Here is a 144,179-nt window from a genome sequence, read left to right on the forward strand (position 1 = left end):
CTAGTTGCAGCTCTGAAGCAGAATCAGTGTTTACAAACCTATGAATTTATTTATTTATTCTTTATTTTTATTGCTCTGTGTGTGTGTGTGTGTGTGTGTGTGTGTTTGCACATGTGTGTAGATCTGTGTGCAGGCCCAGGCCAGAGGACAAGCTTGGGTGTCATCATCAGGGACTCCATTTACCTCCTTTTAAACAAGATCTCTCGTTGGCCAAATGCTCACTGTGGTGCTTGTGGAACAAGATGTAAGCTCTCAGCTGCAGCTCTGTGCCATGGCTGCCTACCTGCTGCCATACTTCCTACCCTAATGACCACGGACTCTAACCATCTGAAACATAAGTGCCAAATAGACTTTCTCTTTTAAGTTACCTTGGTTGTAGTGTCTTATCCTGGCAATAAAAATATAACTAAGACACTTACCAGCTGGGCTAGACTGTTGGGTCAGTGAGCCAAAGTGACACTCCTCAGCTCTGGGATACAAAGAGACCAATGCTTTCAGGATTTTGTATGGGTTCTGGCGGCTAAATACAAGTCTTCACGCTCATAAGTTAAGCACAGGTGTTTTACTGACTGAGACATTCCCCTAGCCACACCAGTGAGTTTAGTAAGCAAAATGATGAGCTTATTCACCACAGGACCAAGATGAAGAGAGCCATAACTCAAGAGGTTCAGGAAATATGTGTTCACAAACTGTTAAATGTCTAGAAAAGCATTCCAGGGAGCAGATTTCAACGGGGGCTGTTAGAAGTAACTGTCACAGAGTATTTCAAAGCAATTGAGTCTAATTGAGTCCAGAGAAAACATACTTGTGTACAAGACAGATCTATTACTTACAAGTTGTCAATGAACTCACACACGCAAAGACACATGAATATCCTATACACACACAAACAAAACCCACCAACCTGGAGACATAGCTCAGTTGAAAGTGTTTTCCTGGCATGCACAAAGCCCTAGGTTCAGTCTCTAGCATCGCATAAACTGGACATGGTGGCACATACCTTTAATGCCAGAACTTAAAAAATGGAGGCAGGAGGATCAGGAGTTGGAGGCACTCCTCTCCTACGCCACTTCAAAGCGAGTCTGGGCTACAAGAGAATCTCTGCCTGGAAACTGACAGGAACCAGAGAGAGCTCAATGTATAAGAACACTTGCTGTGTGTGTATGCATGAGTATTGGAATTCAGATCTCAGCACCCATGCAAAAGGCTGGACATGGCTGTGTGTGCGTGGAACCCTAGTGCTGTGGGGGGTGGAGACGGGAGGACTTGCTGGCTTCAGGTTTGTGAGGGGGCCTGTCTCAAGGGGATGAGGCAGAAAGTGATAGAGCAGATCTTATAAGGTCCTCTTCTGGCTTCCACACATGTGCACAGGTGCATTTACCCTCACAAAGGTATGTGCACATAATACACCACACACACACACACACACACACACACACACACACACACACACCAATATAAAAATCAAATATCAAATCTCGACACTGTTCTTGCTATATCCTTAAAGGCCATCTCTTTCTGTGACTGGGAAACAGGCATCCTGAAGGCATTGCAATCAATTTTCACTATTCAAACTAGAAGGAATTTTTCTTACAAATATCATTCTTCAGGATAGAAGTAGAATTTTTAAAATAATTATTTTTTGAGATGGAGTTTCTCTGTGTAGCTCTGGCTGTCCTGTTGATAAGCACTGGCTCTATAGACCGAACTGGCCTCCAACTCAGAGATCTGCCTTTCTCTGCCTCCTGAGTGCTGGGAGTAAGTGTGTGCCACCATGTATGCCTGGCTGGACAGATGTAGAATTTTTTAAAACTTAGTTTTTGAGACTGAGTCTCACTCTGCAGGCCAAACTAGCCTTTAACTCACCATGTGGTCCAAGCTGGCCTCAGACTGTCAGCAATCCTCCTGCCTCAGTCTCCCAAGTGCTGGGATTATAGGTGAGAGACACCATGCTTGGCTACAAATGTAATCTTGGCCCTGAAGTGTTACACATGGACAGAATTGGCTGTTCCTGGATGCTGCCTGGCTGTGATCCCTGTGACCTCCCAGGGAGAATCTTGCAGCCACGTAGTGATGCCTAACGGCACCCAGAACCTGCCTAGTGTAATGGGTAGCCATTCCAGCTTTGATCTGGAAGTTCCAAGCTCTGGTAACTGTCATGCTTACAAGGTGGGGCCAAGAGAGGACCCTGAAGACCCAAGATCCGGATGGGCCGGCTCTCTTGGTTCTCCTGGACACTGGAGTTAGACCTAGCAGAGTTCTCCAGAGAACACTGCCAGACTGTGCTACACCTTTCCCAGACCCTGTAACCTATCCCTTCACTTGTAAGTTACCCCATAAAATAAACCTCCCTTTTAACTACATAGAGTGGCCTTAATAATTTTACCAACATCTGGCGCCCAATGTGGGGTGCCATTTGTAGCTATGGTTTTTCTCTCCAGGTCCTGCCAAGTCCTGGCAGTCCCATAGCCCACTTATAAAATAAACATACAGATGCTTATATTATTTAAACTTCTTGGCTATTATTAGCTCAGGCCTACCATTGTCTAGCTCTTACTCTTATACTCAGCCCATTTATGTTAATCTATATGTCACCACATGTTCCGTGGCTTTACCTGCTGCCTTTACATGATGCTCCCTGGGTGGCAGGCTGGCTTCTCCTCCTCTCTGCCTTCCTGTTCTCTCAATTCTCCTCTCTGCTAGTCCCGCCTATACTTCTTATCTGGCTACTGGCCAATCAGTGTTTTATTTATCAATCAATCATCCACATGCTATAGCCTAGGAAGAGTTGAAATCCCTAGCCTGACCCCACCATGCTCTTCTAGCCCTTTAAATATGGTACAGAGAGCATGCAAGGGGTGTGATGATGCTCTCCATGGCCCACACCTGAGCCCAGAATTTACCCTCTCAGCTGACACCTAATGTAGTACCAACAGCTCAAGTTGATGGCAGTTGTCAACTCAGGGAACTGAGACGTATCCAACAACCCCTGGAACCACAAGAGTCCACCTGTCATTCATGGTGGCTGAGAAAGAGGGTATCAGGATGTGCTGGGCCAGGAGAGGACAGAGTGGCTGACAGAGGGGACCTCGGAGGCCAGAGGGACTCTGAGCAACCCTTGACAAGGCAGGTGGTAGGCTGAAGACGTCTACACTGACTGTCCTTCCAGGGGCAGTACTTCACAGTGGGGGACAAAGGTGGGGTGCAGGGCAGGTAAGGAGGGGACATATGCCATAGCAATGCTGGGGACAGTGGCTCTGGGTGCAGTAAGGACCATCCAATGGCCTGGAGGTGCAGTTGTCTCTGTCACAAAGACCTGCTCTGAGGAGCCGTTCCCAGCAGTTCCCCATAAGATGGTGTTTAAATAAGAAGGAGGGCGTTGGCTGGTAAGAAGCAAGGCTAAGTGTGGCTTTGCCTACCCAGATTCCATAGATGTACGGTTTAGGCACATAAGCTGAGCGGACTCCACGTTTGTGTTCCACGGTGTGTCTCCCTTGTGCCGCCCACTTCCTCTGTGGCATGGGCAGTGTCCTGCTGACGGTTCTGCTCGGATCCTTTGAAGACGTTCATGGCTTATTGTTCTGACAGATCTTCTGAAGACTGAATCCTTGGTGTAAATTCTCTTTTGCGTGTGTGCGTGTGTGGACATGATGTGGACATGCGTGTGGAGGTCAGACGTCAACCTGTGAGAAGTCGTCCTCTCCGTCCCCGGACGTCTTTACCAACTGAGCCATCGCACTGGCCCATAAGTCTCCTTTCATCTTCTTATTTACGATGTATTCACAGATTCATTTTTCTCTCCAAATAAAACCTTGCACTCATGAATTCTGACAGGAGAAGGGTTTTAATTTTTATTTTATTAATGTTTGTCTGTCTGAGGCAGGATCTCATTTAGCCCCGATGTGCTCAGATTTCCTCAGCTGACCTCTGTCTTGCTTTGTCATCAATGGTGGCTGTTGTTGTTTTGCTCTTTTGGGGGTCCCGCCACCCAGTTCCCAAATAAATCTCTCATGGAGGCTTATTCTTAATTATGAATGCCCAGCCCTAGCTTGGCTTATTTCTTGTCAGCTTTCGTTAACTTTAAATTATCCCATCTACCTTTTGCCTCTGGGCTTTTCTTGTTCTCTTACTTCTGTAAATCTTACTCCACGGCTTGCTGTGTAGCTGGGTGGCTGGGCCCTCGGGGTTAGGGTTAGGGTTAGGGTTAGGGTTAGTTTTAGGGTTAGGGTTAGGGTTAGGTTACGGTTAGGGTCAGGGTCAGGGTCAGGGTCGGGGTCGGGGTCAGGGTCAGGGTTAGGGTTAGGGTACAGGTATGTGAGGCCACACCCAGCTGTAGAGCTCTGTGTTAATTCTCCTTTACAGTTTTTAAATTTTATTTTGAATATCATGTGTGCATATATGTGCCTCTGTGTATGTGGATATTTGTGAGTGTGGGTGCCTTCAGAGGCCAGAAAAGGGTGTTGGATCCTCTGGAGCTGGAGTTACAGACAACTGTGAGCCACCTAGTGTGGGTGCTGGGAACCAGACTGGCGTCCTCTGCAATCTACACGTCTAACCTCTAAGCTGTCTCTCCCGCGCTTACGTCTGTCTTTTAGATGGCATTGTTTGAGTGCTGGGGTCTGTGGCCCATGGGGAGTCCTTGCCCAGCACGTGTGCGGGTCTACCCCAGTGCTGTCAAAAAAGAAACACTGTTGATTGGCTCTACGTTTTTACTGTTCTTTTGTTTATGATGCACCACACTGAGAGCAATGTCCAGCATCCGAGGGAGTGACCTCTCACCTCTTCCTTCTCGGGTACTTGGTGCCTGCTCATTTCTGGTCTGTCACTAGCTGGGCCTCCCACGGTTTGCTGGGGGCAAGTCTCCTGGCTTTGCTTACCTCCGCATGGCCAGACCTCATGATTAACAACCCTGCCTTTCTTATTCTCGCACACACAGCTGTTTGAATTTGCCTCCGTCTTTTCTTTCTGTGTGTCTTTGTATTTGGATGGCAGTTCCTTCTGTGATTTCTTTCTCCAAGGAGAACGTGGTCCATCGTGTAACATTCGTGTGTGCTGTGGCTCACTATCTTTTACCCGATTGAGATGTTCTTTGTGTAACTAGGATGTCACATGACCCTTTGTCCCTTTCGTGCTGTTTCAGACTGTTTGTCTGTGCACAGTCCTGCTGCAGAACTCACCTGCCCCCCACCACACGCATGCACACGCGCCTGCATGCACACTATTCACAGATCCCTTCCTCCCTGACACCCCACAAGACTGATAATAATCCATCTGTCCCCCCAGAGGATTGCGAAGGACACAGGATGGAGGCAGTGCCACCCTTCCACATCCCAACATACCACCATCTTGTTTATTTTCCAATCCAAGACAGCTCCACCGTCTTAGAAGCCTGTGTCCATCATTTCTGATCTCATCTCCCACCCTAAGCACCTTTCTCCAGAAGCAATTCTGGAGTTTATTCCCCTCCATCTCAATATACTTGTATGATTAAATTTCAGGTTTTCTAAAAGAGGCATTTTTTTTTTTTTTCAGATGAGATCAAGAAAAAAGAATTGTTCTGGGAGACTAAAGTCTTGCTTCTCAAAATACAGAGCCTGGGTGCTACCTGGAGGCTGGCTTCAGACTCTGTGCTTGAACAATTGCCAGTGCAGAGAGTTTAAGGCCAGGTGGTTCAAGGACCTCTTCTCGGGGATAACGGGTGTGCACCATGGTGCCCGCTTTATGAGGCCCTGGGTGGAACCCGGGGATTTATGCACACTAGGTGTGCACCACACCTGCTGAATTTTTAAGATCAGTTTGAAGCTCCTCTGGAGGGACAATCGAGTCACTGTATTCCACCACATTTTGATAACTCTTTCATAGGGTTCCTTTTCAATCCTTTCCCCTTTCCTCTTGAATTTCATTGTATATCGCAGTATCCAATAAGACAAAGGGTAATAATTTGTATAAACATTCCCCATTAGTTATCCTGACAAATTTATCTTTCCTTAGAGTCTATGTTTGAAATACTAATTAAATTGTCCATTTTTAATGATTCCTTGAAAGGAATAGTTTTTAATGGTAACCCTTCCTGTTCTTATGGATTTCTTTCTTTTTTTTTTTTTTTTTTTTTGAGACAGGGTTTCTCTGTGTAGCCTTGTGCCTTTCCTGGATCTCACTTTGCAGACCAGGCTGGCCTGGAACTCACAGAGATCCGCCTGCCTCTGCCTCCCGAGTACTGGGATTAAAGGCGTGAGAGATGGCTCAGTCATTAAAGGCTAGGCTCACAACTAAATGTTGTTTCTTGTTTTGTTTTGTTTTTTAACTTTTGAAGCCAAGTGGCCTCACAGGGTAGCTGGCCTAAGCTGGTAACATGTGGCCCAAACTACTCTGCAAGTATGTTCCCTGGTGTTCGAATGCGGAAGGGAGACTTGCTGTTCTCCACATCCTAACCGGCAGCTCCTGTATTCTGCAGCCTACAGCGACCTTCAAAAGCTATCACAGCCTTCTGTAATGTAACAGGAGGGACGATCGCTTATAGGAGCAGTAAATAAGAGGAGCCGGGATGGAGAAACGGCGGCGAGTGAGATGCTGCTGTACGTACTCAGGTGCTGTTCGTCACCTTCATCTTTTTATTTATTTATTTAAACATGGTCTCATATGTCATAGGCCAGACTCAAACTTGCTGTGTATCCTGGGATCCTCCTCAGGTGCTGGAATGCTAGGCAAGCGCCATACACCCGGTTTTATGCATTGCTAAGGATGGAACCTAGGGCTTCCAGCATGACTCTACCATCGGAGCCACACCCCCAGACCTAACTTTGATCTCTGAACCTCCACGCTGTGCTCAGCTACGAGACTCCCTGAGCCCCATGGAAATGCTCCCCCCAACTTTTTATTGATGTTAGTCATTTGTCCCCCCCCCTTCTTCCCATCTTTGTTCAGACAAACCAATCACACTTTAGTGCAGGGGCCAGGGCAGTCGGAATTGTCCTTCCTGCCTACCCAGTCTCCTGCCACTCCTGGGTCACTTTGTGGAGGACCGTGTGCCGCCCTGCTGGAGCTGGGGTGGCCTGCTGTGAATCCATGTGATGTGCATGCGAGCATGCGTCCGTCCACCTCTGCGGTCCACTGTCAGCAGTGGTGTTCAGCTGTCATGTGCTGTCTAGGGTGGGGACCATATTTTTCAGAACAGGACGAACAGCGGATGGGAGGGTAGACGGGAGAGGTTTTAGACAGGCATGGTGGTAAATAATCTCAGCACTAGGGCAGAGGCTAAGGCAGGGTGTCTGCTGTGAGTTTGAGTTCCAGGACAGACTGGGTGACATGTCTAAAAAATAATAAGCAAAAAAAGAAAAATGTAGTTAGAGTTTTCCTGGTCCTGCCTGGCCCAAATCTCTCTCACCCGCCAGTCCTGCAGCCGCTCAGACCCAACCGAGTAAACACAGAGACTTACATTTCTTACAAACTGTATGGCCATGGCAGGCTTCTTGTTAACTGTTCTTATAGCTTAAATTAACCCATTTTTATTTATCTGTAAGTTGCCATGCAGCTTGTGGCTTACCAGTATCTTTACATGTTGCTTGTCATGGCGACGGCTGGCAGTGGCTGGCAGCGTCTCTCTGCCTCAGCCTTCTGCTTCCCAGAATTCTCTTCTCTGCTTGCCCTGCCTATACTTCCTGCCTGGCTACTGGCCAATCAGCATTTTATTTACACAGAGCAATATCCACAGCAGAAAAAGAAAACCAAAACTTTAATTATTTCTGAAATACGTATGAATAGACTTAAACAAGATATTCTTTGGATAACTCAACATTTTGTTTTTTTAAGTTTAAAAAAAGACTGATTTTCATTTTATATGTGATGAGTGTTGCTTACATGTCTGTGCATGTGCACTGCACGTGTGCAGTACCCACCGAAGTCAGAAGGGGGCACTGGATCCTGAAACTGAAGTTAGATGAGTGTGAGCTGCCATGTGGGTGCTGGGAACTGAACCCAGGTCTTCTGCAATAGCAAGCGCTCTTAACTCTGAGTCACGGCTCCAGCCCAGTGTATGCACTTACTGGGCAAGATCCCATGTATCCCAGGCTGGCCTCAAACTCTTTATGTAGCCAAATATGACCTTGAACTCCTGATGCCCCTGCCCTCACCTTCCAAATTCTGGAATTACAGACACGAGCTGTAATGTCTTGCTGACGGAACATTGTAAGGACTCCCTGTGCACTGTGCATATCTTTACCAGCCCCCAGCTGTCCATGGAACCAGGCCCTCCACACTGCCTGCTATGGTGGTATTTTATTTGTACTGAAATGTGATTTTATTTGTATGTTAATAAATAAAGTTGCTTGGGGGTCAGAGCTAATAGCAAGCCATAGCAGAGCTGGGCATTCATGGCACACGCCTTTAATCCCAGCACTTGGTAGAAGAGCTAGGTAGATCTCTGTGTGGTCAAGGATACAGCCAGCATTGGAGACACACATCTTTAATCTCAATACCAACCATAGAAGACCTGGAGGTCTGTACAGACAGGCAGTGATGAGACAGTCACATGGTTGGGTTTACAACCAATGAGAAGGCAGAACAGAAAGTCTATATAAAGACAAACACACAGGAAGTAGTTCTGTTTTTTTCAGAGAGGTCTCTTGGCTAGCTGCAGCAGGCAGGTAAGGCTCTTAGCTCTGATCTCTTGGCTTTCTTCTTTGCATTGGTTCTGTGTTTCTTATTTAATAAGACGGTTGGTTACATCTACAGCCTGCTCTACAGGAGGCAGTCACTTGCCTGTCCTCCATCTCTAAGGCCTGACAGCACATGGCTGTCACTGGAACTGGCTAAATGAAGCAGTGTTCTGCCTGCATAGTCGCTGTCGAACGTGGAGCCGACCCGCACATGTGGCAAGGCTCCAGTCCACAGCATTTTGTTGTTGTTGTTGCCAGCTTTCCGCCAGTTACCGGTAAGTATCTTCAAAAAGCAAACCAAACAACTCAAGCATCACTATTTAACCCCATGATGCACCGAATTATTTCTCCTATAACTCCAAAAGTGGTGCCTCAGACTTTTAACACTGAACTTGATCCAGCTGGGATCACCCACTCTCTTTCCCTCGACCCTCACCCTTCATTGCTTCCACTCATGTCCAGGCTGTTCATGCAGATCTCATCCATTTCTCCATCATTGGGTGATCTTCGTATCTTTCTTGGGGTCCTGCTTTCCAGGTAGCCTCACTGGTGATGTGAGTAGCAGTCCAGTCATCCTTGTTCCACATCTAGTATCCTCCTATGAGTGAGTACATACCATATTTGTCTTTCTGAGTCTGGGTTACCTCACTCAGGATGATTTTTTCTAGATCCATCCATTTGCCTGCAAACCTCATGATGTCATTGTTTTTTCTCTGCTGAGTAGTATTCCATTTGGATCAAGAAAAGAGAGAGGGAGAACAAGGAATAGGAGACCATGGTAAATGAAGACCACATGAGAAAAGGAAGAAACAAAGAGCTAAGGAGGCCCACAGAAATACACAAAGATACCCCCACAAAAGACTGCTGGCAATGGTCGAGAGACAGCCGGGACTGACCTACTCTGGTGATGGGATGGCCAAACACCCTAATAGTTGTGCCAGAAACCCCATCCAAGGACTGAGGAATCTGGATGCAGACATCCACAGCTAGGCCCTGGGTGGAGCGCTGGGAGTCTAATTAGTGAGAAAGAGGAGGGTTTATATGAGCGAGAATTGCTAAAACCAAGGTTGGATAAAGCACTGGGACAAATAGCCAAATGGATGGAAACACATGAACTATGAACCAAAGGCTGAGGGGCCCCCAACTGGATCAGGCCCTCTGAATAGGTGAGACAGTTGATTGGCTTGATCTGTTTGGGAGGCATCTAAGCAGTGGTACCAGGTCCTGGGCTCGCTGCATGTGATAGCTGTTTGAAACCTGGGACTTATGCAGGGACGCTTGGCTCAATCTGGGAGGAAAGGACTGGACCTGCCTGGACTGAGTCTACCAGGTCGATCCCAGTCCTCGGGGGAGACCTTGATCTGGACGAGGTGGGAATGGGGGGTGGGCTGGGGGGAAGGGGAGGGGGGCAGGAAGGGAGAGAACAAGGGAATCTGTGGCTGTTATGTAGAACTGAATAGTATTGTAAAATAAAATAAAAAAAAAAAAACCCACTGAACTTAAAATCGGTATTGCAAGTTCAAGGCCATCTTCCTCTTTATAGTTAGTTTAAGGTCAGCCTGGGCTGCATGAGACTGTCTCAAAAACCAACCAAACAACCAACAAAGCAAGAAACAAAAAACAAAAATATAAAAATGATCAAACAAGTCTATGATTTGCTTTGGAATGCCCGAGAAAAAATGATTAGGGATAAATAAAACAAGATGGCAATATGAATGTAAAGAACAACCCTGCTTTAAGGACATACAAAAACAGCTTATTCTGAAGTAAGCATGAGTAGTCATGCCCTGGGAACTTGGTTACCATGAAGTACCATGTCCTAACTTGGGGGCTTCCATGAACACACACACACATAGACACTGGCTGAAGAAAGCCAGAGGCTGATGCCGAGATTGCTTCCTCAATCATCTTCCCACCTTATTTACTTTTTCCTGTTTTTTTAATTGATAACTTTTTTCACACAATGTATTTTGATGATGATTTCCCCCTCCTCCAATTCCTTAGATCCCCCTGCCTCCCTACCCACTCAACTTTATGTGCTTTATTTCTCTCTTTAAAAAGACAAAAAAGAAAAACAAAATACTTAAGATGAACACACACACACACACACACACACACACACACACACAACTATAAGCGGAGGCAGAGCTTTCTGTCTCATATACCTGATAATACCCAGCAGCCACTTCCCAAATTACCACTCAAGAGGTTTATATTAATTATAAATGCTTGGCCAATGGCTCAGGCTTATTACTAGCTAGCTCTTACATTTAAATTAACCCATATTTCTGATCTATGCTTTGCCACATGGTTCATGGCTTATTTCCTCATTTTTTACATGTCTTTTTTCCTTGGAGGCTGGCTGACATCTGCCCTGACTCTGCCCTTCTTCATCTCTGTCCTCAGTTTGATTGTAATACCTAACCTTATCTTGCGTTGCCATTGGCCAAACAGCTTTATTATCAACCAATGAGAGCAACATACATTCACAGCATACAGAAGGACCTCCGAAAGCATACAACACTCCCAAAAAACCAGAAATCAAAATAAACAAGCAAAGCACCAATAAGACAAACAATGCCCAAAGCAAGATAAGACAAAAAGTCTACAAAAATATCATTGAGGTTTTTTGTGTGTGTTTGTGTGTGTGTGTGTTGGCCAACTGCTCCTGGACATGGGGCCAGCCCTGAAATGTGGTTAATATGCCCAGTGAGATTTCACTGGAGAAAACTGATTTCTCCTTTGCCAGTAGGTCCTTTGCCGATAGCTTAGACGTGAGTGGGAGCTACTTATCTCCCTCAGTACTGGAACCTGGTTGGGCCTGGGCCTGTGCATGTCTCGTGTGTGTGGCCACAGTCTCTGTGAATTCATATTCCACTTTATTTTTGAGACAAAGTTTCTCACTGAACCTGGAGCTTGTTACTCTGGGTAGACTGACTGGACAACTAGTCCCAGAGATTCACCTGTCTCTGTCCCTCAGTGTTGGGGTTACTATGGTGACCTGCCGTGCCTGGCTTTCCTGTGAGTCCTGGGATCCAAACTTGGATCCTAATGCTTGTGCAGCTATGGGCTTTGCCCACTGAGCGCCCTCCCTGGTCCTTACAGGTCATCCTGATCCTGCATGGCGTTAGGCTTTGCCCACTGAGCGCCCTCCCTGGTCCTTACAGGTCATCCTGATCCTGCATGGCGTTAGGCTTTGCCCACTGAGCGCCCTCCCTGGTCCTTACAGGTCATCCTGATCCTGCATGGCGTTAGGCTTGGTAGAAGCTGCAGGTCCTTCAGGCTTAGCACATGACGCAGAGTTTTATCCGGTAAGCTTCGATGGTGGGTAGCTGTCAAAAGGTAACTAAGGTGCCTGAGATAACGTTGGTTCTTGATCTGTAACATTCCATCTCTCTGGAGCAGCCAAGGCCGAGCAGTCCACAGGTGTCGTTTGGCAGACAGGGTTTCTTCGAAGGACCCCAGTTCAGATGGAAAGCTAAGGGCTGTTGAATCTGGGTGGTGTTATAATTTTCAGAGCCAATCGAGATGTATATAACTACTGAATTAAATTTATCGTGCCCAATAGAATGAAAGATTAATTAACTGTTGTAGCTACTTTTGCTGCCAGGGTCTCCACTGTGCTAGCTGTAGTAAGCAATTATGAAATGGTAATCCCTGAAACAGTAGCAGCGGTGTCCGCCACTGCTATAACAGCAACAACAGCAGCAGCAATGTCAAATTCTCTTCTCGAGTGTGTGGACATCCACTCTGCCTTCACTATTGATTTCAGTATGAGATAATAACTTACTTCATCTGCTAAAAACAACAGAACCTCCATTCTCCCTCTATTATTCAGCTCCCAGGCTGTTTCCAGCATCTTGATGTTTGGCCTTGTGTTTCTAAGATGGAATAAGATTCATGTTCCTATTGTGTAGACTGTTTTTCAACCAATAGACCACAAAGACCTTCTGAAAAACCAGGTCGACTTGAATAAACTGGCCAATCACAATGATGTCAAACACTTTGACAACGTGCTTGTGCTCAATGCTAACAGCAAAGAGTTCTGCTTTTGTTTAAGCTTCGATTGCTTGCAGAGGTCATGGAAGACCTACATAAGATTCTGCGGCAGCTGAGGGCTGCTCACACTCTCCTGCTCCCCAGGAGGGGACTGTAAGTTAGGTCCAGCCATGAATAAATTTTACCCTGCGATATCTTCATGTTAGCTCCTGGTATTCAGCACCAGAACAGTTCCCAGCATGAATAAGGTGCTTTACAATCTTCTGTAACTCCTGTTCCAGGAGATCGGATACTCCCTTGTGGCCTCTGCAGGCACTGCATGTATGTGGCACACATACACACATGCATGCAAACACCCATACATATAAAAGTAAATAAATTTTTAAACATTTAAGGCCCAGTGAAATAGCTCACACAACTCAGACATGTTTAAATATTGGCTTATGTGTCTGTCCTTACACATTCATACATGTATACACACATACACAGGACTAATGATAAAGAAATAAAAATCCCAGAGAGACAGCTCAGCAGTTAAGAGTACTTGCTGCTCTCATAGGGGACCAGATATCAGTTCCCAGCACCGCCATTGGGCAATTTAAAACTCAATGTAACTCCAGCTCCAGGAAGGCATCCACACATACATGAACTTGCATGTGTAGGTGTATGCACACATATATAAGTAAAATTACTTTTAAAAATAAATAAAAATTAAAAAATAAGAATGAAAACAAACTACCACCAAAAATTTAATTCCTTGTGAATGTTTCAAAGATAAATAAAGATGTTAATATATGTTCAGCCTTCTATCGTGTTGTTTGTATATATTGGTCCTCTATAGAGCACTACAAGCTCATGTAGATGTCACATATGTAGCCTGGAACTATGTAACTAGGTTGGCCTTTACAATCTGCCTGCTTCACAGTATCTTCCTTTTCTTTTTTCTTTTTTTTTTTTTTTTTTTTTTTTTGTTAACAACCCCCTTGGATTTCAACCCCCACAAAATCTGGACCTTCCCCTGCTAAAAACAAATATAGCTTGTTTCCTACCTTTGATAAACAGAGCTTTCCACGTACTGAAGAAGCTAGTGGACCAGGGGAGGCACTGTGAGTCCTGTGAGTCCAGGGCTCAGCTCTGGCACTGGGTTTCAGGGATGTCATCACCCTGGGTTACAGAGGCTGGGCCAAGGCTCAGAGCTCTTTGTCAAAGCCATTCTACTCTTAGGAGCAGCCACAGTGGCATTGGCATCTTGGCCTATAAACTGAAGGTGAGCCTGCTTGCCGGTGGCCTCAGGAAGCAGCTCCAGCTGGAAGTAATTTGAATGAACAAAAAAGCAAAATGGCTTCCTCATTTCCTTACTGTGTAAGTGCCCTGTGAGCCCAGCAATTAATGTCTTATGTTGGAGGAAACTGAGGAAACCCTGATTTCATTGAAATGTAGAAAGAGAATCTGTTTTATTTGCTTCCAGAGACTGTCTTGGTTACCAAGGCCCGTGGGAGAAGAGAGCCTGGCCGCACAGCTAATTACTTTCAGCCCCTGGTTGTCTCCTTGGCTGGAGAGCTGTAGTAATGAGGCTGAGGCCCTGGGCTCATTCTCATGTGGATAAGTAACCTTGGTTCCTAATGTTGCTATAAAGACACTTGGACGTCATCATCCTAAGGATGCACTCACATTCGTGGCCTGAGGAGGACATGATGGGATAATATGGGGTATTGTCAATCACAACTGAAAAAAAATTAAATGTACATACCTTACTGATTTTGAGTCGTCAAGGCCCTTTTTTAAATGAGGGACACAATCAGAGAATATCTTCCCCACCCACCCAGTTTTGAGGCAAGATAGAAAGACAGGGAAAATTCAAAGGACATAGAAGAAAGAGGATCCTGACACACACACACACACACACACACACACACACACACACACCCCTCCACACACACACACACAGAGTCTAATTGAAGTCTCTCCAGCAGAGTCAAGAGTTCTGCCCAAGGGCTGGGAGGTAAGTGCTTGCTGGAAGAAGGCAGACCGGAGTTTGCATCTCCAGTACCTTTGTAAAAAGCAGGGTGTGCCAAATGTACCTGTAATTCCAGCATGGGGAGGCAGAGACAGGAGCATCCAAGGGACTAGCTGGCCACTCAGTCTAGCTGAAAGGGAGAGCCCAGGCAGTAAGAGATCTGCCTCAAAAATAAGGTGGAGAGTTAGCAAGGAAGCCACTCCGCCCTGATCTCTGGCCTCCACAGGCACATGCATAGGCTTGCACACTCCCACATGTGCACACACACACACACACACACACACACACACACACACGCACATACACACACAAGAATTCTAGTACAATAAGCGACATTTGCTAGGAAGGTTGTCTCCACCAAAACCATGTTCCTTTCATATAGAAATGTTTAGCAAGAATGCTAAAATAGTAATGAACCATGTTTAAGGTCTAAGCATAAATGGCTGTATTCCTTTCCCAGATGCAAACCTTTGATTTTTCTGGGAGTCTCATGAACAGGACTATAAACGTTCATTTACAGTCAAAATGTAACTTCCTCTGCAGCACTGTGACCTAGAGCTTTACCTGGTCAACTGCAATCCCATCCAGTGCACATCAGGGATCACCTAGGATCTCTTTTGAATTCCTTGCCCATCCTTTGACATGCAACTTCGGAAGCCACCCAAATAGTATAGGTGATACTGTAAAGGCAGTGAAGGAGCCTCTCTCTGGAACAGCACAAGCCGTGCACAGGATACTACTCCCTGGGTGCCTCCTTCCATATTCTAGTAACTATTTCCTGGTGCCGTGATGAAACACTCTGACAAAAGCGACTGCAGGGGTTATTTCAGCTCATAGTCCATCAAGGTGGGGAAGTCAAGGCAGAAGAAGATTGAAGCCACTGGCCGTATGGCATCCACAGTCAGAAGAAGAAAGCAATGGATGCATGCTTCTGCTCAGTTCTCGTTCTCCATTTGCACAGTTCAGGGTCCTCTGTCCAGGGAATGGTCTCAATCACAGTTAAGATCCATCTTCCCACACCATGATAATTCCTCACAGACATGCCCAGAGGCCCATCTTCTAGGTGATTCTAGACTCTGTCAAGTTACAATGAATACTAAACATTGCAGCTTCACACTCACTAATTTTCAAGTTCTTTTTTTGAGGTAGAGCCAAAAACCCCAGACTCACCTGAGTAGAGGTATTTCAAAGAACTCTTCGTGTGCTACCAGCAGCAGTGTGGCAGTCTCTGGCTCATGTCACTGATTTACTAGGGATTGAACCCATGGCCTCATACATGCTAGGGAAGCACTCTATATCATTGAGCCATACCCCATTCCTCTGTTTATTTTTACTTTACTTTTTTTTTTTTTTTTGAGACAGGGTCATACACCATAGCCCAGGCTAGCCTAGAACTCACTATGTAGTCCAGGCTGAACTCAAACTCATAGCAATCTTCTAGCCTTAGTTTCCTAAGTGCTATAATTATAGGCATGAACTCCCATGCCTAGCTCCATTATCATCACCATCATCATCATCACCACCACTATCACCATCATTACCATCACCACCATCATCACCATCATCATCACCATTACCAGACCATCATCATCATCATCACCATCATCATCACCATCACTATCACCATCATTACCATCACCACCATCATCACCATTATCATCATCATCATCATCATCATCATCATCATCATCGTTTTAGAGTCAGAGTCTCTTCAAATTTCTTGACTCTCAGTCAGCAGGATAGGCAAACTATGTCCCATGGCAAGAGGTTTCATTCCTTTCTCACACACCCCCCCCCATTTTCTTTCCCCTTCTATACTGCCTTAAGCAGAGCCATACTCAAGGGTCCTCTGACAGAATGTCTTCCTGGTCATGGGGTTGGTTGTGTGTGAAACTCTGCTGCCTCACTGACTATCCTGCTCTAATTGTAGCGTGGAGGCTAGGCCATCTTGTAGGTCAGCAGTCCAGCTTCAGCAGGCTGGCAAACTGCATGGACCTAAGATTGCCCCGGCCAGCAGGGCTTCAACGGGAACTCAACCACCCTAAGGACGGAACGATAGGGACAGGAGACACAAAGGAAATACACCAAGACAAGATTCTGATCAAGGTGCAACTTTATTTTTCTCCAGGAGGGTTTATATAGTTCCTGCAGGGTAGCGGGAAGCAAGAAGCTGTTATCTGCATAGGGTGGGGCAAGCTAACAGGATGTTTGTAGGATGTTTACAGGGTGAAAGATCAAGGGCTCTGATTCAATGTCCTGTTGCTAGGCAACCTGACTGTAAGATGATCTAGTTCCCTGTCTTATGGGGTGGGGGTCTGTATTTTTCCACTAACTAGAGATTCTGTCCTTGTCCCTGACATAAGATGGCTGCCAGAGACAGACAACTTTTAACTCCCCATCTGTATGCTGACTGACACACAACCTCCCCCTAACCAAAGAGTTGGCAGCTGCAGTAAAAATGGCTGGAAAGAACCATAAAGGAGAGGAAAGAGGTGGCACCCACATTCCTGGAGCACATATGAATGTCACTCACCTTCGTTTTTTTTAACATTCAGTTTATAACCTCTGGCTCCCTAGGAGAGGTAGAGTTGATTTTTGAGTTCATCTCCCACTTCTCATATTTTGTGTATATACACGTGTGTGTGAAGGCTAGAAGTCCATATTGGGTGTCCCCCACACCCTATCTCCACTTTACTACTGAGCAGGCTCTCTCTCTCTCTCTCTCTCTCTCTCTCTCTCTCTCTCTCTCTCTCTCTCTCTCTCTCTCTCTCTCCCCAGAAGCTCCTGGCTGGGCACTGGCAGCTTTCTGGAGAACCCCATTTCTGCTTCCTGAGCACTGGAGTTACATGAGCACCCCTGCTCAGCTTCTCAGGCAAGTTCCAGGGGTTCAAATTCCGGCTCTCATGAAGCAGAGTGCTTCATTTGCTAGGCTGTGGGGGACCGGCCCCCACTTTTACGACCAGGGTATTCCTGGGCAGGGAGAAGAGGGAAATATTTAGACAGAAAGAGATGCCTAGACGATGAGAGGAAAGAGAAACACAGGATAGCCTCGGGAGGGCCTGGGTCAAAACCCACAGCCCTTCTGTCTCTTCTAAAGGGCTTTAAAAGAATTCCAAGGGGTGGAGCAAAAGACCTCCCTCAGCACAGCCAAGTGCAGACCCTTCCAAACACCTGGTAACCATGCACATGGTCAAGCCATCCCCGAGTACAGCCCTGCTGTATAAAACAAGCTCAGATCTCACTAGGAAACCTTTGTGGGCTCCCACACTGGGCCAGCTCCCTAGCTCTCCACTTCTTGTATTCTTGGCTAAGAATAAAGGCTTCTTCAATGGTTCAATCCGTGCTTGGTCGTGCTATTGGTTTTACAATTCCTGGAGGGAAAAGAAACCAATTTCAGCCGGGCGGTGGTGGAGCACGCCTTTAATCCCAGCACTCGGGAGACAGAGCCAGGCCAGCCTGGTCTACAGAGAAAGATCCAGGACAGGCACCAAAACTTCACTGAGAAAACCTGTCTTGAAAAACAAAACAAACAAACCAACCAACCAACTACAAAGACCTATATCCTCCGGTCAGAAACCTGTTGGTACAGACCCCATCCCTAATCTGGGATCCACCTCTTTCCTAGGTGGTGGGAACAGAAATGCTCATGCTGTGGGAGGGAAATTTCCATGTTCACTCATAGGATTATCCTTTGGGCCACCATACATTTTAGCACACACAGTTTGACTATCTAGGAAGCAGTAGGTTGAGAGTTCTTATTATGTGCTTTGTGTAGGAGAAGTAAATGCATTCAAATTGTACACATGACAAGATAGACTCTAAGCTAAGTCCAGCATTATGTAAAAAATCACATATTTTTATCATAAAGGCTATGATTTTTTAAACAGGCATATGTTAGACCTCTAACAATGTGAAACCCTAACACCAGATGGCACATGACTCCTTTTCTGAAATGTGCCCATGCTGGGTGGGCTGCCTCACACCTATACTTGGGAGGCTCATGAAGCAGACTGGCTGGAGTTTGAGGCTAGCCTTGGCTAGAGTGAGACCCTGTCTCAAAACAAAACAAGAGATGTGTTCAACAGATAGAGCTAGCCTAACTTACATTTTAGAGGGGTGACTTTTTTACATTTTCTAATATTTCTCTTTGATGGTTTCTTTGAACCTTCTAGTATTTTGTTACTGTTCTGCTGTAGCGGTAACACCCGCATTACCAATACCCGTTCACCATGTCCGAGCGAAGGGCTGCGGATTAAAAAATAGAGACAAGAGACAGCGGGTCATCCGTACGATTGGATGTCGAATGCCCTTTATTGAAAGAGGGAAGAAACCTTAAATACATACAGGCTTACAGCACAAATGGAGGAACCCCCGGAGGGCAAAAGTTCGCTGTCAATGGTCTACATTCCAGACCCAATGTTCTACATTCTTGCATCTAAGTAGTTAACGCCCAAAATGCAGGATACACAACAAGGAACTTCCCCTAAGCATTCAGAAGGGTGGATACTGGCAGGGAATCTGAATAGGGAGGACATCTGATCGAGGTCAGCAAGCAAGGCCGCAGCCACTCCCAGTCGGGGGCCAGGGCCCATGGCGCCCACATTCTGCTTCTAGAACCCTCATGATTTTTCCTAATTCCTCTTACTTCTTTGCTTAACCATACCACTCCAGACCAAAATTCTGCTGATAATTCCACCTTGCTTTAAAGGCAACAATAGAGGGTGGGGGTGGGGGTGGGGAGGGGGCAGCTCAGTGGTTAAGAGTGTTGCCGCTTGTGCAGAGGACCTGGGTTGTTCCCGGCACCCACGAGAGGTGGTTCACAGCTGCCTGCAACTCCAGGGGATCTGGTGCCCTCTTCTGGGTGCTGTGGGCACCAGGCACACACATGGTGCACAGACACAGATGCAGGTAAAGCACACACACACACACACACACACACACACACACACACACACACACACAGTAACGTTAGGTCATCACAGCACCACTGTGTCAGAGTCAAGTCAGCTGCCATTTACCAGGCACTGAACTAGGGGAAGGTCATTTTTACAATTCTCCTGACGACTATATGAATTCCTCAGGAGCATTCCTCCACGGGGAGGGCTTGGGAGGCCTCAGCATCTCTAGAAACACTTGCATCTAGTCCCCAGCCTCAGCAGCTTTAGCTTGCTGCCCCCTCGGATCACTTGCCAGACATGGAGGACCATTGGGTAATAATACAAACAGCAACTCCTGTGAGCAGCGACCCCAGAAGCAGGTGTGCACATCTGTGAGCAGCGGCCCCAGAAGCAGGTGTGCACATCTGTGAGCAGCTGTGCCAGAAGCAGGTGTGCACATCTGTGAGCAGCTGCCCGAGAAGCAGGTGTGCACATCTGTGAGCAGCGGCCCCAGAAGCAGGTGTGCACATCTGTGAGCAGCTGCCCCAGAAGCAGGTGTGCACATCTGTGAGCAGCTGCCCCAGAAGCAGGTGTGCACATCTGTGAGCAGCGGCCCCAGAAGCAGGTGTGCACATCTGTGTCCTGATGTAGTTAATGGCAACAAACTCACAAGCCACACCAGTTTCCTTGATGAAATTTGCAGGCACTCCAGGCTCTCCTGGCACCCCTCACGGCTGGAAAACACAGGCTCTTTTATTCCAATCTTTTAAAAAACTTGTCTTATCCTTGGACACTTTCATATATCTATGAAATGTATTTGATTATATTGACTCCCCACACCCCCCCCCCTATCTCTTAACCGTTCAGCTCCCCAGTGTGTCCTCTTCTTATTCCCATGGCTTTTTTAATTTAAGTAATCTACTAAACTGAACTGCATGAGCATGGGTGTGAGGTGACTCACTGGAACCTCTGCAGCTTGCCAGTGACCACACCACTTCCCTCCCGTGGTAGTCCTTGACTGCAAGTTTATCTAGACATGCTGAGCCCCCCCCAGCCCTCCCGTGGAGGGATGATCCTGAGGAACTCCATGAGGAAAGTTCCTGGGCCCTGTATTAGTGACTTCCTGCTCCTGGGATGGTCAAGGCAGCTTATAGAAGAGTTGATTTGGGCTTATGGTTCCAGAGGAACGAGCGCCTCTCACACAGAGGGGCGTGGCAGGAAGCTGCAGGCATGGCCACAGGAACAGGAAGCTGAGAGCTCACATCTGGAAGGTGGCATAAGTCGGTGAAGTTCCCAAACCCACTTCCAGCGACATGCTTCCTTCCGCGAGGCTGCACTCCTGGACCTGGACCTCCCTAAGCAGTGCCAGCAACCTGAGACCAAGTGTTCAAATGGCCAAGACTACAGGGGCATTTGTTATCCATCTGAAGCATTATAGCCCCCATACCGTGCAGGTAACCACAGCTACCACGAGTTCATGAGTGCCCCCCTACCAGCTTTTCTTCCAGTTTAAATTACCAATATTAATTTTCATATCACATATCACACGTCACATAGTAATACAGATCTATTTGTAAATTACAGAATAGCTACAAAAGGTTAAACAGGCCACAGAATTTTAAAAAAGAAACAAAAAGCCTTCCTAGAGGCAGACTGAGAGCTTGAGGGGACAAGAAATTGACAACCTATTGGAGAATTTGCTGGAGTTGCTCAGGGCCACAGGGTCAAAATAAGGCAGAGCTGAGCAAACTGCAGAGACAACTGGCCAAGCCAGGAATTCAGACGAACACACACTGCTGGGCAGATGAATGGCATTTAGTGGGCTGCATCCAGCAGTGGGTGCTGCTCGAACTGCAAAAATGGTCCTGTAATAATTAACCCAGAGCCTGGTGTTGGGGTGAAAGCTGAAAGATCAACAAAGCAGAGCAAGCCACAGCCACCACCTCTTCCCTCACCAACTCCTCAGCCTGAATGAGCTCCAGCCAAAAGGGCTTCAGCCCAAAAAGCCTCTAGCTGAAAAGGATGCTTCTGCTGAAAAGCCTCTAGTTCGTGTCTCCTCACGCCTTATATGCCTCTCCACCCAGCCATCACTTCCTGTCTCAACCTCTCTAGTGTTGGGATTAAAGGCGTGTGTGCTTCCCAAGCAAAGGCATGAGATCTCAAGTGCTGGGATTAAAGGTGTGTGCCATCATTGCCTAGCTCTGTTTCTCCCCTAGGCTGAGTCAATCTCATGAAGTCCAGGGTGGCTTTGAACTCACAGAGATCCAGATGGATCTCTGCCTCCCGAGTGCTAGGATTAAAGGTGTGTGCCACCACTGCCTGGCCTCTATATTTAATCTAGTGGCTTGTTCTGTTCTTGGATCTTCAGGCAAAGTTTATTAGGGTACATATCACCACAAGTGGGGACTATGGTGAACTGAATCCTAGGAACAATTGTGTGTTCTCTGTTCTTCCCTTGAAACACAAACCAAGTAGCTAGGTAGCAGGTTACTATTGTGGTGTTAGATGTCTTTTGCTTTATGGGGTCCAGGGTGTTGTGTTCTTCATAGGCCAGCGACGTGTTCCTGGTATACTAGAGCAGTTTACAGGTGACACTTTTTTTACTTAATTATCCACCTGCTCCCATGGGGGACGCTGGTGTCATCTGGCTCTGCATCTGCACCCAGAACAGAGCCAAATGCCGCTTGTGAAATAGTCACTCTGGGCAAGGCATGGCCTGAATGCATCTCCCCAGCCCAAAGAGCCCCAGGTGACAGTCCCTAACAGTCCCCTTTGCCTTTGGGGTTCTAGTTTCTCGTGATAACCACATGACCTATCTTGCTCTGTAGCCAGGCTAGTCTCAAACTCACAGCATTCCTCCTGCCTCAGCGCCCCCAGTGCTAGGATCAGGCAAAGCCCAAAGCAGCAGTTCGGAGAATGCCCTTGTGGAGGCCAGGGATGCCAGACAGAGTTCTGGCTCCGTGTTCTCTCTCACCCTTGCCTGGGAACTCTAAGTGAGGATGTGACAGAAACTGAGAGGAGGCAGGGGACCCCTTGTGGTTGGCCAGCCTGGCATACCAGGACATGGTCCTCCCATGCCTCACCCCTTTAAAAGCCCCAAGATGAACAGTTCAGGGGTGCCCTATTTTCTGGGACACATGCCTGCCATATAGGAGCCCTGCCCTCTGCCCCTCCAATTCCTACCTATTCCATCTATAACAAACTTTTCCTAACACCCGTTGGGGCCTGGGAATGTAATCTTTGAGTGTGAGACTGATTCAGAGCAGCCTTGGCGGCTATGGAGTTTCCACAGTCCTAACCCACCAAGCCAGGCAGGCTCGCCAAGCCGAGAAAGCCCCTGCTGCTCTCAGGCACACCCCAAGTCCTCCCACCTTGTCACCTCAAAACAGTTAAAAAGATTTATTTTTAATGATGTGTATGTGTGTGGGTATGCGGACATGCATGCGGTGCCCTTAGAAGCCAGAAGACTGCCTGGCATGGGCGCTGGGAACTTTGGCTTCCCCAGAGCAGTGCCAGCTCTTACCCACTGAGCCGTCTCTACGGCCCCTCTCCTGGACTTGCTCTAGCACACTTGATGACTGAGGAGCAGGCCTCAGCTTTGAAGGATTTCAGTATAATCAGTAAGATTTTTTCAGAAACAGCCTTAGCATGAGTTAGTGGTGGTGGTGTTTTGTTTTGTTTTTTTTTTTCAAAATGGGAAAATTCTAAGTGTCATTGTTCCCACACTTCTTAAAGCAGTGATGCTCCTCTACTGCCCTCTCAAGGTTTTCAAAGCTTTTCTCCATTACCAAAAATTTTAAAAGACCAAACAGCATCTTAAAACCATACCTAAGGGCTCATAATGTAAACAATTGTGATTCTTCACCACTTAAAAAACTTCAGCAACATTTGTCTGTTTCTGTGAAAAGACACCATGACCATGGCAACTCTTATAAAAGGAAAACATTTCATTGGGGCTGGCTTACAGTTTCAGGGCTTTAGAATCATGGTGGGAAGCAAGGCAGCATGCAGGCAGACATGGTGCTGGAGAAGCTGAGAGTTCTTACATCTTGACTCACAGGCAACAGGAAGTGGTCTGAAATACTGGGCATAGCTTGAGCATATATGGGACTTCAAAGCCCGCCTCCACAGTGACACACTTCCCCCAACAAGGCCACACCTCCTAATAGTGCCATTTCCTTTGGTGTGGTCATTTTCTTTTAAACCACCACAACCTTCTTCATGCTTGCTGTGTGGGCGGCTATTTATGTCCCAGTAAGATTATTTGGGGGTGGGGGTGGGAAATGGCTCTGTGGTCAAGTGCTTGCTCCTCTTACAGAGAAACTGAGTTGAGTTCCCAGCATCCACACACCCACACAAGGTGATTCACAATCACCTATAACCCCAGCTCTGTATCTGATGCCCCCTTCTGGCCTCTGTAAGCACTGCACTCACATGCACAAAACCCAGACACATACACATAACTGAAAAACAAAAGACAAAAACAAAATTATTTGAGGACTTTTGAATCCTTAAATACACAACTGAAAATACTTTGCATACAAATTAATAGGAAGGAGCAAAAATCTTTCCTTAAACATAATTCTCAGGTTTTAAATCCCAACACTGCTGATTTCAGCTGCACATACACAAATTTGGACCAAGAGAAATCAGCATGGCCCCTGTATAAGAAAAATATGCAAATTCCTGTTTGAGATTTAAGGTATTTATTTTACAAATTGTGTACCTGTAAGGTTTATCAACAATAAGATGAAGAGTTCAGTGAGTTTATACTATAATTTTATAGGGAAAAAAAATCTACTCAGTTATATATTTTATTGATGAAAAACGTATAATATCAGCAGATTTATTTATTTATTTTTGGTTTTTTGAGACAGAGTTTCTCTGTGTAGCCCTGGCTGTCCTAGAACTAGTTCTGTAGACCAGACCAGTCTTGAACTCACAGAAATGTCTGCCTTTGCTTCCCGAGTGCTGGGATTAAAAGTATGTGCCACCACCACATGGCATATTGGCAGCTTTAAGGAATAAAACAGAAATAGGAACTGTAAAAGTCTTCTGTTGGATGTGGCTGGTCATCATCTTTGATTTGAGAATACTTCATAAAGAGAAATCAAATTATACATTAAGAGCATTTACTATTTTTGTAGAGAACCTGAGTTCATTCCCAGCATTCACATTGTACAGCTCACAACAGTCTCCAACTCCAGCTCCAAGAGATGTGATGCCCTCTTCTGGCTTCTGTGGGCTCTTGTATTCATGCACACATCCCACATATACACTCATCCACACACGCATTAAAAAAACACAATCAAGAAGGGTAACCACAATATAAATGACAAGTTCTATTATTTTATTGTATTTACTACCAACCTCTCTGCTGAATTTGCTGAGTTACAACTGACTAGATACTGTAAAATTTTCAGTTAGAACGAGACTCCTGCCTGCTTGCTCCCTAGAAAATGGGGGAACATTTCATCTGCAAGGCCCTGTGAGAACTCAAGTGAGGTGAGGAGCGCAGGTCTGGGAAGCAGCCATGCCTGTCATCCCAGCACTCGGGACGTGGAGGCAGAAGGATCAGGAGTTCAAAGCCAGCCTCAGCTACATAGTCATTCTGGAATTTGAGACCTGCCTAAGCTCCATGCGACTGTTTCAAGACAAAACAAACAAAAAACGCAAATCTAAAGGGCAGCCTGGGAGGGGAGCTAACTGGCTTCCTGATTTCTGTGCCACTCAGGCAGAGTGAATGACCCCACCTCTCTCCACTCACTGAGGTGTCCGGGCAGGCTTAAAGCCAGCTTTCCCTATGTAGTGTCTGCTTCACCTCCAGAACTATAGCTGTTTACACTGTAACTTTTAAAAAACCAACCCACCGACACTTATTCTGCTATTTTTACCTCTAAGCCACCTTGTAATTGTGTTCCTTTCTGGGGTGCAGAGCAGGGCTTTGGTACGGGTGCATATTGCAGGGACATTTTCATCACACCGTGACAGCCTTTTTACTACTAGTATTGTGGAGAGGGGCTGTGGTGAATAAATGAACCAGCCCCCATAGGCTCACATATTTGAATGCTTAGTCACCAGGAACTGGAACTGTTGAGAAGGATGAAAAAGATTAGAAGGTGTGGCCTCATTTGAGCAAGTGTAGCCTTGCTGGAGGAAGGTGGCTGTTGAGGTTTCAGAAGCCACACCAGGCCCAGTCTCTCTTTCTACTGCCTGATGAGGATGTAGAACTCTCAGCTACTTCTCCAGCACCATGACTGACTTCATGCCCCCAATGTTTCCCGCCATGATGATAATGGACTGAGCCTCCAAAACTGTACGCAAGTCCCCAATTAAACAATTTCCTTGGTAAGAGTGTGCCATGGTCATGGTGTCTTTTTATGGCAACAGAACTCTAAGACAGAAGTTGGCACCAGAGAGTGACACATTGCTGTGCTGGGGCCTGACTACGCTATTTGTTGGAGGACTATGAAAGACTTCGGAACTTGTGGACCAGAAAAGCAGTTGAATGATTTAAGCAGAACTTAGTGGTCCACCCTAGTAACTGGAACACAGGTAGTGGTGCTGAGGGCCATGTGAGCTGTGGGTGGCCCAGCTCAAGAAACTTAAGAGGGGAAGAATATTAGCAGCTGGCCTAGAGACCATCCTGTTATATTTTGGCAAAGAATGGCTGCTTTTTACTATTGCCCTAAAAACCTGCCTGAGGCGAAGTTGGGAAGTTTTAGATTAATGGTGTTGGCAGAGATTCTGAGACAGCCTAGCACGGATTGTGTTGTGTGGTTACTAGTGATGACTTTTCTGAAGATATATGAGAAGGGTCAAGTGGGGCGGGAAGAAACACAAAACGGACAGTTTGAGGAGAAAAGGAGAAGTGTAATGGTGCCAAGTCCTGTGCTTAAGGAGATAATGTTTAAAGTCTCATGCTAAATGGAACAAGGGGAGTGGTCTCAGGGAAAGACTGCCCAGCTGAGCCTCCAAATCGTGAAAAGCAATGAAAGGAAATCTTTGTAGTGAAGGAAATCAGCAAAAACATAAGGCTTATGAAATGCAATGCAAGGAGAGGCCCAGGTTACAGCCCAGCAAGGAGATGAACTTGGCAGCTTTGGCCACATGGCTCTCTACCCTAAGAGTCAAGGATAGAGGAAAGCGTTTGTGCAGTCTTCCTCTGTTGTTAATGAAAGTCACCAAGGACAGGCAGTCCTTGCATGAAGGTCCAGAGAGGCCATTGTACAAAGCTGTGAAGGTGAAGCCTGGATTGCATTGGAAACCCTGAGATGTTGGAGATGCCAGAGTCGTAGGATACCTGCCGGGCTGCTAACAGGGGGAAACCAGCCTAAGAGAAGTGTGTTGCAGGCAATACCAGTTGGAAATCTGAAGAACACTTTGACATCGAACATGGAGATGCAGAGTTTGGAGTTTGCCCTGCTGAGTTTTAATTCTTGCTTTGGTCCAGTATTTTCCTCCCTTCCTCCCTATTAGAATAGTAATGTATATCCTGTGCCATTATATGCTGGAAGTATTTTTGATTTGCTTTTTGATTGTTATTTTACAGGGGATTACAGTTAAGAGATTGCCATGAGTCTAAGAAGAGATTTTGAACTTTTAAATAGTGTTGAGACTGCTATAGACTATGGGGACTTGAAGTTGGACTGCATGCATTTTTGCTTTATGATATGGCCAAAGAGGGCCAGGGAGCAGAATGTGACAGTTTGAATGAGCATGACCCCCATAGACTCATATATTTTGAATGTCTGGTTACCAGGGAGCAGAACTGTTTGGGAGGGATTAAAAGTATTAGGTGGTGTGGCCTTGCTGGAAGTGTCACTAGGGGTGGGCTTTGACATTCCAAAATCCCACATCAGGCCTAGTCTCTCTCTAGCTGAGGATCACGAGGTAAAGCTCTCAGCTATCGTTCCAGCACCATGCTTGTCTGCACACTGCCATGATGGTGATGATGGATTAAGACTGAAACTGTAAGCAAGTGTCCAGACAAACGCTTTCCTTTTTAAGAATCAACTTGGTCATGCCTTAAACTTATGAGTAAGGAAATTAACGATTCGGGGTTGTAGCTGGAGAGTTTTCTCTCTGGGTCCCACCAAGCCCCGGCAATCCAACAGTCCACTTGTTTCCCTCCGCCTTCCTGTTCTCTCAAATCTCCTGTTAGTCCCGCCTATACTTCCTGCCTGGCTACTGGCCAATCAGTGTTTATTGACCAATCAGAGCTAACACATTTGACATACAGACCATCCCATGCTGTGGATATTACTCTATGTAAATAAAACACTGATGGCCAGTGACCAGGCAGGAAGTATAGGCGGGACAAAGAGAGAGGAGAATTGGGGAAACAGTCAGAAGGAGGGAGAGACACTGCAGCCACCGCCAGGAGAAGAGCATGTAGTGACGCCGGTAAGCCACCAGCCACGTGGCAAGCTATAGATTTATAAAAATGGGTTAATTTAAGATAAAAGAACAGTTAGCAAGAAGCCTGCCACGGCCATACAGTTTATAAGTGATATAAGCGTCTGAGTGATTATTTTATAAGTGGATTGTGGGACTGCGGGGCTTGGGGAACCTGGAGAGAAGCCCTCCAGCAACAATCCCACAGCACGGGGTGATGCCTGAGTCCCCATTGCTGATGTGAGAAGAATTTTTGAGTGGGTAAGGTTGCTCCCTAAGGCGACCCACCTACTTTGCAGGATGCCTGGGTGTGGTAGTCTACCCGACCCCCTATGTTAAAGAAAATCAGAAAGTTGACAAGCTGTCTGCATAGCTGTCCTAGACTGCATCCTCTGTGTGGTGTGGGATGTCCTGTATGCTGTAAATATATGTTGCTATGATTGATTGATAAGTAAAACACTGATTGGCCAGTAGGCAGACAGGAAGGATAGTGTAGGCAGGACAAGGAGAATGCTGGGAGGTGAAAGGCTGAGGCAGGGAAATGCTGCCAGCCGCCACGAGGAGAAGCATGATGAAAGATACTGGTAAGCCACGAGCCATGTGGCAAGGTATAGATTTATAAATATGGGTTAATTTAAGATGTAAGAACAGATAGCAAGCAGCCTGCCACAGCCATACAGTTTATAATATAAGCGTCTGTGTTTATTTTATAAGTGGGCTGCAAGTCTGTGGGGACTTGGTGGGACCCAGAGAGAAATTCTCCAGCTACATGTGTGGTCAGGGGCTGTCTTCCAAATAAACCCTGTTTATCCGCGTGCCCCCCCCCCCCAAAATCAACTTGGTCATGGTATCTCTTCATGGAAGTAGAACATGGGTTCAGGGCATGTGTTTGCTGTCAAGCCTGACACTGAATTTGATTCCTCTGTCCCACTTGTCTTCTCTTCTCTATACCCACATCATGGCATACATGCTCAGATCTGTGCATTCAACCCATGTAATAAAAAACTCAGGCAAGCACTTACCTGGCATGTGTAAGGCACTGGGTTTAACCCATGGCACACAGGTTAATCTTTCCTTATGGGAATTTGTTTCCAGTTATGTTGGATTGCTACTACCAACTTCCTGCAAGGATGCCACAATACAGTAGACACTTTAGAGGGGCAAAGGGGGAAAGATGTTCACTCTTGACTTAAATGGCTAGCCAATCTAGGCTGGGTTAAGTAGAGGATGTTCACTGCTCAGTGTTTCCCTGCCTGAGTCCTCCCCATCAGAAAGACATGGATACTTACAGGAATGCCTATTTCCTTCTAGAGAGGGTTGCAAATGAAGTCAAGCAAATGTGCTTGTCTGGATCAAGTATGAAAGGTTTTTCATTCAGAAGAACAGGAGCAACAGACTTTTCACTGATTGTTTTCTAAGGCTGTGAATTGTGAACAAGTTCCCAGTGGCCCATTCAGTAAAAGTAAGCAAAACAGCCACACTAGTTTAAAGCTATGGAGACTGTCTGATCCATCTAAGCACCCATCCTAGCACTCAAGAGGCAGAGCCAGGCAGCTCTGAGGCCAGTCTGATCTACAGAGTCCCAGGACAGCCAGGGCTATGCAGAGAAACCCTGTCCACTATAATCTAAGCACCCATGTACTTTTGTCATGTAGGACTGAAGAAGCATTTTCCACCCTCTACATTACTGGATCTGAAGAAATTAAGCTGGATCTTTTTTAGAAATGACAGCAAACTTTTCAGTAGGTGTTCCTAAGTTCTCCATGGTGTTAATCAAACCTAGGGCTTCCCATATGCTAAGAAAGCAGTCTACCACCACACTACATCCCAGGTCCTTGCTGGTTGGTATCTAGAAATGATTCACTGGGCCATGGCCCCAGGACAGGGGTGTTAACTGTCATCAAGATAATTACAGCTAATACCCAATTCAGTACTTGAGCTAAATCATCCCAATTATCACCAACACTCTGGAACACACAAATCAGGAAACCTTTGGAGGCCCTGGTAGAAGAGATCTATGTACTGCCACTGTTCTGGACCTCACAGAAGTTAGTGTGGCTTTGGTGGGGTGTTGCTAAAGCCACAGGTCTAGGCAGTTTGGGGAGGGGCAGAGAGCCCCTGGGAGTGGAACTCTTCCATCTGCAGTCAGTTATGGGGACTTTGAGGCAGCCAGGACCCCACTTGTATCCGCTCTTGCTTTGTACTCCTCTGCTGGACTTCATGGGGTTTACCCTTCAGTGGAGCTCGGCAGGCCACCAGCGACGGCTGAACGCCAGCTGGGCACTTCCTTCAGCTCTGACTCCCAGCCTCTGGAGTCCTGGATCCCTTGTGAGGCAGAAGGAAGCGGTGGCACCTAGCAGACACCTTCTACCCCCCACTGTCCAGGCCAGTCTCTCCTTAAGGAGCACCTCCTCTCAGTGTGACTCGTCCACTTCTTGCTAGCTCTCCATTGTTTTCTTCAGACACTTGCAATGTAGGCGCCTGGCTTTTCCTACATGGACCTGGGCAATCTTTTCCTACGAGAACAGTTCATGGACACCAGACGGAAGGCCTGTGTTTTTGAAGAAAGAACCTTTTTCATTTTTCTGATGCGCTGGAAATGCACCCAAGGGCCTCGCATGTTCTTGCCCGGCACCTTACCACTGAGATGTCCAGCAGGAATCAACTGTGAAACTGTGACTTGTGCCACAGCCTGCTCAGAAGTTTCGGCTCTTCCTTTTCCTGAAGATTGAACCCAGGGCCTCACGCTTGCTAGACAAGTCACAAACTGCAGCACCAGTCTTCCTTCAGAGGATGGGTCTCATGTTGCTGGATGTTTTCTGAGACAAGGATCTCAGGTTGCTCAGGCTAGCTTCCAATTTGCTATTGTAGCCAGAGATGACCTTAAACTCCTGGTCCTGTCTGAAACACACCTGGTTTACACAGGCCTGAAGCCAGGATTCATGCATACCAGACAAGCACTGAACCAGCTGAGCCGCTTCCCCTGAACCCACAGTCTCAGGGGCTGGCAAGATGGCTCAGTGGGTAAAGGTGCTTGCTGCCAAGGCTGACAGTCTGAGCGAGCCCTAGAACTTACACAGTGGAAGGAGAGCCAACTCTGGTAACTTGTCCTTTGACCCTCATGCAACACCACAGAACATGCAATATTAATAAATGTACTAAAATAATTAAAACAAAACTCTAGCAACTTGTCCTGACCTCCATATGACACCATAGAACATGCATGTTTATAAATGTACCAAAACAGTAATTAAAACCAGTAAAACTCTATTAGGAGCTTGAGAGATAGCTCAGTGGTTAAGAGCATGTACTGGCTCTTACAGAGCACAGGAATTTAGTTCCCAGCACTCACAACTCCCAGGATCTGATGCCCTCTTCCGACCTCCTCAGGACTGCAGGCAGAGTACCCAGACTCACATACACAGCAGGCTAGCACTCATGCACACAACAAAGCAAACAAGTCCCATAAAGACAAAGAGAGGAAATGGATGCAACAATAATCTAGGCAGATGGGGCAGGGCTGAGGGAAACATTTAGTTGGCTACTTAGCCTTTTGAATTGTCTACTTGCTGATAATCCTTCAAGATAATAAATGCTTAGTTGTTATAAACAAATGCTTACCAATTGTGCATCCCCCATTTGTTAGGAGACCAGTTGCATCAAGAGTATTTATTTACTTATTGACATTTGCTAAGCCAAGCTACAACCTGAGCTGTGATAAAGGTGCCTCGCATTACAGAGTATCCAGTTACCACTGAGAGAGTTTTACTTCTAATTTACAGCATTAAAAATACTCAAAAATTGGGTTATGTTGAGTGTGCACTGTTACAAAATTTTCAGAAATGGTGGAGCCATACAGTTACTCCCTCCAAAAGTTTGAATTCATAAAATGTCCCACTCACTGGCATGCAAGGCCACTTAGAGTGTTACAGACAGGGAAAACCACGAATTCCCCCATCCAAGTGTGTATAACCAGGTAACATAAAGAACCTAGTCACCGGGCATCTTAGTTGAGTTGGTTGTTTCATGCACACAGAGGTCCATCCCTAGTACCTGTCCTCCCTACCTCAATTCAATGCCAGTCTTGCGCTTGCCAGTTGGCATGTGTACCACCAATGCACTTCTCAGGACTCGTGGGCCTTGCTAGTGCTTAATGATCCCACTAGTGCTTGATGCGAAGGTACCTGCTCTCACAAGTACTTAGCCCAGTGCAAACACTAGCTCTCTCCAAACATCTCCTGACCACACTACCACCCCCACTTGGCAGGTGGGCCATGTTTCTCATGAGCTTCTTTTCTGAGAGTGCAGGAGCACTCTAGTAAACAAAAGCCCAACCCACACTGCACGGGCACCAGCGCCCAGCCCTGCTTCAGGCTGGAGCAGAGCGCTGCTGCTCTACGGTACCTGCTTTCCTCCCCAGGGAACACAGTACCAAGCTCCCTTCTCCAAGAGGCCCAGAGCACCCGCTGGAAGCACTGACTACTGCCCAAGTCACTGACATATATATTTCTGCCAGATCCCGCAGTATCCCGACTAACCATGCGGTAGTTAGAAGCTGAACATATAGTCTAAGGACACGCGCTAACCAGTGAGCTGTCTAAATAGAATCCATTTTATCTTCCATTTCATTCCAAATTTTGTTTTAATGAAGTAATGCAAATCATTTAAAGAAAGAAATGTTTAATTTTAAATTCTGATTTATGCATAAAACTCATTTTTTATCACAGTTAAATTTAGTACAAACTATGAAAATGTTAACACTGAGGTTTCAACAGAAATCTATTAAGATCCCTTAGAAAATTATTTAAAGAAACAACAGCTAGTCAGTTACTGTTCTGAGATTAACACATAAAGAAAAAAAATTTCATTTTACTGAGCTTTTCAGTAAATAATTTTAGCCATAATACCTGTAAAATTAAAAAATTCAATGCTGTGTGTGGCTCTAAAGCAATTACAATCTGCAATGAAAATACTAAGCCAAAATCTTGTTGATCTAGTAAGAACAATCCTAGTTTTTAAAAGCTGGCTGAATTTGCAAACCTTAAGAATACCAGTTGTGAACAGAATAGTCATATAAGTGAGCTTGAATTACCGTGAAGACTGCAAAGACAGGACACATTTTCAAGGCTGTACTGCAGAGAAAATGTGGAGGAAAAACACTCAGAGCCAGAACTATCCCTTAAAAAAATATCAGGTCACTCTCTATGAAAACAGGAAAGGAATCACAGGCAGACAGTACTAAGTTTTACACAAGCCTCTTTGTATTTCAATGCTGTTTATTGAGGAGTGAACGAGACCACTGCAGACATGCCAACGACACTTCACATTCAAGGGCCGACGTGGGACAGCCTCCACACCGAGTCACTGCGTAAGCCCTCTGGGGGAAAGAACCAACAGTGACATCCAGTGACAGCCTCAGGCTTGCTTGTCATCAGCTGTTTTCGGCTGGTTGGCTGGGTAAAGGCTTCTTTCTACCCCACACAGATCTCACTCCACTTTATAGAATGAACACTAGGTTGTCTCCCAGTCTGTTTAACACACGTCTATGTGGATTAACTGATCTGGATTTCCGTAAGTTTCTTTAGGTCTAGTGAGGAAAGGAACTGTTTCCTCTTTGCCTTTGCACGGTGGGACACAGCAATAGAAAAATACTCCGCAGTGCTCCCATGGGCTCACGGGGATCTCCTCTGTGGTCAGAGGAGATCCACGGCAGTCCACTCCGCACACAAGGCTGCTTTTCCTGTGTGCGCGGCTCCGGAAGAATGGCCTACACACAACACTACTGCTCTCTTGCTCAAAAACAAAACAAAGAAACCTAAACAAAAGGGTAAACGTTTATTTGGAGTTAGTTTTCTGGCAGGTGGTATTAAGGCCCGTCAGGCAGAGTTCAGGAGCTCCTGTATGGCTGCCTGCTGCTCCGGACTGAGTTGTGCTATGCATTCAGTCCACAATCCTCCAGAAGTCTAGGGAGAAATTGCATACATTTTAGACAGTGATCACGACAGTGTTTCAGTAACAGCAGGCACAGACTACAACAGTGCCCAGACACTCTAGAGCTTAACCTGATGATTATTGTAAACCTAAGAAATCTGTTCTTCAAAGTTCATTTTATTTACAGAAATTTTTCTTTGCTTCTAAATCAATAAAATTATCCCATTAGCTGGCACCTTGGATCAACCTATATACTACATGAAGTCAAAGTAAGTCACTTATATTTTTTTTTTTGGTTCTGACAACTCATTAATAAACTGCATCTTTCTTTCTTTCAGATATTCTGAAAATGACCATCTGCTACATACTAGGACTTAATATGCTCAAGCTGAAGACGAAGACTTTGCCTCTGACAGTGAGAACAAAAGGGTAGAACATATTAATAACCCATTTCAAAGCTTCCTGATTTAAAAATACAATTTCCGCAGCTCATTAAATGTTAGTTCCTAATGTAGATTAAAAGCCAGCAGAGCCCCTGACACTGTGATTTACTTACCCCCTGTCCAGTTCAACCCATCCAGCTTACCTGTACTTGGCGAACTACATTGGCCAGGCGTTTGGCACAGGGGTCTTCATGTTTAATGGCCTCATGCATTTCTCCTTCCGCAATTATACTGAATATTTTGGGTAGGTTGGTATTGTTTGGGCCAAGAACAATTGGGTGATTACTGACAAAAGAAAATCAAACACCTTTATAAATAAAATTTGTGAGAGGAATTCCTCACGATCAATCACACTTCCCTCTGCTGCTCTGTACACAACAGTTACATGGTCACTAAGGCTGCATGTCCTTATGGTTCAGTAGGAAGAGAGCCAGCTGGTCTGACTGACTCAGTGGACCTGCAGCTCTCCCAGTGTAACTCGGGGAAAAGCACTCGGCTCATCTCTCAGGTTCTGTTCAGGCAGGCAAGAGAACCACACGCTCCGTGTTAGAACCGTCTGCACTGCGTCATAACACAAGGAACCAAGAGCACAAACAAGCCCCAGGACAGTCTGTTTTTTGTTTGGTTTTGGTTTTTCAAGACAGAGTCTCTGTGTAGTTTTTTTGGAGCCTGTCCTAGATCTCACTCTGTAGACCAAGCTGGCCTTGAACTCACAGAGATCGGCCTGGCTCTGCCTCCTGAATGCTGGAATTAAAGGTGTGAGCCACCACCGCCTGGCAACCAAGACAGTCTTGTCTCAAGTGTGTAAACCCAGCAGAGGCTGAGGAGGACTGTCAAGGTCAGCTTAGGCAACTTAGTGAGACCCTGTTTCAAAGATTAAAAAGAGGGTTCAAACATGGAGCATTTTGCCCAGCACAAGTGAGACTCCTAGGTCTGGTCACTAGTATCACAAAACAAAAGAACAAACCTCATGACATTACCAAGAATAACATTTGTTGCAAACAGTTTCAAAAGGGTCATTTGGGTGTTTTAAGAGTAGTAAACGAGGGGATAAACTTCAGGCAGGCGTAATGGAAAGAAACGTTAATAGTGAATGTGAGCGGAAGTCACTGACAGTTGTCACTTCCAAGGAGACCAAACAGCCTGAGGACCGATATTTCAGACACAAGACAGTGTAGTCTGTGGGTAACTATCACACTCCTCAGGAGAACCTACCTCCGTAGGGACACACAGTATTTATCAAGCTGAATCAAGCAGGCATGAAGGAACATCCTAAAAAATTCCAGGAATTCTACTGGATAGATGAGTGAACCAAACTCTATCGGAAATTAACAGTGAAAGTCAAGATCAAAGTCATGGTTAGAGGCTGCAGAATAAAAGGGACGCCAAGGAATTGCTTTGACGTTTCTAAAGCCACTGCTGCTGCAGCTTAAACACTCAGGGTACAAAACTGAGTAAGTGACATCATAGCCCAGCATCAGATCACAATGCCTGCCTGGTGAACCCTTACAGCACATCTGTTAGCCTCCACTTCCTTTTTGAGACTTTTGCTATGTAGGCAAGGATGGCCTTGAACTTGCAGCCATCTTGGCCCCCTCAGCCTCCTCAGTGCTTTGATTCTAGTATGTGCTATCATAACTGGCTACCACCAACTCTTGATCCATACAGCAAGTGTAGTGGGCAACAAAACAGTTGATGGTAACTTTCTTCCAACAGTATTTGCTAACATGATCCTCCAAAGAACTCTAAGTCAGATCTTTATACAAGGGCTAAAGTGTGACAGGCTTCACATGCCTTACAAGCAAGTACTATTTCAAATATACACAACGCACCGCTGGCCACAAGTGAGGTTCAACCTCATAGCTTTCTGGGCCAAGGAAAGAAAGAACGCCGGCCTTATTTCTGTGCTTGCATACCTTTCAATCAGGTCGCACAGATAACTGAAGGTCTGGACAGCTTCCTCTTTATCTTCATGTAGAGGAAGCCAAGACAACCAGTGTGGTAAGACTTCTTCAACGTTTACACAGTCAGGCTTGAACTTCATGATTTTCCCCACTGCGGAGATGCAGTTCTCTGTAGCATTGACATTTTCTTTGGTCTTAGAATCTGCAGACTGAATAACTCTTACAAGCAGTGGTAGTGCTTCTAAAACAAACATGTAAAAACAGGTCAGCTAAACTTCATGTTGATGCAGATGAACATAAATGTCCCCGACTTTGGTCCAGTTGCTAACTGCTCGAGTGTGAGGAAGCCTATGTTCTTGGCTTTCCTCTCCCGGGACTGTATGTGAGAGAAGGGACACTAAGCATGGACAGGCACGTCAGGGCTGCGGCTGAGAGCCTGTCCACCCCTGCAGCCTCTGCTTCTACTGCCTCCACCCAGGCCTTACACTCCCCTGCAGAAGTTCCTGCAGGAAGGGTGACACGTGCTTTCATTCACGGTACAGTCTGTGCTATAGATGGGAGAGGGGGATAAAATTAAAACCAGAGACGGGTGGGTGGCTAGAGGAGAATAAAGCAGAAATCGGAACAGAATGCTTCCAGGTGTGGTGAGAACAAGGTTGGGCTGAAGGGTTGCCTGGAATGAAATGGACAAAGCAGAACATAAGTACCTGTACAGAAAGGGCGGTAGTTATCTCCACCATATTGTGCCATGACGCCAAGGCCGTATGCCGCAGCTTGCCTGACTTCTGGGCTGTTGTCACACACATACTGGAGCATTGGCCTTAAGAAATATTCTGCATACTTAAATGAGGCTGGACTACAGTGTTCTATGACATCATCGAAGATGCACAATCCCCATTGTCTGTCTGGCCATGGTCTATGTGGACACTATAAAAGAGATTCCCCTTTAAGTACTAAATACTGGGACAAAAATTGCAAACAATTCATCAGGAACTATCTGCCTACAGAATGAATCCAATACAGGAAATGGAAACATAGTAACCACTTCTTACAACAAAAACATTGGAAGGAATACATACATTTAAAGTAACTTCACAGTACAGAACTTTTATGATTTGTAAGAGTCCCACAATATGACCACATACTGCAGGAGAAATTGACAGGGCAGAGATGTTCATACATTTACTTTGTAAGAAAAAAAAAGGTAGGCGGTAGAGGAGGCATCCAAGTACATAGTACTGTGTAATTCCTGCAACCCAGGAGGCTAGGGTAAGAGGATCACTTGAACTCAGGAGTTAACGACCTCCAACTGGGCCTGGCCGCAAAGGCCTATAGTCCCAGCTTCTTAGGATGAAACAAGAGGACTCCAAGTTCCACACCAGTCTGGGCTACTTAGCAAGACTGTCTCTCAAAAGTAGAGTAACAAAATGGTGTGTGTGTGTGTGTGTGTCTGCCTGTGCTTGCCAGGCACGGGCATCCTCCTGGAGGCTACACCCTACTATCTGAGGGTGGCTGTTAATGTGTAAGAAGGAAGCTGTGCACGTGTGGGAGCAGAGGTGCGAAATCTACTTGTGCTTACTTTGCTAATTGTTCCAAATTGTAACCTCTGTAAGGTATTTAAAAATCAAGTAGACAAACTGACTAACCACAGGCCACTATTGCAGACTGTACATAGTAAAGACCCTTCTGTTTCTTGAGAGGATATAGAAAACGTACAGGGCAATGCACTAAGCTGGATAACTAAAAAAGTATGAAGCAAATTCCACCTCTGAGGCCCATTTCTAACAAGTGTAAGACATTATATGCAGCAATGAGAGTTCCAGGTTAACTATTTATTCAAAAAAGCTCATAGGTGGTTAATACTTACAATCAGGTTGACAATTAATGGAAGCAGTTGTTCAAACCACGGCAACACCTTTTCTTTGTAGCTACTGAATATTGAGTGTAAAATATCTGACACTTTAGTCAGAATATAAACATCATTATCGTCCTAAAAAAGAAACACAACACGCAGCCACATGGGTTAGAAACTATTTGCTTGAGAATCAGCAGCAACACCTATAAAATCCAGGAAATGAATGTTTCCCCTGTTAAGACTATTGAGAAGCTGGAGGCTGGAGTGACCTTGGGGGCTGCCACTAAGTCTCCACCACGGGAAAGGAGGCACAGACACCAAGTGCTACGCTCACTGCCTGGGAACTTCTATGTTTGAGTAGGCTGGCGAGGGCATGGGGTAGGCAGCAGTGCAGGCCTAAGCACATGGACACACGGACAATGGAGGCACACGTGCATGAGCACAGCCCACTAGAGGCACCACACACAGAGATGCCGGCTCTGCCCATCTTAACAATTAGGCTGGATGAAATGACTGAGAAACACCGTAAAGAAAGCTGCTGAGGCTGGTGGTGCAGGCAGGCTTGTGATCCAAACACTTCAGAAGCTGAATAAAGAGGATCCCAAGTGCAAGTCCAGTGTGGGCAACAGCTGGAAATAAAAGCCCTTCTTTCCAAGTAAGAGGGCTAGAGACAGCAATCCAGGGGCAGAATGCTTGCCTACAATGCACCGAGCCTTAGTGCCAACTGCCCCGACTGTCGCCAGTCACTCTAGCCAACCCTGGACATGGAACACCACCAACATAGACAAATGGTGGTTGTGAGCAACAAGTATTTAATCTATGGCATCTGATGTGTGAGACACTGAAGAAAAAAGTTCATTTCAAAAGACATTCTAGAAATACTGGCTTCTCTGCCCACGATAACAGAGTCTATCAGACTAGGGTACTGGAAGGTAACTAGAAACTGAAGCATTTAAAAAGAGTTAAGATGCAAATGCTCATTCAATTGAAGTCGGAAGGGAATAATGTACCTCATCTTGTAGTGACTCCTCAACCTGTTCATCATAGTCTTCATCTTGTCTTTTAACTTGCCGCAACTCTTGATTTTTGAAGTGTTCCTCGAGCTTGGCCTTCAGGATCCCCCCCAGCTCCTCGAAGTGCTCACTGTTCAGGCACCCATCCCCCATCACTTCTATGCACTGAGCAGGGAGACAAAGGACCACAAGTCACCACCCAAGACCACACGAGGAAGGGCACACTTAGCTGTACTTGGGGGATAGCATTTCCAACAGAGCTGTCAGAGACAAACTCCTTTCGGACCTATCGTACGTGTCAGGCTGAGGATCCAGAGCCAGAACAGACATCATCCACCTCCTACCATGCCCATCTACTTCTGATACCAACAGATGAAAAGGGAAAGAGGCGTTCACGGGAGGATCTAGACATGAATGGTGCAGTGTCTGCAGTTAGAAGCATCGGACTTTCTTCTGGGATCCTGGGAACGTATACCAACTGCTTGATGCAACGGAAGCTGCAACTTTCCAAGAACCATGAAGGACCCCTGTGTAACTGTCTGTATTTCTCCCACCTCTAACAATCCTTCTAGTGTAACCTCACTATTTCTCAAAAGCTAACTTCCCAACCAACAAAAATTATACCAAAATTTCACAACAAAAAAATTGACATTTTCAGCCAAAAAAAAAAAAAAAAAAAGGTTTATTATATATATGAAAAAAAATCCCCCTAATTTAGTCAGCAGAGAATTACATAAACACGGCTTATAAAACAGGAGGGGTATATTCAGAGACAACATTCACCTTCGCAAAAGAGTGCATTATTTCCGAGAGGACATCTGAATCAGGCTCCGTGCCAATAGCCTTGATGAGAGCATCACACATGAAGTGCCACATCTGTGTGAGATACTCGGGACCCCGAACTCGGGCACACTCCAGCAGAAGAGGCATGGACTCTGCCGCCGCCACTCGGACCCGTTTTATCGTTAAGGAAATGCACCACCAAGGGGCCTTTGGAGTATCCCAGCATTCCACCTACATGCTAAGAACACCATGTTAGCAGGAAAGGGGAAGTGGGTACAAAACAGCCAAGGCTCCCTGACCGTCTGCACAGCACAGCAGTGGGTGTGGTAACAGTGAAGGGCCTCTCACGGTTCTGCTCTGCAGTGCATGCAATGGAATCTACAACTTTCCTAAAAAACCTACTAAGGACTCCTATGTGAAATTCCCTGGTCTTCCCTGAAGCACCAAGTGGCTCTTCCATATCTAATATCATTTATAAAATAAAAAGCCCTGGCAACCTCTTCTTAAAAGTAATTCTAGAAGCTAGGGGCTGGAAAGATGGCTCAGCTGATAAAAGTATGAGTTGCTTTTGCAGGACTGGGGTCCAGTACCCCGAATCCATGCGGTAGTTTCTAAGCATTCCTAACTCCAGTTCCAGGGGAATATAATTTCTTCTGATCTCCATGGGCACCAGCACACATGTACATATTCATTCAGGTAAAACATTAATATACATAAAGTAAAAAGATTTAAATACTAAAAAAAAGTTAAAAATATTCTAGGGGCTGGTTAAGTGGTTAAGATCACTGGCTTCCAAAACACACAGGTTTGATTCTCAGCACCCACATGGTGGCTCATACCATTTGTTGACTCCAGTTCTAGGGGGTCTGACGCCACCTTCTGGCCTCCTTTGGGTAATGCACACACACTGCTTCCTCCTCTGGTGTGGCTCTGGTGTGGCTCACCAGGAATCTGCTGGCAGAGCTCTCTCTCTAAGGACACTGAGGACATCATACTGTCTGAGGAACAGAGGTTGGTCTGGTTTTCTTTTACCTACTTTAGGAAACAATGTGTGTGGGAATTAAGAACAAATACCCACACGTATTATGTCTATCAAGAACTTGAGGATGAAAACATTTACTGCAGATTTACTAAGATGTCCCTCAGAGGTGTTATGCACATTAGTACTATAGGAGCCTCTCTCAGAAAGAGATGTATCAGTAGGTATCCAACAAGTACTGTGGACATTTGTTCATAAAATGTCAGTCTGTACAAATCTTAGTAAGGTCACAGAGGACTGACTATAGCATGGTTAACATTTTGTCTTTCATGCTTTTCAAGAAATGAAGGCACACGAGGAGCCAAGAACACACAGCCAAGTTAGAGCAAATGAACAGCAATTCAGGTAACTCAAGACACTGCAGCTTTACTACATCCAGACATGTTTTGTATTCAACCATTGAAGGATATCATCATGGAAATAAAATTTCAGCAGAGGGACCATCAGTTTGACAACCTGTTCAGTGTATTCCACAAAACCTTCCTTTAATTCCTTAGCATAGCAAACCTGAAAGAAAGGAAATCAAGGTCCACGTTATAGGGTTTCAAAAAGTTAACACTGACCACGTCGCTTGACACAACTGAAACCAGACAAGTTCAGCTTTTCTTCTAATGCCGTAAGCACATTTGTGCTCATTTAATCCAACGATATTCTCAGCCACCTACTACAGACTTGCCCCAAATAGACAAAGTCCATAAAACCCTGCATTCCCAAAGCCTCTGCTGCAAACACTCTAACGTGCACATGTCACCCAGGCTGGTGACGGCTCCGGTAACAGCGCTTGCTGTGCAGGCTGATGGCCGAGATCCACCCTGGATTGTGTGGTGGAAGGAGATCTGATCCCAAAGCCTAGTAACAGGATATTATCATACCAACATCTGGCAAGCAGTTGACTTTTCTTCCAGTCCTGCCGTTTTAATACCAAAACTCTGCTGATCTCCGAGGTTCACAAATTCCCAACCGTCATCGTCACTCATATTCTCCATGTCCTGGGCTGTTAACAGGGAAGAAGACGGACGTGTAAGAAGAGAAAGCAGTGGTGCTGGTGCTGCTGTGCCCAGTAAAGCACTTACTGTCGAGAAGGGCGACTTCAGGCTTGATTGAAGCGGTCTTCATCAGCGGCCCCATAACCACGGGAAGGTACTGCTGGAATTCTTTCCCAAGGATTTTGCACATTCTGGCCCATGCTGAGATCATGTAAGAGATCTGGGGGAAAATTTCAAACAGGCCGTAAGACAACAGGTAACTAAGACAGTTAAAGCTGTTTTCATATCTTGAGAAAACGTAGATTTATCAATGGACATGTTTACATATTTCCCAATGTCACTCAAAATGTTCCAAATCAGCATTCAGGCACCTGTGACCTCTACAATGGGACAGAGCTGGCAGGTGAGGCTTTCCTACTTTTTCCCTATGCAGCAATTATAAGTTCTTCTCTGCTAGCATCCGTATCACTTAGTTGAAAACAAAGGCCAACTTTTAGGCCTTTTTGATCTTTTGGAGGAAGAACATATACTACCTGGCACAGCACCCACAAACACTATTGAACCCAACACCGACCCATGTTTAGTGTCATCACAGCATCGCCATGCTTTCTTCTGGTTGGTCCTTCCCGCCCCCGAGTGTGCCCTTCCCATTCTCCTGAAACTGCTTTCTTTTCCTAACTGAGTAAAATCCTATTTGCACATGTCCCACGTTTTCATTATCCGCTTGTGTGTTGATGCAGGCTAGGCTGATTCTATTTCTCCTGGCTATGTTGACAGGAGACGTGACCAACATGGATATGCCAACTACCCAGGGTAGCACGTGGAGCCCTTTATGTCTAGGACTGTAAGCACATCAGACAGCGATATAGTAGCACTATTTTTAGGTCCGTCCCCCCCCCCCCCCCAGTCAGGGTCTCACTGTGAGGCTCTGGCTGTCCTAGAACTCACTCTGTAGACCAGGCTGGCCTCAGAACTCAGAGATCCGCCTGCCTCTGCCTGAGTGCTGGGTTAGCGCGTCACCACCGCCTGGCTCCACACTGACTCCCACAGTGCCTGCACCATCCAGCACCCCCACCACCAGTGAATACGGGCTCCCCACCCCCCACGTCCTCTAAGTTAGTCTAGTCTAGCATGCTGTCCTTCTTTCTTGACAACAGCCATTCTGCCTGGGGTAAAGCCAAGTGTCAGAGTGGTTTAATGTGTATTGTATCTGTCAAGTCCTTCCACTCCACAAATGCTCTGTGGCTGTTTTCTACGCGCCACTCTCCATTTCTACGGATGGTCCTTCCCGCCCTCCTCACTGCCCCGACCCGTCCACACAAGGATAAATGGTATTTGTTTACACGCTCCCACTCAGCCAAGAAAGGAAAGCACAGGGTGGTTTCCTGCCTTTGCACAATGGGGCTCTCCATCTGAGTGATGAAGTAATTACAGTAAGCTCACGGAAGGTTATCCCATGCCTTGTTGACGTCATCACGATGGGATCAACACTGGTCAGGCCACTCTGGTGTTGTCAACACTCAGAGAAAAACATCAAGAAAGCTTTCCAAAGGAGGAGAGCAAGACTAAACTAAACCAGGTATGTGCAGGCACAGGGTGTCCCTTCTGCTCATGGAAGTGGGAACAGTTTCTGCTCATGGAAGTGGGCGTGGAGAGCAGCCACATGCATGGGCTGAGACTGGGGAGTGACCACACATGTACAGAAGGCTCTGAGACTGTGCAGAGTGCCACATGTGCACGAAGGGCTGAGACTGCTGGTTTTCTGTGTCTCTTCCAACACGGGGAACAAATCCATGGCAAATGGCCAAGAGATGCCCAAAAACAAATGAACCTTTGAGGAAGATCTGGTCCCAACTCCACAGGAGAAATCTACAGTACTGAAGGCGCTGCTCCAGAAGGCAAGAGCAGCCAAGTACAGAGCCCTCCAGAGCAACAAACCTGAGACTCAGAGAAAGCAGGAGCAACCGACTGTGGACTGGGAAAGCCTGGTTCCAGAGGAACAGCCTGGGACCAGTGTCTTTAGGATAAGAGATTAAACTAAGAGCATCAACCTGAAGCTGTCACTCATTTTAAAACTAAGAACATATGGGCTGCATACAGGGCTCAGCAGTTAAGAGCACTTGCTGTTCTTGGACAAGACCTGGGTTCGATTCTCAACACCCACATGGTGGCTCACAACCATCAACAGGCATACACAAGGTGTACACACACACACACACACACACACACAAAGCAAAACAACAAACAAACAAAACAACATTCCCTAAGGCACATCTAGTAAACTGCTTACCTGAGGGTCGTCATCTTCCATATCATTGAAGTCTGTCTGGGTCTTCAACAATAGCTGCATCACATCTGATGCATCTTGCATGAACTAGAGGATATATGGGAGAAAAAAAACCCATCCATATTATTAATGCCTATCCCATCAGAGATGCACTTATTCTTGTTATCCAATTTTGCTTCTTCTATAATAATAAAACGGCAAACAGTAACTATTGCCCTCCCACACCCCCAAAACCCAAAACACCAAAACAAACCTCTATCCAGGGCCAGCAAGATGGCTCTGTAGGTACAGGAGCTTGTAGCCAAGCTGACAACCTGGTTCAATCCTCATGGTCCACATGATGAAAGGAGAGCACTGACTTCCAAGTTACTCAGCTAACCCTCACTGTATGCTGTAGTACTCCCCCACCCTCCCAATAGAGGTTAAAAAAGTGTCTTTTTAAACCTGCTATCTTCCTTTTGGATCAGTCACACAGATAAAATTATTCAGAAAAATTCTTACCTGTATTGTATGCCTAGCATAACGCTCTTTCTAAGAAAACCTACTTTCAACTGAAGGTAAAAAAGAAAATTCTAATGGCATTAAAATTTAGTTTACAGGTGATGTTATTTCAATAATTAAAGTTAGTTCAAATCTGGGGAGGACATTTAGACTGCTTTACGGAAGTCACTGTACTAAGATTTTGTATGACTCCCATTTGGCAGTCCCCACTGTAACCAGTCAGGCAGCATTTCAAAGCTGGTTTAAAGCCAGACATGCAGACTAGGAGAGACAAACATTGGTTGGCTGAGTCCGGAGAAAACAACTCACAAGGTAAGTAATGCCATGGGCTTTGAGATGGTAAGACAAAGATTCAAGCTGCTAGTGACGAGGGTCAGATGAGAAGGACATGAGAAGCTGGTGTGGTGGGACATGCCTCTATCCCAGCACTAAGGCAGGATGACGAGTCTGGTCAGCCCCCACACAGGGACTGGCTGAGGAGAAGCACAGTGGCCAATGAGTCTTCCTATTTTCGGAAACGCCTAACGCACAAAGCCTCACTTTATGATAGCTACTTCTGGATCACCAAGCAACCAGCTTGTTTCTAAGCACACATTTAAGTGAAACAAACCATATGGGTATGAACTACAGATAACTTTCATGATACAGGCTGCATGGTGGAAGGGGAAAAGGGACCGAGAATCCTTAATACTGAGCTGGGCAGTGGTGGCAAACACCTTTCATCCCGGCACTTGGGAGGAGAGGCAGGTGGAGGCTCTGAATTTGAGGCCAGCCTGATCTACAGAGTTCCAGGACAGCCAGGGCTATACAGAGAAACTCTGTCTTGAAAAAACAAACAACAAACAAGAATCCCTAATATAGTAACAATGAAAAACATATTATGTATTTCTATATAAAACAGAATGTGTGAAGGGAAGAATAAGGAAAAAAAATTCAGCATTCAGAGGACCACTTAGCAGCCAGAAAAAACTCCTCCAGTGACCTCTCAAAGCCCCTGTAGCCAAGCTACAGGAAGCCAATCCAACAGCATGCACCACCTACCTTTTCCTTCCCAACCGCCAGACCAATGAGGCTGATACACTCGATAGTCTTCCCCCTCAGAAGCCTCAGCTCCTTCTGGACAGCATTCTCAACAATGTGCTTCAGTGACGGCATAAATAAGTCATAGTAGGGGACAAATTTTTCTTCTGCAGTATCTGCAACTGATGCAATGGATGTCACAACTTGTTCCAAAACTAACTTCGTGCCTTTCTGAATCAGCTGGAAGGAAGACATGACAGAAATCATTTCAGTACCTAATGAATCTCTCAGCCCCTCCTCCCTTCCACAAGTCAGAAGTACACAGCCCTGCTCTATCTCAGACACAAAAGCTTACCTTTTGCTCACTGATTTAAATAAATATTCTATTTTATGCTGTCCTATTGTGTCACTGAGAAAAGTCCCTTTTGTGACTGAATACACCACCCCTACTTGGAGAAAGCAGCTTAGGCTATAACCCAAGTCCCTGTGTAGCCAAGGCTGACTTCACACCCCCAATCCTCCTTCCTAGACCTGTGAGCCAGACCCATTCCTTCATTTTTCTGATCCAACCCTCCTGGGATGATCCCTCTGGGGAACTCGGATTTCCTCTTCCATGTTTCTCAAAGAAAAATAAAGACCCTTTGCTTGCACCAGAGACCTAACGAGTAGAGTTCACCCTGCCTATTGGCAATCTTCTACAGCATTCTTTATTGCTATCAGGTCAGTGCTCTAGAGCGCCTTCATTTCCCTTGTCAATGGCAACAGCCTTTCTCCTAGGCTACCCCAACACCTCTCAACTCTATTCTCTTCCCAGGACGTCTTAACCAACTCCCAGCCGAGTCTTTACACTCCACACATGGGGCCCTCTGGGGACTGACAAGAAGGATCCTCTTCACGCTCAAGTTCTCTATCCAAACTCACTTGCAACGCCATGTTGGATCTATTTATTATGGATTTCAGCAACAGCTTGTTCATCTTCAATATGTCTTCATCTTTCTTCAGAAAATAAAAATACTTCCATCTTCATATCTGCCTGCAGTACTCTGACACTGAGTGCTTAGGCCCTTGTTGAATCTCCTTTTGCTAAGGCTCTGAGGCCCTCATTCTCTTTCTCATCCTTGCTCTCTAACCTGTCGCCTGCGCTACACGCACTGCCGTCTATGATGGGTTTGTCACCTGTGAGCTGTATCAACTTGTGTGGCAGTGTGACAGTGAGTCCAACAGAGAAAACGAGTCCTTTGTTTCCTGTGCTCAGCATTCCTTTCTTTGGGACAGGGTCAAGGCCTTGAACTTGTGATTTTCTCGTTTCAGTCTCCAAAGTGCTGGCGTTATGAGCCTGTGCTCCCAGGCCGGGCTCTTTAGCACACACCTCGTTTTCCCAACAGTAAACATTTTCAGTCTTCCTGCATGCCTCTCACAGCCAACAGTGTGATCAGCACGCTGTTGCAGTCTCTCGGCTGTTTCCATGTTGCACCCTGCAGCAGAAACTGTAGCTATCTCCATAATCGGCCACCGTGGTGGCAAACTCCTATAATCCCAGAAATTGGGAGGTGGGCGCAGGAAGATCAGAAACTCCAAGTTATTGTTGGCCACAGAGACACACTTAAGGCCATCCTGGACTTAATGGCTCACTGACTCAAAAACAAATGAAAATCATAAATAAAGGAAAAAAGGTATTGTTTTCCAAATGTTGGCTGTTTCTGGCACTCTGGTTAGTCGACGTTTTCTCACCCCTACCAACACCATAATCCACACACTGATTCATACTTGTCATGCCTCTAATCAAGCCTGAGTGTCTTCCTCCTAACTCTAGCTTTCTGTCCCAGTCTTGTTGAACGGGCCTTACCCATCTAGCCAATCTCATCTCCTCCGCAGAGGCTCTGACAATCTTGAGACTTACCTCCTGAAGTTTGAGGACCATAATGGAATGCAGGTGCTTCACCAGGTTGTCCAGGTACGGAATGAGCAGCGACTTGGGACAGTCCTCGGTGAAGTTAATGAGGGCAGCTGCTGCGTGGGCCTGCACCCTTTGGTTGCCTTGGTCTTCCATGGTTTGAAGCAACGCTGCAATCACCTAGAGAACGAAAGCAAGTGTTTGGAGATGTGCACCCTCCCTTCACAGGGTAGCAGAGGACGTGTTGCGTACCTTCTCATGGAATTTCTTTTGAAAACCAGGTGCAAAATCTGTAGCCATCTGACCCACAGCGTTGCAGGCTGCATACCGGACTCTTGGGTGCTGGAACATGTTCCCTTGTGTTAGTAATGGCAACAGACTCCATATCAAACTAAGACAATGATTATAAAATATTTATTGGTACTTACAGGATCCTGGAGGAAAAGCAAGACAAAATTTACAATCTCATTTAGAATTCCTTCCATCTGCTGGTGGCATCCTTCACCAATGGCAGATAAGGCCATTAATCCTGCATGCCGGTATTTCCAGTCAGCTGTGAAAAAGAATTAAACACAAAAGAGCAATACTTAGATGCCCATTCTTATACTAATTCTGGTAGACACAAGTGTAAAAATGATTCTTAATTGGAAAAGAATATTAAAGTCTTTCCTATGGCCACACTATCCTGAAAGAGCCCAGTCTTTTTTTTTTTTTTTAAATGATTTGTTCTTATTTTATGTACATTAGTGTTTTGCCTGCATGTATGTCTATGTGAGGGTGTCGGATCTTGGAGTTACATACAGTTGTTAGCTGACATGTGGGTGCTAGGAATTGAACCCCAGGCTTCTGGAAGCGCAGTCGGTGTTCTTAACTGCTGAGCCATCTCTCCAGCCTGGAGCCCAGTCTTGTTTGGCCTCAGAGACTAAGCAGGGATGGGCCTCATTAGAACAAACATCACATACACTTAAAATTAGAAAAATGGACCTTGACCTAACTGGCTGTTTTTCTTTCCTTCTGTCAAACAGACATAGCCTTGCTAGATGTCTAGCCTATGTCAGCCTGGACCCAACTTGCCATCACCCACTTCACTCTGGCTAATGCTGGGACGACAGGTGGGTCATCACACCTGCTTCACTGTCCGACTTTCAGAGTAATATTGCACATAGTTCTCTCTTCCAAAAGAGTAAGACTTTTCCTGGGTTGGGACTATAATTTGCTCAGTGGTAGAGTGCTTACCTACCATACAAAGGCTCTGGGTTCCATCTCAGAGATCAAATAAACAAAAATGCAAAACAATACAAAACAATTTTTTCCATAAGATTCACCACAAGCAACAAATCCTGGGACTTCCATGCCACAGACCACCATGTTCACTGGTCAGAGACTCACTGATGCCCACAATCACAATTCTTTAAGGAGAGGCCAAAGGGAAGATGCTCTTTTCCCATGAGTGTTTATTGGATAAACCTCATTTGTATTCTAGCATTAACAATGGCTAGCTGCTTTTTGGCCAACATTAATTCAGCACTGTTTATTTTAGTGGACCCTATATATTTGTTTATTGGGTTTATTAAATACAAAATGCAGCTGGGCACTGTGGTTCACAACTTCAATCCCAGCATTCCGGAGGCAGTGGCAAGGGTTATCAGGAATTTAACTAGCTAGCCTTAGCTACACAAAGACCTATCTTAAAAATACAAAGAAGGTCCAACAAGATGGCTCACCAGGTAGTGGCCTGCCACCAAGCCCAATGACCTAAGTCTAGTCCCTTGAGCCCACATGGTGGAAGAAGAGACTTCCATCCACCAAGTTGATCTCTGTGCCTACATGTGTGTTGAGGCACATATTCATTCCAACACATAATCACCCTGACAATTAAGTTTTAAGTGTAATTTTTTAAATAAAAAAACAAAAACCTATTTAGAAACTATTTAGAAAAGCGTAACATAATTATCTCTCTGGATCATTAAGGGTTGCACTGCCTCCCCATTTTGGCACTTCTAGTGCTCTCTACCGGAGACAGCCCTGATCCATTACAACTATTCCTGTTTATTATAGTTCAGTAATCCAGGCTATGTAGCTTCAAATTCTTTGCAGAACAAGTAAGCTGCAGATAAACGCCTAAGATTACAGTAAAGTAATGGTAAGGACGGTTCAGTGCCCAGGAACCCCCAAGTCCTTTCTCAAGGGGTTTTACTAGGGAGGTCAAAACTATTTTCATAATACTCCTTTACTCTCCTTTGAAGGACACAATACAACATTCCCGAGATTATGATGTGTGAAGCCTCTGGACCAGACAGACACACTGAAGACCATGAGAACACACCTCATGTACTTAAAACTACCCACATCAGTCTCTTGCAACCCTCCTTGTGCTTTGAGAAGTTATTCTTTACAGTAACAGTATTTCTGCAAGGCCTGATGGTGCAGCCTCTACTTCCAGCACCCGGGAGGCAGAGGCAGGTGATCACCAAGTTCAAGGTCAGCTAACCTGGTCTATTAGCAAGATCCAGGCTTGCTAAGAGAACACAGTAAGACCCTAACTCAAACACATGCAGTTATTTCCGTGAATATATGATGAGTGTGTTACTACATCCAGCTAGCAAAGTTTTTTACACGTCTCTGGGCTTCACTTTTTTCAAAATAAAAATTCAAAAGTTAAGTTTATTCACCCTAGTAACCCTCACAGGTTAAATATACTGTGACAGTGTGGTCAGGTATGGTGGTACACTCTTTTCTAGTAACCCTCACAGGTTAAATATATTGTGACAGTGTGGTCAGGTATGGTGGTACATCTTTTCTAGTAACCCTCACAGGTTAAATATACTGTGACAGTGTGGTCAGGTATGGTGGTACACTCTTTTCTAGTAACCCTCACAGGTTAAATATATTGTGACAGTGTGGTCAGGTATGGTGGTACAATCTTTTCTAGTAACCCTCACAGGTTAAATATATTGTGACAGTGTGGTCAGGTATGGTGGTACAATCTTTTCTAGTAACCCTCACAGGTTAAATATACTGTGACAGTGTGGTCAGGTATGGTGGTACACTCTTTTCTAGTAACCCTCACAGGTTAAATATATTGTGACAGTGTGGTCAGGTATGGTGGTACAATCTTTTCTAGTAACCCTCACAGGTTAAATATACTGTGACAGTGTGGTCAGGTATGGTGGTACAATCTTTTCTAGTAACCCTCACAGGTTAAATATACTGTGGCAGTGGGGTCAGGTATGGTGGCACACTCTCTTCATCCTAGTTTTCAGAAGGCAGAGGGAGACAGATCTCTGAATTCCAGGCCAGCCAGGGCTATATAGCTAGACCTATCTCAAAATAAATTAAAACATTAAAAAAAAAAAGAAATAAAACAGTGTAGGGTGGAACCAGCAAGATGGCTGAGTAGATCAAAGGTGCCAGGCCTGATAACATGAGCTCCAAGCTAGGACCCACATGGTGGAAAGAACTAATTCTTGCAAATTGTCCACAGACCTCCACATACAAGTTGTTAGCGTTAATGTGCAAGTAGGTATGTATTTAAACACACAGCTTAAAAAAAGCATAGGGTTGGGGAGAAGCAAAGGATCACATCATTAAGCAGATGAATAGAGTATGGGGGCATTAAGGTCTTTTTTTTTTTTTTTTTTAAGGATTTATCATTTCTCCCCTTATGTTATAATACTAATTCTAAAGAAGAAAAAGAAAAAACCTTCAGCATTGAGGTAAAACTTTATGCTATACAGTCTAATTTGGCATGAACTTATGACCTTCCTAAACAGGCTCCCAAGTGCTGGGGTTACAGAGGCTCCTGAAGAGATACTCTTTAGCTTTAGACTGAACAGAATTTCATCAGTAGAATATAACTAGGTTAAGCATTCTATGAACAAGCAGATTAGCTTTAAACAGTCACATCCACCACTGTAGGATCTGAAGCACCAGTAGCTTACGGTTTTGAAGCATTTGCATAATGTGTTCCTTGATCATTGGCAGAACAAGCTTTCCACCAAGTCCACAGGCCATCCGGTCCAAGGCACTCTCCCCAGCAACCGCATTGCTAAACACACAAGAAAACAATGTTCATCACAGGAGAGCAAAACAAAAGTACAGAGAGAATATTTCTAAACATGTCCTTTGACCAGAGCTGAGAAGAATTCAGTCTTTGTATGTAAAGTTATGAGCCAAAAAGCCTTTAGGTAAACTCAGGTAAATAAAAACTGTGTGTAGGCCAGCCTGGGCTACCAAGTGAGTCCCAGGAAAGGCGCAAAGCTATACAGAGAAACCCTGTCTCGAAAAACCAAAAAAAAAAAATTAAATAAATAAAAACTGTGTGCTAAATGAGGGATAGATGCTGAGGCGTGTGCACACCAAGCAAGTATCTACGCTGACCTACACGTCTAGCAGTATATTAACTAACAGTCTGCCAGCGTTTTTTGTCCTGTTGTCTGGATCTATTTTTCAAGAATTAAGTGAAAGCAACTACTGAGGAAAGCCATGTTTATCTCTCTTCCTAGAAATACATTCATCTCACCTGTGGCAGATAGCAAATGACTAAACAGAGATTAGAGCAACCAGGACTCCATCACTGTGAGCTCATCTGTGTTTGAGATGAGGTCTCAGGATGTTCCTAGTCTGCACAACACTTAACAGACCAGAGGGATGCTCCTCTCTAAAGCTCACGAGTGCTAAGAATGGGGCATCCCATGTTTTAAGGAGCGTGTACCCACTTATGCACATACATGCACACACATGTTGTGGAATATTATTTTAACTAGGCAAAGATGTGTTACATTTATTTGTGCTGCATCTGTTTAATTATGCAAAGATTTGTTGCATCTGTTTCACCTTGCCTGCCTATGGCACCTGATTGGTCTAATGAAGAGCTGAACAGCCAAAAGCTAGGCAGAAAAGGGATGGGTGAGGCTGACGGGCAGAGAGAATAAATAGAAGAAATCTAGGCTCGAAATCTAGGAGGGAGGAGGAAGAGAGAATGAGGGAGATGCCTGGGGCCAGAAGCCAGATTCAAGAAGCAGTGAAAGTAAGATCTATAGAAGGAAAGAAAAGGTTAAAAAGCCCCAAAGAGAAACAGGTTAATTTAAGTTAAAAGAGCTAGCCAGAAACGTGCCTAAACTGGACCAAGCATTCAAAATTAGTAAGTCTCTGCTCATGATTTGGGAGCGGGCTGTGGACACACACACACACACACTTAAACTTAATTCTTGAAGAAAAGCCCAGACTAATAACACTTCTGTTGCCATGAGTATTTTCTGATTAAAAAATACAGGTTTAAAAAAACACAATAAAGCCGGGCGGTCGTGGTGCATGCCTTTAATCCCAGCACTCGGGAGGCAGAGGCAGGCGGATCTCTGTGAGTTCGAGACCAGCCTGGTCTACCAAGTGAGCTCCAGGAAAGGCGCAAAGCTACACAGAGAAACCCTGTCTCGAAAAACAAAACAACCCACAATAAAATAAATAAATAAAAAATACAAGTTTTTTTTTTTTTTTTGGTACTTCTGTTTACTAGTTTTAGGAATATTCATTAAAAATGTAATTTTTTTTTTTTTTTTTTTTTAAATTCTTCCAGACAGGGTTTCTCTGTGTAGCTTTGCGCCTTTCCTGGAACTCACTTGGTAGCCCAGGCTGGCCTCAAACTCACAGAGATCCGCCTGCCTCTGCCTCCCAAGTGCTGGGATTAAAGGCATGTGCCACCACCGCCGGCTAAAAATGTAAATTTTACTAACACAAATTATACATAAAAAATGAAATATCTATATAATACAGAAATGCATCTAACAGAAAGGTCAATTTTAACTTCAGTTCACGGAGACATTGCTGTGAGGGAGAGCTGGGCTGGCCTCAGGCCCGAATCTCACTCTGACCCTCCTCCTCCAAACAGGCTTCCTTCCTCCAACCAAGGTTTGCATCGTTACCTATCGAAGTCGTCATCTTCTAGCTCATCAGCATTGGCCCAGTCCTCGTCTTCTTCTAGATCCACCATCATCGCCAACATCTGAGGAACTAAAGTCAAGAATGATTAATACCTCAAGACTGAACTTATTTCATCAATACTATTTTGTTTTGTTTAAGCGAGACTGACTTTCTCCTTCAGAGAGCACATTTCCAGCCAGCCCTCTATACCCACAGGTTTGCCATCCTTGCTTCTAAGCAAGCTCAGTCCGGAACACTCGTGGATGGGCTAGCAAGATGGCTCAGTGAGGAATGGCACTTGCCATGTAACCCTGACAAGCTGAGTTACCCTGGAACCCACACACTGTGGAAGGAGGTAGCGTCTTTACGTAACAGGACATCAACAGGTCTACACACAATACCAACCGTTCCGTAGTGGGTTCAAACACCTGTATTCACGAATGGGCTATGTCTTGAGTTCTGTGAACCACTCCCATGCATACCGGGACAACTAACTGCATGCACCCCCGGTCTGTGGTTTATCCTTCCCTTAAAGGAGCTATAAGGATGACCAGCAACCCCCCCCACACTTCCCCAGTCACACTTGGAAGCAGCGAGGCCTGTCCTCCTGGCTCTCCGCCTTTGCGTCATCACTCAGTACCGACATACTTCATAATCATTTTTATTGCAACTTAGCAATGCTAAGCCAGAATCCTGTCTTATGAATTCCATTTTTAGATATCAAAGCTGCTTCTTTTTTTTTTTTTTTTTTTTTTTTTTGTTTAGCTTATGGTTCTATTGATACTGAGACTCAGGTAGCGCAGGTTGGCCTGCAATATATCCTGCTAGTTTGAACCTTGTCTTTTTTGTTTTGTTTATTTTGTTTTTCAAGACAGGGTTTCTTTCTCTGTGTAGCCCTGGCTGTTCTGGATCTCACTTTGTAGACCAGGCTGGCCTCGAACTCACAGAGATCCGCCTGCCTCTGCCTCCCGAGTGCTGAGATTAAAGGTATGCGCCACCACCGCCCAGCTTGAACCTTGTCTTTTAACATACGGTTGATCAAAACATTCTGTTTTAGTATTTGCAAATATAGCAATGTCTATATTTCTGGCTTGAAACTAAATCTTAAAATTTTTCCTCATTAAACCTTTACTTATAAAACCTATCTATATTTGGGTCTTTCATCAACTCTAAATTATTTTTTTAACATATCTGGGGTTGGGATTTTTCTTCTACAAAAATAAACAGTTGTCCTAATACCTCCAATGAATTATGTCCCAGGTCAGATTTGTTTCCATGTGAGCCATATGCTCTGGCTCCTTCCACCTACTCAGTGCCCACATTCTCAGCATTATGTTCATCTAAACCATTCTGGCTGCTCAGGACTGTGTTCCTTCACAGGAATTTTAGATCAAGTCTACTAGGAACAGCTATTAGAATTTTGACCGAAATAGTGCTGTGTTTAGATTGACTTGAGAGCTGTCAGTCTTGAAATGGTATTTGACTGGTTCTCATCTACTTATACATTATTTCTAATCATTTTTACTGTTCTCACAGTTAATGACCTTAGGTCAATTCTAATATCATGTAACAAATCCTCAGTATGTTATTGTCATGCTTTGTCGGAATTGTCAATAGAAATACTGAGAGTGGAGATCCTTTTCTTATTCCTGCCTTTAAAGTTTTTAAAATTCATCACACAATGTAGAAACTACAAAATGTCTGAGGTGCATTCACTCCAGCTCAAATACCTATTGCTTTATGAAGAAAGGGCTAGGTTGGCCCCCTAAGCCAAAGTATCTCCACATCATAACTATAGTCATGCGGGCCTCTCATGTGAGGCGGGGGGGGGGGGGGGGGGGGGGGGGGGGGGGGGGGGCAGGCAGCCCTCCCTGATCAATGTGCTAGGGTCCTGATCACATGACCACAGCCATGCTACTCATTGATGTTCACTTTATGAACTATGGATGATTTAAGAATGCCAATTTTAATTCTAATACCAGGTTTCAGAGATCTTTGAAGTCCTAAAAGCAGATCCACAACACTGGGTTCATGTAAACATGTACAGACATACTCCTCAGACCCATCTAATATTCTGAATAAATCTGAGAAACCACACAAACCCTAGCACATTTACTCAACATTTTTGCCACATTACAAGTATTTGAAGAGTTCTGACTTACTAGTCTGTGCAACAATATTGGTATGCTTTCTTAACATCGCAGCTGCAGTCTCAGACAGGGTCACAATCACTTCGAGGGCAAGTTGGCGCTGCATATTATTGAGGTTAGTGTCTCCACACAACTACAAAGACAAATTTGTGTACATTCAGTAATTTAGACGATTACTCGAGCCAAACAGAACATTTACTGAGGGATTTAACTTGCCTTTAGACTTAGCTGTAGAGTTGCTTCTAAGTGAGGGCGCAAATACTTTGGAACAGTATCCGCAATCTCAACAAGAGATTTTAGGACCGAATCATCATTCTGGTAGCATGAGTCATTGACAGCCTGCAAATGATAAAACAGAAAACAAATGGTGTATGCTCAAGACTCACCTTGTGATGATGAGATGCCTCATTAGCCAAAACATTCCTAAAGAAGTACTAAATATTTGACTAATGCAATTAGGCAAATACAAATGTTCTACCCAGAATCTAAAGGGTATCTTCACACACACACAAAATAGACGTAAGCCCAAGTCATGGGAAAAGCAAACCAAAAACACAATGAAACAACATCCTGACTGTGGAAAACTGGCCTAACAACAACGCACACTGGCTAGGACCTGTGAAGAGCAAGTCAGACAAACTGAAAACCTGTATAGAGTTTTCTCAAAACACAAAACCAAAAACCTAGAATACTAGCGCTATCCTTATAGTCTAGCCACCCTATCACTGTGTGTGTGACACACACACACACACACACACACACACACACACACACACGTAAAGAAATTAAAAATCAGTATGCGATTAAGGCAAGGCCTATAATCCCAGCACACAGGAGATAGAGGCAGGATGATCAAGAGTTCAGGGCCAGCATCAGTGACAAGAGACCTTATCTTCCAAAACCAACAAATGACCCCTTAGGATGTTCCCTGCAATATACCAATACCCACCCCCAACAGAGTCAGCATGTAGAAGGGATAGCTGTACTGCATTTACTGCAGCCTACTCAACAACTAAGATGCGAAGTTACCATACAGCCAAAAACCCGAGACCGTCATTTCAGCAACATGAATGGACCTGAATACAGTAACAGTGAGGGCTGGAGAAGTGACTCCGTGATTAAAGGCACACGCTGTTCAATCCTGAGGACTAGAGCTTGAATCCTGGCACCTACACTGGCAGTCACAAACACTGTGTGTGACTCCACCGCCGCAAAGGAATCTGACATCCTCTCCTCTCCTCTCTGTGAGCACGTGCATGCAAAGAAAGTGAAATAAATCTTAAACCAGGTTTTAGTCACAACAGTCAAGAAGGAGGAGCAGGAGGATTTCTGTGAGTTGCAACACAGCCTGGTCTATGTAGATTGGTGGCTCTCAACCTGGGGTAGCAAACCTCTGGCAAACTGCTATCTCCAAAATATTTACATTAAGATTCATAACAGTAGCAAAATTATGAAATAGCAATGGAAATAATTTTATAGCTGGAGGTCACTACAACATGAGGAGCTGTATTAAAATGTCGCTGCATTAGGAAGGTTGAGAACTACTGATGTGGAGGGTTATAGACCAGCCAGGGCTATGTAATGGGACCCACATGATGGAAGGAGAGAAGCAATTCTCTTAAGCTATCCTTTTATTTACAAAGGCACACACGCATGCACGCAGAGGGACCTTCGTCTAAAAACAGTAAATAGAATCAACAAAATGAAAACAGCCCCTTCTCACTTCTACGAGAAGCGCGGACTAGAGGAGTGGCTGTCGGAGCCTGACAGCTGTGTAGGAGATGGACGGGGCAAGGGCTAATGGGCAGAAGACTTAACTTCCAGTGCTCTACAGGATGGTAGGGAAACTAGTTGACAACAACCAATTGATGGCATCGCTATTTCAAAATAGCTGGCAGGAAGAATTTTCAACATTCCTAATACCAAGAAGTAATAACTGACCAACAGGTTTACCAATTACTCTGTGTTCATGTACTGAAACCTCACACTGCAACCATGAGTATCTACATCAAGCTAAGCTAGAAGTAAAATCAGTGACAACGCAAAACCACAATAGAACTGAAGGCTGCCATCTAATTCTTTTTTAAAACCAGACAGAACTCTCCAGGCTGTCCTTTCCTTACCCCATGTCTTAGTCTTTTTCATATACACAATGAAAGCTAGTTTCTATGATACACTTGAAGTACCCAGGCCGGAGATATGTCTCAGTGGAGAAAGATGTCTGCTCCTCCGTCTGACAATTGGAAGGAGAGAAGCAATTCTCATAAGCTATATTTGACCTCCACACTCATGGTGTGTATACACACAGAGACAGACACCAGTAACTCTAACTTACTTTAAATCCACAGGCTCAAGAGGTAACTTGAAATTTCAGATAATAAATAAATAAATAAATAAATAAATAAATAAATAAATAAATAAAACAGCATGTTACACCCTAAAGTTTTTTTTTCCTTTTTTTGGTTTTTCGAGAGACAGGGTTTCTGTGTAATTTTGGTCCTGTCCTGGATCTCACTCTGTAGACCAGGCTGGCCTTGAACCTTGAACTCACAGAGATCGCCTAGCTCTCTAGTGAGGGATTAAAGGCGTGCACTCCCACTGCCTGGCTACACCTAAAGTTTTGTCACTAACCTAAAGTACGTTCAATGTGACAACGTGGGAGGAAAAGTCACTAAATCCAGTTAGGAACGTTTTGTCACGTGGAAACCTTAAAGTTCAGCTTCTCCAAACCCCAATCCAGTGGTCCTCAACCAGAGTGAATTTCCTCTAGCAGACAGTTCTTGTTTGCCATGTGACTAAGGTCAAAAAAGGTCAAGGACAGAGACACACTGCCTCTGGGCCTCAAAGGTTTATGAGGGAGAGTCCTGGTGATGGTGGCACATGGCTTTAATCCCAGCACTCGGGAGGCAGAGCCAGGCAGATCTCTGAGTTTGAGGTCAGACTGGTCTACACAGAGTGAGATCCAGGACAGGCATCAAAACACAGGAAACCCTGTCTCGAAAAAAACAAAACAAAAGGTTTGTGAGGGAATCACAAGACTTTCTCTTCATAGAGCTCCCATGATCAACTATTTCTAAAAATGGGAAATCAAATAATCTGAGCCTAGAATCTAGCAACTTATTTTTAGCTTTAGTTGTATCCACAGGTTGAACCACTTACAACCACAAATACAGGGAAAACTGTGTATGCAGTGAACATGCACAAACTTTGTCTCACTATTTTAACTCTGGCTGGCCTGAGCTCAGAGCTCCTACTGCCTCTGCTTCCCAAGTACTGAGATGTACAAGTGGGTTACCTCACCCAGCCCAGTCTTCGCACCACTGTTTCCCAAAGAATACAACTTTTTATTATACACACAGCACTTGCCTCCTGCTAGGTATTAGAAGCAATACAGAAGATTTCAAGTCCATCAGAATATACAAGTCATATGCAAATTCAGCAACATTTTAATGTAAAGAACTTTGGTGTCTGCATGGAGGCCAGAGGCCAACACCAGGCATCTTCCCTTATAACTTCTCACCTTAATTTTTAGGACAGCATTTCTCATTGAACCTGAAGCTTGCCTTTGAGCTAGAATGGCTGTTCCGTGAGCCATTGTCTGGTTCCACCTTGTCTCTGCCACTGTGGTGCTAGGATCCAAACTGAGCCATCTGCCCAGGCCTCACGTCAGGAAATCTTACCAACAGTAAAAGCAAAGTGGTGCTTGATTTTTCAATGCTGTCTTTAATCTGTCCAGTTTTTGCTATGTGCACCAATCACAGGCCGTTTTGTATGATAAGTCTTCTAGGGTAGTTGTGCCTAAGCACTTGCTTGTAGAAAAGCACTGCATTTTATTTCTTCTTCATACTTAGTATAGGCACATATACTAGCATTTAAAAAATGTACTTGCACAACTGAGTTGTGCCACATGCAATTTCATTTTAGGGACCTATTGTGGCAAACACCCATCTGCCACAATACAGGTGTTTGGTGTTGAACAAGACTGAGTATCACTACAGTACCCAAACCAATCTTTGATTTGTGACTAAGGCAGGAGGCAGCCTTAGAATATTAACTTGTCATTGGGAGCTAATAACGCAAACTAATCATGAACTTAACAGTTTATGATTTGTGGCCGAGTGAACAACACTCTGTACACTCTGTAGTCCTGTTAATTTTTGTTTTGTTTTGTTTTGGTTTTTCGAGACAGGGTGTCTCTGTGTACCTTTGCACCTTTCCTGGAACTCACTCTGTAGACCAGGCTGGCCTTGAACTCAGAGATCCGCCTGGCTCTGCCTCCCAAGTGCTGGGATTAAAGGCGTGCACCACCACCGCCCGGCTAATTCTCTCACTTCTTAGGACGGTACTCTTGCAAAAGGTTTAATTTCTTTAGTTTCTCCTTGTATAAGGAACTTGAACCTCATAGGCTATTTGGTAATTTAACAAGAAGTGCTTATATTACTTCTACAACAGAGAAATCTTTTAACTATGAAGCCTTTTAGGGTTGGAGATGTAGCTCAACTAGTGTTTGCCTAGTATGCAGGGAGCCCTGTATTCCATTCTCAACAAACTCATAAAACTGATGTAAAATTCTGGACTTAGGTAGAGTCAGGAGAATGATCAGAAGTTCAAAGTCATCCTTGACTACATAGTAAGTTAGAGGCAAATGCAGGCTACCTTGGATCTTCCCTCAAAAAACAAAATCATAAAAACCCTACAGAAAAATCAGTAAAAATTTTCCCCAGTCTTTCTACAGCACTCAGAAGGATTTTGAGTTTGAGGCAAAGCGAGGCTATTAGGCCCTGTCTCCAAAAAAAAAAAATCAAGGGGCCAGAGAAATGGCTCAGCAGGTAAAGGGGACTGCAGCCAAGACTGACAATCTGAGTTCAATCCCTGGGTCTCACAGAATGGAAAGATAAAATGAATTTTCCCATTTGTCTTCTGATGCCCACACATCAGACGCCCTTTCAAGGGCAGTAAATATAGGCTCAATGGGCACACATCTCCATGCCCACTACTGTGTTGCTAATACCAGCACTTAGAGGCAATGAACACTGACTGAATAAATGAAGCAACAAACTATACAACTGATAAAAATTTAATCTCTTGGAAACCAACATGAGGTAGAACTGTCTATTCAGAGGTGTTTTCTTACCTGTAAGAATCCAGGTAGCAAGTCTGCAAAGTGTTTGAAGAGAGCAACATTATGCTCGTTGGCAAGTATGAAGGCGGCTGTAGCTCTGGCAGACAACGTCCGGATCTAAAAGGGAGGTGGTGTGAGGTCACACGTGAGAATGTTTTGGCAGACTCAAGCTGATCCTTCAACAGTGACTCCCTCCGGCATTTATATTTTAAGGTATAAAAGCAAAAATGGGGGAGAGGTGTTGGCAAGATGGTTAAGGAGGTAACAGTGCTTGCAGCACAAGCCTGATCCCCAGCACCCACATAAAGGCTGAAGGAGAAAATCGACTCCTGAAAGCTGCCCCCTTCTTGTTGGGGTGAGCATGCCAACACTCACATACCTACAGGAATAAAACTGAAAAAAAGAAAAAGAAAAGGAAAGCAAAGTAAAAATAGCCTTTTACTTCATTAACTCGGTTCACAGGTTAGACTTGAAGTCGGTGGTAATGTTAGTGGAAGTGAAATTCCTTACCGAAGGATGTTCTTGATCTTGCATACACTGAACTAACATCCGTTTGATGACGTCCAAATAGTGCTGTTGTTGGTTCCCAAAAATTCCAGGAAAGTTCCTAAAAAATGATTCAACAAAGTCCTTTAAAACTATACCATATCTTTACAAAGTGTGGACTAAGCCTGATTAAACCATATTCGTCAGTCCTTGAGAGTACACCCAGCACACGCTCTAGGTGGCCTTCTCTCGGCACCGAGTAAAGGTAAACAACGTGGCAACTGAGGCTGCACAGAGACTACTCAATAGCCACTCCAGGCCCGTGCTTTTATCCTTTCACCCTGCCTCAGCCACAAGATGCTCTGATGTGCAGGATGGGACAAGCAGAGCTAGACCTGCAGTCCCCAGACTCTCTGACCAGCTCTCTCTAATCCTGGTGATGCAGGGCAGTCAAGCTGTTCTACACTGCATTGGAAAACAACTAAATGAAACATATTTTTACTGAATCTGGATAAGGTCAATTTGACAACTACACAGGGATATGGTGTCTAAAAACCGTTATGTATTGCTTACAACTTGCAAGGTTATAAACAGGATATTTTAAACACAGCAGACAACATGGAACAGGAAACAGTCAGAATGCTGAGCTCCAATCACTGCTCCTAAACACACAGAAGCTCATCAAAATATTCTAAAACAGGACCACAAAAGACCCAGAAAACACTTCCCATAGCATCCCCATCTTTAAAATATCACCACCAAAGTGGTTTTCCTCAAGTTACAGTTGGTCCTGTGTTCAAATAAATGAGTGGGAAAATTCCAGAATTGTCAGAAACACACACAAAATTGCCAAGTGTGAAATGTGCAGCCATTTTTTCTTTCAAACCCATTTCTAAAATACAAAACTTAAATGATTTTAACTCTCAAAGCTGTGGGCTAAAACAATCAGCTAAAATGTTTTAGGTGTTAATGACCACAGTCTTCAGAATATTAGAAGAGGTTATATACCAAAATATGTGAAGGGCGGCTTCCCGGAGTCCCATGTTTTGTGAGCTGACCGAGTCAAAGAGGAACTTCAAACCTTCGGGCCACTGGTTGTTGCCGTCCTCATCTACAATACAAAGTCCAGGCATGAAGTGTGCAACCAAACTTCAGAATACTATGTGTGAATCAAAGTACATACAGCGCAAACGCCAGCTGCGCTGCAGACTCCATGAAGTCTCCCAAGCATGGCAGCACTGCAGGCTGAAGAGCACAACTGTGCACCTGCAGCTTCTGCTGCGGAGAGCACTGCCTATGCTCGGGCTGTAGAGGCAGCTCATTTGCATAAGCAGTTGGTCATAGATGCACGCACGCACGCAAGCATGCTGTTAGGCAGAGCCAAACTTGAAATCAATGTTATTATCACTTTCAAACTGGAGAAAACCCCAGGAACCCCAGGACCCACATTCGTTTTCTCAGGCAGAGTCTCACTGTCTAGTCCCAGACTGGCCTTGTCCTCTGTCACTGCAGTAGAGCACGTACTGTGCAGTCTAAGTGCTATCTATCAGGTACCATCCACGTTCACTTAACAAGACTGAAAACATGAATTTTAAGCCAGACCTGGTGATGCAGGCCTAAAATCCTAATTCCTCAGGAGGCTGGGACAGGAAAACCACAAGTTCAAGGCCAGCTTAGGGATAGTGGTAAAGTAGTCTTTGCCTAGCGGCCCTCAGTGGCCTAGCATGCATGAGGCTTTATATTCAACCCTTAGTACTGCAAATGGGGGAACAATTTAGCAAAGAATGGACTCCAGCCAATCTGCAATCCCAGCAGGTAGGAGGCTGAAGGGAAAGGACGGCCCCGTGTTAAAGGCTGGCCTGGACATGTAAGGAACTAGACAAGGTACCGTGCTCCTCAGGAGACCCACTGCTCACACTGGCACAAGGAACTGTCTACAAGTGAGGCCCGCCAGGCACCACGCTGAGTCCTGGTTTTGTCTTCTCTCCCTTTACTATTATTCTCTTTCTATCCCCCCATTACCTTAATTTTAAAAAGTTGGACGTTAAAGACAGAACCAGGCTCCTGCTCCTTACTTCCATTTGGGGTTCAGGCATTAAATCCTAAGCCTTGAGCATGCTAGTCAAGTACTCACCACTGAGTCACACCCCGGCCAACGAAATACCAACCTAAGGGTGACAATACCCCCACCTCACACTTTTCAAGCTTTCGGGGGCTTTAGTTGTAGCTCAGTAGTAGAATGATTGTCTGGCATGTATGAGGTTGTGTTCCCAACTCAGGAAAGAAAGAAAAATCCTTAAAACATCGGCACAGTAACACGTGCCTGTAACCCCAGCACCTGGGATATGGAGGCAGTTAGCAAGTTCAAAGCAAGCTTGTGCCGTATGAGACCCTGAATCACAAAAACACAAAGTCTACATTGGCACTTTGAATGGCAATTGTTAAAAGTATTAGAATTAGATTACATAAACATCTGTAATTTTTGACTTTAAATGTAGACTCTATAATCATAATCATTTTGGAAGAATGAACACTTCTTTGGCATCTATAAATATTCTAAACTATTCCAGTTTGGGGGAAATAAAAAGGACCAGTAAAGCTGGGCATGGAGAGTCTCACCTGCCCCCTCAGCACTCAGGAAGCTGCGGGAGGACTCACGTGAGTGAAGTCTGCTGGCCTCTACAGAGCCTGACTCAAAAGGTGGAAGGAGAAGAAAAGGGCCAGGCATGTTAGTGCACACTTGCTACCCAGCGGGCAGAAGGGACAGGGCATCGTGCCTTCTGGGTCAACCTGAGCTACAGGGAGGTCTAGGACAACTTAAGATTAACCAAGGCTGTCTCAAAATCCGCGCAAACTAGCAAACGCAGCAACAAGCACAGCCTCCCCCACTGTGCACACACCTATTAGATTCCTGGCCAGTTCCGCAGCAATGTCACAAATTTTCTTCCTCATGCTGGATTGCGTTTCCATCTGAATAATCATTAGCAGTTCACTCTTGATGGCAGTCTGGACATCGGATGGAAGAGTTGGGTAGACTTCATCGAATGCAGAGGACAAAAGACGTCTCAGGAGAACGGCGGCCATTTGTCTAGCCTATAAATAGATAACACTGTTATTAACCTCATGACTTACCAGAGGAAACATTTCCAACCCTCTGCCATTGACAGGTCTCACTGCCCTACTTTTACACTCATTTCAAAGCACCCTTTAGTTTTTAGAACAGTCACAATAGCCTCTCTAGAAAGCACAGGTAAGAAACCAACACTGGAGAATCCAGGGAACATCTTGCCCTGACACTCTGAGGACCGTTCAGCACCTGCCCACCTGGCTTTGCTCTACAGCAGAAACCTTTCCTACCTAACCTTCTGCTCAGTTTGGACTGTTCTCATCATGGAGCTGCCCTTCTTCATTCGGTCTCTTCGGTAGAACGTTATATCTATTATCTTTATGATTCTTTAGTGTGAGCAAACCCCACAGGTTCCCAGTATCTACCCAGTGTTGATCAGTCTCAATGGATACATTCTTAGATTCCCATTTCAAATCTGTGGAGAACTTTTTATTTATGATGGCTTCTGTGTGATAGTCCTTGAGTTTAAGAGAAGCTGAGGCAATGCCACAATCAAGATGTGGAGGCCAATCCACAGCCGCTGTCCAATTCACAATGTTAGAGAGCCAGCTTGTTAACCGGCTAGCTAACAGCTAGCTGTTGCCATGACAATCACCCTGTGAGCTTCTTCACCCCATTCCGAATGACACAAAGTGGTTATTTCATACAGTTTTCTAAGTGTGACAATCAAGCATGACCAGAAGCATTTACATGTGGTGTAACTGTTCAAAGAAGCCTCTGTGACCTTCCTATATATGCAAGGTGAGTAGGATCTCTAGACTTTCTAGACCTGGGCATTCAACACTTGCCAAAGTAAGAGATATCCAATACTATCAGGATATTACTTTATGGTAGGAAACAATGAAAATTAGGTACTAAACATTCAAGAGTAGCAAAGAGCCCAGTAAATAGCTCCATTTTACCACAGGGGAAATGCATTGAAATTCCAGTACATCTGAATCTAATTACATTAAATAAGTCACTAAAAATAATAACTCTCTGGCTAGGCAGATTCAGGAGACTGTCACAAGTTTAAGGCTGGTCTGGGCTATAATGTGAGACTTTTTTTTTTTAAGAAGGTGGGCTGAAGAGATGGCTCAGTTAGCAAAGTGCTTGTAACAGGCCAGGTATGTAACATAATGCTTACAACCCCAGCGCTGGGAGACCAGAGCCAGGAGAAACTAACTGGCTTGCTGACCAGTCAGTCTAGCCAAATCAATAAGTTCCAGGTTCAGTGAGAGACCCTATCTCAAACAAGAAAGTGGAATGCAATTACGGAAGAGACCTGAAATCAACCTCTGGCCTCCAAATACACAGGAACACATACATATTTTAAAGACAAAGATCTGGGATGTCTCTTTTGTGCTTAAATCTACATTAAAATGGTCCCCTTTTTTCTTTCTTCCTGAGACAGGGAGGGTTTCTCTGTGTAGCTTTGTGCCCTTCCTGGAACTCACTCTGTAGCCCAGGCTGGTAAAATGGTCCTTCTTAAATAAATAAATAAAGATAGATAGGCAGCTAGGTGTGGTGGCATACGCCTTTAATCCCAGCACTGAAGGCTCCCTACCCAACACCCCACCCCACTCCCGTCCCATCCCCAAGACAGACGGAGCTCTGAGTTCGAGGCCAGCCTAGTCTACAGAGCGAGTTCCAGAGCAGCCAGATCTACAGACCCTAAAAACTGTTCTTATGCTTCTCTTCAGCACATGAACTTCATCTAGAGATGGCCATATGCAAATATTTTATAAATATATTTTCAAAATATGTGATTAACATTAAAATGTGTGCGAGGGGCTGGGGCTGGAGATGGCTCAGCAGTTAAAGGCACTTGCTGTTCTTGAGGAAAACCTGGTTCCATTCCCAGCACCCACATGCTGGTTCACAACAATCCATAGGCACATATGTGGTGCACACATATATACTCATGTATACTAAGTAAATCTAAAAATTTCCCCCCAAATGCTTTGTGAATAGAACTTTCTTTCTTTAGAATGAGACAGTTAAATGAAAGAAACCAATTTTTATAGCTACAGAAATGATTTGCTGTGTGTGATGCCAAGCACCTAGGTAGAGGTGGTGAGACTGTAAATGTCCAGGTCAGCCTAGGGTACACTGATTCCCATCTCAAAACTAAATAAACAAATTTTTTAAAAAGTAATTATACATAAAGCTACTGACTTTTATCTACCTTAAAGATGTCTATGTTGTAAAAAGAAAATTCTAATACTTAGTAACGAATCGTTAAAATTCTTATCAGCACTCTGACCATCATCTAACACTACAGTTTATTTCATGAGAATTATTTTCAAATATTGAAGTATTACCTCCTCAGCAGCTGTTGTATTTCTGATGGCTTGTAAGAGGAATGTGATCTTGGACTGGCCTGGGATATTCTCATAGGTTTCCTGCATGAGAGATAACGAGAGGTTGGAATACAATCTTAGAAAATCCTATGAGGAAATCGGTGAGGAAATCAAGATGGGGACGCAGGGAGTTGGGACTGATGGTGACAGTTCCTTCTGTGATGTGAAGTATACTCTAGACAGGTGAGCACAGAGCTCTCTACTCTCCTCTTCATTTTTGTGTATTTTCAAAACTTCTGTCCTCTGGGTCAACAAAAATCCATGTCCCACAATCATACAAAAATTGACAAATGTGGATCTAGAAAGATGGCTCAGTAGTTAAGAACACATGCTGTTCTTGCAGAGGACCTGGTCGGTGACAGCATGGACATTATGGGTCTCAAAGCCTAATCCAGTTCCAAGAGCTCTGACACCCTCTTCTATTCTCCATGGGCACAAGGCATCCGTATAGATACATTAAAAAACAAAACAAAACAAAAATCCTATAATATAATACCACAAAATAAACACGCACTTTGATATCACCTGATATTCCAGGGAACTACTTTATCTTGTCAACACTTTTGTAGATTATGGAGAGTTGGTTCAAATCACAATTACATACAACATCAAATTAGATAAAGTAGCAGAAAAAAAAAGGGAAAGTATCCAAATTCTTTATGCTGTATTTTCAGGGAAGGATTACTCTAATACATTATATAATTTTAAAAAAATCAAATGATTGTTGTCCAGAGAAATCTGCCCCTCCCCAAACCCAACAAACAGACAGACAGACAGACAGACAGTGTTGAATCTGGATCTGTTCAAAAGGTTCTGTGAGTCAGAGGGCTTTCCTTTCCCTTTCTAGTACCAGAACAAACTTGTTAGCCATAAAAAGGTAGGCGACAGCAATCAGAAGCAAAGAGCGCAATCCGGCTGTTCACTGCCCGTCAGCCCGGAAAGCACACATACAAGTAACAGAGACCGAGCAGGCCAGAGTCAGGAGCGTATATGCACATACACATATGCATGCAGTAACAATTAGCTTTTTTTTTCCCTCCTTTTTTTTACAGCCCCAAATTTGAAGGAGAGCAGGAAAGGGTACATGGGAGGGTTTGGAAGGTACAATGGGAAGGGAGAAAGGTAATTACATTAAAATCTCAAAATAGAAACAAATTGTTAGACTAGATCCCTCAACTTATTGACAAGAATTCATGTGCAGAATGCCTAACTACGGACCTCTTTTACTGGGACACTGAATCATTTAAGTACATTTGGAATACTTTACCTGGAAAAGCCTTTAGTAACCGATCTCTTTCCACCTGCCTAAAGTAGATATTAATTTCTTAGCAGTCTAAGTTTGAAGAGCTTGCCTGATGTCCCTGGATTTTCATAACTGACATAGGAGGACAATTAAGGTTACCCATGTCCCACGTGTCCCTTATGCCCTTCTAAGCCCTTCCTAGTGTCCCTGGGATACTGAGAGACAAGGTGGTCAAGTTTCATCCCTTGAATGACTTAAGATGATGAGAACAAGGACAGAAACCTCATCTTCCATAGCAACCATCCTTCCAATCTCTCTGGTTTCATTCCTGGGGGCTAGCTGACTCAGACTTCTGTTTATACAGGGCCACACTATTTCCAAACTCTTAAACATCGTAGTGGAGGAAGGTGGACAAAGACCCCCAGGTCCACTGTAATAAACCCAGGACCTAACAATGCTGACAACCGTGCCGGAAGGTATGCACAGCTGAGAAGCTGGGCTGAATTTATTTATACAAAAATAAGATAATTTATGTAAAAGATATTCACAAGGCTGATTACAAAAATGGTTATGTATCTTGAAATTTTTCACTTAATTTTTAACCAAAGCAAAAAATCCAGCGAAGGTGTCACTAAAAAAAGGTCTCAGAGCTGGCTGTGGTGGCTCATGCCTGTAATTACAGCACTTGGAGACCAAATCGAGGGTAACACTGCCTGGAGTTCCAGGCCAGCCTGGGTCATAGGGTGAGGCACTCTTGTCTGAAAAACAAAAATACAAATAATAAGCAAACGACAAACTACCCTACCCCAAATAAAAAGCCCCAAACATAGGGAAGTCCTACAGAACAGGAACAATGTAATAAATATTTCTTCATTCCTTGCACCCAGCACTCAGACCCACTGGAGAGGCTACCAACCATGAACAAGTAATGTCTCCCCTGGGCAATCACTCAACTCCTGAGGACTGCCATCTTACCCAGGTGGGACCTCCTGGTGTCACTATGCCCGTTCTTACACAACGTTATCAAATATCAACATGGTTCCAGGATGAATGGTTCATGATGGGAAAATTCAGTACGAATGGCATGGAACTCATAAAGAGGGTCTGTCCATTTGTATGCTGCACTCACTTCAGAAGATCAGCAAAGCAGGGCTTAGCAGAAGGAAAAAGCTGGAGTCCAGCCTATCTCCTTAGCCTGGGCAAAGTTACACAAAGGCAGACATTGAATTTGTTCATTTTTCTATACCAAATATCCAGGACACTGAAATACAAGGACTATTCCTAGCATTACTCTGGCATGTCCAGTGTCCATTACTAGCTTGGGACAAACAAAATTTTGACCCTATTTGATCCCACTATACATAATCACAACATATCAAGATCCCTGGCTCCCCTTTCCCTGCCCACAAAGGAGAAATGTTAAGTACTCATCTCATTCATTCCATAAATATTTATGACAGCTCCTTGCATGAGAAAATGCAAAAGAGTGAACAAGGAACTTCTACTTTGTAAACACCTTAGCTCCTTAATCAAGTATATTTTCCACTGTTACCCTTCCTCAACACAAATATTAATGAGGAGAAATATTAGGAATTAAAATTCATATACAATTAATAAATACACTGGCAAATAAAAATGCCCAGTTATGAATACCATGAATGCCTTTGAATTGCTAGTCAATTTATTTAATTGCTTATTCGTGTTAATTATTGTATTCTGAGACACATGGGCATTCAATATTCTCTTTCTTTTTGCTTTGAAATTGGTCTCTATGTAGGCCTGGTTGGCAGGACTGGAACTCAATAGATCAGGCTGGCCTTGAACTCAAAGAGATCCTCCTGCCTCTGCCTCCCTATACTGGAATTAAAGACATGTGCTACCACACCCAGCTCAAAAATCATTTCCTTAAATATGAGAAACATTTTCTGTAAAGTAGGAAAAGTCCTTGTAGATTTGAAAAAAAAAGTTTATTAAAGGGAGAATACAAATGGAGAAACATCCTAGAAGACTTAAAGTTTTTCAATCACTTCAACAAAGCACAATATGACTTTCATTGTATTTGACTTCATGAGTAAAAGTGACCTCAGTCAAGAATTTGGTATTTAGCCGGGCGGTGGTGGCACACGCCTTTAATCCCAGCACTCGGGAGGCAGAGCCAGGCGGATCTCTGTGAGTTCGAGGCCAGCCTGGGCTACCAAGTGAGCTCCAGGAAAGGCGCAAAGCTACACAGAGAAACCCTGTCTCGAAAAACCAAAAAGAATTTGGTATTTATATGTCAATTAACCATTTTATTTTGGTTGAGTAAATTACAAATATATTCACAGAACCCATGTCAACTTTTCAGCTCCAGCAAAACATTTCCATATTTGTTTTATCAGACTTAGGATTCAACTTTGTTTAGGTTACTTATAAAAAGGCTCATTTCCCCAGACAAAAGAGGGGTGCTGAGAGCTCTTGAGCAGCCATTTCCCCTAAAATATTTGCTTTTCTATGAAACTTACAACTTAGTAGACTATATGGTATCAAGGAGCCCCTCCCCCTAATTTACTCTTTTGTCAAACTAAGAAAAATACTGTATCACAATACATACTTTCTATATAAGCATGTTCTCAAGATGTATTGAGCAAAAATGTAGTATCTGAATGTTTTTGCTAGGAATAGAGACAGTACTAACAATACTTATTTCCGATTGTTCTTTATGAGAAAATGTGCTGAATGCTACTAACTATCCCTAAAGTGATGTAAGAGATAAAAGATTTACAACAGGCACCAAATTGGAATTCAAGCTGAACCAGACACTGGTATTTAGTTCAATAGAAGAGAGATTCCCCACCAGGCTGGACAATAGAGACTTAAGCAACTGGAGGGAAGGGGGAGAATTAAACTAGCTTACTAATTACAATGCAGTTCTGCTCTGCAACACAGGGAAATTTCTATTATAGGGTGGGATTAAGAACTTGCTTTGGTTTAAAAAAATTTCCTCGAGTTTGCAGAAAGTATCAAATGTTGGGCATCATCATATCCCAAGTGCAAATTGTTGCAAGTAATACATGCATACTACTTCTAAATACATATACTACCTTAAAAAAAAAACCTTGCAAAGCATGCATAGACAAGAATACATGTACTTGTATGAGCAGTACTCTCTGAAGACACTAGAAGCATCAGCTACCCATTCATAAGATGAGGATATAAATAATGCACTTTATCTATATAATGTATGGTCTTCTAGGTGACAATGTGAAATGAACTGAGTGGAAAATCCAATTGCAGAATGTGTACTGTACACCCATTCAAAATAACACTGATGTACACATTAGTGAGGCTTGTTACATTTCCAAGGAAGACTATTTAATACTAACATGGAAAACGGGTTAAAAACTGTATTGTTTTAATTTCACCCCATACATTGTATATTTCATGAATAAGGAAACTCGTGTTCGAAATCCCAACACTCAGGAGGCATAAGCAGGGGTATGCCACAAGTTTGAGGGCCTGTGTAAACTACAAACCTGGTCATCTCCCCTCCCCCCAGAATTAATTTTTTTAATAAAGACACAGTTTAAAGCTCCGTTTCATACAGAAGTTTCCAACACATTTACTTACTAAACTAAGTGTGACCGGAATATCCTTTCTACTCAAAGCAGATTGACTCTGTTTTAAAAGACAGCTCTCAACTTTAGACCGATAAATACAAAAGACATGCCAACCTCACTAGCTATATGTAAAATACATCTTTGGTCTGTAAAGGTATCCAAACACTCTTCAGCGAGTCTCCCCAAAACTTCTGACACATGGTCGCAAAGAACACGTATCAACTTTCCTAGAAGTTACCACACAAAAATCCCGGTTTCAGCATTAACAATGTATCATCCGTCTTCCATTCAACCAAACAGTCTTACTGTTAGCTTGCAAAACGGCTTACAATGGCATGTGAAATCAAACTCTCTGGAGCCAAGAACGATTGGGGTCATCCGAAAAGCACCGGCCCCGGCCCCGTTGGACAGCCACAGTGCCCAGTCCATCCCATTTCTAAGCCCTAGTCTCTAGAGATCAGACAAAACTGGAAGAGGGGCAGAGTGAGGTGGGTCAGCAAGAATCCCTTCAAGGCAACTTCCCGAGGGCTGGAAGGGACCGGCTTGTGCAGTTCGTTCTAGAAACCAGAGAGGGGCTCCGGGAGAGCCGCCGCAAGGCAGCGACAGGCAGCAGGACACATGTTTCCCGGGGCTGGGATGGGGGAGGCAGCGGCCGGGGTGGGGGAGCGGGACGGGCCCCGAGCTGCCGGGGTCTGGCCGCCCGGGAGGGCTGGTGGGCCGGCCGGGCGGCCGGGCACGGGGTGCGGGGCTCGCGGGCGGGGCGGTGCGTCAGGCGGGGCGGCACGTGTGCGCGGGTCGGCGGCGGGGAGGCAACCGGCGCCACCGCTGCACGGGCCCGGAAGGGCCGGGGCCGGGCGGGAGCCGCGCACGTGGGCTGCGGGGCCCGCTGTCGGCCGGGCGGCCGGGTGGCCGGGTGGCCGGGCCCGACCTGCGCCGCTCGGCCGACGAGCTCCGAGGGCCGAGGGGAAGGATGGCCGCGCCGGGCGGCCGCGGGGCCGCGGGGCCGCCGATCCGCTTACCTCCGCCTGTTTCCGGACCACATTGTCGGGGCTGAGCAGGTTTCCCAGGAGCAGGTAGAACTGTTGCTGCTCCGCCGCGGCCGCCGCCATTGCGCTAGGCGTGAGAGAGAGAAGGAGGGAGCCGTGAGGCGCGCTGGCGGGCCGGCGGGAGGGTTGGGGGCGGGCCCAGCGCGGCGACCGGCACCAGCGGCGGCGCGGGGCTGGGGGGCCGGGCGGGAAGGGCGGGGCCGAGGGGGCCGGGGGGGGCGGCCGGGGCGGGGCCGCGCGCCCTCTCACCCCGCCGCGGCCGCCGGCGCCGGCGCCTCATTGGCTCGCGGCCCCGGCGGGGGCGTGTCCGAGGCCGCGCCCCGCCCCCCTCCCCCGCGAGGGCCGCGCCGATTGGCCACGCACCCTGCGGTGTCGTCACTCCAGCGCGCGCCGGGGGCGGGGCGGGGCCGGCGGGCGGGCGGCTGCGCGGCGAGGACCGGGGTTGGGTGGGCCGCGCGGGGCGGGCGGGGAGGAGCCGGCCTGGCCCGGCCGCCTCGGGGGGCGTGAGGCCCGGCCTGGGAGGAGGGGCCAAGCGCCGGAGCGCGGGAGATTTCGGCGCCGCCGGCTGCCGCGGGTCCCTTGCCTTGCGGCCCGCCCGGCGCGTGGCCGCGCCCTCGGGGTCCGGAGCTCCGGGACCGCTAACCCGATCGCCCCAGCCGCGCGGCCCTCGGCTTCTGCAGACCCCTCCGTCGGCCTGGCCCTGCCGTCTCCCCCCCTGGGCTGTGACTCAGGCCACCCCTTCCCGCCGCTGCCCTGTGACTCACGTCCCTGGGCTGCCCCAAGAGGGGGTTGCTCGTCCTGGGACTCTCCCGCCCGCGACCGGAGCACACACGCGCCCACCCGGGACCCGCGACCGGTCCCGGTGTTTGGGGCGTCTTTGCTCGCTAAGGTTGGGAGAAGTCGTGAGACACTCCCTAACTCACTGGCCTTAGTCGATGCGGGCCCTCGCGGAGGGGCCCAGAGACAGACCCTGTCTGTCTGTCTTAACCCCCCGCCCCCATCTCTTCTGTCTCTCTCTCCTCTCTCCACTCCAGTGCTTAGACATTAGCACCGGTCTGCCTTTCTAGCTGGGACTGCCCAAGCCGGAGAGAGCAGGGCTCACTCAAATCAAAGAACTTGGAGGAAGAAGCCTGCTCAGAATCATGACCACCATTCACAATCACAAGTGCTCATGTCAAAATAAAATAGAATCGACTCCCAAATTAATGTGTGACATAGTCTGACATTAAAAGAAGGTGGCCCAAGAATGAAAGATTATCCCAAGTTGAAAACTAGTTCTACAAAATAGATGTGCTGCTGGCTTCCTGTGGAGAAAGAACCCAATCAGAGTTGCGGACCTTTCTCTACAAATCAGATTCTGTCGTAAAAACCTTGGCTGGCTCTCACAGCCACATGTTTATCCCAGTGCTTTTGCCCAGACTGTTGAGAACTTACTGTGTCCAAAGTATTGCCTAGGCCCAGGATGACAGTGGGTTAAAAAAATTCATCTTGTGTCCAAAGGACACTACCTCCTCTGAGTAATAGGTTTCAACAGCATGTGTCGTGCAGGTAAGATCTACAGCTCAGCAACTCGTAGGATTTGACTTGAAGTTTTTTATTTCTTGTTGGTGATTCTGCTTTTTGAAAGTCTTAAATATTTTCTCTTAGGTGATTTTAAAGATTGGTCTTAGCCGGGCGGTGGTGGCACACGCCTTTAATCCCAGCACTCGGGAGGCAGAGCCAGGCGGATCTCTGTGAGGTTGAGGCCAGCCTGGGCTACCAAGTGAGTTCCAGGAAAGGCCCAAAGCTACACAGAGAAACCCTGTCTCGAAAAAAAATAAATAAATAAAAAAAAATAAAAAAAAAAAGATTGGTCTTACGTCACCCGGAGCCAGGTCTTGCAGATTCTGGCCAGATACCCTGGAATCCACTTGTAGGTGTGAGAGCCAGCCACGGTTTTCACAGCAGAATTTAGCTGATTTGTGGAGAAATTTCCCTTTCTGGTTTCAGCTGCCACACTGACAGAGTTCTTTCTCTACAGGAGGCCACCACAACTATTTGTACAATTGGTGTTCCACCTGGAAGTCATTCTTTGGCCACATTACTTTTTTCAAGGTCAGACCACTTCACACATTAATTTGGAGTCGATTTATTTTGACATATACATTTATGTGTGTTAATAGTGAACATGATTCTGAGTGTGCTTCTTCCTCATCCAAAGTTCTTAAATTTGAGGGAATCACATACTAACTGATTTTTAATTAACTAGGGTAACAATGAAACAAGACAAATTATCTAGAGGCTTCCTCAGGGTATACCCGATTTCTAGTTTTTGCTCAGTACCTGCTATATTTTATATATATTTGTATATGTATGTGTGTATGTATTTTAAATGGCGGTCTATACAGTGCATATTTTATATATTTAAAATCTATATGCAGGGATTGGAGATATAGGTCAGTTAGTAGAGTGCTTGCCAAGCATGTGTGAGGTCCTGGATCTGACAGCACTGCATTAAAGGAAGCCTGAAGATTTATGCCTATAATCCCAGTACTCAGGATGTGGCTACATAGAGAGATGAAGACAGCCTGGGCTACATAAGGCTTTGACAAAAAAACAAAAACAAAACAAAAGCAAAAAAAAAAAAAAGAAAACCCTGAAAACTAAATAAATATTCAGTGATTATTAAACAATAGACACCCCAATGTAAGTTTGTATGTCAAGAGATCTATGTTAGGAGTGGCAGTTGTGTTATCAGTCTTAGTTTAGTTTTGTTTGTTGAGGCAGGGTCGAATTGTGTAGCCCTGGCTGGGCTAGAATTCACAGAGATCATACAGTATCTCCCAAGTGCTGGGATTAAAGGTGTGTACCTGTTGATGACTCGAAAGGTGTTTAGTTCAAAAGGAGATGTGTCTTCAGTTGCAAAATACACATGAAATTTTAAAGACAATAAGACGTTAATAACATCATGTACAAATAGTATATTGGGTTAAAGTCAATTAATGAAATTTATAAACTATATTATTACATATATCAATCATTTCAGCTATCTCTCTTTGCTTATTAAAGGATGGCTAGTTAGAAACTCAGAAGTAACATGTGGTTTGAGTTTTTGGCTTAGATTCCTATTGGATAGTGCTTTGCTAGAGAATAAAATAAGTAACTAAACAGTTGTTTATATAGTTTGTAGTTTAGATTAACTAAAGGACTTGAATACATCAGTTACCTACAGTGTTTTCTGTTGCTCCCAGTTTTTTTTACTTGATTCTCAGGGATTTGGAGACATGGCACAGCACTTTCTGAGCGGTGTTCCTTGCTTAGGAATTTCCTTTCCCTGCTGGTTTGACAGAAATAGAATTGGGGACCTTTAGAAGACAATCGGCTCAAGTCAAATCAGATCTTATAGAATAAAAACTCATGACTTAGTCCCAACCCTCTAGGATGACCTGAGTTTGATCCCCAGGACCTACAGGAGAAAAAGAGACCTGACTCCCCCAAGTTGTCTGTTGATGTCTACACACAGATACACACACACACACACACACACACACACACACACACAGACACACACACACAGAGACACACACACAGACAAATAGACACACAAGCACACACAAATAAATGGTATAAAAAAGTTAAATCAAGTACTGGTCAAGAGCTAAAGAAAAATAGAATTTTCTGGATGATGACTTCATTTAAATGTGGCAAATGGATTTAAATAATGTCCCCTTTGCTGCATTTTAAACATGAAGTAAAAATAGACTTAGCAGAAGGATTTCATTTTTAAGATTAATGTTTTTACTTAGAACGCAAATATGTTGAATGGAAAAGAATGGAAAAAGACACATCACATAAACAGTTTCCAAAAGAAGGCTGAGAGGACAGCACTTCCATCACACAAAGGAGAGCCGGGACCCAAGGTGTCTTGAGAGCTAGGTAGAGTGGGCACCTGAAGTCTGAGGACCTTCAAGGACCTCGAGTTTCAGGTCTCAAAAAGCCAAATGAGTTCAATCCTTGGAACCCACGTAAAGGCAGGAGAGAACCAACTTCCCACAAAGTTGTCTTCTGAACTCTGTGTGTGGCACACTTACACCCACATACATACATCACACACACATTTTTTAAACCAAAATGTCATTTGTGATGGGATATTCCTATTACAAAAGGGTCAACCAATCAGAACGATACAGGTTAAAATAAATAAACCTAACCCCCACACGTCTCTGTGGAGTGGGTAAAAGAGTCAGAGCTGGCTCTCTCCTTTTCTAATGTGGGTCTCAGGGATTGAACTCAGATTATCTGATTTGGCGGCAAGTGCCTTTATTGGCTGATCTATCTTGCCAGCTCAGACATAGAAGTTTTAAACACACATAACTAACAGTAAGGCCCAAATACACAAAGTGAAATCTGCCCCACTTAAGAAATAAGACGATTCAGTGAGAACAGTCTGGGACTTCAGTTCCTGCTCTCAGCAGTAACTGATGGTTAACGGCATATAGAGAGAAGACGGAGTAGACAAGACATGCTGCGAACCCAGTGCCTCTACTACATCTGCACAGGACACACCGCCCAATGAACATCTCTGGGTGCACACTTCCCCAGCCTGTACACAGCATAGTCCAGAGTGGATCCGATTTTTAAAAGGTTGGAAGCAAAAAACACTTGCTCTCTGACCACAATAGATTGAGATTAGATATCAAGACTACCAGAAGTCAAAGAACTTGACATATATGTGGAGATTTACCAGTACAACCTTCAATGGCAGCTGTATTAGAGAACTCACAAGAGAAATTAGAAAATACCAGAGAAGAATGATACAACTGTCTGCCAGCAGCTCTTACAGAACGCCATGACAGCAGGCTCACAGGGAAAGCAGAGCTGTAAACACCTACGTAAGAAAAGACACAGATGCTAGGAGCAATGGTTTCTTCCAGTAATCCCAGCACTTAGGAGGCTGGGCTCCTGATTATCCTGCTGCCATCTCCCCAGTGCTGGGATAACAGGACTGTGCCATCATGCCTAGCTCCCAGTTTTGACAAAGGTCCTGTGATGGTTAATATATTGTTTTTCCAGTTGGCTACTTTGTGGTACCCAGTTGTCTGGTAAAAATACAAGGCTACTGCTGTGAAGGGATGTGAGGGATGTGATTCAACGTTTGTAATTAATCAACTCAGTAAAACAGATTACCCTCTATGAGGTGTGTTCATTTTCTGCAATCAACTGAGGCCCTAATAAGAACCACTCAAATGAACTCACATCCCAGGATTAAATGAACTATTAGGATCATCATACAAAGTGAAATCAGACACAAATACCCAAATATTCTGTGAAATGTCCAGAATAAATAGTTGCCATATGCCTGGGGGATGGGACAGAGGAGAGAGGTGAGTGAGTAGAATACTACTGATAGTTATGTAGCTTCTTTTGGGGGGGGGGCATAGTTTCTTCAACTGTCTACTTGGCACAACCCACAGTCATCAGGGAAGAGCGAGCTTCACCTGAGGAGCTGCCTAAATCAGATTAGCCTGTAAGCAAGTCTGTGGGGTGTTTTCTTGGTTGTCGATTGACGTGGGACGGCCCAGCCCACGGTGGGAAGGTTGAAAGCCAGCCACACAAGCCTTTAAGCATCCATTCTCTGTTGGTTTCTGCATCAAGGCCCTGCCTTGCTCCTACCTTGATCCCCCTCTATGATAGACTATAATTTATGAGGTACAGTATAAGCTCTTTCCAAGTTGCTTTTGGTCATGGTGTTTATTCTGAGTAAATTTCTGAGTAGCAGAAAGCAATCTAGGCCCGGGGTGATGAAGAGGTTCATGAATACAGCAGTGGTAACGGATGTACACTTCTGGATATTCTAAACTAACAACTGTGTACTTTAGAAGGTTGGACTGAGGCTGGGGAGACGCTTTAGGCTGTAAAGGCACTTGCCAGTCTAAGCCTAACAACCTGAGTTCGATTCTGTGACCTCCGTGGTAGAAGGAGAGAACTGATTTCTGCAAATTGTCCCCTGACATCCACAGGCACTGAGTTACATGAACACTGGACATACACATGTGCAAATTCATATACATGCAATAAATAACTAAATTAATTTAAAAAAATACTGAACCAAGACTGGTGGTGCACACCATCAGCCCCAGCCCTCAGGAGGTAGAGGCAGGCTGATCTCTATGAGTTTGTGACCAGTTAGGTCTACATAGCAAGCTCCAGGCTAACCAAGGCACACAGTGAGACCAGGTCTCAAAAAAGCAAAAAAACAACTTCCCCCTCAAAAAAAACCCAAACCAAAAACCTAAATGAAAAAGGTTCATCTTTATGATACAGGGATTACTGTATCATACAGTATAGTTATTATTTTAAAATACTGTACAAATCTGAAGGCAGTTCATCTTGACCTCAATTACTGAATCTTTTCCCATCATCTTAACAGTTTCTTTTTTCTTGTGTTCAGAACATATGGATGACAGCATCCATAACTCTCAAACCTCTGAACATTCCTACGCCGGTGTTTGGGGAGGAACAGAACAGGGCAGCTCCAGCGGGACTCAGCCTTCCCTTCTTTGCTATTCCCAGAGAATGCCTTACCGCTGGACGGCTATGCTTTGCCTCAAGCACCACGTGGCACACCCATCGAGCAGTGCCTGTGTGACATCGTATGGCAAACTCAGCCCCTGGAGAGATGGACTGTTAGCAACCTGAAGGACTTTCTGCTCATCTTCCTCACTTCTGTCCACTCTCTGCACTCTGTACCACGCCTAACTACATTAGTATTTAGCGAACATCTTGGCCATTTGTATGTTTAATGGATATTGGGTGGGCCCCTTCACTACGGTGGGAGCCACAAGGCTGTGGAGGTTGACTGGTAAGCTTGAAGACAGAGATGCCTCCCCCTGTTTCTTTTTCTTTCTGAGGAGGTCTTACTATGTAGATCAGGTTGGCCATAAAATCACAGTCTTACCGCCTCCACCTCCTCAGTGATAGGATCTCAGGCGTATTCTACCACACCCCCATGCTGAGAGTCTTTTGAGATAATGAACTAGTGAACTGAGAAGATAATTTGCCATAACGATAAGTGAGAGAAAGAAGAGTAGACTCAAGAATGATTGGAGTGGGATAGGATGTTACATTCCGGCCATGGTCTATCTTTGCCCCGAGATAAGATCTCCTCTTGAAACAGAACAGAAACTTGCTGGCTCACCTGGCCAGGAAGCTCTCAGGAGCTGCCCATCTCTGCCCCCCAACATTTAAATTACAGAGTAACACAGTCATGTCCGGCTTTTTATATGGGTGCTAATGATTCGAACTCGGGTCCTCACACTTTAAGAACAGCGGCTTTTATTTTGTGAGCACCCTGACCTCAAATTCTCTATGTACTGAGGATGATCTTGAACTCTGATCCTTCTGCCTCCACCTCCCAAGTGCTGGGATTATAGGTGTGTTCCACCATGCCTGGATTTCTCTCCCTTTGTGATTGCAAGCATTTCTTTAGTACCTAGGAATTCACTAATGAGTGAGAAACCGTTGTAAGGACAAACAGATTCAAAGGGAAGGGTGTCATTTCATATTATCTTTGACAAATTTTTTTTTTAATCTTTTTCTTACACATCAGGAGAGGTAAGATTACTTAATAGAAAGGAAATAATTCAATTTTCTTTTAAGATGTTTTTAAAATGTATTATTGTGTGAACATGTGCATGGTGTATGTATGTGGGTACATGTGTCGTGGCAATCATGAGGTCAGAGCACAACTCTATGGAGTGGGTTCTCTCCTTCCGCCTTTACTATGGGATCCAAGGTCATCAAACTTGGGCAGCGATCCATCTCACTGGCCCCAGTTTTCTTTAACTGTGAGCTCTCCTGACATCTAATTCACTTCACCTCTTCCTTAGTAATGTGGAGTCAAAGCCTCACCTGAGGAGTGAGACCAGCACAGGACACCTCCAGTTTAATCTAAGCATTTACACACTTTTTGTTCACGCAGACACCTCCTGTTTTAACCTAAGCTTTTACAGACTTTGCTTTGTTCATGCTTACATTTTTGTTTGAGCATTCAGAGAGGTAATGGTCCCCACCCTTTTGAAGAATGTGTACAGGGTGTAAGGAGAGTAAGAATGTGTTTTCAGGGCTGTGTGCCTTCTAAAATCACATCGAAGTGGAACTGTGGGGTGACAACAGTGACGTGTTGGAGAACACACTGGGAAAATCGGCAGAAAGTTAAAACGACTTTTAAAGTTGCGTGGGTGCTCAGGAGAACTTTTGAAAAAAAATTACACATCACACACACACACACACACACACACACACACACACACACACACACGGAGGTCAGAGGACAGCTCTGTGAGTGGGTTCTGTCCTTCCACCTCCATGTGAGATCCAGACAGAGCAGGGCACATGCTTTCGTCACTGAACCGCCCCCAGCCCTTTGTAGCTTTTGAACTCCCTGACAGCAATGAATTACGTTTTCTCCGTGGTGGGGAAAGTACAAGAACTGGACCCTAGGGTCAGCAGTCCCTGGCCCCTGACCCCTGTCTCCGCTAACACCTGTGATCTTGGCTCTCCTGGCTGCCTTATCTGTGCACTGAGAGAGCTGGGCCAGTTCCCTGGGGTGTCTTCCTGCAATCCATTGTGCTGTAATAGAGCATCCCCCAGAGCAGCAGCTCCTGGGGTTGTTTGCCCTGGAGCTTACAGATTTGTGTCCCCACAGCTTCCCTAGTTTTTAGGAGCAGTTTTCCTCTGTCATCTGCCGTCATTTGTGGTAACTGCTAACAAAAAATGGCAGCTGTCTTAGTCCGTCGGCTACTTGCTCTCTGGTTTTCTGTGAGCCCTAAAAGCCAGGAAGCCAAGGGTAGCAGAAGCTACGCTTACTGCTTGAAGGAGCAGAGCACATCTCCTCAAGAGTAGCACACATAGTAACAACTATTTGGCCACTTATATACTTTGTTTATTTGAGACATGTAGCCTTGGCTTGCCATGTAGCTGAGGATAACAATGTTTGTTGGAAGGAGGAGGGGCTTTTTTTTTTTTTTTGGTTTTTCGAGACAGGGTTTCTCTGTGTAGCTTTGCGCCTTTCCTGGGACTCACTTGGTAGCCCAGGCTGGCCTTGAACTCACAGAGATCCACCTGACTCTGCCTCCCGAGTGCTGGGATTAAAGGCGTGCGCCACCACCGCCCGGCGAGGAGGGGCTTTTTTGAGACCAGGTCTTGCTCTAGATCCCTGGTTGGTTTGGGATTCACTACCTAGACCAGGTTGGCCTCAAATCCTGAGCGGAGCCTACTTTTGCTTTCCTAATGCTGGGGTCACAGGCATGAGCTGTCACATCTGGCTTTATGGGCTTCATTTGATGCTGGATTGAGCTCAGATTTTCATGCATGCTAGACTAGGACTCTACCAACTGAGCCACACTGCCAGTCCCGCTGACTTTTTCATAACTGTGTGCCAGTGTTCTCCTCTCTCTAGAGCTGATACGATGTCCCAATCCAAAGCTGTCTCTCCTGCTGGTGCCTCCCACCATTCATACTCGAGGGGACAGAACTGTTTACGAAGCTCCATGGAGCAGGCGCCTTGGCCCATTATCTGATCATTTCCTTTGCAAGGTAACACTGGCTTTACCCTGGTGAGGACTCTCACTCCTCTAAGAAGCGGCTGAGGAGGTGGTTCATTAAGGAAGCCCTGTTCTGGTTACTGAATGATTGATTGGGCTTCCCCACACTGAAGATGAAATATTTCCCCCTCATTTACTTGACTAGTAGTCTCCGAAAGCTGAGATGAAATACGTTCACTGCTGAAAGGATGCGGCCATAGCGACCAGGAAGGCCCAAAGAGGGGACTCCAGAGACCTTAAACAGAACATGGTGAGGTGCTTGAGAAGTCATTCACTGACGGCCAGTCTGCCTTCAAGTACCTCTTTTCTACTGGGATTGGGGGAGAACAGGCTGGTGGGTTTCATTTAAATTACTTGGGGACTAGGTGAAGAAACCAAGAAATGAATATCAGAATGATAAAGGGAAATAGGTCTTTCTGTCACTTAGGAAATGAAGAGAGAAGCCAGATGGATCCAACAATGACTTACTTGGGTGTTGCAAAGATCCTGGTCAGGAAAAGTAGCTGTGCTCATACATGGGCCCTGGTAAGGTTTCTCCCCAGAAGCACCTGCGTGAGATAAAAGCCAACACTGCTTTAAGCAGTTCTGATCAATCAATCAAGTTGATAGACACAGTGGATAGACAGTGCAGCAGCAGAGGGTGCCTTTCTTTATTCTTTCATCTTTTAGATTTGCTTCCTCTGACATCCCCTCCCCCAAGATGCTGCACTTCCAACCCCAGGGAACAGGAGAGCCAAATGAGCCCTCCGGATCCCAGCCTGAAATCCCTCCCCGCTCTGAAGCCCCAGTTCGTCCCTGTCAGGGAGTGGGGGGGAGTCCGGGGTCACTTACAGTAGTCAAGGCTGTTCTCGGCACTATGCTTGCTTCGGTCACAGGATGGCACTAACCCTCAGTTCTGACCTCACGGCTCAGAGAGGTCACCATGGAGACAGCAGATTGCAATTGTGACCTCCTGCTTGTCAGCAGTGTGCCACTGGTGGCCATTTGAGTTTGCCCACCCCCTCGGCTACAGGGGCCTGGACTGTAAATTTGGATATTACAGGGCGAGTATACCTGAACCCATAGAAGGGAAAAGAAGCTACTGCCCTGGAGAACAAACTCATGGAGTCGAGGGGTCGGGATGGGACACAAATACACCTCCAACTTCATCTTTGAGCCGTATGAGTAGTCCCTTCACCTGTGGATTTCAATGCTCTTTGTTCTTCCGAACTAAACAGAATCAGTCCCACAAATAAGCATCTATAAATTTATGTGGAAGCAATAGGAAACTCCATATTAAATCAGGCTCCGACATTCGGGTTTGCCGTAAAATTCTTACATGACATATGCACTCCAGTTGGGCCTTACATTTTTCTGAATGCCCATGTGGCTACAGTTACTGCCTTTTTATTCTCATTATCTCAGTAGTAACTATACATCGTCGGTTTTAAAACCGTTTAAGGAGACTTATGCCGAATCCATTCTGTGAGTTCTGTTTCTTCTTGGAAAGGAGAGAATAAAGCGCATGCCCTCCGAGGGTCTCCAGAAAGGTCCTCAGCACGCGTCCTTTGCTCCCCACCTTCCATTTTCATTGTGTGGTGCTGGCCATGGTCGGTTCTTAGGCAGGGCATTTTCCTCAAGGATTCTACAAGGAACTTAAAAGCAGGTTTTCTGTTTTTCAATAGGCAGTCTCATGTGGCTCAGGCTGGCCTTGAACTCCATGTAATAGAGACAAGCTTGGACTTCCAACCTTCCAGCCTCCACCTCAAAAGTCCCTGAATTGCAGGCATGTGCCACCTCACCCAGCTCAAAACTAGGTTTTCTGAAATGTATGAAGAACATGTTGAGGAGCAAGATTCTCAGACATTCCCCCTGCCTCGGTGACCGGTTGCTTGGTTTTGGCTGTGGAGCTTGGCTGAGCCCTGATTATCCCCAGCCTACACCACAGACTAAACGTGAGAGGAGCGTTTATCAGCACTGGCTCAGCAGGCACAAGAGTGCGAGAACTGTGACGAGGCTAGCCATTGATAAAGGTAGCCTAGAGTGTCAGGGGTAGAGAGGACTGGGGTGGACGTTTTGTATTATGGCCCCTGTACCTATCACTCATCCTGCTTTAATCAAGAGCCATGAGTATATCATGCATATGTGCGGACATATGTATGTGTGTGCGCACAGGAAGACCAGAAGTCAATGTCAGCTACGTTCGCTATCGCCCTCCAGCTGACCTTTTGATACAAAGACATTGAGGTGGTTTGAATAGGATGTGCCCCTAATCTGGCTGGGTGGTGGTGGCACACGCCTTTAATGCCAGCATCAGGGAGACAAGGACAGGTAGATCTCTGTGAGTTCGAGGCCAGCCTGGTCTACAGAGTGAGTTCCAGGACAGGCTCCAAAGCTACACAGAGAAACTCTGTCTCGAAAAACAAACAAATAAAAAGATGTGCCCCTGATCTCAGGCATATGAATATTTGGTCCCAATGGTGAAAAGTTGTTGTTGGTGTTTGCTTAAGTTCGGGAGGTGTGGCCTTGCTAGAGGAAGTATGTCATGGGGTGGGGGGTAGCTTTTGAGGTTTCAAAGGCCATGTACCTTTCCCAGTTCACTCTCTCTGCTTCCTGCTTGTGCTTCAAGATGTGTGCTCTCAGCTTGCTGTTCTCGCTGGCCACCTCTGCTCCATCATCATGGACTCTAATGCTCTGGAACTGTGAGCCCAGGTAAACCCTTCCTTCTATAAGCTGCCTTGATCACGGAACTCCTTGGATCTGCTCATCTCTGCTGTTACCCCCATGCCAGGGTTACAGATGTATACAGCCATTCCTGCCTTTTTACATGGGTACTTGGGATTCAGACTAGGACTTACTGCTTCCATGGTAGGCGCTTTGCTGGCTGAGCCATCTTCTTGCCCCTGCTAATCACTTTTTAGCTGTCCTTTTTGACTTAACATTAGGTTTGGATCCATCCAGCTATTCATACTCACTTCTCAGAATTTATTTTAATGCACCTCTTCAGGGTGGCAGTTTGTATGGCAATGGTGGGTGATACACATGGGTTCTTGTTAATGAACAGGACAACACCTGTCCTTAATTCTTAGCCAGTGAGTTCATATGGGATTCAAGGCACCAATTGCATGGCTTCGGTGGTTTGAATAGTAATGGCTCCCATAGGAGGCAGGCAGTGGTGGTTGTACACTTTTAACCCCAGCACTCAGGAAGCAAAGGCAAGCAGATCCTGAGTTCAAGACCAGCCTGGTCTATAAAGCATGTTCCAGGACAGCCAGGGCTATACAGAGAAACTCTGTTTTGAAAAACAAACAAACAAACAAAACAAAAGAATGGCTCCCATAGGCTCCAGTATTTGAATGCTTGGTCCCCAGTTGCTGGAACTATTTGAGAGCGATTAGGAGGTATGGCCTTGTTGGAGGAGGTGTGGCCTTGTTGGAGGAAGTGTGGCCTTGTTGGAGTGGGTGTGGCCTTGTTGGAGGAGGTGTGGCCTTGTTGGAGGAGGTGTGGCCTTGTTGGAGAAGGTGTGGCCTTGTTGGAGTGGGTGTGGCCTTGTTGGAGGGGGTGTGGCCTTGTTGGAGGAGGTGTGGCCTTGTTGGAGTGGGCGTGGCCTTGTTGGAGTGGGTGTGGCCTTGTTGGAGTGGGTGTGGCCTTGTTGGAGGAGGTGTGTCACTGGAGGTGGGCTTTGAGGTTTCAGAAACCCATGCCAGGCCCAGTGTTGTTCTCTTTGCTTGACACTTGCAGGTTGGATGTGAGCTCTCAGCTACTGCTCCAGCACTATGCCTGCCTGCCTGCCACTGCCCTCCCCATCATGATGTTCATGGACTAAGTCTCTGAAGTTGTAAACAAGCTGCTAATTAAATGCTTTTCTTTTATAAGTTTCATTTGTCATGGTCTCTCCTCACATCAACAATAGCTAAGACAAAGTCCTTCAGCTATCCGTGAAGCAGTCCTGATTTCTCTCAGACTCCTAGACCTCAGCATTACATCTGCCCACTCACACATGGGCACACGCTTGCTTCCCTCCTACCAGGACTAGTTTTATTTTAGGGAATGTTGAGTCTGTGGACTTAAAAAAATAACTAAAAAGAAGTTCTGAAATGTTCACATTTAACTGAAGTAACATATAGCTCATTCCAGAGCTGAAGGGAGAGGCCAGGAAGCCATGCTCTTTCCCAGCTTTGGCTGCACCCTTTGTGAGTGTACTATTGTGGAGAGCCAGTACAGGGCTCTTTGGGTGCACGGCTTCATACTGCCTCATGGATCTGGTGAAACCATTCGGCTAGTGTGGAAAGTGGACCACCACCTGATGTAATCCAGATAAAAGCTGCCTTTCTTCTTGTTTACTTAGTTTTAAATTGTATTTATCTATTCTTCGAGACTCTCATACATGTATTCAATGCTTTTATTTGCTTTTGAGACAGTTTCTTAAACTGCAGTGTAAGCTGTCCTGAAACTCACTTATTTAATCTAGGCAATCCTCCTGCTTCAGTCTCCTGAGTGCTGGGATTACAGGCATGAGCCGCCACACCTGCCTGGGATTTATTCGTTCCTTTTCCAGCAGCAGTTCTAAATGCCACAGGAAATTAAGCAGGATAACATTCGTGGGGCTTTGCCTTGTGGCCTGCGACGGTGTGCTTCCACATGGAGAGCCAGCTCTATCCCTCAAAGGACCTGCCTGAAGTGACACTCATAAGTTTCACAATCCTTTGGCTCAAATATTCATGTCTGTGGGAGATGGGGACCCTTTGTCGCATTATGTCCTTGGCTTCCATGTGTAAAACTCAAACTTGTAGGGGCTGGGGAGATGGCCCAGTTGTTAAAGTGCTTGAGTTCAATCCCCAGTACCTACACAAAAAAAGGAAAAAGCTAGGTGTGTGATGTGTGCTCACACTCCCAGTGCTGAGGGAGTGAAGACAGGTAGATCCCGAGGCTCTTGGGTTAGCCAGCCTGTCTTCCCTGTGAATTCTAGGCCAGTGAGAATGACTGATTGTCTCACAAAACAAGATGATGAGTTCCTGAGGACACTTGAGGTTGTCTTCTGTCTTTCACATGCACACACCTCCCCCGCCCCACAGGTACACAACCTGTACACAATCGAACGTCTAGTGGAGAAGCTCTTTTGAAGTGTTGATTTATTGAAACGGAAGGGATCAAGGGATTCCAGTTCATACCGTTAGCACTAATGTAATTCATTTAATAAAGGGCTAGATCAGGAACAACCCAGAGATTAATACTTTAATCTGCAACCTAACCTTTCAAAAAAGACTCTTGTGAGTAAAGGATCTGAACAGTCTTCTAAAGAACATGTACAGTTAGCCAATAAATGTATGAAAGGTGTTGAACATTAGTCATGGGAATATGCAAATCAAAGCAGTAATGAGATGCCACTCCACACCCACCGAAGTGGCAAGAGTGTGGAAAATTAGGATTCTCTCACATTGTTGGAGGGAATGTAAAGTGCTATGGCAGAAGAGAACATGGTCCAGTAGTTAGTAAGAAGTTAAACAGAGATGGTTTCTCTCTCTCACACACACACACACACACACACACACACACACACACACACACACACAGACAGAGGACACATACACACAGAGTTCTATGTCAGTTTCTAATGATCTTGGCTGCCAGAAATGTTTTATTTCTTATTTCTGAATTTCTTATTCACATCTTAGATGTGAGCTCTGCTCTTCTGACTCTTGAGTTTGGAGAAGTCACATGATCCTTCGTGAACATTTCCTTCATATAACAATGGCATCATATAGCCTGCTTACCTCTCTCTCTCTAAGGCATGTTCCTGTGAACTGATTAAAAGGTTAAATGTGGTGGTAATCTAATTGTACTGAAATATTATTTTGATTGTATGTTAATAAATAAAGTTGTCTGGGGGTCAGAGCTATTAGAGCCATAGCAAGAGTGTGGCGGTGGTGGCACACGCCTTTAATCCCATAAGATCTCTGTGTGTTCAGGGTCAGAGCTATTAGAGCCATAGCAAGAGTGTGGCGGTGGTGGCACACGCCTTTAATCCCATAAGATCTCTGTGTGTTCAGGGATACAGTCAGCATTGGAGACATATACCTTTAAGACCTAGGGGGCTGTACATTCAGACAGTGACGAGGCAGTCATGTGTTTGGGTTTACAACCAATGAGAAGGCAGAACAACATACTTTAAAAAAACGAACCGACAGGAAGTAGGTCTCTTTTCGCGAAGCTGGGACAGCAGGAGGAAGGGTGAGATTTTAGCTCTGAGCTCTGACCTCTCGGCTTTCTCTTTTACATTGTTTCTGTGTTTCTTATTTAATAAGATGGTTGGTTACATCAATAGTTAAATATTCTTGTAATGCAAACATTAAATTATGACAACATGAATCAGGTGGTGGTGGCACATACCTTTAATCCCAGCACTCGGGAGGCAGAGCCAGGCAGATCTCTGTGAGTTCGAGGCCAGCCTGGTCTACAAAGCGAGATACAGGAGAGGCACCAAAGCTACACAGAGAAACCCTGTCTCAAAAATAAATTATGGCAATATTAGCTACATCATTCAAAACCAAGGTATTAGGTGAGCATAGTAGCTCACATCTGTAATCCTAGCATGTGTGAGTTAGAGACCCCAGGTTTAGGATTAGGGTCATCTTCTACTACATAGCCAGTTATGTGGTTCCCTTTTCCCTCATAGTCCATTGGCCACCAGTCCACGAGGACAAAGTGGCAGAAGTGGCAACGGAAAGCCTTGTATGTGGCCTGTGAACACAGTGGCGATAGCTTTCCGGGAGACAGCTTCAGTGAGTCGGCTCAGCTTTATTCCAGAGTGAGGAGAGATGTAAAGGATCGGGCAGTGGCTGGGGCATCACCTAATTTGCATTAAACAGCACGCTCCTATCATAAAGCTAGTACAAGTCTTAGTTATCATATGTGGAAGCACTATACTATTGTAAAGCTCCTAGCACAATGTCTGTCTACCACATGGGCACCAGGGAACTGCATCCAGGGTCACACTAGAGATAAGTCAGGCATCCTGGCCTAGAGACATCCTCCAGATAAGGCTAGGTGGAGAGCAGGAAGCCCTCTGTCGGGAGGAGGGGGGAAGTCCTCCATGTTGCTGAGCTTGGAGAGAGCTGCCAGGCCATGGTAGACTGCAACCTCTGACCAGCAGGGACTCCCGGCATCCAGTCTGAAGCCAACCTTGGTCTACATGAGACCACACCTTCAATGAAAGAAAACAACAGCAAAACCACTACAAATTTCCCCCAAAAGGTGTAATCTAACTTTTTCTATTTTGAGTCATTTCCCTGTGTTTTATTGTCCTCTCAAACTTAGTGAATGAGACAGAATGATATTTAAACATGAAAAGTCTTAATGAAGTCATGATTAATGTGAATAAAGCTAAGAACATTGTGATGGTTAATTGTCATTGTCAACTTGACTATATTGAGGTGGGTTCGCCCAGGAGACCTACTCTGTGCATATCTGTAAGGAATTTAACAGAAAGATTGAACCAGGAGGAAATGCTCACTCTGAACCAGGTGACACAGTCACATGGGCTGGGGTTCTGGATTTCATAAAAGGAAAAGGAGAATGCTGGCCTGAGCACCAGTACCACCTCTCTGCTTCCTGACTGTGGCTGTAATGTGACCAGCCGCCTCATGCTCCTGCTACCATGCTTTCCCACCGTGATGACTGCACACAGTGTGACCAGCCGCCTCACGCTCCTGTCACCAAGCTTTCCCACCGTGATGACTGCACACAGTGTGACCAGCCGCCTCACGCTCCTGTCACCATGCTTTCCCACCGTGATGACTGCACACAGTGTGACCAGCCGCCTCATGCTCCTGCCACCATGCTTTCCCACCACGATGGACTGCACACAGTGTGACCAGCTGCCTCATGCTCCTGCTACTGTAAAATTTACCTTCAAATATGGCGATGTAAAACTGGAGAGATTGCTCAGCAGCTAAGAGCACTTACTGTTCTACAGAGGTCCCAGGATCTATGCAAGACAGCTCACAACCATCTGTAATTCTAGCTCCAGAGAATCTGATACTCTCTTCTGTCCTCTGTGGATAGCATGCATGCATGTAGTGCAGAGACAGATACTCAGACAAACACTCATACACAATAAAGTAAAAATAAATGTAAAAAAAAAAAAAAACAACCGCTAAGCACTTTTTACTTGACCCTTCATTGCTTCTGTATCAATCCCTCCGTTGAGCTGTTTTAGTGTTCTGGTTGGATCTCAGAAACCAGAGTTCAAGGAAGCATATTTAATCTACCTGATACAATACCTCAGTGCCTGTAGCAATGCCATGAACCTGGTATTTACCCAGTAAATAATGAGGTTATCTGTTGCCTGGTAACAGAGAAGGCTAAACTGATAAATGGAAATAGGACAGTGAAAATGTTGAGGGTCACACTGAATTTTGTCAGAACAGTAAAACTAACTTAAAGCATCTTGGGCAATGAGTGATGTCTACACCTTTCAGCAGATCAAGGATACGACCATGAGCCTCAGAGAAGTGAAGAGGAGATATGGGAGCTGATGCACCTGCTTGGCAATGAATGAGAAGGGGGAGACAGCCTGCTTTTTCCAGTCATGCCAGCTTGGCTGAACACAGTATGGAAATTCTTCCCTGGGACTTTTGTCCAGAGTCTGATGTCCTTCCTCAAAGGAACCTGCCTTACCACTTACAGCTGATAGTGTTTTCTGTTTTTTTTTTTTCATTAAAAATTCTTTGTATTCCATTTTATTTGATTTATTTGTGTGTATTAACACACCGGTGCATGAGTGTGGATGTTGGAAGGCATCTCTCAGGAGTTGGTTCTCTCCTACCGTGCGGGTTCTGGAGATGACTCGGGTCATCAGGCTTGGCAGCAAGTCCCTTTACCTCTACCCACCTCACCGGCTCCTCTGTGGTATTTTGAACATAATTGGGCCCCATAACCTCAGAAGGAGTGGCACATAATCTCACCAGGAGGTGTGGCTTTGTTGGAGTGGGCGTGGCCTTGTTGGAGGAAGTGTGTCACAGTAGGGGCAGGCTTTGAGGTTTTCTATGCTCAGGATACTGCCCAGTGTCTCAGTTGACTTCCTGTTCTTTGCAAACTAAGATGTAGCCAGCACTATGTCTGCCTGCACTCTGTTATGTGCACCATCATGATGATAATGGACTGGACCTCTGAAACTGTAAGCCAGCCCCTCCATTAAATGTTTTCTTTATAACAGTTGCCATGGTCATGATGTCTCCTCACAACAATAGAAACCCTAACTAAGACACCCTCCTTATTGTGTGTGTGTGTGTGTGTGTGTGTGTGTGTGTGTGTGTGTGTGTATGTGTGTGTCCCCAGAGGAGGGCATCCAACATCATCCTCAGGAATGCTGTCCATATATTTGGAAACAGTCTTTCTTTGGTATGGAGCTCACTAATTAGGCTACACTAGCTTACCCATGAGCTCCAGGGACCCTCCTGTCTGCGTTCCCTAGTACTGGGATTTCAGGCATGTCCCGTCATAGGTGGTATTTTTATGTGGACCCTTGTGCTCACAGGGCAAGCACTTTACTGACTAAGCAAACCCTGACCCCAGCCCTGGGCTTTCCTCTTCCTCTCTTAGAAGCTGTTGAATTATCAGGCAGGATGCCCAGGACAGGTAATAGTGGTATGGTGGCCTTTTTAGGGGTAGTTGGAGTTAGACGCAGGTCTTAGGAAGGGGAACAAGCAGAGAGCGGCATTTCTTCAGATGTGATCCCTTCCTGTAAGCCATCATTGATATGCTGTATCTTCCTCAAGTATCCAGGCACACACCACGGTGTGCAATCCTGTCCGGATCACTCGTGACGCTAGATGGACTGTGCAAAGTCCCAAGCTGCTTCCAGGGGTCACTGCCGCTATGAGTCACTTGTCTCTGCTGCTGAAATGCCCCTTCAGGATATAGACACCATGATAATGTCTTAGCACAGCAATAAGCAATGCTCACTCACAAGAGTGGAAGGTTTTCCCCCCAGCTGAGGCTGCATGCCACTCTCTGGGGCTGAGACAGAGATCAGGCAACCCTGAAGTCACTGCTTTCATCTTCTTTTCCCAACTTCTCTTGGATCTTCCTGCTTCCCCAGGGTGGTCCGATTTTGACTGAAGATGAATGTTATAGGCTCCCTCTTCAGAGCTCTGCTTTTGGATTCTTTCTAAAAACAAAACCAAAGCCGGGCGGTGGTGGCGCACGCCTTTAATCCCAGCACTCGGGAGGCAGAGCCAGGCGGATCTCTATGAGTTCGAGGCCAGCCTGGGCTACCAAGTGAGCTCCAGGAAAGGTGCAAAGCTACACAGAGAAACCCTGTCTCGAAAAACAAAAAAAAAAAAAAAAAAAAAACAAACAAACAAACAAAAAAAACAAACAAAACCAAACCCAGGCTTTGTCTCTAAGGCAGTCATCACATGCTTGGGTCATTTAGAAGCATTTGACTGCAGAAAGGGAGCAAGCACATGCTCAGTAACACAGATCACAGAGCACCCTGGGAAGGCTCCATGGTTGGTATCACAGGAAGCGTGGGGAAGATGCTAGATTTTTTTTCCTTTTTTTTTTTTTTTTTAAGATAGGATTTCTCTGTGTAGCCCTGGCTGTCCTGGAACTTGCACTGTAGACCAGTCTGGCCTCAAACTCAGAGATCCACCTGCTTCTGCCTCCCAAGTGCTGGGATTACAGGCATATGCTATTGGGATTATATCTCTAGCAATCCATGGAATCTATTTAATGAGCAAAAGAACTTATTTGGGTGTTAACTCACAAGACAGAATAAAGGAATTTGTTGCAGGATCTTGGAAGGATGAGGCACAGCTCTGCCCTGGTCCATTCTAGCATCCAAAACCACAAGGTAGTGAAGAGAGAGTGCAGTGGGTAGCCATTCCAGCTTTGATCTGGAAGTTCCAACCCCCACTGAGACTCTGGCAACTGTCATGCCTATGAGGCAGGGCCAGGGGAGGCGTCTGGAGACCCGAGATCTAGATGGGCCAGCTCTCTCTCTGTTCCTGGACCCTAGATGGTGGAGGTTGACCGAGCAGAGCTCTAGAGAACACTGCTGGACTGCAATACACCTTCCCCAGACCCCACGACCTACCTATCCCTTAATTTGTAAGTTACGCCATTAAATAAATATCCTTTTAACTACGTGGAGTGGCCTTAATAATTTCACCAATAAGAAAGAGTGCATATGTGCATCCCACGTCTTAAGGGTCCCCCAGTGGCCACACCCCAGGGGCGTGTACCTCACGGTCATAGGCAGGGGTAACAGTTACCTGCTGTCTCACTGTGACGAGCCACAAGAATACGATACGGGGAGTCCAGCCGTATATAATAAGCTACACCTTGACTGACCAAGGGTCCTTCAAGTGGGAAGCCATTCATCACGGAATATTTGGTGTTATTCAGCTTTAATAGTCAGCCACTCCTCTTTATGAATTTCTTGTGCTCATAATTCCCACAGAACGTGTATGTGTGAGCATCCTGCTCGGGCCAGTATCTTTATAAGGTCTGTAGGCAGGGCCTTCTGCCTCTGAGCTCCCTGCTCCCTTTTTAGCATTTGATTGGGTATCTGTCTTTTGCAAATTTCCCCTCTAGCTATGGCCAGCCCCAAACAAGGCCCTGAAGGACTAGCAGGGAAGAGAATAGTGGAGTCCATACCTTCCTTGCCTTCAGGCCTAGTGGCATTCCAGAGCAACTAACTGAGAACAAAGGAGGTTTTTACATGTCTGGGTGGTGTGAAAGGTGGAACAGGATTCCTGAGAGACAGACCGCATGGCCAGAGAGAAGAGAGGAAGACAGATGTTCTGTAGAGGGTAAGGCAGATCTCCTGTAGAGTTTTCTGAGAGCCAGGAGTGAGGAGCCAGGAAGGAGAGATGGAGGACGAAGGAACAGAGGACGAAGATGAGGTCAGAAGCACAGGAGCTTCCTAAAACTACGAGGACAGGAAAAGTGGGCACAGAGAGGAGCTGAGTGTGAGGACGGAGCTGAAGCTGTGTAGATAGAATTTTGTCACAGGAATGGGGTGAACGGACAAAGAGCTTGGTGTATCTAGACTCATTCCCCGCAAAAAAAACAATTGTTGCCATTCATAGTTTCTCTTCTGGGCCTCCGGAAGAACATTATTAAGGCTGGTCCATTATAATATTTGAGCCCTCACTAGGGGTGGTGTGCTGTGGATATTGCTCTGTACACTGTGAATATGTTGCTCTGATTGGTTAATAAATAAAATGCGGATTGGCCAGTAGCCAGGCAGGAAGTATAGTATAGGCGGGATAAGCAGGGAGGAGAATTCTGGGAACAGGAAGGCTGAGTCAGGAGTCGCCAGCCAGACACAGAGGAAGCAAAATGTGAAGGCAGAACTGGGAAAAGGTACCAAGCCATGTGGTTAAACATAAATTATGGGTTAATTAAAGTGTAAGAGCTAGTCAGTAATAAGCCTGAGCTAATGTCCGAGTAGTTTTAATTAATATAAGCCTCTGTGTGTTTACTTGGGCCCAAACGGCCACAGGGCCGCGGGAGCCGGGCAGGACCAGGAAAACTTCAGCTACGGAGGTGCTTCAGGGAATGGTTCAAACAACTACCACTGCAATGTGCCGTCGCCGCCACCACTGTGTGCTGCGGGGCTGACATGGAAGAGTTTCACTTGTTTTATGTTTTTAATTGTTTCAATGCACAGGTATTTCTGTATTACTAAAAGTTTTTCTTAAAAAAAAAAAAGACTATACTGGTGTTTTCCTTTATAATGCACATAATACATAAAATTTACTAATTTCTTTTTGTTAATCTCTTAAAGTATTTTATTAATTCCTTGAGAACAGCATGTATGTGCACACTGTATTTTGATCATATTCAACCTTCCCCCTCCCTCCCTCTTTTTTTTTTTGAACCTAGGCCCTTGCACATGATAGGCACGCTACCACTGAACTATATGCCCCAACTGCTCCTTTTCTCTTGAGAAAGGGTCTCATGATTGCTTCTGAAAGGGTTCTTACTGAGCCGTCGCCTGATCCTGCCATCATACTATCTCTGTGAATTTGACTCTTTGAGGCACCCTACGGCATTTGTTCTCCTTCACGGCTTGCTCAGTGCCCTGATGATGTTTGTTTTGTTTCTGAGACAGGGTCTCTCTGTGTAGCCCTGGCTGTCCTGGAACTCACTCTGTAGACCAGGCTGGCCTCAGACTCAGAGATCTGCATGCCTCTGCCTCTGCTCCCAAGTGCTGGGATTAAAGGTGTGCACCACTGTGCCCTGCCAAGCCCTTTCAAGGTAAACAAAGCAGGTAAAACAGGACTGTCCATTCAGAACAGACTTTGAATTCATCTCAAGAATGATCAGTCTTCGATAATGCAAAGTAAACTTGTATATAATAAAAGAGAGATGGCTCAGTGGTTAAGAGCACTGACTGCTCTTTCAGAGGACCCAGGTTCAATTCCCAACATGCTGTGGGAGGATCCTTCTGTACACTGTGAATGTGTGTTGTTCTCATTGATTGATAATAAAAGTTGATTTGACCTATAGCCAGGTAGAATAAGGCTGGATGGGAAAGCCGAACGGAGATGCAGGGAGAAGAAGGGCAGAGTTGGGGGAGACGCAAGCCAGCCACCCAAGGAACAAGATGCCAAAGGACCAGTAAGCCATGGGTCATGTGATGATGCATAGATAAATAGAAATGGGTTAATTTAAATGTAAGAGCTAGTTAGTAATAAGCCAGAGCCATTGGCCAACCATTAATAATTAATATAAGCCTCTGTGTGATAATTGGGGAAGGGGCTTCAGGATGGGTGGGACAGAGAAAGCCTCCATTTACACCAGCACCTACACGGCAGTTCATACCTGTCTGTAATTCCGAGATCTGACACCCTCGCATTTTTATTACACCTTTGTAATGTAGTGAGCAGGAGTCCTCCTTACACAATGACTCTCGTCCACTGCCCAGCCCCTTGCTGTCCCTTGCCATGGTTTGTACACCTTGGGTTGGAGATGACTCCCCAAAGGTGTTGGATGTTTTGTGCTGGTGACTTTGATGAGTCAGTTTTGAGTTTAATTATTAAAAATATGTTCTCTTAGAGATGCTTTACAGACATCTTAAAACTTATTAAGTTGCCAGACCGTTAACTGTACTAAAGTGCGCAAGGAAGCCATTCTGTACATTATCTGCACCATCCCCGGCAGCGCTGGCTCTGAAGTACGTTTCTCTGAATTCCCCTCTGCTCACTGGAAGACAAAAGGAAGAGGCAGCAGGTCCTGCCTGAGCTGAACATTCCTGCCGAAGTGGCTGACTGGCCTGGGCTGGTTGGTGTCTTCTAGAAAGACCCCTCTGTTTACCCGAAGCACAGGCGTCCATCGTGCACTGTCCAGGCACAGGCTTGGCCTGCCTTGTAGGACTGTTAGGTTCCTGGGCGGCCCTGCAGCGCTGGGTTCCAGAGCACACAGGTTGTTTCTTTGCTGAGGGCTCCTCACTCACAGGCTGGGAGCAGCTCTCTCCACCCTCCGATAAAGTGTTTTCTCTTTTAAACCTAGATCCTGTGTTTACATCTATAGTAATCTCACATCTGGTATCCTGGAATAATTTTATATGCTATGAATGCCTTCAGGAGAAGACAGCACATGTGCTAGGGATGATTTTATGCAAAATGAAGTAAAAGGGATGATTTTGTATAAAAACATCTTGTAGCCAGAGCAAGCATGATGGGAAGAGTCTGCGGTAAATGAAGACAGATTACACTTCATTTTTACACAATAGTAAAAACACAACCATATCTATACTTTACAAATATAATGAGATATCTGTGTTTAAGATGCCGTAATGGGGGGGTGGGGCTGAAGAGATGGCTCTGCCGTTAAAAGCTCTGGCTACTCTTCTCGAGGACTTAGGTTTGATTTCCTAGCACTCACATGGCAGCTCACAATCATCTGTAACTCCAGTTCCAGGGGATCTAATGCCCTTCTTTTAGTCTCTGCAGACACCAGACACCACATGGTTCACAGACATACATGCAGGCAAGCACTCATACACATTGAGAGAGAGAGAGAGAGAGAGAGAGAGAGAGAGAGAGAGAGAGAGAGAGAGAGAGAGAGAGAGAGAACGGCACAATACTAACAGAGTCCTCTGATCTCCTCTCTAGAAAGGCCTCCAAGCAAGAGTGAAGCCAAGGCATCTCTGCTTGAATAACCGAGGGGCAGCTCCAGTGTAAAGATACAGTCTGTAAGCAGAGTGGTCAGGATCAGTGCTGACAACACGCACTGGGGCCTCAGTGGAGGTTTGAGAGCACATTTTTCACGTTGTCAGCAAAGCAAAAGCAGCCGTTCCTGACTCAGAACAAAGGGAACACAGAGGACCACTGTGTTCTCTAGGAGCAATTTGCCAGTGAGGAGAGTATAGAGAGAAATGTACTTTATGCATCACTGAAGTTACAGATCTGAATTTTGCGTGCATATGTGTGTGTGCATGTGTGTGTAGAGATAAACTCTGTGAACAAATAAAAATAGACAACAAAAAAAGCCCAGAGTTTACTCACAGGAGGCACAGTTTTTAAAGACTTAACTGTGAACGGGATCCTCTGAATCTCCCATAATGTTTCTGCAGTTACACAGTATGAGCATAACTGAAGGGTAGGGATGGTCCTCAGTGGTAGAGTGCTTGCTTGCCTCACATGTGTGAGACCCTAGGTTTAATGTCCAATGCTGGAAAGAAGGTGGAGGATGGAGGGACTGCTGTGGATGTCGTTCTGTATGCTGTGAATGTATGCTGCTCTGATTGGTTGATAAATAAAGCTGCATTGGCCTATGGCAGGGCAGGATGAAGCCAGGAGAAAAAATACAACAGAGTTAAGAGGAAGAGAAAGGAGAGGCAGGAGACGCCATCCTGTCATCCAGGGAGCAGCAGGTAATGGGACGCAGGTAAAGCCACGGAACATGTGCGATACGTAGATTAATAGTCATGGGTTAATTTAAAATATAAAAGCTAGCTAGCAAGAGGCCTGCCATAGACCATACAGTTTGTAAATAATGTAAGCCTTTGTGTGTTTCCTTGGGTCCCAGCAGCTGCGGGATGGGCAGGACACAGGAAGAGGTGAAAGGAGGAGGAGAGAGGGAGGAAGAAAGAGATGGAGAGAAGGTTCAACAATAGCAGTCATAAAATTATCAATTCATAACTTCTTATATAAAACACATTGTAATTATATAAAGATAGTGGAGGAAAGAAGGAGAAATGGTAGATGAAAAAATTCTCATCAGAAGAATGTTACTCCTATGCAGCCTGGTGATACATGCCTGTAATTCCAGCACTCAGGAGGCTGAGGCAGACGGATCACTTAAGTTCAAGTTTCAGGCTAGCCAAGTCTATACATAGCAAGATTCTGTCATAAACAAATCAAGATACCTCAAAACAAATGACAAGTTGACTGCACCATTAAGAACTATAAAAGGACTGAGCAGACGATTTGGTCATTAAAGCAAGCAAGCATGGGGACCTGAGTGCCAGTCCCTGGGACACATGTAAAAAGCTGGTCATGGCAGCAGGAGTCTCTGACCCCAATACCAGAGAACCCGGGGGAGGGGTGGATCCTAGCAGCTTATTGGCTGCCAGTTAGCTCTTCCCTAGATGACAGATGGTAACTGAAAGCCAAATAAACCCTTTGGCCCCCATGATTGTGCACATGCACAGACAGACAAACTTCACACAAATCATCTCTTTATTAACAATCTTCTGTAAGGGGCTAGGTGCAGTCCGAGTTTTCCTGTCGCAACCACCTGCTCCCAAATAACTGACACAGAGGCGTAATATTACTTATAAAGGCTTGGCCGATAGCTCAGGCTTGTTACCTCACTTTCTACACGTCCTGCTTCCTCGGTGGCTGGCTGGCACCTCCCCACTCTGCCCTTCTCCAGCCCCGCATCCTTAGTTTTCCCCCAGCCATACTTCCTGCCTGGCTACCGACTGTCAGCTTTTTATTAACCAATGAGCATCACACATATTCACAGTGTGCAGAAGGATTATTTCACAGCAGCTGGAAGCTGGCTCAGTAGGTAGAAGAGGTGTGCGCCCACAGGTGGAGGTGATATCAGGTCAGGTACCTCCTTCAGTCACTCTCCTGTTCTCTGTCTTATTCCCTCGAGGCGCAGGCTCCCGCTGAACTGAAAACTCACTGTTCCAGCTAGTCTGGCTGGCTGGTGGGACCTCAAGATCCTCTGTCTTCACTCCAGGGTGCTGGAGTTACAGGCATGCACAGCCATGTCCGGCTTTTTAGGGAGATGCTGGGGTTTCGAACTCAGCCCCTCACGCCCACAGAGTAAGCTGTTCTACCCACTGAGCCACCCTCCTAACTCCTTGTGGAAGATTTTTAATAAAGAAATGCTTTATGTGAAGTTTGTTTGTCTGTTTTCCTTCCCTTTTTCCTTTTCTTCAGGGGTGTTGGGGATAAAAGTTGGACATAATAGAGGTTCTGCCACTGAGCTGCATCCTCAGCCTGGCATTTTTTTGTGACAGCGTCTTATATATGTTACCCACACTGGCCTTGGACCACTGACCTTTCTGCTTTTGCCACTGTGATGCTGGGAACATGGGTGTGCTCATCACCCTAGCAACACGAGGGATGTTTATGAAAGTGCAGATAGAGTGAAGGCCCAAAACGTTGTGGGGACTGGAAACAGCAGGAGTGACCTTGCATATGGAGCATCAGGGGTGTGTGTGAGTGAGTGTGTTTCAGTGTGTGAGTGAGTGTGTGAGTGAGTGTGTTTGAGTGTGTGTGTGAGTGAGAGAGAGAGAGAGAGAGAGAGAGAGAGTGTGTGTGTGTGTGTGTGTGTGTGTGTGTGTGTGTGTGTGTGTGGTGTCCTGTACAATGTACTGACAGGAAGGGTTGCTCAGTGGAAAGAGTCCCGCCCTTGGTGGAGGGATTTGAGTCATTTTTGATGACCTGGCAGGGGAAAGGCAGGGAAACACATTCCCTGACCTCCCTCTATTGTGCTATCTCTGATCTGTGAAGGAGCTAGGAGGAGGGGAAGGAACATGTCATCATGTCTCTGGGCACTTGGAGATGGACAGTGTGATGCATCTGATAGATGCGGAGACAGACTCAGGTCCAGCTACTCCCCAAGGCCATCGACCTGCTTGAGATTTAAAGTGGGGTGGGGGGTGTTAAGTCAGTGTTTTTGTGGTGCTGGGGTAGGACTCAGGGCCTTATGCATGCTCGGCAACCAGTCCACCACTATGGCCAGCCCAGGGCAGAGGCTCTCCTGAAGATCATCACTCTGCTGGTGACTGGTCTGGTTAGGAGCTCAGGTAGTCTGTGAAAAGTTCCCCAGAAGAGTCCAGATTGTAAAGCACAGTTGTTTGGAAACATGGTTTGTTGACATCTGTGCGGGTTTGAATGAGAATGGCCCCCAAGTATCTCAATGCTTAGGCACCAAGAGTGAAACCAAGAGGATTAGGAGAATTAGGAGGTGTGGCCTGGTTGGAGGAAGTCTGTCACTGGGGGTGGGCTTTGAGGTTTCAAAAGCCCATGCCAAGGCCCAGTCTCTCTCTCTCTCTCTCTCTCTCTCTCTCTCTCTCTCTCTCTCTCTCTCTCTCTCTCTCATCTTCAAATCAGGATGTAGCTCTCAGCTGCTGCTCCAGCACCTGCCTGCTTGCCACCATGCTTCCTGCCGTGATGATAAGATGATAATGGACTCACCCTCTGAATCTGTAAGCAAGCCTCCAATTAAATGCTTTCTTTTATAAGATTTGCCTTGGTCGAGTGGGAGAGCAATGAAAGAGAGAAGATAGTGATAGAGGGAGCCATTATGGGGTAAGGGAGAAGCCTGGTGCTAGAGAAATTCCCAGGAAGCCACAAGGATGACCCCAGATTAGACTACTAGCAAGAGCGGAGAGGGTGCCTGAACTGACCCACTGCAGTAATTAGATCGGTGAACACCCTAACTGTCATCATAGAGCCTTCTTTTAGTAACTGATGGAAGCAGATGCAGAGATCTACAACCAAGCACCCGGCCGAGGTCTGGGAGTCCAGGCGAAGAGAGAAAAGATGGATTCTATGAGCAAGGGTCGGGGGGTGGTGTCAAAATGGGGAAACCTACAGAGACAACTGAACCAAGCTCATAGGAACTCATGAACTTTAGACGGACAGCCGTGGAACCTGCATGGGACCAGACTATGCCCTCTGCATGTGGGAGACAGTTGTGTAGCAGTCTGTTTGAGGGGCCCCTGGCAGTGGGATCAGGATCCATCCCTGGTGCATGAGCTGACTTTTTGGAGCCCATGACCTATAGTGGGAAACCTGGCTCAGCCTTGATGCAGGGGGGAGGGCCTTGGTCCTGCCTCAGCTGAATGTACCAGGTTTTACTGACTCCCCATGGGAGGCCCTAACCTTTTGGAGGAGGGGTGGGGGGTAGGTCAGGGATGGAGTTTGGGGGGAGTGGGAGGAGGAATGAGAGGGGAATCTGTGGTTGGTATGTAAAACGAATAAAAATAATTTTTAAAGAAAAAAACGATTTGCCTTGGTGATGGTGTCTTTTCACAGGAGAACAGTGCCCGAGACACGTGCAGTATTCATGCTGGATGACTACAATACAAACCACCAGAGCAGTCACAGTCTGAGCGCTACAGGGGGAACCCGGGGCTCCTCTTTGGTTCTTAGTCTTGTTAATAAAAGAACTTAAAACGGACTCAGTAAGGAACTCACAGTTTAGTCAGAGTTCGAGAAACAGCGATGCAAACAGGCTGTGAAGCTGGGCAGCCACTGGGAGAGAAATCCACGCCTTCCGAGTTAGGCCAGCATGTCGAGCAGCGGAGGTGAGCAGCGGAGGTGAGCAAGCAGCCACGTGGTGAAGGGGGGCGGGGCTCAGAGAGAGAATAAGGAAGCCCAAAGCACCAGAGAACACATCCTTCGGCTCTGGCCAGCATCCCAAAAAGACAGAACACCATCTAGGAAGCAGACAGAGCCCCTCTGGTGGGGGGAAAACCTTGCCCATGGAGCTCCTTCCCTAGCTAAGGAAGCAGAATCAACTCAGACGGCAGGCAGTGTGTCAGAGGAGACCCACAGCCCCAAGGAACGCCACTCACTTGCTGTTACTGGAGGACCCGAGCACCTTAACAGACCCTTTGGCTTTGCTCATTGACTTGGGGACCACACAGCTGGGCGACAACATTAGTTTCCCACTGGCTTCGCTCTCCTCAGAACTTCTGAGGATGTGCTCACTAGGTTCCATTTCAGAGACGCTTGGCTTTGGCCCGCAGGTGGCTCTGGTGACGGATTAGAACGAGAGGACTGGGCTCCTCCGGCTCCATACCGTAGCTGTGCCCTTTGCTACTTGGACCTTTGGGTGAAACTCAACTCATCTCTGCATGTAGACGTGTTAGTTGTTTGAGAAATGCTGTGTCTAAAGCGATGATCTGGGGTAATCTTGACCCACTGCGACCTCGTCTTTCCCCCTTCCCTACTTGAAGGCCAAATACACTCAGCAGCCAACGTCACCACACCAGGCACGAGGCGAGTGATACCTGAAGTTCTGGAAGGTCACAGAGGTTCCTCTCTGACAGCTCATCTCTCTTCCTCATCACTCTTGTCCTGTGTCTGTTCTTCAACTCCTGGGGAAAGGAACCGGTTCGTGAGCCCACCTCCCTCATCTCTGTCCTTTGGCCGCTTTCTTTGGCCATTGTCTGAGTGCAGACACCTTCCTCCCAAACACTCACCTCCAGACATTGGTTTTCCTGATAAGCTCACGGTAACAGCCTTCGCAGACACTAAATCTCTTAGCACCTTACCCTCAGAATTCATAGCTTCTGGAACTATATAATACAATTCTGTTGTTTATAAATTGTCCAGTCTCAGGTGGTTTGTTATAGTATACTAAAGGGACTAAGAGGGGGTGGTAATGCAGGATTCTGTCCTGGAAGAAGGCATTTTAAATGAGGATCATTGGAGAAAGCCGTTCTCTACCAGATTTCTACCCTGAGAGATACCTTTCCCTGCAGAGTCTTGAGGCACTCAGGGAGGAGTTGGCCTTCCATCTGTGGGGGCTCCTCAGTGACTAGCATTGGTCTGACACTTAGATCAAACCAACCCGATGCTAGAGGGTGAGGTCATTGCCCAGGAAGAGCTACCCAGAAACAAAGGGTCTCGGGCCAGCTTGTCCCCCTTCCCCATCCCTGTCTGTCTCTCCGAATGCCCTTTAACACCATATTCTCCTGCAGGTATCACAGGTATCTGCCAGCACACCTGGCTTCTCCCTTGGTTTTCTGGTACGAGAATTCTTACAGAATGTTGTGAAAAGTGGAAGACATCTTTTCCCACACTGAGGAGTGCGCAGGACTTAGAAAAAGTCAATTTATCTGACGGTGAAAGAAAGAATTGAGAACCTTCTCATAGTGGAATATTGATGAGTTTGAAAAGTCTCATTTGCCACAGAAAAGAGGAGGTAAACTTCTCTCTCCTCTTCCTCCATGGATTTTTTAAAACTGACTTTGGCTGAGACTGGAGGGTCTTAAGGGTGGGACTGATGTGGACCAGTTTGCCACTGCAAGTTGTTGAAATCAGCACATGACATTTGGGGCCTCGTAGAAGTGTGGCTGAGGTCATAAAAGGGTCTGATCTTAGATTTGCAAATAATTGTGTGTTCAGAGGCTGGAGTGAATTGTGAATCTTGAAAAAAACAAAAAGCTCCTAAGGAGGAAGAAACGGAAGCAATCAATGGCCCCCCATCTCTACATCTTCCCGCCAGCATCAGGTACTCCAGGACCGCTTTGTACCGATAGCATTCAATTTGTTTATTTCTTTCTTCTCCACACATCCACCAATGAGGCTGATTCAATCTGGCCTCCTAGCAGAATGAAATCAATGACTGTAAAGCTTACATCTATATTTGGGTTCAAACTTTTCCTCTCTCAGTTTTTCTTTTCTTTAAAATGAATCGATGGGATGAGTTTTAAGGACTGTGTGAATAGATTTCTTCACAGGAAATGATGAAAGCGCTATCGACCACAGCTCTGGGCTGGAGCCCTGTTGCTTTGCTGAAATGGAGTGAAGCAGCAGAAGCCTTCTGAATCAGACAGACATGTCGGCCTCGTGAAGGGGTAAACATTTCAATTTTCTCCTCAGGCTCAAAACAGAGATGGGGCTTTATCTCTTCAAGGCTACATTTCCACACATGGTCATAAAAATGCAGAAGAACTTTCCACTTAGCTACTTCAGGACAGCTAACTGTTTCAACATGGATAGGTTGGTCAAAGAAATAATATCAAAGCACCACTCAAAAAAAAAAAAGAATTACTTCTTATTCTGTGTGTATGAGTGTTTTGCCTGCATGTCTCTGTGTGTACTGTGCATGTGAGCAGACAGACCAGAAGAGAGCATTAGATACCCTGGAGTTACTGGATGTGGGTGCTGGGAACTGAACCTGGGTCCTCTGGAAGAACAACCAGTGCTCTTAACTGCTGAGCCATCTCTCCAGCCCCAGGACCATTTCTTGAAAAATGAAACTAATAATTAATATAGAATACTTTTCTCATCTTTGTCATTTGCAACCAAGTGAGATTTAATAAGTCTCATGGTACTTGACCTACATTCATTGCCCTTTATTTAGTCACTTTCCTGATTTTTAGAAGTAGCCTTTCTATTACTTAGTATTTTAAATCTAATTAATTGGTTTACTTGTTTATCGTCTGCAGGAAGGAACGCACGTGTGGTATGGTGCGCCTGTGGAGGTCAGAGGACAACCTCCAGTCTGTTTGTTTGTTTGTTTTGTTTTTGTCATTTTTGTTTTTAAGACAGGGTTTCTCTGTGTAGCCCTGGCTGACCCGGAATTAACTCTGGAGACCAGGCTGGCCTCGAACCAGAGATCCGCCTCTGCCTCCTGAGTCCTGAAATTAAAAGCCTGTGCTACTACTCTGGCACAACCTTGGGTCTTGATCCTAACCCTTGTCTGAGTTAGGGTCTTTTGTCCACCGTTGGCCCCATGAGTTTCTGGGGACTCTCTTCTCTTTCCCCCTCCCCTGCGTGAGGACAGGAATGTTGGTATCACAGATGTTTGGTACTGCTTCTGGGGATCTGAACTCACGTCTCACACTTAAGCAGCAAGCACTTTCCCCAGGGAGCCATACTTTCCAGCCCCGCACCTGTTTTTCATCAGGCTAGAATAATCTATGGTAGATTGTTCATGGCTTATTCTATTATTTCAAGTACCTGCCAAAACATTCCCTCAAAAGAGCTGTCTTCTTGTCCCTTTGCTCCCTCTTAGTGCAAGGCTGGAACCCAGGGCCTTGCGCTTGCTAGATGAGCGCATGCCATCCTCTGCCAAAGCTATTTGGCCACTCGGTATTGTCATGTATTTTGTTTTATTTTATAGCACAATTCACTGTCTGACATATGTTTGTATTTATTTATTTTTGCTAATTCTTCCCTTCATTAAAATGTGAGCTGCTTCAGGACCGGACTTTGCCAAATTGTTATTATCACCATAGTCAGGATGTCCAGGCTAGTAATGCTTGCTTAATGTTGAACAAATCAACAAAATCTTGAGAAACAAGGGATGGAGTTATGATTTGTGGGTGCTAGGGGCGTATCATATTAGTTTCTTTCTTTCTTTTCCTTTCTTTGCTGCAACAAAATACCTGACCAAAAACACCTGAGGAAGGAGAAGTCTCCTTTGGCTTTTGGTTGAAGATGTAATGATTGCATTAGTGTCCTCGACCAAGTTCACCTCTAGAACCATTCAGTTACCAAAGTATTCACACGGAAAGCTTGCAGTAATGGAAGGCCATTTACAGTTTTGTTAGGCCGCAGCAATAGCATCCTTGGCTACGTGTGGGTCAGGGGTTGAACATGTCTGGGTAGTCTATCATGTCAGGAAGACAGAGAGGCAGGATCATGGCATGGCTGCTCACAGGGGCCACAGTCAGGAAGCAGACGGAAGTGAGTGTTGGTCTCAGCTCACTTCCTCCTTTTATCCAGCCCAGGACCCCACCCCAGGGAATGACCCAATAGCTGGGGGGGGGGGCGCGCTTCCCTCTCCAGGTAAGCCTTTCTGGAAATGCCATCCTGGACATACTGGAAGAGGCTCCTCTCCACGGTGATTCTCAACCCTCCTGATGAACTGTCACCAAGGGGTATTTGGCGGTACTGGGTATTGAACCCAGGACCTTGTGCTTGCTAGGCAAGTGCTCTGTCTCAGAGCCACAGCCACAGCTAAACCTTTGTTTCACATGATGGGAGGGGCAGCACTCAGAGGGGACCAGAAAAGACACTCCCTGGATCTGGATTCTCAAATCTCCACAGAGATCTTCTCTTCTGGAGTCAGGTTTACACTAGATCACTGCCTGCCTGGTGTGATAAGTGGATTCTATATGTCCTTCCTGGCATGATAAAGTGGATTCTGTGTGCCTTAAGCTATCCAAAATGAGTCTCAGGATGGTCTGTGTTATCCACAAAGGACTTTATTTAGTGATAAGTGTGCCATGGGAGATACATTATCTTTGTCTGGCAAACTACCTCCCAGTGAGCTGGAACCTGGGGAGGTCCAACCAGGCCCTCTGCTGGAGGGTTTCTCACAGGCTGTGAACTAGGAGGTCTTCCTCAGACATGCAGCTGTCTCCTCCCATCACTCATAGTTCAGTTCCTGTGGGCTGTTGGCTGATAGCATCCTGTTCATATGGCTGCTGTCCAGAAACTGGCTGCCTTTAGTTCCTTCGCATATGGGGCCCTTCAACACAGCAACCGATTTCATCCAAACCAGCAAATCATGTAGCTCAATGGCAGAGGACTTGCCTAGCACGCACAAGGTCCTGGGTTTGGTTCCCAGCACCACCAAACAGCAACAGAAGTAAAAAACCAACTGAGAAGGTGAAGGGAACAGTAGGAAGGAAGACTGTGGCTGCCTGCAGGATCTTGAATGGCATGCCATTGCCTTTCCACACTCTGCCCACCAGAGCCTGTTCACCAGCTGCAGCTCAAATACAATGGGAGCAACAGTAACTACCAGGGCTGGTTTACTGGGCATCATTTTTGGGGAGCTGCTTTATACAGAAGGAAGCCAGAGAGGGGCATAGAGGGGCTGGAGAGGGGGCTGTGTGCAGTGACAGATGAAGACTTCATTCTAGTTTACATTTAGTTTATAAGCTTGAAATGGCTCCTTACCATTTGGATGGAGCCAACTGGTAATCTCAAAGCATGCTTATCTTGTATTACTAAGGAATTCTGGTGCTTGTTAAAAATATGGAGAAAGGGAGCCCGGCTGGTGGTGGCGCATGCCTTTAATCCCAGCACTTGGGAGGCAGAGCCAGGTGGATCTCTGTGAGTTCGAGGCCAGCCTGGGCTACAGAATGAGATCCAGGACAGGTACCAAAGCTACATGGAGAAACCCCTGTCTCAGAAAAACAAAACAAAACAAAATATGGAGAATGGGGCTGGAGAGATGGCTGAGTGGATAAAGTGAGGACCTGAGTTCAGATCCTGAGCACCTACGTAAAAAGGTAGGTACTGCGGCACACACCTGTAATCCTGGTGCCAGAGAAGATTGGAGCATCTGTGCAGTTCACGGATGAACTGGCTCAGCAAGATTCTGTGCTGAAACTGAGCTCAGCAGCTGTGGTCAAGAGGAGGGGTGGGAGGAGCCTGGCTGAAGTTGGGTTAAGCAGAGGGTCCTCAAACTCTTCTGTTGGCTCCCACAGTTCTGGAACTGTCTCTGCTTTGCTGACCAGCATTAGTGAGCTCCACTCACAGAGGCCCTGAGCTGAGGGATGGTGTCCTTGGTTTTTTCTTTCTTTCTTTCTTTCTTTTTTTAAAGACTTTTATTTATTTATTATGTACACTGAAGAGGGTGCCAGATCTCATTACAGATGGTTGTGAGCCACCATGTGGGTGCTGGGAATTGAACTCAGAACCTCTGGAAGAGCGGTCTGTGCTCTTAACCTCTGAGCCATCTCTCCAGCCACGGGGATGGTGTCCTTGTAAGAGGAGGAAGAGACAGACAATTCTCCTGCCTGTGGCGAGGAGAGCGGCAGGCCCACAGTGAGAAATAGCGGTCCGCAAACCAGGAGGAGGAGCCTTACCAGAAGCCTCCACAGCCAGCCTTTCATCTGGGACTTCCGACCTCTGGAACCCTGAGACGTAACTGCCCGTTAATCCCCAGCACATGCTTTTAATCCCAGAACCCAGGAGGCTGAGGCAGGGGATCTCCGAGTTCTAGGCCAGCCTGGTCTATATGTTGAGGTCAGTCAGAACAACAGAGTGAGACCCTGTCTCAGCGTGTTCACATGTGTGCATACTTTCTCGAGCGTACTCAAAACACACACACACACACACACACACACACACACACACACACACACACACACCCTGTTTAACAGTGCCTCTCTGTGGTCTTCAGTTATGGTAATCCAGATGACTGACGCACTCCTCTTTCCCGCTCTGTCGTTCCCTCATTCTGCTCCCGCTGTCCTCAGACTCACTATGTAGTGGTGTAGCTGCCTTGAGCTCCTGGTGCTGCTGCTCAGTCTCCCCAGTGCTGGGATCCCAGGTGTGTCTCGCCATAGCTGTGGGCTCTTCTTTTTAGACTAAGTCTCCTGTAGCCCGGGCTGGTCTTGAACATGACATGTGACTGAAGATGACCCTAACTTCTGATATCCATGCTTCCCCTTCCTAAGTGGTGTGATCACAGGTGTGTCAGCATGCCAGGTTTATGGTCTGCTGTGGATGGACCCCAGGGCTTCATGTGTGCCAGGTACGCTCTCCACCACCTGAGCCGCACCCACTGCCCATGTTTTATATCATTGAATAATATATAGTGGTGTCTTGTGACTCATTAGCTTTAGACACGACTGATTAGTGTCCTGTTATAACAGACAGGAATTTAGAGTTTGTGTACCCTTCCTCTGTGCCACCTTCCAGCTGGAGTTCCAATTTAGGATGTGAAACCAACACTCATTTCTTAATTATTGGGAGAATTATGGGGATCAGATCACTGGGCCTGAGCAGACACAGCCCTTGCTGTAGGTATGAGCTGTTTGTTACATGGAAGAGAAGAACTCTGGTACCCTGGGAGCAGAATGTGGGTAGAGTGAGTGGAAGGGCTGAATCAGCAGAGTTCTCTCTCTGTCTCTGTCTCTGTCTCTGTCTCTGTCTCTGTCTCTGTCTCTGTCTCTGTCTCTCTCTCTCTCTCTCTCCTCTCTGTTTTTCCAAGCTCACCCATCAGCTCTATACCTGAGGGAATGGCAGAGAAGGAAGCCAGAGGAGACTCCCTGTATTTTTACTCTGTTACTTTTTTTTTAAGTTAGGATTGTCCTGATTAGTTGTTTTTTGTTTTGTTTTGTTTTTGTTTTTTTGTCAACATAATACAAACCAGAATTGTCTGAGAGGAGAGAACTTAAACTGAGAAAATTCCTCCAAAAGATTGGGCTGGAGGCAAGCCTGTAAGGCATTTTCTTAGTGATTGATGCAGGGGAGCCTAGAGCGTTGTGGGTACAGCCAGTGGTCCTGGGTTCCATAAGAAAGCAGACTGAGCAAGCCATGAGGAGTAAACCAGTCAGCAGCACCCCTCCATGGCCTCTGTGTCAAGTCAACGACTGCCTCCAGGTTCCTGCCCTGTTTGAGTTCCTGCCTTGGTGTCTCTTCATGGATTATGATTCAGGATATGTAAACCAAATAAACCCAAGTTGCTTTGGTCATGGTATTTCATCACAGCAATAGCAACCCTAAGACACACGCTATGGTGATTTGAATGAGAAACGTCCTGCATAGACTCACGTATCTGAATACTTGTTTCCCAGCTGGTGATACTGTAGAAGGTGGAGCCTTGCTTGAGGAAGTACGTCACAGAGGGCGGGCTTTGAGAGTTTATAATCTTGCCCTAGTTCCGGTGTACTCTGCTTTCTGTGTGTTTGAAGATGTGATCCCTCAGTTTCCTGCCACTCACCCCTGCCAGTATGAACTCTCCCTCTGGAACCTCAGCCAAAACAGAGGTCACTGTTGTAGTCCTTTATCACAGCAACAAAGTAACCAAAGCAGATACAAAGTAATTTGTTTCAGTATGCTGTTTGCATACACAGTATCTTTCTGCTTGTTCTGTCACCCACTTCCTTCCCCAGGTCTCCTCCTCTCGGGACGTCTTTCCCCACGAGTGCTCCTCACAAGCTAATATTCTGAAAATGAGAGAGAACGTCTGATACTTTGGCTTTTTTGGATTCATTTTTTTGTTGTTGTTGTTCTTTGTTCTCCACTTACTTTAGGATACCTCCTCCCTCACAGTCCTCACAGATCCCTTTTATTTACACACACACACACACACACACACACACACAGGCACACACCCCTAAATTCTGCATTTGAGAGAAAACATTTTTGCCTACTCTAGCTTATTTCACTTACGTGATAAGCTCCAGTTCCATCCATTGTCTTGAAAATGACATAATCTTATCCTTCTCTATGACTGAATAAAACTCCATTGTGTACATATGTCACACCTTTTAAAAAATATATATAATCTATTTCTCCTTGTGCCCCCCAGTGGAAAATGGAAGGGAAATTTCCTCTCCCGAAAGCAAACCTGAGGGGAGCATCAGTTTTCCTCCTTTGGGTCCAAGTTTGTTCTTAAATAGCTGTGTTAGGGACTTGGCTGTCCCAGGGCCAGAGGGTCTTTCATATGCTCAGGCCAGATGTGCCATCCACCGGGAATTAAGCATGGCAGGTAGGTGCTGAGGAGCATTCAGCTCAGGAATTGCAGATGGAGTTGGAGGCCAGTCACATTCCACAGCCGTCTGCCCTTTGGATTGGACTCTACCATTAATCTGCCACGTTCAGTGTCCTGAACAATAGACTTATAGAAATGATGCTCACACAGCCCAAAATTTGCTGGGCTATTCTCATACCCAGCCGAGCTCATTTCAAGGCATTCAGACTATACCACAATTAGCTGCTGACACTATCCTAAAATAATGTAAAGCCAGGCCAGTAATTACACACTGGAGGAAACTATGTATAGGGAATCTGATTAACTTGTGGGGTGGTGCAGTGTTCTGAGCTGAGAACATGTAGAGCAGAATAGTTGAGCTCATAGTTGGTAAGCATGAAACTCCAACTGCAAACCCTGAGATAAATATTTAACATCCTGCTCTAAAAGCAGTAAAGGAGTGTCTGGACGTGGTGGGCCAAGGGATGAAAAGGACCACCACATCTTTCCCGAATTTACCTGTGGGTGGTACTGTAAGAGACCTCCAGGGGAAACCCCACCAGTGACAGATGACTTATACTGGTGACCGCAGCTGTCCGTAGGGCGGCTGTTGTCCTTCTGTCCTCCTCATCCCAAGGCTGCTCATTGTGACTAATGCAGGTGATGTGTGGGTTATATTTGCAGAGGTTCTGGAATCACCTCACATGTGTGCGCTGGGGAATTTCCATCTTTGCTCCCTGCCCCATGCTTTTGTGATATCCTTGACAAAATAATAATAATAATAATAATAATAATAATAATAATAATAATAATAATAATGTTCTGGTCGGGGTGTTCTCAGCTCCGACAGCCGTAGGTCACTTCCATACACTGCAGATCCTGAGTCCCAGCTCAGGAAGTTCTCCTGCCAAGCATTCGTCTTTGCCCGCGGAGGCTTCTCCTTGGTCCCCAGCTGCCTTCCTACTCAACGACATCTATTTTTCCTCCTGAAGTTGGTGTCTGACCTACGTCCTCTGCATCTGTCCTCTAGACTTCCTTGTCTCCAGATGACCATGTGGCTGCAATCAGCCATCCCTTTTCTGTACCTAGAGTTTTCCAGTATTGCTCCTGGCATCCCTGTGCGTGCCCAGGATTCATGGATTTGTCTCAGTTGTGACATTTGACTGATAGGCTGAGATTTGGCCGGTAGTTAGTCGTCAGCAGACATTTGTTGAATGACTGAGAGATGGGAGACAATGAATCCAAGGGTCTCCTCACTCACTTCCTTACAGTTAGTGGCGAGGGAGAGAGGAGTCGTTTCTGGTCTTCCGTTTACAAAAATGGCCTGCTGTGGGTGTTCGCATCTTCTTGTTGTGGTGACAAACTGCCGACAAGCAGCAGTGTAAAGGAAGAAGGATTTATTCTGGCTTACAGCTCACAGGGATACAGCCTGGCCGTGGCAAGGAAGGCACACCGGTGGGGACAGGAGGCATTCGGTCACACTGTCACCTCACCAAGGCTGTCCCCAGTGACACACTTCCTCCACCAAGGCTCTGCCTTCTTAAGATCATAACCTCCCCAAGCAGAGCCACCCCTCGAGGGCCAAACCCTTGAACCTCAAACCTTTGGGGCTACCCACTGGGGAGAGGAAAAGGGAGGCCACAGGAAGTCCATGTGAAGGAGAATGATACATTATCCTGTACAGTCAGAGATGACCCACCACAACACTCACTCGCTCTTATCAGAACAACCCTCAATTTTGTGGCTTCCTCATTATCTCATGGGGGTAAAAATCATTAATTTAAGTGATGATGTCATTCAGATTACCAGGGATGGCTTGGGTCTATGATTTAGCTAATGAGATCTGAAGGTTTCCTCTTCAAAGGTATTGGGAAATATTTTTGACTTGTGACTGAAACATTTAAAATATCAGCCCCCAAAGGATGGAGAAGGGCAGGGTGAGGGAGAAAGAGTCCATCTAAGTGTGTGATTAGTGGAACTGTCTAGGCAAATATACTGTGGGCCAGTTGGGGTGTTCCAAGAAAGGGGTGAGTTGCAGGCACTACAGCCTGTACAAGGGTGTACATTAGGGTGACTGTAGTGGGTAGCCATTCCAGCTTTGGTCTGGAAGTTCCAATCCCCATTGAGGCTTCGGTAACTGTCACACCTACAAGGTGGAGCCAAGGGAGGCACCTGGAGACCCGAGATCTGGATGGGCCAACACTCTCTCTGTTCTGGGACCCTAGACGGTGGAGGTTGACAGAGCAGAGCTCCAGAGAACACCGCTGGACTGCGATACACCTTCCCCAGACCCTGCGACCTACCTGTCCCTTCATTTGTAAGTTGCGCCACTAATAAACTTTGATTTTAACTACGTGGAGTGGCCTTAATAAATTTACCAATAGGTGATGTAGCAGTCAGCACTGGATTTAAGGAAACAAGGAAACAACCACAAAACAACTGTTCTCTGTCAGTATTTCCAGAAGCACTGTTTAATCACATGAGACAACTTATTCATCACTCAAGACCGGCTGGGCTCTGTGTTTTATAAGGCAGAAGGATATAAAGTATCAGAACCAAAAAGGTTTCAGTTGAAGGATTAAAACATTGTAACTGACGCAGAGCTGATCCCTTCGGAAAACAAGGGATGCTTTTCATTGGATGTAGTACATGTTAAGTGTCCGTATGCACATACTGTGTACCTGGTGTGTGTGTGTGTGTGTGTGTGTGTGTGTGTGTGTGTGTGTGTGTGTGTGATACAAATACATGCAAGTGTCTGCAGAGGCTGAAAGAGGGCTTCAGATCCCTGGAACTGGAGCTACAGGTGATTGTGAGCCTCATATGTGGGTGGTGGGAACAGAACCCGGGTCCTCCGCAGGAGCAATGTGCAGTATTTGCCACTGAGCCGTCTCTCCAGCCCCCGTATTCCAGCGTCCGTGATTGTAAACCTTGTGGAACAGATGCTCTGTCGGTGCCTTTTGCTAGCTGCTGGCATTCTCCAGCTCTAGTTCTTTGATTTGAATATGGTGCCATCATGAACATAAGAGAAAATTCTAGAAAAACCCTAGGAAGAGCTCATAAAAGGAAGGGCATGCTTTTTTTTTTAAACTATGACTTTTCACTTGTATTTCAATTTTTTTCTAATATCAGGATATAAAATTGTGATTTTCATAACTTTCCTGGTTGTAGCATTTAAGGAATTACCAAAATCATAAATACATTACTTATAAGTTACAAACTTAGACTTTTGTAATGCATTTGTAGTAGTGTGGACCAAGGGTTATAATGAGATAATTATTGTGTGCATAGGAATAGAAAGGATATATCTGTTAATAGATGTGATCTTATTTTTGTGATTTTTCTTCTTAGACATTATTTGGATCCCAGTGAAACATTTTTAGAAGGCCAGATTATTTTCACACGGAGAATGACTATTTTTGTTTACCATCCCAAAGAGAGTCTCAGAGCCAGCAATCTGGGAGTAATTCCTACATGGAATAAAGAAATAGATTCTTTCAGCAGAAGTGAAATGGACACGTTTTGTCAGTCTTGATGGAACAAAGCCACTTGACGACTGACTTACCATGTGCCATGCCTCAGACGTTAGGAACCTTGGATGGAGTCCTGGTGTTGAAGGAAGAGGCAGATGGGTGTTCTAGAGACCTAGAGTTTATTTTGGCTTCAAAGCTGGTTACTATTCTCAGAGACAGAAGACTGGGCAATAACATGCTGTAGCAGAAGGGACAGCCTCAACAAATGAGCTTGATCCTTTGTTTTAAGAGTCCCTTCCAAAGCCAGGTCACAGCACCATATTGCTTTGTACGGGGTATGAAGTACATCTTATTTATAGGACTCGCTTTCCTTGAAAACGATGAGAAGCCACTGCATAGATAGGCTTTATTAATTTCAACATGAGGAGGTCCTCATTCAGTTACCCAGTAAATCATTGCATTATTGTCATGTACCTTGCTGGTATAACTGCCTGTCTGTACAAGTGACCATCTGTAACTGGTCCTCTAATGCCAGCAGACGGAAGGTTTGATTTTCTTGACATGGGCTCCCATAGTTCTCAGCATTCCTGGTAGTGTAACCGAGGTCAGGCATCTTGACGAGGCTTTTGGGCCATGAAGAAAAGAGTCTCTTGTCATTTGTGGTGTGAAGCAATTAAAAGTAAACAGGATTTCCATTATTGACTTCCTTCTGGTGGTGACCATTTTGCCATGGGGGGAGGGGCACAGCAGCTGCTGTCTTTGTGTGGACACATGGAGGAACTTATCCCTGGAGAGTTCTTAGCCTGCAATAAACACTTTGTGACCAGGAAAGACACTCTGGCTCTGCTACACCACTGGGATCTGGGTATTTATTTGTGGCAAAAGCTAATGTTACACTGATGCTCACTAGTAGTCTGTCCTAGTCTGCTTGTGCAACGATAACTAAAACCAGAGACTGGATCCTTCATAAAACCAGAAGCTTATTTTCTAAAGTTCTGGCAGTTGGGATATCCAAGATCAGCATGTCTGCAGGCTCGGTCTCTGTTGAAGGCTGCTCTCTCTGCCACCAAATGATTTTTTTAAACTGTGTCTCTACATGGAGGAAAGGAGAAGAGCAAGAAGCACCAAACCAGGGGCTGGAGAGATGGCTTAATGGTTAGGAGCACTGACTACTCTTCTAGATGACTGGGTTCGATCCCCAGCACCCACATGGCAGCTCACAGCTATCTGCATCCTAGGGGATCAGACACCCTCTTCTGACCTCTTCAGGCAGTACATACATGTGATATGCACAGATCTTCATGAATTAAATACATCTTTTAAAAAAAATGAACCAAACTTAGTGTTTTATTGCTGTGAAGAGACAGAATGATCAAGACAACTCTTGTAAGAGAAAGCATTTAATGGGGCTTGTTTATTCATTTTAGTTTTAGTTCATTATCATGGCAGAGAGTATGGCAGCCTGCATGCAGACATGGTGCTGGAGAAGTAGCTGAGAATTCTATATCTGGTTCTGCAGGCAGCAGGAAAAGAGTGAGCCACTGGGCCTGGCTTGGGCTTCTGAAACCTTAAAACCCACCTCCCAGTGTCACACTTCCTCCAAGAAAGCCCCACCAACTCCAACCAGGTTACACCTCCTAATTCTCCTACATAGCGCCACTCCCTGATGACTCGGCATTCAAATGTGTGAGCCTATGGGCTCCATTCTTACTCAGCCACACACAAATCAAGTCAAGTACAATGGTGCATGTCTGTAATCGCAGCACTAAGGAGGCAGAGGCAGTGTGTCTGAGACAAGTTCAAGGCCAGCCCAGTCTGCACACTAGCACTACACAGTGAGACTTCATCTCAACAAACAAACAACAAAACCCAAGTGAATAACTAAGCCCAGCCCTGTGAGAGATGGTTAGGATATTCATTCTCTGTGTTCTGTTCCTCTAGAGAACGCACATTGTGTGAAGCTTCTTTTATGGAAGCTGTATTGAAGGGGTTTGGAGAGTCCTCACGTGCCGATCATCATCACACCCTGCCTCTTAATCACACTGCATTGGAGCTTAAGTTCCAACAGGAATCTGGGAGGAGCCGCATACACATTCATCAGTCACAGAGTTGGGAGCTACTAATCAACTAACCTCTTTTCTTACTGAGTGAAGTACAGTCTGCTCTAGAGTGGGTACATGGCATCCCGGAGGGCTGTTTTGTCACTGGTCATTTATCCTCAGAGCCTACCGTGTGAGCAGGGCTGTGTCGAGAGCTGTGGTGATATGACCTACACAGTAATCTTCCCTAAGTCCAAGGATGAGGGACACATTTGTGGAGTTTACTAGGAGAGCTAGGATGGGTGTTCCCACAGTTAAAAAGTAAGTAGAAGGGATAAAGGATGCTTTGCAGTCTGGGGCAGTAGCACTGCAGACTGGATCCAGAATGTCTCTAAGACCCACATGTTAAATGCTTGGTCTGCAGACAGTGGCACTGTCTGGTACAACTTTTAAGACATGGGTCTTAGAGGGAAGTTTAAAGTTACTAGGGACCTGGCCTCAGAGAGGATTGTGGGAGTCTGGTTTCTTCCTCTTTCCCTGGCATCCTGGCCATGAGGTTAGCAGCTTTGCCCTGCCATGTGTCACCCATGGCCCCTCACCCCCATGTCCTGTTTTTCCCTAGGCCAACTGTCCATGGACTGAAACCTCCAAACTATGAGTCAAAACCTTTTCTCTGTTGACATTGATTTATCTCAGGGACTTGTCATGGTAGGAAGGTAGTATGGGGAGACCACAAGTTATACCATGTACCTGAGCTGACAGGGCTCTACAAACCCCATTAAAACACACCACATAGGTGAGACAGTTGATTGGCTTGATCTGTTTGGGAGGCAACTAGGCAGTGGTACCAGGTCCTGGGCTCATTGCATGAGTTGGCTGTTTGAAACCTGGGGCTTATGCAGGGACGCTTGGCTCAATCTGGGAAGAGGGGACTGGACCTGCCTGGACTGAGTCTACCAGGTTGATCTCAGTCCTGGGGGAATCTGTGGCTGTTACGTAGAACTGAATGGTATTGTAAAATAAAATATAAAAAACAAAAACAAATACAAAACAAATTAAAAAAAAAACACACACCACAAAGACACAAGCATCCAAGGATAAGTTTGTGTGTTCTGGGTCAAGTGGTGTGCAAATTTGGAACATAAAGCCATTATTATGACACCAGGGTTTGTTTGAAGGATATTTTTATGTTCAGAGTAAGGTAGATTCTTTATCCCAGGCTGGTGGCAAGTTCTTTAGACTTTGCTTTCCTAGCTTGGTCAGAAGAGCCTCAGATTCTGGACTTGATGGGTCGATTCATTCTTTTCTGTCATTGTTATTGGTCCTAATGGCTGTCCTCAGCTAGGCCAGCTCCTCTGCTTTCCTAGTTAAGGTTTGTAAGGACAGCGTAGGATCAGCCTTTTGGAGAACCAGGCGCCCCAATCCTCCCTGGGTAACTGTTGTGGTCTGAATGTGCTCGTGCATCTGAGCGCTCGGTTCTTGCTGGCGGCGCCCTTTGGGAGGCAGAGCTTCACCGGAGGAAGTGAATTACTGTGGGCAGGCCTTGAGACTTAGTAACCATCCCTACTTCCTGTCGTCGTTCTGATTCTTGACTGTAGATGCAATGTGGCCAGGTGCCTTCCCTATCAGGATGGGCTGTGTCTTGAACGACCAATCAGAATATATCCTTCGCAGCCCTCCTACGTTGCCCCTATCAGGAATTTAGTGACAGCAATGAGGGAAGCAACCCACACAGTAACGAGGGCAACTTCTGTTTGCGGGCACCAGGCCGTCAGGGAGGACCCCGGGCTCAATGGGTACACCGCTGTCCGTCCATCGAGCCTGCTTGTTTTCCGTCACAGCAGTGACAACGTCTGCTCTAAGGCAGGTGGTCTCAGCGGACACCCCAGGGGCTGCTTGTTGATTGTCTTACCCTGTATCTGGCTGCACTTGGGGCAGCCTTAAGCAGCTGAGTTTGACTGCCTGTGTCCAAGGTGAGCTGTCAATCTCAGGCTAAAGAAGAAGAGCCTTAGCTACTACAGCTGGACGTGGCTGGGTCATATGACAAGCAGAGGGGGTGGCTGGCTACTGCACCCCATTTCCAGGTAAATCTGTCAACGGGACACAACCCGGAATCACCTGAAAAGAGTCTTAATAAAGAACTGTCTAGACCAGGTTGCCCGGTCAGGAATTGTCTTGTTATTTGGTATAGGAAGACTTAGCCCGTGGTGGGCGACACCACTGCCTAGGCAGGGCCCTGAATTATGTAAACATGAAGAAAGCTAGTGAAGAAATCCAAAATGATAAACCAAGAAAGCTAGTGAAGAAATCCAAAATGATAAGCCGAGAAACCTCTCTCCCTGTGCTTTTGTTCAGGGTGTTTGTCACGGCAACAGAAATGAAAGCCGGACACATTGAAATGGCAATAATTTTATTTTGATTTGAATATTTTAAAATAATCTGAGGAGGAAAAGGAAGGGGAAAATGATATAACCGTATTATAATCTAAAAAATAAACCATTAAAAAAGTAAAGGCCATACATCATCACAGCCTAAAACAAATAAAAAATAATTTGATAGCATTTAAAATTTTGTGCAAAAATAATTCATGTATCTTTTTAAAATCAGTAAGCCCCGGGCGGGCCTGCTGCCTCCTGGACTCTAGTGGCCGATGTTGAAGAGGCTTCCAGATTGTTCTCAGAAGCCCGACTAAGCCTGTACTTTGAAGAGACACTTGCATCATGTTAAGGGGTTTCTCCCATAGTGGACTCTCATTTCTTCTTTTAAATGAAAAGGACTATATCAAATCAGTTCGATTGTTTTTCTCCTTGGCAAGCAAAGATGAATTTCTCAAATGCTATGAAATGGCATTAGGCCCTTTTTCCATTGGTTTTCTCTGGCAGTGTCAGGAATCGAACCCAGGTCCTTGCATAGTCCCTAACCCATGCCACAGCACCGTTCCCCGGTGATTGTGACTATGTTACAAGCAGTAGGATGACTGTTGTGGAGTACTGTCTTAAGGTATGTTACTTGTGTTTATGTTGCATTTGTTTAGCTCTGTGAAGCTGTGTGACTGTGTCTGTGTAAAACACCCGATGGTCTAATAAAGAACTGAATGATCAATAGCAAGGCAGGAGAAAGGCTAAGTGGGGCTGGCAGGCAGAGAATATATAGGAGAAATCTGGGAAGAAGGAGCCAGAGAAGGAGGAGGCCATCAGGGGCCAGCCACCCAGCTACCCAGCAGCCACCCAGCCACACAGGAGCCACAGAGTAAGAGTGAAAGTCAGATTACAGAAGTAAGAAAAGGAAAAAGCCCAGAGGCAAAAAAAAAAAAAAAAAAAAAAAAAAGGTAGAAGAGATGATAGTTTAAAGTTAAGAAAAGCTGGCTAGAAACAAGCCAAGCCAAGGCTTGGGATTCATAAGTAAGAATATGTCTGTGTGTGTTTCTTTGGAGCTGGGTGGCGGCCCCCAAAGAGCCAAGGAGTAAAAGCAAGCAACAACAGATGGCTTTATTCTCATGATTTCTATCTTAAAGAACAAGGTGAACAGGCACGCAGGGGTGGGGAGCAGTGTGATGGCTGCTGGATAAGGGAACTTGCGCCCAAGCCTGGCAATCTAAGTTCAACCCCTGTGAGTCGTGTGGTGGAAGAGGAAACCAACGTTTGCAAGTTGACACTCTACACTTACAAAAGTACAAAAATGAAGGTGGGAAATTTCTCTAGATAAACAAGGTGGAGAACACTTGAGGAAGGACTACACTGTTGTCCTCTGGCCTCCACATGTGCGCGCACACACTCACATGCTGCACACACACGGGGGTGGGGGTGGGGGGGCGGGGGTGGGAGAGAACAGTCGATTAAAGGCGTATTAGTTTCAGTGTAGGTGATTACAGAATCATGAGAATAAAGGCATTCCACTGCTAGTAGCATATTCAGTCAACAGGGACGGTGCTGGGGTGGCCACACGCTGAGGTGCAAGTCTTTAAAAGTTCTTTTCCATTTGCAGATGTTGGGAAAACGTCACCTATATGATGGCCGTATGCCATCGCTCTGGTAGTGAAGCAGGCCAGTTGCCCAGAGCGGGGCAATGTGTCTACTGCCCCTTTGTCAGCCAGGACGCCATCAGCTGGGTCAGCCCTGCCTGGGGTTGCAAGCCACCCACGCTGTCCTCTGACACTTCCCCTCAGTCCAGGGCTCTGACTTTTATAACTGTGGTCTTAGTCACCAGGAGGTCCGCCATTCATCAAACTCTGGGAATCCCACGTCAGTCCAGGATTGGTGGACCCATGGGAGCCACCAACAGCCATTTCTGTTCTTCGATGTCATGGGTTTGTATCTCTTCCTATACACAACCAGCCTGGGCTAAAAAATGCCAAAGAAAAGCTTTAATTTGGAGAGGATGGTCTTCTTTACAATGTATTTATATTATCCCTCTAAATGCAATTTATTGATTTAGAAGATGAGTCTGTGTCTAGAAAGGAAGCACACGCAGCCATTCTGCGTACTAGAAAACTTGATCAATACATAAGGAAGCATTAATAGTTGTTCCCAGAGAGAGGGCGAGTTTCGATGTTTCATTTTATGCGCAGCTTGATTTGGTTTTATTTTAGAAAAGTTAAAAAAAAAACTGAAAAGAAAGAGAAAGGCAGTTTGGAATTTGGAGGGTTGTTATTCCGACTCTACAGCGTTCGGTAACTGACTCAACACACATTCTGAATGCACTGTGCAGACCAAGGGAGTTCTGGGCTTCCAGGACCAGGAATGTCCCAGGAGGGCAGGAGAAAGCTGGAGAGCCCGGGTCCTCTGAGGCTGGGAGATGCTTCCTCAGTCTGCCTTTCCCAGATGTGGGAGAGGTTCCAGCTGCAGTGTTTCCCTTGTTGATAGTGATGAAGTGGGGTAGGCACTTTGCAAACTATATTTCCTAGTAAACAGTGATCACTGGTCAGCCCATTTGTGGGCTGTGACCAGGAGGTGTCCACCCACCCAAGTCTTTCCAGAAAATACTCCAGGAGCAAGGTCCATTCTTCTTTTCCCTTTCTGAGGTGGTGGAGTGAAACAGGGTTTTTAGATCCTAGAACTTTTGGTCGATGCTGAAGGGGTACGTGCTGATTACACAGGACCCCTCAGCCAAGCTTGTCATTGCTACAAATCTAAACTGCACAGATTAACTGAAATTTGACGTGTGTGTGTGTGTGTGTGTGTGTGTATGTCTCTCTGTGTGTGTATGCCTCTGTGTGTGTGTGTGTGCATGCATGTGTATGTGCGTGTGTGTGTGTCACTGCATGATCTCACTCAACATGAACTTGAATAATGAACTTCAAGAAATCACTGACTGGTGACTTGGCCAAGTTGTCAGGAAGCCCTCCTGCCCTCCCTCCCTCCCTCCCTCCCTCCCCCCTCCCTCCCTCCCTCCCTCCCTACCCCCCTCCCTCCCCTCTCCCTCCCTCCCTCCCCCCTCCCTCCCTCCCTCCCCTCTCCCTCCCTCCCTCCCTCCTCCCTCCCTCCCTCCCTCCCTCCCTCCCCTCTCCCTCCGTCCCTCCCTCCCTCCCTCCTTCCCTCCCTCCCTCCCTCCCTCTCCTTTCACGCTGGGCCTCTTGCACGCTTAGCACACACTGTATTTGCAGTCATCAGAAACTTTTAAGAGCTTCTCTTAGAGAATAAAGTACAGGTTGTACTGTGACATTCTTAGAGGGTTTCAGATTTTTGTGCCACATACACTGGAAATAACTTGGTGAAATGTTTTCCATAATCTTGCCCCAAAAGCAAAGGTCTTGTGGGGGGATATTTTCTACCTGCAATGTCATAGTCACACCTGGAAAGGTTCAGATTTGGGGCTGGGGCTCAAGGTTCTACCGTAGTGCACACACAAAAGTTTCAGTGTTTTTTCCTTTTTTTCTTTCTGGTGTTTTGGGTTTGAATTGGGAATACTCCTACAATATATACTCAAAATATATTTGTTAAATAAAGGGAAGTAGCCGAGAGAGAGAGAGAGAGAGAGAGAGAGAGAGAGAGAGAGAGAGAGAGATTCTAGTTAAATATAAAGAATACCATGGCCATGCTCAGTAGAGCTTAGGCTTGCTCAGTGGAATACCACACCTGCATTTTCAGTATCCCAGAGCAGCTCGTGCTTGTAATTGCCATGAGGATTCCCTCATAAGTTGTCAGGGTCTAAGTGGGCATGCAGATTTTTGTGTTTTTATAAACAAACAAACTCAGAGGGAGAAGGAAAGGTTGCCCAATGTGATAAAATAAAACGAAAAAGTTACATAAAATACTTCACTACATTATGCTCTGAACAGTATTTTTTAAATGACCGACTATTTTTGTTTCAGAAATATTTGCCTCTCTGTATGGCAGCTAGTTGTACGAACTGAAAACTTGAGAAGACACGGGTGAGAAAGCCAGGCAGATTTCACCATCAGTTTTTGTCTGGTTTTAAGTTTTGAAAAAAGTTAATGAGATGAGACAGTTGAGCAGGAAAGATTTGCTCCATGTCTCATGAGATGAATTCAATCTCCAGGTCCCACATGGTGGAGGGACACACACACACACACACACACACACACACACACACACACACACACACACCAGTGAGCAGGAGAAATCCATTCTTCCTTCCATTGTTTCTCTCGGGCGTTCTGTCACAGCATGAGAAACAAAAGGATACCGAGTGTCCGGAACTTCGTATCATTTAAAAGCAATCAGTGAAAAAGCTTTTTGTGGTCCTTGTATTTACCCTGAAAATGGTTTCATAGCATCCCACTGATTTGGTCTGTTAATTAGCATGTCTCTTTTGTTGGTCATTAGTTTTGTTCAGTATATTCCCCCTGGCTCATCACTGTCCACAGAGAGATAGGCTTGCACATCCTAGAGAACGTTGGCTTTATTTTTTTGAGTCAGGGTCTCCCTATGTAGCCAAGGCTGGCCTTGGATTTCTGGTGATTCTTCTGCCTCAGCCTCCCAAGTGCTGAAATTATAGGTGCATGTCTGGCGATCCTTGGAAATGTTTTAATTCTTGAAGAGTGGAATGGATGTGGGAGGCATCTTGTGGATTTGTTTCTTTCCCAGTGCAATCCACAAAAGTGTTTTCTCTTGGATATTGGACTTTGTAACATGGCCACCATTCTTGACAGGGCCAGATAGTCCAGTTAATGACTCCAGAGCTCTCCCAGCCCTGGTCCTGGAGCTCCTCACACTCTCTTTGTGCTCCCTCCCCCACGGCCTCTGTCCCTGTGATTCGGTGTGTCTTACAAAGTACGATGTCCCCATCTGTCCGTGTCATAACGGTGTCTTCTCAGTGGAATAGTCCAAAACTCAGGGTGGGGCAGGACTTGGGTGGCTTTCAGCATAGTGGCTCCCAGAAGTCCAGAACTGGCCAGAAAGAGTCCAGAGGCTCAGCCTTTCGGGACAAAAAGCTTGTTTCTATTGCTTTGGCTTTTCGATAAGCTTCAGAGTATCACACTGTCTGGATGAGATGTGAACACAAAGAAGCTGAGTGGAGAGGAGAGCACACACTGCCTCTCGATTTTGGAAGCCCAGAAAGCCTGCTTTGAGCATGGATGGGCAGGACAATGCTTTTTGCGACTGCAGGAGAGCTCTGCTCCTCTGGGATGCTTGATGGCCAAGCACAAGGATGATTGCACAGACTACATTACCTGCGTGGTGAGGAGCTAGGGGGCAAGCCTTGCCCTGAACTACTGTGAGGGAAAAGAGTCAATGAGATGGCTTTGAGCACACTTCGAAGTTTCAGAGTGTAATGCAAACGTGTGTTGTGATTATGACGACGATCCTCACACACCATCTGCCCTGACATTCTGCTTCCTTGGAAGGCTGGCCCTGGATTCCTAGTGCGTTGTAACATTTTCTTTCCTCTTTTGAATGCAGGAGCTGCTACACATGGAACTCAGGCAACAGAACTGTCTTGGTTGGAGTCTAATCTCCCCTAAGGGTCACTGTGTGACGCTGGGAAAGTTATTACCTACAGCGGTCCTCCAGTATCTACAAGGATTGCTTCCAGGATGGCCAAATCTGTGGATGCTCAAGTCCCATGTATAAAATGATGCAACATTCCCATTTTATACCCTCCCATGCATTTTAAGGAATTATTTTATTTTTACGTGTGTGTGTGTGTGTGTGTGTGTGTGTGTGTGTGTGTGTGTGTGTATGACATGCACATGAATGCAGTGCTAGGGAAGGATAGGAAAGGGTGTGGATCCCCTGGAGCTGGAGTTAAAGGCTGTTGTGAGCTGCTCAGTCTGGGTCCTGGGAACTGATCTCTGGTTCTCTGCAAGAGCAGGACTAAACCGAGTTAGCACTCCAGCACCCCCCCCCCCCTTAAATCACTGAATTCCTCGCTACTGAATGCAATGGGGGAAGTTCTGTGAACCCTGTACACTATTGTTAGGGACCAGTGACTGAAAAATGTTGGGTATGTTCATTGCAGAATCAATACTTTGTGGATAGATGATTGATTCTGAAGATAAGGAACCAAACTTCTGAGTTTTCTTCTAATCCGTGAAACAGATGCCATGGCATGAATATTTGCATCGGTCCAAGATTCCATTGTTGTAACCTGATCCCTAATTTTTCCTAAATTATGAGATATTATGTGCATTATGAGATGTGAGGAACAAGACCCTCACTGCGTGACAGTCGGTTCAAGAGTCTTCAAGCAGCAAAAGTGAGGCAGTTTTTAAAATTTCCTTTCTGTGGAACAGAGGCAAAAATGGCTGTGCCGATTGGACACGAAACACGGTGGTGTTATAGTCGTAATCACAAACTCCTCTTCCTCATTGACTGGGTTCTTCAGAGAGTTACAGCCTTCCTGACCATCGATGCAGCCCTGCCCCAAAGCCATCCTCTGGGGTCTCGATATTCCCCCTCCCTCTGACATATGGGCTTATTCTGGTAGTAGACTCATTTTTCTATCCTGAGATAAACTTTTGGCTTGGATGAGGGGTCACCTAAAGGCCAGACACGCAGGTGTTAGCAGGGGCCTCCTGCCTCCTGCCCGTCTATAATTCTTTGATGTGCTCTAAATCTCTCTAATGTACCCTCATACTGAAAATGGACAGTAATGATGGATTTCTTACCAAGAGTAATGGTTTTTAGCTAGAAGTCATCTCACAGCCAGTGACTGACAAGCATGCCCTCCTGCCTCTCTCTCTCTCTCTCTCTCTCTCTCTCTCTCTCTCTCTCTCTCTCTTTCTCTCTCTGTGTGTGTGTGTGTGTGTGTGTAGACCGGAGGTCAATGTCGATTGTCTTTCTCTGTCACTTTCCACATTATTTTTGAAAACGTCTTTCAGGGATTTGAACTCAGGTCCTCATGCTCAGCAAGCACTTCACCCATGGGACCATCTCCCTTTCCCCTCCTTTAAAACAGCGAATTCTTCCTTCCTGCTGAGATCCGCAGGGGACTCAACCAGCTAGATGGTTCTACCATGTGCCTGAGAGGCAAGGCCCTTTGACCACATCCTCACCTAGCCTGGTGCTAAAGCCTCCCCTTCTGTATTCCCTAAGCATGGGCTGGGGGTGGGGTCCACAGTGCCCACTGTCCTGTCCGCTGTCTAACTCCTAACGCATGGAATGGAGGCTCTGACCAAGTGGTGGTGGAGGAGGACCTGGGCTGGCACTCGGCCATGTCACCCTGAGGACGCCGAGTCCCGGGAAGTTACTGTCGGCAGAGCAGCTTAATACAGTGGCAGCTTTACACTTGCAGCGTGGGCGGCCTGACAGGTCATCGGACCTTCCGGTACCACACTTCCACCAAGCAAGAAGAGGTCACGAAAACAGCAGGCTTAGGACCGAGGCACTGGGATTTGGAGCATAGTCACGTGACTTTCTAGCCTTCCCAGCTCAAAAATAGTAGGTATCACATCTGCCAACCCACAGCCTTAGACTTTCCCTTTCTCCATGAGCCTCTGTTCATAGGAAATGGGCAGATCTTAATTTTTTAGAGAAAGTTGGACCTTTTCTTCTAAGAAGGCTACTCCTGGGTAAATGAAGGTGTTATTCTACCATATTGTCCTTGAGAGATTGTGTGTGTGTGTGTGTGTGTGTGTGTGTGTGTGTGTGATAGAGGCCAGAAGAAGGCATCAGATCTCCCAGAGTTGGAGTTACAGGTAGTTGTGAGCCATCTGATTTGGGTGCTGGGCACTAAACCATGGTCTTTTGCAAGAATAGTATATGTTTTCTCTCTCTCTCTCTCTCTCTCTCTCTCTCTCTCTCTCTCTCTCTCTCAATTTTTTTTTAGATAGGGTCTCTCCATGTAGTCCTGGTTGTCCTGGAGCTCACTATGTAGATAAAGCTGGCCAGTATGTGCTCCCACTAAGCCATCACTGAAGAAAGTAGTAGCCCTAGGGTGCCATGGTGAATTTGATGACTCAGTGTCATGTCTCGATTTTGATTGGTCAAAGCTGATCTGTTATAGAACGTCTTCAAATGTCAGTCTTGAGGATGCTCTCTGCATACAGGGGAATTCATTTCCAATCTAGACATAGTTCCCAGCCGCTTCTTCCCACTGCCAAGTGCATATGCACGCTTGTCATTCCCCAGACACCCCGTGCTCGCCCTGCCTTGCCGGCTGACAACGTTTCCTTTCTCTGGAACCCGTGTCCTGTTGGGCTCATTTACACCGTCCTTCAGGCCTGAGCCCCAGCTCTTATCTGTGGACTCTTAGCTCCTGGTCCACCGGGGTTTCTTTTATCTGGCTCTCCCACCTACTATAGTCTCTCTAAGGACAGAACTGTGAACTCACCACAGTATCTTCAGGATTGAGAACCAATGATGGTCATATTTATTTATAACCATTATATGAATGTTTTATATATTTAAGGATATAAGCATTTCTTAATATTTGCTGAGTGAATAAAGAAGGAACAAATCATGGCAAGTGAGGGTAAATATTTCAGAGACATTATCCCACAGTGATGGCCAGTGCTGGTGCAACCACTGTTTGTTAGAAATGAAACTGTGGTCTTAAGTGATTTCGATTGCACAGTTTTAAAACAGTGAGGCGCCCTTGAATTTGAATTTCTAGTTCTCTGGAAATTTATAGTTGCCGCTTCCCCGTTTGTTTCTGAAACAACTTAGAATCAAAGGCAACCTCAGCTTCAGTGTGGTTGGGCTATCTAATAACTCTACTGTCCGTTTTCTGCTTGTATTTGGAAAAACGTTATCTTAAGATGTAAAAAAGACATTAGAGAAACCAGATGAGGAAGGCTGATACCACCCTCCTTAGAAGGAGTACATTTGGTATTTTTCTTTAGAGATGGTTCCTGTGTCAAGCTTCATTAACTGGAAACATGTTAAAACTTGGTGGGTTGAAGTGGCGCACACCTTTAATCCCAGCACTCAGGAGGCAGAGCCAGGCGGGTCTCTGTGAGTTCGAGGCCAGCCTGGTCTACAGAGTGAGTTGCAGGACAGCCAGGATTCTGTCACTCAGATTTTTGAAAGTCGCTTATAATGCACTTCCTGTTTACTTAGGTAATATTATATTCTTCTGAGGTCTTAGATGTAGTTGAAGACTAGATAGTTATAATTTTCTTAGTTATGATAAAAGATAAGTTAGACATAAAACCTTAGACTCAGAAATATAGGATAGATAGGATATCTTCTTTAATTTTTGCCAAATACAAATAGACTAGATATTATAAATAGACTAGATATTGTAACTGTAATTTTTGCTTGATAATTTTTTTGTTATATGTGATTTTACTATGTTAAAGTTAAAACCTTCCTTTTTTTTTAAAAAAAAGTGTGTGTGGGGGGGGGAGTGCTTTGGATATCGCTCTGTATGCTGTGAATGTGTTGCTCCGATTGGTTAATAAATAAAGTGCTGATTGGCCAGTAGCCAGGCAGGAAGTATAGGCAGGACAAAAAGAGGGGAGAATTCTGGGAATAGGAAGGCTGAGTCAGGAGTCACCAGGCAGACACAGAGGAAGCAAGATGTGAAGGCAGAACTGGGAAAAGGTACCAAGCCACATGGCTAAACATAAATAAGAATTATGGGTTAATTTAAGATGTAAGATCTAGCTATCAAGAAGCCTGAGCCGTTAGGCCATACAGTTTTAATTAATATAAGCCTCTGTGTGTTTATTTGGGTCTGAGTGGCTGCGGGCCTGGGCAGGACTGGAGAATACACAGAGAAACCTTGTCTTAAAAAGTGCCCCCAAAGAAAACAACAAAAAAACCATGGTAGGCCACTCACTCCCTGTTTTAATAAACTGGATCTTAAATGTTAAAAATCAATACTCATTTCTTTGCTTTTGGTTCAGGACCAGAAGCATACGTTGACACACATGTTGCCCAGTCAGGAAGAGTCTGCAGAGTGAGCGAGTATGAGGAGGTTCTGTGGAGTCAGCCACCTCCCCACATAGCATCCTTCATGCAGATGTCTGTTCTGTGCTAATTTGTTTCCAGGTGAAGAGAAAAGACCTAGCACTCTTATTTCTTTGTTTTAGGAGAGATTTTTATTTTCACTTATGTGTATGTGCTTGTGTGAGTGTGTGCCATATGTGTGCCCATGGAGCCAGGAGATGGCGTCAGGTCTTCTAGAGCTGGACTCTCAGGCAGCTGCGAGCTGCTGGATGTAGGAACTGAACTTGGGTCTGTTAGGATTCCACGCCCCTCTAGCTACATGACTGCACATGTGCAGGTCCCAGTCTTTCGTCTTACATCATCAGTGTGCGCTGGCAACTACGTATGTGCCTTAAAAGCCGAACACAGCCAAGTGGTTGGTGGCACACGCCTTTAATCCCAGCACTCGGGAGGCAGAGCCAGGCGGATCTCTCTGAGTTCAAGGCCAGTCTGGTCTACAGAGTGAGTTCCAGGAAAAAGGCTCAAAGCTACACAGAGAAACCCTGTCTTGAAAAAAACAAAAGAACAAAACAAAACAAAAAAAAAAGAAAAAAAGAAGAAAAAGCTGAACATGGATCCCACCCTCTCTCTCTATCTCTGCTCTGCTCCCCACCACCACCACCACCTCCGCCACCATCTTTCTCTCTCCAGGCCTGGCTCTCCTCTTTCCCCTCTTCCCCTTTTTCCTCCTAGTAAAGCTCTGAAAACTAACACTGGGTTCTGCCGGACCATGACCTTTCTGTGCGGTAACCAGCACCGCATGCCACAGCCATCACTGTTTATCACCCTTTCTGGTCCCTCTGAAAGAGACAGCAGCAAGCACTCTTAACTGCTGGTCCATCTTCTAGTTCTATTCTTCCTTCAATTTTTTTTAATTTAATTTTTTTAAATGTGCGTTGGTGTTTTGTCTGCATTCATGTCTGTGTGAGGGTGTCAGATCCTCTGGAACTGTAGTTACAAACAGTTGTGAGCTGCCATGTGTGGGTGCTGGGAATTGAACTCAGGTCCTCTGGAAGAGCAGCCGGTGCTCTTAACGGCTGGGCCACCTCTCCAGCCACCTGTTATTCCTTTGAGAAGGTATCTATTTTAAAATTATGTGAACATGTGTGTCTGTGATTTGTGCATGAGTCTTGGTGCCCCAGGAATCTAGAAGAGGGATCAGAGTCCCCTGGAGCTGGGGTTACAGATTATTGACATGAGTGCTTGTGACTGAACTTGGATCTTCTGCAAAAGTAGCAAGTGCTCTTAACCACTGAGCCATCTCTCCAGCCCCTCTCCAGTATATCTCTTTATTTTAGTATTGATGGTGGTGACATAAATAAATTATATCTCTATTCTGTTTTCATTATTTTAAAAAATATTTTGGTTTTTGTGTGTATGACTGTTTGCCTACACATATGTATGTAAATCACATGTATGCCATACTCACTGAACTCAGAAAAGGGCATCAGATCTCTTGGAATGGTTATAAGGCACCATGTGGGTGCTGAGAACTAAACCTGGATCCTCTGTAAGGCTAGCTAGCCCTCCTAACCACTGAGCCCTCCATCTAGCCCCTATTTTCATTATTGAAATGTATCATTTCCCCAATAGTTAGAGTGCCCCATGTGCTCATCAGAGATATACTGGAACACGTTCTGATTTCTAATGTAGTTGGCCTTCTATAGCCACAGACAATGCTTCTAGGCATGACCACCAGGCATGGAAAATATTAGGAAGAAAAACGTTCCGTAGTGGATACGTGCTGTGAGGTTTGGGCCACAGTGTTTGTGTCTGTGCTGAGCACGTGCAGGCTGCTCTTCATGTCATTATCTCCTAAGACAGTATGACAGCTGTGTGCATAGCAGTCCATTGTGTTAGTGTGGGGAGCACACACCCCGGTTATGGGGGAGGAATAATCACTCTTGATTCTGACTTGGTATAACACTCATTTATTCACACAATAAGATTATAAGCAATATTTATCCCATCTTCCAAGTGGAAGCAGGAGTACCTCTCCCAGTATACAGGTCCAGACTCGCCACGTCTGTTCCTCTGGATCTCAGGCCAGCCTTCCTGTGGTCAACCTGGTCTGCACTGAGGACAGGATCTTTTGTCCCTGGCAGAAGAGAGTCTTCTCACCCGAGGGTCTGACTCGCTCTCTTGGTGGTGTCTGAGGCTTCATCTTTTACCCCTTTCTGGCTGGGTTTCTAGTCTTATCCTTATTTCCACACATAGCTTATCACTACTCCATTCATGGTTTATTTACATCATTCTGTTGCTTATCACTCCTGACCAGGGTTGTTCACCCTAGTCTTACATGTTCCTTACAGGTAGCTATTGTAAGCAATCTAGAGATGACTGGAACTGGAGGGTGTACTTAGGCTATAAGCAAACACTATGACTTGCATATCGGGACCTGAATATTCGTCTTTGAATTCTGGTTCCCAAGGAACAATGCATTATGGTATTCAGGGCCAACCATATTGTGTTCCCTTTTGACAGATAACGTGAGGGACCTGGTCAAGCTGTGCGAAAGCCTGTCTTTGTGTGGGTCAACGGCAGCTGTGTAGCTATTTCAAAACCAGCATCATACACTGATCAACGTTTGTTTACTGAGTTTATGGGGCCACTGTGACAGCTTTGTCTCACGTGATAGGGTGACTTGAGTGCCTCTGATCCGTGTGACTCTCTTCCACTCTTGGTATCAGTGACCAAGGCCAGCTTAACACTAAGTTTAAAAAAATAAAAAAGAAGGGCGGTGGCGCACGCCTTTAATCCCAGCACTTGGGAGGCAGAGGCAGGCAGATCTCTGAGTTCAAGGCCAGCCTGGGCTACAGAGTGAGTTCCAGGAAAGGCGCAAAGCTACACAGAGAAACCCTGTCTCGAAAAATCAAAAAAATAAAAAATAAAAAAGAGCCAGAGAATAAGCTTCATGTTGATTCCTCACTAGTCTCTTTGGCTAGAACTAGTCCTGGCTAAGCAGAAGGTCAAGGACTGGAGAGGTCCAATCACCTTTGCAAAGTCCTTCAGTCACCCCCAGAATCTGTTTTAAAATTGTGTGTGTGTGTGTGTGTGTGTGTGTGTGTGCGCGCGCGTGCGCGCGCGCCCCGGCACATGTGTGGAGGCCAGAGGACAACCCTGTGGAGTTGGTACCCCTTTCACCTCCATGTGGGTGGCAGAGTGGCGTGGACCACATGGCAACCATTGCTGCTTGACAAAGTTCCAAATTTCCACATTTGCAGACCACACTTCTCCAGCACCTTTTTACTTCCATTTCTAATGATTCTCCATATTAATGCCTTTCCCTTTGGGAAATTTTGCGCAGGCTTTGGTAAAGGACAAAAAAATGTATGTGCAACGGTAGCCTCCCTAAACAAAATAATTCTTTGGAAAAATATCTCCGCCACCACGGAATTTCATTGTGTCCCCCTAATTACACCAGGGACAGGAAAGTTAGATTTACTAGACACACCTGATTCCAAGGATGAAATGTTTACAATTCAGATCCAGAGCCTGAGGCCATTTGGAGTTCAGTTAATAAATACAGAGAAATCAGAACGGTACAGTACAGTGGGAAGTGAGTAATGGGCCGTTATGAGGGGAACAGGCCCATACAGTAAGACCAAGAAATTGTAGTATAGTGTCTGCACCCCAGAAGTCCCTTTCCCTAGGTCGGGAATTTGGATTAGGGTCTCTAATCCCCTGGGGAAAGTTCCTGCTTGATAAAGCAGTCATTCTTCTTATCTCTAGCAAGAGGAGCTTGTGGCCCTTCATTAACATATGACTGGTGCCTATTGTCAGGGTCAGTGCTGGATTCCTCAGCCCCTGATCTCAGGGCACACCCCAGCTCACATGCCCCTTGTCTCCCCTCTAGTCCTATGTGCAAGTAAAAAAGGTGGAGTCTTTTTTAATTAATGCTGCCGGCAGCCATCCTTGTTCACCCTCAGATCATGTCCCCTTCTTCCTCCTACCCACCCCCCACCCCACACATCCTCTTTGGCCCTAGAACACCCCCCCACATACACCCCCACCCTCCTCTCCAACCCCACCGAAGCATGTCTTAGGCAGCAGAGATCTGACTCAGGCAGCCAGGTTTATGCAGCCAGCATTTCAGCTGCTGAGTCTCTTCAGCCCGTTTTATCACTTTAATGCAGAAATTACCCCTCGCATCAGGTCTTGTATTTACATTTACCCTGTGTCCACACCCAGGCCAATGCGGGACAGCATGTCGGGGGAGGTTCTGTATTAGTTTCTTCCTTTGTTGTTGTTATAAATTATTGTCCAAGAAGCAACTTTAAATGGGCGAGGGTTGGGGTGGGGTGGGGGTGGATCTTAGCTCACAGCTTGAGGAAAGACTGACCATCAAGGCAAGGAGGTCATGGTCACACAAGCAAAAGGCTTGGACACACTGCATCCACAGTCTGAAAACAGTGGTGAATGTGTGTGTGTGTGTGTGAGGGGGGGGGAATAGTGCCCAAAGCAGCTTGACCACACAGCTGCCATGACAGGCTTAGAGGCCCAGACACAGCTTCTGGCAGGTAACACCTGGGCCCAGGAAAAGCCATAAGCTGACCCCACCCAGGGAGTCCTGCATCTAAGAGGAAATATCCAACATTCCAAACATTCCCTATACCCTAGACAAATGTCAGCCAGTCAGGGTCCTGAACCCTGGAAATCCCCTCACCCCAACCTCTGCTATGGTAAAAACCCCACCCTGCTTGGGTCTGGGTTCTCTGCTCTCACCACTGCCTGGGACTGAGAGTCCAAGCTCCGAGCTTGAAAATAAAGGCTCTTTGCTTTCACATACGGACTTCATCTCCGTGGTGGTCTTTTGGGAGCCCCAGTGATCTGGGCATAGCAAATGGGGTACTCAGCCAGCTTTCTCCTTTGCAAATGGGACCACAGCCCACAGGATGGCACCATTCACACTCGGGAGGTCTTCCTGCCTCAATAAAGCTCATCTAGATTATCCTCACAGACACAGGCTTCTGACTCTGTGTCCTGTCAGTCTGACAACATTAACCATTTTTTTCAGAGTGTGAAATTAGCTGAAGGGGCAGCCCTTCTTGTGTCCACACCCTTGGTCTGCAGTTAGCTCTCCTGGCTGCTCCATGGTTAAGGAAGGACTTTCTGCTCAGGAGATGGTCTGTCATATCCATGGTCATTTCAGTTCTTGGAGAAGGAACTGGAAAGCCAATTAAATCATGTATACATTTTATTTTTCTAAATCTCATTTTTCCTGGGGACCCTTTTTGGGGTCATATCATTGTTAAGTTTCAAACAGGGGACAAATGGCTGGGATGCCTATTTAGCATATCAAAGCAGACCTGGCCTCCAGGTTCTCCCAGCATCCCTCACTCTCTACCAGTTACCTGGTATGGCTGCCATACTGGTCCCCTACCCAGAACTCTCCAGTCCAGGGGCTGGACTGCCCTTCCCTATAATAATCCAGGCGTTTTGGATACCTGACCCTGTTTCGGACCTTCGGCCTCCTGGCTGCGGCACCTGGTTCCCCTCTCTCCCTCCCCCCCCCATGGCCCAGCCCAGTCTGGTCATGTCACTCAGCACCCCAGCCGTCCCTGCCTCTGCCTATGCTCTCCCACATGTCTACAGTAAACTCTCCTCCACCATATCTAGGAGAGCCACGTCCTTTCCTTTCCGTTTCTTTTTCCATTCAATCATCAGGTGTTCCCTAAGCCATTCACAAGGGTGGTCCCTTTGTTGATTCTTGGTTGGTTTAAGTTGGATTATATAAATCCTAATATTTAATTAATAAAATATTTATAATATTATAACTTATATACTATACATATATTATACACAATAACTTACGATATACAATATTGTATACAATATATGTTATAATTATATTTAATTAACAAAATAAAAATCTTATTAATTTTGCTAAAAATAACTAAGAAATTTTACTAAAAAAAATCCATATGACTTAGTTCTGACAATGACTGCATGTGTTCCAGAATCACTATAAATGTGTTTTAACATTACACAGATTACAAAGTCATGTTGATCCGTCTAAAGGATGGACTCCCTTGTGGGCTGGTGTACCCTAGGCTCCCTGGTCTCCCCTGTGCTTCTCATCCAGGATGGAAAGCTCAGATTCTGGAGGAGAATAAACCAAACCAAGAGGATGAGGCCACCAAGCACCAATCAACGTGGATTCTTTCTCCATGTTGCCCGGTTCTGTACCGCAGGGCTCTCAGCCTGTGCTCTGTGCCAGAACTACAGCGTCCATTCACCCCAGGAGTCCAAGCTTGTGCACCAGGAACAGAGAGGGTGGCAGACGGCATTGAGTACGTGCAGATGTGTGAGTGAGGTGGATGGAGACAGTGGGCCAGCCTGAAGCGGGGAGGAAGGCTAGACAGCTCGGTCCCGCTAGACAGCTCAGTCCCCGGCTAGACAGAGCTCGGTCCCGGCTAGACAGCTCGGTCCCCAGCTAGACAGAGCTTGGTCGCGGCTACCCAGGAGTTTGACCAGGCTTTTGAGGACAGGCAGGCCCCGGAGCAGACCCACTTCCACAGGCAGCGCGGGACCCCAGGGAGGGAAGGTAGGTCAGGGCCATCTGTATTCACAACGGGGCTGAAACAGTTCTTTCCCTGAAGGTGATGACGCAGCGATGGAAGCGGAGCAGACGCAGCCATTATTTTAGGACTTTCTCAAATCGTTCTTAGATCTGGGAATTGGTTTCTAAGCAGAGTGCTGATGTTGATATATATGTCACACACACACACACACACACACACACACACACACACACACACACACATTATACATATAGAGTTAGTGTTTGAAATTAAAATATAATTACATAATTTCTCCTCTTTTTGACCTTCAACCCCACACATGTGCACTGTATCCTTGCTGTGTCTAACTGAAGTTACATAAATATTCCTTAATATATAAACACAGCCTGCCCAGTCTATATAACCTTGCTTGTGTGCATATGATTTTCAGGGTTGACATAGCTGTATATGTCTTAGATTTGTCTGACTCACAGTTCTCCATGTGACAGCAGATTGTAAAATTCATTTTGAATTAGCCACAGAAAGGGGCCCCAGGTTTTGGAGAAATTCTGAACAATAGATTCTTTTCAAAGCCGGGCAGTGGTTCTTACATTATCTTTCTGATTCACATAAAGACACTGTTCAGTCTTCCTGTCATGCCCTCCCCCACCATCCCTAACCCCACAGGATGGAAACTGCAGAACTTCCCTTTTGCTGTGCCCTGTCTGCCAGGACCTCCCCTCCAGACACTGCGGGCACCGTCAGTACCGTCGGGTCCCAGCTTTCTGTTCCGGTGGAAATGGCAGAGTGGGAAAATGGGAGAGTAGAAGGTAATAATCTTGTTGTTGTTTTTCTTCTCCCTATAACAAAATATTACAGACAAGGTAATCATAAAGAAGACTATTTCATCTCTTACAGTCCAGAGGCTGGGGTGTTCCGGAGTGAGAGGTTCTCATCTGGCTAAGGTCTTCATGTCACATCACGCTAACTGAGAAGGTAGAAGGCCAAGGAGCTTCCTCTGCATCCGCCCACAGCCTTGCCTGCTGTCTCTGCCTCTCTTCGGCTTTGTTTTGAGGCAGGGTCTTGCTCTCCAGTTGGCCTGGTACTTCCTGTGTAGCCCAGGTTGACCTTGAACTGGTGGCCGTTCCTGAGTGCCGAGAGTCTAGATGAACACCGCCATGCCTCCTGGCCATTGTCTCCTTATTACAGTCTCTTTAGAGCTTCTGCCTGTTCCCTGCCGGGACCCGACCCAGTGCCTTCCTAAGCCACAGGTTCCCGGGCGCGGTTCAGTTCTCTTCTCCAGTGTCCACCGCCATGCATATGAACCCCCCTCCCCTGACTCTGTTTCCCCTAGTCCCTGCCCGTCCTCTCCGAGCTGTTTCCGCTCCTTTTGTTTTTAACTTACATGTAGTGCTCACACTGAGCAGGGCCACACACAGCAGGTGCTCATCTGGCTGTTGATTTGAAAGTTGAATATTTGCTGACTGTCTCCCAGTGTGAGGACCGGTGTGCTACTCTCTGGATCCTGAATCTGAGAGTGTGACCCCCAGAAGGCACCCAGCTGGGGCTGAAGTCAAGTCTCCTGCCCAAGCTCCTCCTTCCTCAGGCCCTGTCCGGGGAGCACTTCTTGTTTTGTTGAACTTGACTTGAACTCAGCAGAAGGTTGGTGTGTTCTAAAAACAGCTAACATGACTTCAGGGGTTTGAACTGTAGTAGTGTGCTTTTTGCTAACTCATTCATCAGAGACATTTGCCTGCCTCTGACTTTGAGCCTCTGTAATTCACTGCGATTCTAAAAATTACCCCTGGCTCCCTAAAGGGCTCAATTTTAGACTCACGGTGTCTTGACAATACACGACTCATTTAAATCTAGAGCAGCAGGACTTTTTTCTTTTTATATCAGAAATTGGAAGTAGGAATCACTGTATTTTATTCCCTACAAAAAGATGTCGATAAAGCTTTATCAAGTGCAGAACCAGATACAGCCAGCTCTGTGGCTGCTGTCCTGAAAACGTCATTGTTGGTCAATCAGCTCCTTTAAGAGCAGAGAAGAGGAAGGAGCCACATTGTGGGCATCATATAGATCCAGTTTCAAAAGCCAGCTGGGTGACCTTGGCACTGGGCCTAGCGCCCCAGCCTGAGCTTCCTCAGCTGTGATGTGGACACGAGAGAGATGAGTACAGGAGGCAGAGTGCTCTCAGCAATGCCGTGATTCGGCTGCTAAACCTAGCCTGACACCTTAGCCGAGACCACAATGTCACTTTGGAGAAAACCTGAATTGCTGTTGCCAACAGAGTGGGAGCAGAGTGCTGGGTGAGAAAGATCCTGGAATAAAACCGTGAGGCAGCTGGGCGTTGGTGGCACACGCCTTTAATCCCAGCACTAGGGAGGCAGAGTGGATCTCTGTGAGTTCAAGGCCAGCCTGGGTTACAGAGTGAGTTCCAGGAAAGGCGCAAAGCTACACAGAGAAACCCTGTCTCGAAAAAAACAAACAACAAAAACAAAACAAAACAAAACAAACAAACAAAACCAAAAACAAACAACAACAACAAAAACAACAACAACAAAACTGTGAGGCAGAGATGCCCAGGGCCAGGTTATCCTGGGACACTACTTGGGTTGAGACACCCACAGCCCTTTCCTTACCCAGGACCCTCACCCTCATGGAGCTGCACACACACCCCTTTCCCAAGAAAGCAATCAGGTCACATTGACCTAGCTACTCTTAGTTAATTCATTTTCTGTGACCAAACAGCTTCTCAGAACTATCCAGGGACCAGTGGCAGAGCGCTGATCAAGCCTGGGCTGATTTGGTACACTTTCAGCAGGTCACACTGTGTCCTCTAAGTGAACTTTTAGGGGAAACCCCTACTTACATCTCATGACTATGCATGACTGGGCACGCATAGGATTAAAGCCAGATGCGTTGGGGTAAGGACATGCCCAGCGAACAAAGGCTTACTTAACATCAGCCTGCCAGTTAAAACAAAAGACCACCCATATCTCCCCCTTAGCAACAGGTCCTAGACCATCCAAAGAGGCCCCAGGCCATTACCAGGCATTTCGGAATACTTTATCTCAGACAGTGCCTGCTCCATTGCCAAGTATGGACTCTGTCCTTACTACACCTAACCTTGAATAAAATCCCTCCATACCTGTGGTGTTTTTTTAACAAGATCCTGGAAACGCCACTCTCCAGACAGAGACCTTGGGCAGTGCACTGGGGTACAATGCAGAGGACCATGAGTCGGGTGGGAGCCATCCTCGGCCTTGGGTGGAGAAGGAGCCAGGTGACCCCTGGTTCTTGAAGAGCAGTGTTGCTTCTGTTTGTCACTACAGAACCTTCCTGAAGGCAGACTTGGGTCTTCGAGGAAGCTGCTCAGATCCACACACTGAAAGGCCTCCTGTGAAGGTTGAGGTCGCCATCTTTGGTTGAGTTTCTCCGTGAGAAGGCTGAAGCAAAAGTGCCTGATCCCCTCAGTGGTGAGTGACACCCCGAGTCTGGCGGAGGGTCAGAAATGGTTGGCATTTTCCTGGGGGGGGCAAGGTGTTTTTTTTTTTTTTTTTTTTTTTTTGCTGTTTAGAGTAGTTGGACTGACAAGTGCTGTAGCTGGGAACATTATGGCCAGTTAACATTTATATAGAGAAAGCATTACACACAGTGCATCTCACATAGTAGGTTGTCAAGAAATGGCAGGAAGGAATGCAGAGGTGCCTCAGTGGTTAAAGCACTTACCACACAAGCCATAGGACCAGAGTTTACATCCCCAGAGTGTGTATGTATGCCAGGTGGGTGTGGTGACCTGCCTGTGATTCTAGCACTTGGAAGGCTAGTTCTATGGGAACCTTAGAGCAAGCTGGCTAGCCAGCCTCTCTGAGCTTGTGAGCTGTGGGTTAGGAGAGACCCTGCCTCAGTGAGTAAGGCACAAAAGTCATGGAAGGAGATTCTTTGTCACTTTTCTGTTGCTCGATAAGACACCATGACCAAGGCATCTGGCCCTGCCTCAGTGAGTAAGTCAGAAAGCTATGGAAGGAGATTCTTTGTTACTTTTCTATTGCTGTGATAAGACACCATGACCAAGGAAACTTAGAGAAGAAAAAGATTCCTGGGGCCAACCAGTTTCAGAGGGTAACTTCATGGCCATCATGGTGGGGAGCAGCAGGCAGGCATGGCTGTAGAGCAGCATCTGAGACATTATATTTTGAGACACATCTATGAGGCAGAGAGGCAGAGAGCTAATTGAGAATGGCATGGGCTTTTGAAATCTCAAGAGCGGTAGTGGCACATGCCTTTAATCCCAGCACTTAGGAGGCAGAGGCAGTGGATCTTTGTGAGTTTGAGGCCAGCCTGGTCTACAGAGCGAGATCCAGGAGAGGCTCCAAGCTACACAGAGAAACCCTGTCTTGGAAAAAAACAAAAAAGAAGTTTGGTCGGGTGGTGGCGGCGGCGGCGGCGGCGGCGGCGGCGGCGGCGGCGGCGGCGCACACCTTTAATCCCAGCACTAGGGAAGCAGAGGCAGGTGGATCTTTGTGAGTTCGAGGCCAGCCTGGTCTACCAAGTGAGTTCCAGGAAAGGCGCAAAGCTGCACAGAGAAACCCTGTCTCGAAAAACCAAAATAAATAAATTTAAAAAAAAAAAAAAGGGCAGTGGTGGCACACGCCTTTAATCCCAGCACTAGGGAGGCAGAGCCAGGAGGATCTCTGTGAATTTGAGGCCAGGCTGGGCTACAGAGTGAGTTCCAGGAAAAGCGCAAAGCTACACAGAGAAACCCTGTCTCGAAAAAACAAAAACAAAAACAAGCAAACAAACAAATCTCAAAGCCCCCCACACCCCAGGGACAAACTCCTTCTAACAAGGCCACACCTCCTGATCCTTCCCAAACAGTTCTACCAACTGGAACCAAAACACTCAGACATGTCTCATAGCATATGTGTGGACATCATAAGACAACTTTCAGGAAGTGGTTTCCCCTTCCACCTTCTCATGGGTTCCAGGGGTCAAACTCAGGCCATCAGGCTTGTGTGGCAAGGACATAACCTGCTGAGCCATCTTGCTGGCTCCTAGACAGGGTCTTGCTATATCAACATGGTGGGCCTGGAATTTGGAGTGATTCTCCTTCTCTGCCACTTGCAGACTAGGATTACAGGCATGTTCCAACATGCTCACTTGATATGTAAACCATATACAGTGACACACTACAAATAAAACATTATTATTGTTATTATTAATTGAAAAAAATAATATATTTCATACAATATATTTTCATACAATGTAATTTCATGCAATATATTCTGATCAATATATTCCTTTTGTGATGGTTTGAAAGAAAATGGCCCTCATAGGGAGTGGCACTATTAGGAGGTGGGGCCTTATTGGAGGAAGTGTGTCACCGTGGGGGCGGGCTTTGAGATCTTTTTCTCAAGCTTCCCACAGTGTGAGAGTCAGTTGATTTCCTGTTGCTGCAAGATGTAGCACTCTCAGCTCCAGCACCACATCTGCCTGCATGCCGCCATGATCATAATGGACTGAACCTCTGAAACTGTAGGCCTCCTCAATTAACATTTTCTTTATAAGAGTTGCTGTGGTCATGGTCTTCACAGCAAAAGAAACCCTAACTAAGATACTCTTCCTTCTTTCCTCCCAAGTTCTCCCAACTCTCTACTCTTACAACTCCACCTTCTTTCTCTCTCTCAAACAAACAGACAATAAAGAAGACAAACAAGTAAAAAACAAAATGCACAAAATAAACAAAAAATCCAAGAAAGAGCACAAGAAATGCACACACACACACACACACACACACACACACACACACACACAATTTATAAAAACAGAATCAGAAACCGGAAAGACTGACAAGGCAAAAATGTCCAAACAAAGCATTATGAGGAAAAAAAAATTTAAAAAATACCATTGAGTTCATTTTGTGTTGGCCTTCTTGGCCATCTCCTGCTGGGCCTGGGGCCTGCCCCAGGTGTGGTTTGTATACCCAGTGAGACTCCCTCGGAGATTCTGATTCTTCCTTTGTGAGCAGTTGTTAATTGGAGATTCCCTCTTGGTTGGGGATGGGAGCTTGTGTCTGCTCCCCCCCTGGGACGCCACCTGGTTTGGACCTGTGAGGGTCCTGAGCATGCTGCCGCAGTCCCTGTGAGTCCACGTGCGTCAGTCCCGATGCTTCCTTGGTGTCCTCCATCTGCTGTGGATCTCACATCTTTCTACCGCCTCTTCCACCGAGCCCCGAGGGAAGACACTCCATTTCGGGCTGGTTGTGGATCTCTGTATTGGTGCCCATCTCACACAGAGACCTTTGGGACACAAGTCAACTACTAACACCTTCTCTGTCTCAGATGAAGGCTGGGTTCCATTTGATAGAGTTGTGAAGGGGCCCCCAAATAGTTTGAACACACAGCAGCCATGACAGGCTTAGGGGCCCAGACATGACTTCTGTGACAGGCTTACTGACAGGCAACACCCATATCCAGGAAAAGCCTTAAGCTGATAACACCCGGGATCTACCTAGGGGTGAGGAAGTACCTGACATCCCAAACATTCCAACCACCAGATAAGGTGGCCAGATGTCCTTGAGTCTATCATGCATCTATTTTTTTGTTTTACGGATACCCTTAGACAATTGTCAGCCAATCAGGGTCCTGGACCCTGGAAATCCCCTCACTCCAACCTCTGCTATGATAAAAATCCCACCCTGCCTGGTCTCAGGGCTCTATGCTCTCACAGTTGCGTTGGACAGACAGAGGGACCGAGCCCTGGAGCTTGAATAAAGGCTCTTTGCTTTTACATATGGATTTGGTCTCCGTGGTGGTCTTTTGGGGGTCCCTGTGATCTGAGCATAACAGAGTGAGCCCTCTTCAATCCCATCAGGCAGTGGTTGCTTGCTCCCACAATGTTTGTGCCACTTCCCCAAAACATTAAATAGAAATGTGTTCTCTAGGCTCATGCTATCCTCAGTCACTGAGACCATTTTTTTTAATTTTTAAAAACAAACCCCAAACTCGTAATTGCGGCTGTAGAAGCTGGTTTCAGTTTTTCTATCAAATCTAGCATCTTCAAAATCCAAACCGAAGTGCAAATGTACCACAAGAAACACCCTGTTGGTGCTCAGAGTACTTCATGTTGCTTGTGGTATTAGTCATGGTCTCAGCAGGAAATGGTTTTCACTCTCTTCCAGGAAGATGAAAATTTGCTAAGCCATTTGCCACCTCAGACAAACCAGGAAACCGGACAGGGGTGGGGTGGCCCAGGGCAGGGGTGGGGTGGCCCAGGGCTAGTAAGTAGGGTCTGTTAACACCTTCAGCGCTGGGGCTGGAGGCTGACCGCATACCTGATGCCTTGCAGGAGCAGACACCACAGGAGAGGGGCCGCTCCACTTCCTGAAGAAGGCAGAGGAATGAGAAACAGATCCTCACTCCGCTCCTTCCTTCTAACCACTTCTCAGGACTCGGAAGGACAGAGAGTGGGCCACAGACGTAGAGACTAAAGCCCGAGGAGCCGGCAGACACACCCCGCACCCCTGTTTTAAGAGCACAAGAATGACGTCCAGCAAGCTTGGATGAGTTGCTGGGACCACACGGTGAAGGGCAGCGTGGGAGTCCAAGCGCTGCTCTCCCGGTTCCTCCCCCTCCTCACCTGCTTCCCTCCTCTAGACAAGGAGATGCTTGTGTCATCTTGCTTTAGATCTGGAGTTGAAGGGTCAGGTTGAGCCTCATCCAGGAATTTCTGGTGTCAGGGTCAGCTGAGGAGCCAGGATGAGTCTGCAGGTCTAGAGAGAGAGTGCAGCTGTTCAGGACAACAGCAGAGCCAAGAGCTCTTTGGCTTTGAGCCACATTCTCAGGTCAAATACTTTCTCAGCAAAGACAGAAAGTGAGAGTGTCTGGGAGACCAGGAGCAGGGGTACTAACTCTGGCCCATGAATATCCAGGAGGAGTCCTGCCTGGGAAAGCCACACAGATGCAGAGAGCTGCCTTGGACCTCTGGTGACCTGTACACTGTATTCATCCTGCTTCCCAAACATGCTCCTTTGTCCTGACTCTCCTGGGATGTTTTGCTTAAGAGGGTCGGTCCCTCTGTCTCTCTGTCTCTCTGTCTCTCTCTCTCTCTCTGTCTCTGTCTCTGTCTGTGTGTGTGTGTGTGTGTGTGTGTATGGGTGTTTTGTCTGTAGGTGTGCACCATGTGCTTGCAGGGCCCTCAGAGGTCAGAAGAGGGCACCAGATCCCCTAGCACCAGAGTTACAGATGTTTGTGAGCCACCATGTGGATGCTGGGGAATAAAACCCAGGTCCTCTGCAAGAGCAGTCAGTGCTCTTAGCTGCTGAGCCACCTCCCAAGTCCCAAGAAGCTTTTTAGGAGAACACACCCATCAATCAGGGTGTGGATGACACCCAGGCGCATACTCTCCTATGGCTTGGGGGATCAGTCCCTAGGATGCCTGCAACCTAGAGCTCAGAGCCACCAGTTTGAGGCGGGTTATAAGCGGTTGGTCAGTCTCGTTTTCTGTGTTCAGATAGAAATTACAGGCAAACGCGCTTTGTTGTGAGGCGAAAGGCATTTGTTTAACCACGAGTTGAGGCCTAACGGTTTTCTCACAGACCACATGAGCCAGAGTCTTTGAAAAGCCTAAGCGCCTTGGGCAACCCTTTACCACAGCCCATGAGGACCCCGCAGCAGCCGGCTCTCCTGCATTTCCCCACTCTGCCCTCGGCACACCTCGCCAGCGGTGACCAAGCCTGGAGCGATCGTCCTCCCCGGGTGCTGACGGCCTCTCTGGGGTTACTGATGCCCGTCTTAACAAAAGCTGTTTACTCAGGGTTATGGCTGATGGGCTTTGTAGAGGTGAACTCTGCGTTTTCCTTTATGGGCTGTCAGAACACTTGGTGTCCTTGGTATCCCAGGCAACCAGGGGCCACTGTGCTCTCCTCTTTGTTTCCTGCCTGCTACAGCAGTAGCTCAGTTTCCTTCTCTGTAG

At 45.9% G+C, this 144,179-nt stretch overlaps 1 protein-coding gene across 3 annotated transcripts; it reads right to left on the bottom strand.

Annotated features, from left to right (window-relative positions):
* Nucleotides 1-33,202: 33,202 nt before the first annotated feature.
* On the bottom strand, nt 33,203-83,119 carry Ipo5 (importin 5). Of its 3 annotated transcripts, none has more exons than XM_037208317.1 (28): nt 83,047-83,119; nt 82,684-82,763; nt 75,841-75,947; nt 72,605-72,698; nt 66,708-66,788; nt 64,178-64,370; nt 62,286-62,388; nt 61,302-61,398; nt 60,804-60,908; nt 55,886-56,008; nt 55,682-55,802; nt 53,522-53,609; nt 51,542-51,648; nt 48,029-48,153; nt 47,853-47,942; nt 47,607-47,780; nt 45,728-45,946; nt 44,189-44,272; nt 41,986-42,118; nt 41,785-41,906; nt 41,323-41,419; nt 39,874-40,046; nt 39,088-39,255; nt 38,090-38,212; nt 36,930-37,149; nt 36,235-36,463; nt 34,462-34,603; nt 33,203-33,907 (listed from the first exon to the last, which is right to left on the bottom strand). In XM_037208317.1, exons 4-28 carry the CDS (start codon nt 72,692-72,694, stop codon nt 33,821-33,823), a joined length of 3,294 nt encoding a protein of 1,097 aa, XP_037064212.1. In that variant the 5' UTR covers nt 72,695-72,698; nt 75,841-75,947; nt 82,684-82,763; nt 83,047-83,119; the 3' UTR covers nt 33,203-33,820. The 3 variants fall into 3 exon arrangements, with proteins under 3 accessions (XP_037064212.1, XP_037064213.1, XP_028724061.1); XM_037208318.1 differs by having other exon boundaries at nt 75,837-75,947; XM_028868228.1 differs by lacking the exons at nt 75,841-75,947; nt 82,684-82,763; nt 83,047-83,119 and having other exon boundaries at nt 72,605-72,785.
* Nucleotides 83,120-144,179: the final 61,060 nt, after the last annotated feature.

Source organism: Peromyscus leucopus, chromosome 9 (assembly GCF_004664715.2).
Source record: "Peromyscus leucopus breed LL Stock chromosome 9, UCI_PerLeu_2.1, whole genome shotgun sequence".
Classification (NCBI taxonomy): domain Eukaryota; kingdom Metazoa; phylum Chordata; class Mammalia; order Rodentia; family Cricetidae; genus Peromyscus; species Peromyscus leucopus.

Excerpts from the sequence above, each read along its gene's own strand:
- Ipo5 (XM_037208317.1), bottom strand. The coding sequence starts at position 72,694 with ATGGCGGCGGCCGCGGCGGAGCAGCAACAGTTCTACCTGCTCCTGGGA. Across the intron at positions 44,273-45,727 it reads TGGCGGTTGGGAAGGAAAAG|TTCATGCAAGATGCATCAGA; the intron begins GTAGGTGGTGCA and ends TATATCCTCTAG. Across the intron at positions 38,213-39,087 it reads AGGAGTCACTACAAGATGAG|GACGATAATGATGTTTATAT; the intron begins GTACATTATTCC and ends TTTCTTTTTTAG.